Source organism: Trematomus bernacchii, unplaced genomic scaffold (genome assembly GCF_902827165.1).
Source record: "Trematomus bernacchii unplaced genomic scaffold, fTreBer1.1, whole genome shotgun sequence".
NCBI lineage: Eukaryota > Metazoa > Chordata > Actinopteri > Perciformes > Nototheniidae > Trematomus > Trematomus bernacchii.
In genome coordinates, this window is record NW_022987720.1 from 20936377 (window position 1) to 21077715 (window position 141339).

The 141339-nt window shown below is 41.5% G+C and overlaps 11 protein-coding genes across 18 annotated transcripts; 6 read left to right on the top strand and 5 right to left on the bottom strand.

Annotated features, from left to right (window-relative positions):
- Positions 1–28855: 28855 nt before the first annotated feature.
- On the top strand, positions 28856–36413 carry cbx4 (chromobox homolog 4 (Pc class homolog, Drosophila)). The gene is made up of 5 exons (XM_034143214.1): positions 28856–29169; positions 29268–29311; positions 29954–30019; positions 32148–32214; positions 33491–36413. Exons 1-5 carry the CDS (start codon positions 28891–28893, stop codon positions 34883–34885), a joined length of 1851 nt encoding a protein of 616 aa, XP_033999105.1. The 5' UTR covers positions 28856–28890; the 3' UTR covers positions 34886–36413.
- Positions 36414–41882: 5469 nt separating this feature from the next.
- On the top strand, positions 41883–45094 carry cbx8a (chromobox homolog 8a (Pc class homolog, Drosophila)). 4 transcript variants are annotated; one of them, XM_034143228.1, is made up of 6 exons: positions 41887–42194; positions 42314–42357; positions 42728–42793; positions 43222–43288; positions 43720–44165; positions 44316–45094. In XM_034143228.1, the coding sequence occupies exons 1-6, from the start codon at positions 42126–42128 to the stop codon at positions 44533–44535; spliced, it is 912 nt and encodes a 303-aa protein (XP_033999119.1). In that variant the 5' UTR covers positions 41887–42125; the 3' UTR covers positions 44536–45094. The 4 variants fall into 4 exon arrangements, with proteins under 4 accessions (XP_033999118.1, XP_033999119.1, XP_033999121.1 ...); XM_034143230.1 differs by having other exon boundaries at positions 41892–42194; positions 44319–45094; XM_034143227.1 differs by having other exon boundaries at positions 41883–42194; positions 42734–42793; positions 43720–45094.
- Positions 45095–48510: 3416 nt separating this feature from the next.
- On the top strand, positions 48511–52204 carry LOC117492833 (meteorin-like protein). Its single transcript, XM_034143234.1, has 4 exons — positions 48511–48596; positions 49097–49503; positions 50534–50593; positions 51478–52204. The coding sequence occupies exons 1-4, from the start codon at positions 48511–48513 to the stop codon at positions 51798–51800; spliced, it is 876 nt and encodes a 291-aa protein (XP_033999125.1). The 3' UTR covers positions 51801–52204.
- Positions 52205–53505: 1301 nt separating this feature from the next.
- Positions 53506–57221, bottom strand: aqp8b (aquaporin 8b). The gene is made up of 5 exons (XM_034143235.1): positions 56815–57221; positions 56262–56388; positions 55959–56173; positions 54785–54919; positions 53506–54670 (listed from the first exon to the last, which is right to left on the bottom strand). Exons 1-5 carry the CDS (start codon positions 57072–57074, stop codon positions 54628–54630), a joined length of 780 nt encoding a protein of 259 aa, XP_033999126.1. The 5' UTR covers positions 57075–57221; the 3' UTR covers positions 53506–54627.
- Positions 57222–59580: 2359 nt separating this feature from the next.
- On the top strand, positions 59581–81066 carry arhgap17b (Rho GTPase activating protein 17b). 4 transcript variants are annotated; one of them, XM_034143207.1, is made up of 21 exons: positions 59581–59951; positions 63990–64029; positions 68786–68890; positions 69280–69356; positions 69540–69651; positions 70364–70440; positions 70636–70738; positions 71924–71992; positions 72160–72241; positions 72729–72856; positions 73859–73970; positions 74053–74134; positions 74297–74377; positions 74778–74891; positions 74990–75081; positions 75730–75868; positions 76688–76960; positions 77545–77666; positions 77749–78153; positions 79177–79220; positions 79753–81066. In XM_034143207.1, the coding sequence occupies exons 1-20, from the start codon at positions 59899–59901 to the stop codon at positions 79182–79184; spliced, it is 2274 nt and encodes a 757-aa protein (XP_033999098.1). In that variant the 5' UTR covers positions 59581–59898; the 3' UTR covers positions 79185–79220; positions 79753–81066. The 4 variants fall into 4 exon arrangements, with proteins under 4 accessions (XP_033999098.1, XP_033999099.1, XP_033999097.1 ...); XM_034143208.1 differs by having other exon boundaries at positions 79177–79214; XM_034143206.1 differs by lacking the exon at positions 79177–79220.
- On the bottom strand, positions 80352–88091 carry slc5a11 (solute carrier family 5 member 11). The gene is made up of 16 exons (XM_034143213.1): positions 87993–88091; positions 87079–87231; positions 86686–86757; positions 86460–86564; positions 86286–86345; positions 86087–86191; positions 85854–85959; positions 85679–85759; positions 85389–85594; positions 84561–84696; positions 84241–84348; positions 83996–84146; positions 83249–83417; positions 82451–82666; positions 81827–82010; positions 80352–81736 (listed from the first exon to the last, which is right to left on the bottom strand). Exons 2-16 carry the CDS (start codon positions 87229–87231, stop codon positions 81504–81506), a joined length of 2085 nt encoding a protein of 694 aa, XP_033999104.1. The 5' UTR covers positions 87993–88091; the 3' UTR covers positions 80352–81503.
- A 2117-nt stretch (positions 88092–90208) lies between these two features.
- Positions 90209–113383, bottom strand: grid2ipa (glutamate receptor, ionotropic, delta 2 (Grid2) interacting protein, a). The gene is made up of 26 exons (XM_034143200.1): positions 113302–113383; positions 113263–113269; positions 111670–111964; positions 110570–110902; positions 110323–110477; positions 101931–102184; positions 100745–100849; positions 100497–100566; positions 99839–100135; positions 99163–99314; positions 98825–98983; positions 98493–98599; positions 98238–98385; positions 97181–97506; positions 95686–96150; positions 93899–95241; positions 93625–93793; positions 93456–93543; positions 92945–93034; positions 92647–92843; positions 92385–92540; positions 92098–92184; positions 91857–91986; positions 91613–91731; positions 91336–91500; positions 90209–90647 (listed from the first exon to the last, which is right to left on the bottom strand). Exons 1-26 carry the CDS (start codon positions 113381–113383, stop codon positions 90567–90569), a joined length of 5580 nt encoding a protein of 1859 aa, XP_033999091.1. The 3' UTR covers positions 90209–90566.
- Positions 113384–114486: 1103 nt separating this feature from the next.
- e4f1 (E4F transcription factor 1) lies at positions 114487–121223 on the bottom strand. 2 transcript variants are annotated; one of them, XM_034143212.1, is made up of 14 exons: positions 121093–121223; positions 120731–120840; positions 120565–120649; positions 120037–120221; positions 119763–119883; positions 119521–119673; positions 119116–119312; positions 118003–118296; positions 117625–117730; positions 117238–117455; positions 116921–117119; positions 116665–116825; positions 115657–115719; positions 114487–115505 (listed from the first exon to the last, which is right to left on the bottom strand). In XM_034143212.1, the coding sequence occupies exons 1-14, from the start codon at positions 121187–121189 to the stop codon at positions 115131–115133; spliced, it is 2364 nt and encodes a 787-aa protein (XP_033999103.1). In that variant the 5' UTR covers positions 121190–121223; the 3' UTR covers positions 114487–115130. The 2 variants fall into 2 exon arrangements, with proteins under 2 accessions (XP_033999103.1, XP_033999102.1); XM_034143211.1 differs by having other exon boundaries at positions 116665–116828.
- A 3142-nt stretch (positions 121224–124365) lies between these two features.
- Positions 124366–128601, top strand: narfl (nuclear prelamin A recognition factor-like). The gene is given in 12 exon segments (XM_034143219.1): positions 124366–124431; positions 124966–125001; positions 125003–125062; positions 125151–125294; positions 125412–125541; positions 125660–125794; positions 126241–126359; positions 126436–126565; positions 126651–126723; positions 126812–126949; positions 127171–127328; positions 127510–128601. Coding segments are annotated over 12 exon segments (1431 nt in total). The 3' UTR covers positions 127752–128601.
- A 1079-nt stretch (positions 128602–129680) lies between these two features.
- Positions 129681–132402, bottom strand: hagh (hydroxyacylglutathione hydrolase). The gene is made up of 9 exons (XM_034143231.1): positions 132256–132402; positions 131601–131785; positions 131115–131179; positions 130868–130985; positions 130675–130783; positions 130387–130490; positions 130171–130272; positions 129987–130066; positions 129681–129883 (listed from the first exon to the last, which is right to left on the bottom strand). Exons 1-9 carry the CDS (start codon positions 132320–132322, stop codon positions 129784–129786), a joined length of 930 nt encoding a protein of 309 aa, XP_033999122.1. The 5' UTR covers positions 132323–132402; the 3' UTR covers positions 129681–129783.
- Positions 132403–132663: 261 nt separating this feature from the next.
- fahd1 (fumarylacetoacetate hydrolase domain containing 1) lies at positions 132664–133779 on the top strand. Its single transcript, XM_034143238.1, has one exon. It carries the CDS (start codon positions 132749–132751, stop codon positions 133409–133411), a length of 663 nt encoding a protein of 220 aa, XP_033999129.1. The 5' UTR covers positions 132664–132748; the 3' UTR covers positions 133412–133779.
- Positions 133780–141339: the final 7560 nt, after the last annotated feature.

Genomic DNA, 141339 nt, shown 5'->3' on the forward strand with positions numbered 1-141339 from the left:
TTCCTGTGTTCTGACAAACAGTAACGCCTCCCATGAGAAAAAGCAGCAAAGCAGACGGTGTGTTTTTCCTGAGTTTAACCCACAGTCTTATCAGCTTCTGCTGTTTGTTGTGGCTCTTTAACCGTGTGTGTGTGTGTGTGTGTGTGTGTGTGTGTGTGTGTGTGTGTGTGTGTGTGTGTGTGTGTGTGTGTGTGTGTGTGTGTACGTGGGTGTGTGTGTGTGATGGCTCAGGCATTTGACAGCGATCAACTGACTGTCACGGACAGCTGTGTGAAGATAGCATCAGACAGCGTCGTCAGGTGGCTTGAAAGTGGAAGGAAGACTTTGGGCTGACAGTCGTCTTTGGGGAATGGCTCCGGCGGCGCAGGTATTCCGGTTTACTCACTTGAGGGTTTTCAGGAAAACACCATTCGAACAGTTTTTCCCTGAAGCATCCACACGTAAAGACTCAAAATGCTGCAGTATTTTTTATTCCCATTGACTGATCTAACACTCCCTTTCATTCCTCTCTCATCTCTCTGTTTTAACCTCTCACTATATTAACCTTGCTGATTAATGCAAGACATCGCCGGGGTTGAGTATTATCGGTTTCAATAGGAAAATGAGTTGGAAATGATGTTAACCTGTACCACGAGATCGCCCAGGGACCTAATCCATTGTAAGCAATTCTCCACTGTACGTGTGATTATTATGCCATCCAGAGACCCCGCTGCCTGTGATGTGGGGGCCTGCCTCCAATTACAACCCATTAGCCTCTGATTGATAGCGTCACTGAGGGCTAATGCATTACTATGGCAGAAAACAAGATAGAGGGGAAAATGACAATAAATACATCAATGAATAAAACGCCACTCCGCATTACTCAAATATTTGGCCTTTTTGCGTCGTTTGTGGTCTAATTTGGTTTTATTTACAGAAAGATACTGTGGGTGATGGAGCAACACGTGGAACACCATAAACTAAATCACCCTGTTGTAAAGTCTACTGCTCGTTGGAGGCACTTTGCTTATCTCCACGCAGAGTTAGATTACATACTTTTTGAGTACGTTATCATGATTTATAAGATCTGTGGTTTAACAGTACAAACGCTTGTGTGTGACTGAAATGCACGACCTGAAGTCCCCTGTGTTTTACAACTTTATTCGGCATGAGCACCACAGACACCATCAGTCACCTACGCAAAGCACTCTCTCTGTAGGCTCTTTGTGTGTGGAGAAAATATTCTGTATCAGTGCATCACACACGAAAGCCTAGCTGCCTTTTCTACATGTATTCAAGAAACGACACCCTACCACCCTCTAATAGCCCCCCTTGATGAATTACAGCCCTCCCCCTCAATTCTCTTGCTTCTCCTGCCTCTGACTGACAGTGTGGAGCCTGGCCACTCTCCAGTCGTGAGGCCTGTATTGAACGCTGGGTTATTGCCCCCTAATTATCAATTACAGGGCTCTGCTTCCACACCTGGAGCAGGCTAGGCTGGGAATGAGCTTAGCCCATTAGGAAGGACCTCCGGCTGGGCTGTTTATGGAGGGGGCTGGGCTGTACCCTCTGGAGGTGTTAATGGGCCTTCCAGGGTTACAGTCAGCAGGCTGATCCATCAGTGTCTCACAACATGCTGCTCTGCTTATTTCTAGTTCAGACTCATGTCATTATTTGTCCTCACAAATACAGATTTTTTCCTCTTTTATGTTCCGTTTCAAAGCGTTGAACCTTTTAAACTCCTAAATGAATTTCAAGAGATCATTCAAAGAAGTTATTGAAACAGGTTTCAATGAAAGGGCTCTGCATTATTCGTACACCCATTTAGAGATACATTAAAGGGAATCTCCACCAATTTTACACATTATGCCGATGTAATAGTCACGAGGCGCGCTGAACATCCTGTGCAAATTGCATACAATGTCCTCTGTGGCTCTCTAAGGGAAAACATTACTGAAGTCACTCGAGTATCTCTGTCTTGGAGATAAATTGTATGAATTGTTAAACATAAAACCGGTGTTACAAACTGGAGATGTGTTTTTGGAGCTTGACACATGCACACACTTAATTTAAACATATTTTAAAATGCTTTTATACATAAATAATAAAATGAAGTGCTCCAATAGCTATCTGCATGTAACCCCATAATGTTGTATTCCACGTTGCACAGACAACCCTGGTGTCCTTTGAGCAGGATACAACCAGTTTGAGCTCTCCAGCCTTTGGATGAACTGTCCTTTACGTAACAGGTTCCTGCCATTCATATGAGAACATCTAAAAGGAACACTGTGCGTTCTATTTAAAAGTCAGGAAATCTCCACCTGAATACTCTTCTTAATGTATCTGCTGCGAATTCAACGTGCGCAGAGCAGGTTTACAGAGGAGAAATGTGGGGTCATCCCCTATTGAATTCACTCGGAAAGAACGATTTAAAAGGAATGAGAACCATGTCCCTCCACAGCCAGGATTTGTAACGGCATCAAGAAAGAATCTGCTATTTGAATTATTGCCTCATGGCTCTGCTGAAGCTTCAGACCTTGCAATATTCAGCGCTGGGTATTCAGAAAAGGTGCTTGTGTTGAACGAATGAAGCCTGTCATTTGCTTGTAGGTACTGATATCTTTATACATAGTAAGTGATGAAGTACGACATGCATAGATCAAGGCTTCCATGTTACCGCAGCCATCTGTACCCTCCACTCTCCTCTTTCTATTCATGTAAGAAGGCACAAAAATAGATCTGTCGTTTCACCCCTGAATGCAAATAGATTGACTTGGCCTCTTATCATGACAATAGTCGCTCTTTCAAGCCCGACTCGTCTGTGCTCTATTAAACTGTTAGCAGCGTTTAGGTGAAGGAGTCAGCTTATGGCAGCCATGCTCTATATCATGCAGAAGATTGAAATGAAAATGAGGCTTTTCTCCGAATAGCTGCAGGCAAATGGGGGGGGGGGGGGGTTGAGGGTGACAGGGGTGAAGATATATGTTCTGACTTTCTGTGTATTTTAGAGCTCACAGGTTGTTTTGAGCCTTTGCCATGCTGAATGCGTCTGAGATATGTCACAGGTGTTATGATGGATTGTAGTGCGTGGTATGTGCCGCATTAACTTTGCAATTGGTTTACATTGTGTGAGTGTGAGATAGACACACAGAGGAGGTGTGTGTGCTTGTGAATGCAAACACACATCTGTATTATTTTGTGTATATTTTCCCTCCCTCGTCCCATCGGTCTTCCTGGGCGTGTTTGCATATTTTGTTGGAGGCAGAACAATGGAGGAAATGAATAACTAAGACACAGCTTTGCATTGATTTTCTCATTGTAAATGCTTTATGATTTATATTAGATTGGAAATAGACTTTTAGCATTAAACACTCAGCTTGTGAAAGATATTAGATTTGTATGTACATTTTACTTTTATATTGCTGAAAAAAGAAAATCATTATCCCAGGAATGACTTATCTTATTCTGTAAAAGCGTGCAGTTTAACAGTATGACATCAAAGGCTTTTGACACTGTGCTTCAATCACATGATGTAGTAATGCGACATGCTTTTAATTATTATACTGTATATATAATGTTGATCCTTTTGCTCAAAGTTGTTCATGGAAAAGTGTGAATGTTCGTTTTTGTAATAAAAAAAATAGCTTGATTGAACAACAATTATTCAAACTACTGGAGGTTTATTGATTTTTGGGATTTGGTCTTTTGATGTGCTTTGTTGATAATAACAAACATAGAATAATGCAATGCTAATTCTCTTATGACAAGACCAGTAGACATTACAAAAATGATATGAAGAGTTGTTAAATATATGGCCAATAATTCTGCTTTTCCTTTTTGCGCAACTCCCCCAGCTTTTTCAGAAAATAACTGAACATTTATGAGACATTAAGATTAATGTCATTGGTATGAATGAAGACCCAACTCAGAAATAAATGAGAGGTTGAATAGACCTTGTTCGGTTTCATCTTTTAATGAGATATGTTGACGATACCAATAAGAAACACAATAAATCAACACCAGTCTTCTACTTTATCAATAACATATAACTACAATAAGATATCATGAAAAACAATGCCCACCATCGGATACAAGCTTTACAATGTCCATTATAACAATACAAATGGACAAATAACGTTTCCCTTTACATTTCAAATCAAACGTTGTAGGGGAAATTCAGAGGCAGGAGCCAGGAGCCATCTTGACAACCATTAGTGATGTTGCCATGATGTGTCCACACACCTCCGCTGCATTAAGCCTCCCTGCTGTCCCCTGTTGTGCTTCACTGGGGCTGAGGGATATGTGCACTGACGCAAGCTGCCCTCTCTCCTGGGCAGCCATGCAGGTAAATAAAGTGGTGATTGTGTGCTGAGGGAGGAGGTCACGTGAACACATGAGAAAGCCTGTTGATAACCGATCGTCTATCTACGCTAATAATGCTCCATGTCCTGACTCTCAGCCCCGAGATGAGCTCTGGATCAATCTTAAATACGGTGACTGAAATACAAATTCTGTATTGACCTGCTGGAAAATTCACCCCAGAGCAGCATCATTTATTTGTATTTAATTGCATCCATGCTCGTGCTTGGCAGCAAGTCATTGATTTCTATATAGGAGATGATGAAAATAGCCTTCACCTTAATTACTGATCAATTTAAAGGAATTGAAACGCTCCTGTTATTGAATATGTAACAACATCTCTACTCTCTGCTTGTGTTGAAGACGACTTATCGTTACTGCATGCCACCAAGTGAGTCTGCTCTGACACATCTTACCTTGTTTAGAAGAGCATGATACCTCTCTTGTGTTTACTCCCGTATGAAGAATGTGTTTGGCTCTCCGCTGGTAGTTTGTGGCTTTGCACTGATCCTTCATTTATTTGTGAATCCTCTCTGTTGTTTGTTCTTTGACTCTGGGCTGAAATGTTGCCTTCTAAAGTGTGTGTAAATAGGCTATGTGTCATCACATGACTCCTAGTGGGTTCTTTTTATTTCCAGTCAATTAAACCTTTTGTAGCTTTTTCACATTCATTATTTGTGCCTGTGTCTTGTCGCGTCTCTTTTTATTAGAACACTTGTGGTTAGTAAGGTTAAAGTAGGAACACACACACACATGGCAGGGTTCTCATTAAGACAATAGCTGTCAGTCTAACAATGCACCAATTAGAGTGTATCCTGTGCTAACAAAGTGCCTCGTTGGGGGCTCATTTCCACCCGTTCTTGAATCCAAATCTTTGTCACTTCAAATGAAAAGCACTTGTAACATCACAAGGGCCTATCCACCATTATCCCTCTTTACTATTATTCATCTCCAATAAGCACTGCAGTTCCCCTCAGGGCGACAAGGCGAGATTTGGTGCAATGCAATCCTAATCAGACACTGTTTAGCTGTTTTTGGATTGTCTGTTATGTTCTCTCACAATGTGAAAGGTGCTGTGCCTCAGGCACAGCTGAGTGTGACGGGGCCCCCATGAGGGACCCCATGGTCGCTCCATGGGGAGGACTCCCTAATCCAGGATTATTCTCCCAGACCCGCAGCCAGCTGGATTAGCAGATAGTCTGTAGAAAAGGGCACCGTCAGCACTCTTTCCTTAGCAGCTCAGTGGATTATAGCAGTGCAGGCGCTGAGCTGCCTGTGAGGGGCAGAGAGCGGAGGAAGGTCCCCTCGCAGCCTCACTGCAGCACCATACATGGAGATGGAAAAAAGGGGATGGTTGAGCGCACTCTCATACACGAGGAAGAGTTGATTTTTCCATCCTTCACTTGGGGTGTTTAAATATGGTGTCAGGAGATAATGTTGGGCTTCACGGTTGGATGGTGCTAAACTAAATTGAGGAAAAAGGGCATTTAAATAAAAAAGCATTTACAGTTATTACTGCAGTAAAATCCATTACTCACGGCCCTGTGTGTAGGCCGCACAGTCCGACAGAAGACAGCTTCAATACAGCTGCAACCCGCCATCCCTCATTAGAGAGATTATCTAGTTTATGGTCTGTGTGGGCGTGAGATTGTACCTTTTTAAGTGTGTGTGTGTGTGTGTGTGTGTGTGTGTGTGTGTGTGTGTGTGTGTGTGTGTGTGTGTGTGTGTGTGTGTGTGTGTGTGTGTGTGTGTGTGTGTGTGTGTGTGTGTGTGTGTGTGTGTGTGTGTGTGTGTGTGTGTGTGTGTGTGTGTGTGTGTGTGTGTGTGTGGTGTGTGTGTGTGTGTGTGTGTGTGTGTGTGTGTGTGTGTGTGTGTGTGTGTGTGTGTGTGTGTGTGTGTGTGTGTGTGTGTGTGTGTGTGTGTGTGTGTGTGTGCTGGTGAGAGAGAAAGAGTGTTTGAGAACGGCAACTGGTTGCATTTGTATATATTGTGTTGATTGTGGTCTGTGTGTGAAACCGATGTGCACGATCACAGCAGTGTCAGATACCCCATGCTCGTTTCTACAGCCGGTAATCAGCTACTATTGATTGTAAAGTAGTCAATGAGAGAAGAGTCTCAATGTGCCCTCAAAGCTGCTGCGGGCGGATCGATCACGGCCTGCTGCTGAGCCTTTGTGTGACCGGCATAATGGAATGTGCACAGCAGTGTTTACTTTCCTCGATAAGAACAAAAGAACATGTTCTTTTTAGAAAGTTGTGTCCATTGTTGGTCATTTATTTCTACAAGGTTAAGAAATATAATCTTTTTTTCTTGCTGTGGTTAAATTCCAAAGCAATGGGTTTATCACCGTGCAAACCAATGCATGTGTTCATCGTCCGTGAGACTGAGATACATGCAAACACATTACCTCCCTATCAAATCCACATCCTATCAACTTGATGCAGAGAAAGAGGCCATATTGAAATTGCCAGGTGCCTAATTTGGTCTTTGTTGCACATAATTGAAACCACTCATCCCTCCCCCACTGAAGGGGGAGAGAGAGAGTGAGAGAGAGACGGGGTAGAGAAGAGAGAGAGATAATTGCCTTATAAGGCAGTAGGCTGTTATGAACGTGACGTCTCATTCCCAGCAGCGTGCTGGCAGATGATACGGTAAAGCCCACATCTCAAATCCATCTGAAGAAAGCTGGCTCTCACAGGCTTTGGTTTGATAGCTCCAGCTGTCTCATTTAGGACTGCATGTGTGTGTAGGAGTGTATATGTGAATGTTCCGAAGGGGGAAGGGTGCATCTATGTGTTTTCGAGGGGTGCATGTGTAACGTGTTATTGACTCCTGAATTACTTCTGTGCTGGGGGATTTTGTTGGAATTTTAAGTGTGTGTGTGTGGCAGCGGGCAGGAGAACATGGATGATGGATAGAGAGGAGTGTGTGAGTTTAAATGTGTGTGAGTGGGATGCTGAGTCAGGTGGATGATTTACAATGTAAGCATTGCCGTGCAGGTGGAAGCACACACACAGACACATGTGTAACATCATTTCTCTCTTCTTCTTGAGCTTTTCTGTTCTCCTTCCACCTCCCCCTCTTTGTGTTTTTCTTTCACGTCCTTCGATCGGATCTCTCTTCCCCTTCCTCATCCTCCTCTTCTTGTTGCATCCCTCTCTGTTGCTCTTCTCTTTCCCCTCTCCATCACCATCCCTCGCCTTTTCCCTGCATCTCACTGTTCCCCTCCCCCAACCAGACAGCAGCAGCAGTGGCTGGATGTGTTTGTGTGCATGCGTGATTTTGTGTGTGTCTGTGAGTGTGAATGTGTGTGTGTGTGTGTGTGCTCCCAGCTGGGGGCAGCAGTAGGGAGGGATGTTCATTGGGGAAATGGAGGACGGTATGCAGTCTGCTCCTCTTGGAGAATCGTCAGTGTATCATCTCTCCTTCTCGATCCTTTGTCAACCGTGAATTTCGTCTTCTTATCGGTTTTTTAACACATCTCTGTTTTACTGTATCTGATTTCCCTGCTAAAAAAGATTCCACTCTACCTGTCACCCCCCCCCCCCCCCCCCTCTTTATCCTGCATCCCTGCCTTCTCTGATTTCCCGGGATTCTTTTCAGTGTTACTGGTGCCCCTCTCAGCATGAGCCACTGCCCCCCCCACAGAGAGGGGTTTCTCCTGTCACTACACACTCCTCACAGCAGGGTATCCTCTCTCTACCAACCGTCTCTTCAATTCCCAGCCCTCCATTTACTTTTCCTTATTTTCTTTTTTTACCTCTCATTCTGGCCTTTTTTTTTTTTTTGTTAGAAGTGCCGCAAGCTCCTTTCAATTATCTTCCCCTTCTTCTCGCCGGTCGCTGGGAGACAGCTTTTCTGTGCAAATATTTGCTTTTCATGAATATGCCATCATTAAGCACCCTGCATAGGTGTGGGCGAAGCACCGACGAAATGTTAATTGTGGCTCGGCGAGGCCCTCTTGTGCATTCCTCCCCTTGCAGGAATCTGGCAGGAGCTCAGACGGGGAACAGACGTCTGGGTCAGGGCAGGCTCAGGCAGAGAGAGTGGGAGAGGACGAGAGAAAGAGGGGGAGCAAGGAGAGGCGAAGGGAAATGAGCAGTGTGAAAAAGAGAAATGGGAGTGAAACTTAGCTAGACAGATGTAACCATGAGGAAGAACTTCGAAACCTCCATTTGCAGCACCAGGTTGAGCGTCCAGTCTAATCCTCCAGGTCTAACATGAACCGTGGGGGGGTTCGTCTTTCGGAAAGGGCTGCTTTGTTCCTCTTGAACGCACTTCCCGACCACCTGAAGGCACATCAGTCACTAGACTCAATTAAAGAAATCCTTTTAATATTTATTTTTTAATTATCGCAGTATTTCTGAGTTACTAAAAAGCGAACCACACATGCTTACCCCGCTGCTTCAGATTGAACCTTTCCCCTGTTGTTTTACCTGCTTTTAATTACAGTGTGGCTTTATCCTCCGGGTTCCCCTTTGAGATCTGCATTTAATGAAACATGTGTTATTTATAAAATGCCTTATCACTTTTACTATTAGGGCCAGGAAAAAAAAATGAGTGTGCTTATGCCCCCAGGGAGTTCAATTGTAGTACAACTGGATGAGGACCAAGAGGCCAGTGTGAAAACAGGGATTAGAGTCCGTTTCAACATGGAGCTGGTATCTGTTGCAAGATCGCCTTAATATGGTGAACAGCCACCGCTTTGTTTTAGGCCAGGAATGCAGCAGGGTACCTAAATTAGGGGCAGACATTTCTGTTGGCATCGGGCTTGGCTACGTTGGCAGAGCTCCTTAAAAGTGAAAAGTGGACACTGTGATATGGAGTAAAACAGTTCAGGGGACCGAATAAAACATTGGGCAGAATCAGCAAAGGTTTGGTTGGAATGATAACCAGCAGGTTTTTAGCAAAGACAGAGCAAAATCCCATTCTGTAACCCTTTCCTGACATCCTAACTGCAGATTGGATGGTAATGGTCATGATGAACCAGTGGTGGAAGAAGCACACAGATCACTTACTTAAAGGTCACCTATTATGCAAAATCCACTTTTTCATGTCTTTTATCCATCAACATGTGTCTCCTCTGTGTAAAGAGATTCTGAACATTTCAGGAACAAAGATTTGCTCTCTTTTTGTCCTGATCCATTTATATAAAAACCTGTCTGAAAATGAGCTGATCAGATTTTGGCCACTTTATGATGTCATAACGTTTTTTTGGCTTGTGTAACCATTAGCCAATAACCAACCAAGGTAACCCCCCGCCCACCTTATCACCTGAATCTCCTCCTAGAGCACCATTGTGTTATTTTTAACCAAATATCTCTCAGAGGGGCGTGGGGAGTGGCTCCTTATTTTCATCTAAAGTAACACACAGAGAATCAGCACTTTTGAAACAGGGCTGAAACAGAGGGGTTTATGCAGGACCACACTAAAGATGAGGCCCCCTCCGCAAGGTGAGGCCCCACGCAGTCTGCGTGATCGGCCTGTAGGGAGGGACGGCCCTGGGATTATGGGGTGCCACAATGCATGATCTGTTTGGTATTTTGAGCCAAACACTTCAGAGACATGTTTGTATATATCTGAGACCTATAATATATTGACGAAAAACAGTATAATACTGGACCTTTAAAGTACCAACCCGACCATGTGGAAACGTATGCAGAGTTTGGCTTTGGTGCTGGTCGGGCTAAGAGTTGGTGCCAAAGTTGAAGCAATTGTTGGCACCTCTGCAGTTTGAATACAAAAAAGAAGACTGGTTCAAGATCGGGCTCTGGCTCTAAGTTGGCCTAGAACTGCCTTGGCAGTAAATCACTATTGGACAATGTCCAGGAGGTGTCTGTAAATCAGAAGATCCTTTTGTTTGAGGTAAATCCACTACCCATTGAGAACACCTAAATACCCATTGAATCCAGACTTTTTGTTGGTGTTATTAATGAGCTGAGACCAAGCGGCTTGGACATAAGGAAAACATTTCTTTACTTGCTCTAAGGGCCCAACCGATGGGACAGATTTTTGGTAAATGTATACTTATATATTTTTTGCTTGTTAACTTTGATTTTTATTGTTCATGCTCCGCTGAGTATCTTTCATAGGAACGATGGAGGTCCTACCTCAATGCTGTCCCTTCTCTTTATACACCCATGGAAAAGACCGGCATAGATTATGTGGACAGAAAGACGTAATTCTGTATTTCTTGCTTCTCTTTTCTGTCCTCTCTTCAGCTCGAAGATGGAGCGTGAGAGTGTGAAATTGCTGCTGCAGACAGACAGGGAGTAGTCACAGGGATGACATGATTGTAGTTAGTCACACTGGGCCACATGATGGCTGCCGCTGTAGAAGGAGGCCGTGGTTTGAGTGTCACCTTGTTGTCATCTGATGACAGAAGTGTATTCATACATTAGGGACATTAGTCAGGGTGATTCTCCTCCATACTGTGATGTAACTGCCATGAGGATGTTTGTTTGGTGGAAACTGTCTCATTTCCCCTTTTTCATTTATGTTTTTGCCGGCAGTGCAGGTGTGTGGATAGAAGGACGCTTTCTCTTTCGCGTTATCCTCCGTTCCTTTTTGTTTCAGCCCAAAAACATCCTCCTCTCTTTCCCAGCCATGTTTTAGTTTCTTCCCACAGGTGAATTTTCCTGCACCCTCCCTCCTTTGTCTCTCGTCTACCACCCTGCCCCCTCTCGCTGCCAGCTTTTTCCCAGAGAAGTCAACCTGTTATCGGCAGGGTCTATGAATAGCACACGGTTGGAGCTGCGACCCACTCAACCCCCTAACATAGCTCATGTCTTATGCATTACTCCTGCATGCTGAATCCCTAAAGCCCTATTTCTACTCGGCTGTAGTTCTGCTACAACACCTAGTTCCCAAAAAAATGCTGTGCAACATCAACAGATGTATTTACATACCATACAGGGTATTTAATAATGCTCTAAATGTTCCGATAAAAGGCACTATAACACAGTTCTCCAATAATGTGCACACATCTCAGTTCATTAACAGCAGGCAGTTCATCTCAGTGTCTGAATGTCTCAGGTGCATCGTGCTCCTCTTGAGCTGAAGAATATGGTAAAATGTGTGAAACTGCTACTAAATTGTGACTCTCATTTGCATTCTGCACACATTTTCTCCCACCTGTCCTGCACCAGACACCAGCGTACACTGTTTATTCATCTAAAGATTTCAGCTCAGCAGTCAGAGCTGCAGATGCACGCAGATGCAGCGCAGAGATAAGCGTCCACTGTCGTCGATGCCATCATTCTTCCTACGTTCCTGGAAACTTGGTTGTGGCAAGATGCTTCATTTCCAAACACTGAAACCTGTTTACAATGCGCTGAGCAGCGGCATCATCCTCCCAGTGTTTCTCCTCTATGCCACAGCTCCAATAATACACCAGGGACAAGAAGCTTAGCAGTGACAGCCCCAAATCCTTCTTTCCACCGCACTGATTTCTGGATTAAGGAGGGGAGATTTCCACACCTCTGAATTGTATTGTGTTATGGGGCTCACGCATCTTTTCATGCATCTTTTATTCTGTGGCGTGCGTCGAAATAGGGGCATTTCCTTATTTACACAGATTAAGAGTGATTCTGGATGGTGCATGGGAGGCTATAAATGAGGTTTGAAGCAGGGAGAAGGTGGAGAATAAGAGCGATTATCGTGGTAAACCCCCAGTTATGGGGGGATTTTGGAGCTAAATAATAAACATAACACCTGAAAAGAGTACTTATGGATATTTTGGTTCTTGAAAAGCATGTTCACTCAAAGCAGGGTGGATTTTGTTTTATTAAATTCAAGCTATGCCTCATATCTGGACTCAGCTCACCCACTGCTTTGACAGATTTGGATGCCACTTAAAAGGCTGGGATATATTTTCATTCCAGCCTGATAAAAGAAATCCTCCCCTCTTCATTCCTCCTCCTCTCCCACTTCTTTGCCACTCCTTTTTTCCCTCTCCCTCGCTCCTGTCCTCCTGGACCCTCCTCACGCCCTTCGTCATTTTTTCCCTCATTCCATTAGCAAACATTGTTTTGACTTTCCAGGGTTCCGCATTCCTCCCACGGCATACCGGCCGGCCGGACCGCTGGAAGAATCCTGGCCTGTGATTATCCACTCATATTTCCATTCACACACACAACACACACCACGCACACACACACCACACACACACCACACACCACACACACACACACACACGCACACACACACACACAGGGGATGCCCATAAATTAAGAGAATATATGTGTACTCTTTATTACCTCTGCAGAAAGGTTTACTCTTTATTGTTGCAGGGAGTTGAATATTTACTTCAAAATTCCAAGATGTCCAAATGCCATTGATTTGCTTTCGAGTGATCAATCTGGGGAGATTTGTGTTTTGTTTAACAGATGCCGCATGGCAAACTGTGTGTGTGTGTGTGTGTGTGTGTGTGTGTGTGTGTGTGTGTTGTGTGTGTGTGTGTGTTGTGTGTGTGTGTGTTGTGTGTGTGTGTGTGTGTGTGTGTGTGTGTGTGTGTGTGTGTGTGTGTGTGTGTGTGTGTGTGTGTGTGTGTGTGTGTGTGTGTGTGTGTGTGTGTGTGTGTGTGTGTGTGTGTGTGTGTGTGTGTGTGTGTTCCTTTTAATGTTCCTCTTGGTGAGCCAAATTAAACACAGCCTTCTTGCGTATTTATTTTACATTTGCTGAGAAATTAGCTTCTGAAGAGCAATTAATTAGGAGCAGGAAATGATGAAAATCTAAATCAATCAAACTCAAATTTCCCTCATGGTGCATTTGTAGACATGCATGTGCATCCATAATTATGGCAAAACACACATTTTGTTGGAAGTAACTGTAATTGTTGCGTGAATGAATAAACATATTAAACCAGTTTATGTATCTGGAGCAGACACATTACCGCATTTTCACACACAAGCACATGAATGCAGGCACAACACAACAGATACACACCCACACAACTTACCAGTTGGCAGTGGGTGTTAATTGTGTTGGGCCTCAGGGCAAAAATAACATTGCACCAAAGACAGAGAGAGGGAGAATGTTTTGTCTTTCTCCAGCCGCCGCCTTTCTATTAAGACAAAGGACGCAATTATGTTATATTAGAAATATTTAGGACACTGTGTCTTATATTTAAAAAATTAAATGGTTCCTTTTTATGCTATGTATTATCAGGATAAGAGAAAAGATCTGTTGTTTTGTGAAGTTTTCTTTCTTTTCTCCTTTACAGCCTTTATCCCCCAGTGAGTCCCAATAGACAGTGTTTTCATGACTATATGACTGTTAATTGCTAATTAGGCCAGTGTAGCAACAGACCCCTGTGTGAGGTGATAGCGCTGTGTCGGTGTACACAGAATAATTACAATGAAAGGTGTTGTAGGAGCGTGTCAACATCTGTTTCTGAGTGTCTCTAAGAGAAGGAACAGAGAGGAGCGCTCACAAATGTGACAGGTTGTACTTATCGGCACGGCGGTATTTGTGCAAGTATTTCACGGATCACTTGCTACATTGCAGTTGATATAGTAATTTAAGAGCAAGTACTGAGACAGTGTTTAATTTCCTTGTTTTACACGTACAGCTGATGCAATACAAACCTGAATGATTTCATGTAGCCTGCATCATTTCAAGTCTGTATGCATATTTTTAAGAATGTCTGTACACATTTTGGCTACACAGTTTTTTAAATTTTAAACTTAAAGTTCATGGTGAACCAATTCTATGTAAATGAACTTTGAACTAATGAACTGGTTGGGGCAAAACCAGTGACCACATTTGTTCAAACACACATCCTCAGCATGTCAGCGTAGCATTTCAGTAACAAAAACACTAATGGAAAGAAATATAACCACCAATCAGTGCCAGTTTCGGTATCAATTTCTCATGTTCCTGCAAGACTAGACACTTAAACAGTTTCATACAGAACGTGTGTGTGTGTGTCAGGAATTTTTATAAACTAAACTTCCCAAAAGTAACCAGTTAAACAGGATTTAAAGGTTAACAATAAAAATCTTCTCATAAAATATTGTAACACTGCTGTTGAATTGCAGTTCAGATCACACAACCACACACACACACACACACACACACACACACACACACACACACACACACACACACACACACACACACACACACATATCCCCCCACGTTCTTCTCAGCCCGCTGGCTGTATAGCATGTGTCTCTGTGTTTGAGGTTTGGGACTACAGCTCGCTGCAAAGCTTGTCTGTGGTGAGAAGTATTCTGAAAACTCATGTTGGTCTAATGGATTTAATATGGCTGTAAATTATAGTCAACAGAGTGGCAGAGCATCAGTACCACTCACATGGAAATGAGCCCTTCTTGAGTGCCTTTAAACCGGTACTCTAAGTTTTGTCAGCAGTGTGTGTGTGCAGCATCTTCATTTACACACATCTTTCAGCGGACAAAGTTGTGTGTGTGGTCAGTTTTGTCTGTTTATTCTTTGCTCCTTCACATTCTTAAGACCACTACCTCTTATGATTTTCTCTCCATCCTACATTTCATGCTTTGTTTCATACCGATGTATGGATTTTTTTGTCAGTCTATGATTCATTTCATGCTTCATTTGGATGGATTGTCTAATTACTCAGTCAAATGCTTCACAGTGACAGCTTGTAAAGGCTCCAGCTTTACATTTAATCTGCTGTTAGTCTGCATTGCCCTTTTATTTCTCAATTTATACGACATTAACAATGTACATTTTCACAGTAATTTACCAGTGCAGAGGTATGACGCTCGATAGGATATATGCATGTGTGCCATGTATGCATTGGTGTGTGAGTGTGAATTTGTGAGTACGCGTGACTGAGCGTGTTTTTGTATCTAAACTGTTGAGCGTGCGAATGTTGGAAGCATGCAGGCAGATTTTAACCTGCGCCGCTGCCTCATTAGGCCTGCCTCCGTTGCCATGGTTGTCTATTAGAGCAGCGGAGATTAAAGACTCATTTACATGTGAAAGAGGAGAGTGGTTTGAGGGAGAGACGGAGAGAGAGACTACACTCTGCTGCACTCCACTCACTTTATTCTGAAGGAGAGGGTCAGATAGGGCGCAGGCAAATGTTTGCAGAAGCTTTAACCAACATTTTGACCATCTACGTGTGTGTGTGTGTGTGTGTGTGTGTTTGTGTGCGTGCGTGCGTGCGTGTGTGCGTGCTTGCGTGCGTGTGTGTGTGTGTGTTTGTGTGCATGCGTGCGTGCGTGCGTGCGTGCGTGCGTGCGTGTGTGTGTGTGTGTGTGTGTTAATTATTGACTTGCCTGCAGTTTATCATATTAACCCATCTGTTAATAAAACAAAAAAAGCTCCCAAACATTTTCAAAATCGGTCAAACCCTAAAGTTAGTTGTTGTTACTATACACAATTCAGTCTTTGGACACATGGGAATGCTGTTTTTCTTTTTATTTCATTATATTTAAATACAAATAAAAACGTAGTCCCATGTGCCAAAACACTAAAAATATTATGATAATAAAATCTGTATCCCAGAAACTACAAAGAGCACAATCAAGTGTGTGCTATCTTTAAAACCATGATGAATATGAACAGTATACACACATATCAAAGACATTTAAGTAATACAATGCTAGATATGTGTCATTTAAAAAAAGAAATCATGTTCAATCATTGTTAAAAGTGTGAGCACTCATTAGACACAGCTCAAAATGTGGAAGTTGTATAGATACCTGTCCACAGAATGTTTGTACCAGATATCAAGACACATCTGAAGGAGTGTTGAAGCTTGTTTTTTGTATCATACTAAATATAGTTTCTAGCCAAATATGGGTTAAATGCACTCATGCACAAGTTGCTGATTTTCTTTTGACTTTTAGTGCAACTACATACATTTCGCCGGCCTGTAGTCACAGTTTGCCTGAGGACATTAATACCTGAGTGCACTTGTGGCCTGTGGTTGGAGATGTGGGGCATGTAAACACAGAATGTTTGTTCAACGTGAACTACCTCACTGCTTGGTTTCCTGTCTATCTCTAGAGTCAAATAAGGGCTTTGATAACATTTTGAATCATGTATTTGAATTACATTCATGGAAATGTACATGGAGATGACTCTTCATAATATTAATATGTATTGTGTGTGTGCGGCATGTGTCCGTGTGAGACAGCTGGATGTTTTGCATACTGCATGTAGGCCAACATATGGCATCCTGCCACACCTGATCTGCAACGAGATAAAGGACGGAGGCAAAACTCGGAAGTTAGTTTTATTTCATGATTTGTGTGAGGGGAAATAAACCCAATCAAGGTGACCCTGCAGAGGAAAGGAAATGCTGTGATGTGTGTTCATTGCACCGCTTCTTGTTCAGAGATCTACAAGGTGGATCTAATGACTTTAAGCATGTAATTACTGAGGTTGTTCATGGGAGGCATGAGTCACCTCCATCTCTCTCCCGCTCTATAATGTGCATCATGAACCACAGCAGGAAAGGCAAAGTGGAGCGCAGTTTCACTCTGACTCACACAACTTTGACCGAAACAAGCCACAAGCTCAACCTGTCGGGCCTGGAGTCACGCTGCAGCGCTGAACCGTGACTCTGTTATTGCTCCGCACAACACAACAAAATCACAATGGACCAATTAGCCAAATAAAGTCTGACGTTTTTGCTAAAACTAAAAACACACAAACACAGATTTCATAGATTTATAACCTGATTCGTGTGGAGCCTTGGAGTATATGAAAATCACAATAGCCTTTCCCAACAGAGAGTCTGCTGGCCATATTTTAGATTCCTAATAAGCCAAGTCTGTGGGCTACAGGCGGCAAGGAGAGAATCTTCTCTATGAATATTAATGTGTGGTGCGGGGGAGGTTGAGGGGCAGAGCGGGTGGGGAACCAAAGCCTCCTCCAAATCCTTTCGCAGATAAACTGAGAGGGGAAGAGAGATGATTACATGCATGGTTTTTCACAGGGCTCCCCCAAATCTCATTTTCTGTAGTGCATTTTAATGGGATCCTCACACACACCTCAGCCCGGGTAAGTCTCTGGATGCCGCCATTAAAACGGGGGCCGATAAATTCCCAGCTCACTTGAATTGCCATGCATGGCCTTGGTGTGGTTTTGTCACGGTTTTGATGGGTGCAAAAACTGGGCCTTGTCGATCCTTTTTGTCTTTGTATTGCTCCTTATGTATCACTGTCATTTAAATGCAGCCCCAGACAATGGAGAGCTGCGAGAGATGGATGACACGAGGCGCTGGAATGGGAATCAAAGTCATTCTCCGCTGCAGATGATGGAAGAGGTCACCACATACAGGCCCGCAGGGAAAAAGATTTGGACATATGTGTGACATTAAAACGTGACGGAAAATGTGTTTATATGAAGAATAATCGGACACATCTGATGATTTCGTACAACATTTGCAGGCTTTTAGGATGACCATTACCACCAAGTGTGAAAGTTTTAACATAAAACATTTCAAAACTGACCTTTACTCTCCATGATTTCATGTCACATGCCATGTTTTCCCGTTTTGAAATCTGAGACTCAGACATTGATCTTCTTCCGTCTTGTGTTTATTGCTGATAGCCATCGGGGTGACCTGAGCACACACCGGGGACTGTTTGATTACACAGTCTTTCTCCACGTGTCCATCAATAATCTGACTGATGCAATCATTCATGTGGCCATTTCGATCAATCCCTCCGAGGGAACTGCAGTCAAACTCCAGGTCACATCACGTGACAGAGGCTTCACTTCAGTTTTATGGCATCGTTACAGCGTTCATTTTACTATCTGGAGTTTACCAGCCTATTTACTATCAATCTGTTGGTTAAATGGGCCAGTCGTTAGTTGTTATGTCGCGACTGCACTTTCTGTCGGAGGGTGATTCGGAAACACTGGCAGCATTTGAAAAAGCTAAAGAATTTGCACAAATAATCTCTATTTGAATTTACATCAATCAATCACTTTGTATATTGTTTCATGTTACCAAAATGCAATTTAGCCTCAAGTTTTAAGATAAAGATGATTCGAACAGTCATTTTAAAACATGTGAGTCAAGTCTGCTGGGTTCAGCCTATGAGCATTATATTTTCTGATGAATTATTGGTCAGTTTCATGCAATATAAAATATAATCAAAAATGTAATACAACAACATTGCATTTCATAATAATAATAATAATACATTTTATTTAGACGCGCCATTCAAAGCACCCAAGGACACCTTACAATTTAGAAAAACAACATTTCAGTGTATTATCCTGCATGCTGTCTTTTTGCATTCCTAGTTGCTATTTCTCTTTTTGTTTTGCTCTATTTTTATGGATCCCCGAGGCACACTTTCTCTCTGGTGCTTAAAATGATTCTTTGAAGGAGCTCTTCTGCAGAAAACCCAAAGGGACTTCAGAGAGACATTTACAAACTGGTATTGTCTCGAGGAGAATGTCTCATTTAGATTTGTTACACTTGGTAAGAGAAGGTTTTAATGTCTTTCGAATCATTGATTACGCTGTGAAGCATTGATTGGTTGTGAGGTCAGGTCAGAGGTCTTCATACTTTTCATAGTGGACAGTAGTTAATGAGCAGACTTGTTTATGTGGCGCTAAACAAACCGGTTTCTCTCTTCAGCTTCAAACATGTGCTCATAGCTCATGGTGTGTGTGTGCTGAGCTGAGCTGGTATAAACAACACGATCTGGCAGTTCTGCAGAAATATGAGCGAGCAGATGACAAGTATGATAGAAGAGGATGGTGTGTGTATTTAGAGAGATCAAGTGTCTGCACTTGTATGCATTATAACCAGAACAATTTTCTTATGTCTGTAGTGTGTTTGCAGAGCCTTTTTATTCCACAGCCTGCTTGCTTGGATCTCTGCAGCTGCATCTATCATCTAGCAGGATGTATGAGCAGTTCAATGCGATTTTGCCTCAAATATACAGTGTTGTTTCCCTTTTCGTTCTCTCTGTGCTGCATCCAGGTACAACAGAAGCTTGTCTCGCTCTTTTGCATACATTTGTATATTTGTTTGGATCACAACCATCCATTGAATGTTTTGCCCCACTGACATAAGTGAAATATTGTTTCAACTTCAATTCTATGTGAAACCAGAGTGACAAAAACGCTATGACTATCCTGTGTGCGTGCATGTGCCTGTGCCTGTAAAGGTGATAAGTCAGATTCAGTGGCAAGATAAAACAGTGTGAGTGTGAGTTCAGCTTCTGTGTTGCTCACTCTCAAACTAAAAAGTGTTAGATTAACATCACACATCCAAGCCCTGCTCCGGGCCCCAATTCCAGCTCCATAAATGTCTTCTGGAAAAAGCCTAAGAAACTGTGTTTTTTTCCATAATTCACTTTCAGCCACAGCACCGTTGGGTATCTGTTTGTGTGTGGCTTTTTGAATGTGAATGGAAAAGGTGTGTGTGATTGTGTGCACACACAGTGCAAATGCAGTTGCAGTTTGTGCAAAGGTGTGAAAAGTGGCACAAAGCTGTCGATAAAACAGCACTGCAGCTCTTCATCAGCCTCTGTGGTGTGTGCCTGTTTGTGTGAGAAGGGGGCTAATGTGTGTAGTATGTTTGAATGTGTGTGTATTTGTGTTTGTTTTTGACTGGAGTAAGGTTAGGTTTATTTCCAGCTTATTGTCTGTGTGCAGAAATGCTTTGTTTTGAGCTATTTCTAGGTTTACAGATCAATGAAAACATGAATAAGAGGCTCATCAGGTTTGATCTGACCGTGTGCACACTGAGAAAACTGTTCCACACTGACAGTCTTTTAGTCATCCGCTCGTCTCAGGCCGCACAGACACAAAAGAGGCTCTTTGAAAACAAGCCTCGACCAAAGGAGTTTGGCGAGAGCTTCGACCTGATGACGGCTCTCCAACCTGGGACACAGGGAAAGACAACCTTCTCTTTGTCAATGTGTGAGCGTGGGTAAAGCTGAACAGTCACAAACTGTTACTTCAGCTGTCACCATATCTGGATGTGAAGTGTTACTCCCTTATTTCCCACCCACAGCATCAACATCCTTTCATACCCAGAGGCTATCGGTTGTGGCGGGGATGATTAAGCGGGATTTGCTGTCGATCCTCTACCCACCCCTTCTCCTCAGGCAAAGCCATGTCCGCAGCACTACAGAGAGCAGTGAGTCATGGATGGATTGCCAGCCGTGTCAGAGATAAAGACGGCGGAGGAGGCAGTGACGGACAGAATGGAAAGTGTAAACACAGACGACCTCCAGGCAACTTTTCTTTTGACATCTGTCTCTTCTCTGCCTGTGTTTTTGTCTTTACTGGTGGTTGGTGTGGTGATTCATTTCCATGTTTTTTTTTCTTGTCATCCTCTCATTCCTTCCTTCCATCCTCTCCACTCTGAAAAACCCCAGCATTCCTCTGTGTAACCATTCCTGTCTTCTTTGCCCAGTAGGAAACTGCTGTCCAATCCATAAGTCATGATAACAACCGTCTTCCTCCCTCCCTCCCTCCCTCCCTCCCTCCCTCACACACACACACACACACACACACACACACACACACACACACACACACACACACACACACACACACACACACACACACACACACACACACACACACACACACACACACACACACACACACACACACACACACACACACAGTAAGTCGGGCGCTGGAGGCCCCCTCCTCGCTCAGAGCATGATGTCAGACGTCTGCTAGCTGACAGGTCTTGCCCTGGGAAAAACATGCATAAGTGTGTTTAAGTGTGTGAGCTCACACCACAGGGACCTTGCAGGCACATCAGCATACCCGTCCTCATGTTCCACATGTGTGCAAACACACGCTAAATACACACAACCAGCTGAAATTATATACAGCACACACGCCAGAGAGAGAAACCATGCTTTTAAAATGGATGTATTCCATGACTTTAGAAGGAAAATCTCACGTGTGCCGCCAAACATGTAACATAATGATCAAGAGAAATGTTGTATTCAACTCCATAAATGGCAAGAATGATTTAAATGTATTTGTATAATACAGTTCGAAAATCAATCTATTATTTTTGCCAAAACTCCAGTTCAATTTGGCCTCCCATCGTTTAGGCCGCTGTATGAAATGCTTACTCTCCTCATATGGCCTTGTGTTATTGATTTGCCATTATGTTGCATGTGGGAGAAAATCCATTGCTCTCCCTTTAAATAACCATCACATGAAGACAAGAGAGATATATCATGGAGAAACCATATCGAATTGGAACACATGGGACGCCCGTTGTAAGCGAGGCAATCTTCTCTGTGTGTCTTATGTCTGACAAAGACGAAGCTTGTGAATTATGTTAAGCTTTGCTGATTCAGGCTTTTCTAGATACCCGGAACGTGTTTGTTGTTGGGGGGGGTTCCTCCTCACATAGAGGGTACTCCAATAATCTGCATGTATTCATATCGCCCAGTAAGCATGAAAATGTCTGCTCTACTTCGAAACTAGGCTAAATTGTAGTCTGAAACTGAATTCTTGCCATTGGAAATAGTAGTCTGAAAAATATATTCTAACGACAAAGTACACTCAATATTATAAAAAGTGAAAAAATAGTTATTGTCGCTGTAATTGTTCCTCTTCATCCTGGTTGTAGGCAGACGTGCTCCTAATGTGGTTTTAATGTAACAGCTCATTGGAAGTTTGACCAAATCAACATTTTTGTGTTCCACCGAAGCAGCAAGGAAACTCAATCTTGAGAGAAAGAATTTGTAGTTTGCACATAAAAAGATTTGAATGCATTTTTTAACCGTGGATTTTGTTCGGAAGAGATCTCTTTAGAGCCTTAACCTTAGGAGCAGCAACAAATGACTCTTTCAATGCACAAAGGAGCGTGTGTGTATTGATTAAAGACAGATTTCATAAAATGTCAACCTGTCTTTCAAGAAAATGCTGTCAACAGCTATTATGTGTGATGTAGACATAAAAAAACATTCACTTTTGAGCTTCAAAGCAGAAGATTTTTTTTTACCCTCAAATACCAAATCCATGTTCTCAATGTGTGCTGATGGGTAACATATTGGATTTTCTAGTTGCCAACTTCACATAAGCAAAGAAAAACAACAGCATTAGGTTCAGTGGCATAATCAGAGATTTGTTATGTTCATGTCAACATAGTTTGAATTAATGCTTTAAATCCTTCCAAGGCACTCATCACCTAATTTCCCCAAGCACTTAACCCAAACTGTATTTAGAAGAATGTATGAGCTCATAGCTGATGTTTCATGTGTTTCCATCACTCAGAGTAATAATATCTTCTCTCCACATTAAGTACGTATTTAGGTAGTTGTGTTATTAGTGTAAGCACATTTTCTAACACGTGACTGACACACAGTGACAGTACAGGACACGCAGCAGACAAAGGGCTGTCTGTGCTGTTGTGTTCAGGAAGAGGCCTGCTTCTCTCTGATGTGGTGATCTGCAGTACCTGCGACACACACTGAGTTCCTGTGTTGAGTGTATGATGTCTGGGCCACGTGGCAGGGTGAAGAGTGACACACATACACACACACACACACACGCACGCGCACACACACACACACACACTGCCAGCTCTGCCTAAGTGAGTCCTCCTGACAATCTTGCCTTAGGGCAGCAGTGTGGGAGTGAGAGGTTATTATGAAGCCATGTGGGAATTATGGCTTATTGTCTGAGAAGTTTTTTTTACAATGCAGGATATCTTTGAATGCACAGAAGATGGGTAAACAGCCTGAGTTATTGAAACAAGATATTTCAATTTAAATGCCCAAGAAAGAAAAATGACAAAGGAGGAAAAAGAGCTAGAAAACAGTAGATAATATTGAGCGGGAACTTCTTTGTTTGTATTGTGATTTAAAATTGCTGCGGATGGCGGTTTCTGAGTTATTGTCAGGAAATGGCAGACGCTTGGTGGTTTGCTCGATTATCTCTCTTAATTTAATACAAATCTTAAATCCCTGTTGTGCTCTTTGCTCAAGTCAAAAAAGCTTGCTTTATCTCTCAGCTCCACCTCTCACGCTCCTTCTCTTTGCTCTCCACTCAGCCAATCAAAACCCTAAAGTGAATTATGATAGAAAAAGAAGAAGAAAAAGAAGCAGTGGTGCGAACGCCTGCGGAGCTGAATTTCCATATAGATAGACGAGCACATTAAAGTTGTCTATCTGCAAGCTCACTGTCCACCCTTCCTCTTATTACATTTTGATGGAAAGATGGCAGCTTCATCAACATCATCAACCAGAAAAGCTGCCAATACCCCCCCGCCCAACCCTCTCTGCGTGGCGTGTTTCTATCTGCCCCGGACACTTGATTGTTTCTGAACCCATGTTGACCCCGTAAAGAGGAACCTGCGGCTGGTTTTCCTGCCACGGTTTGTTGTGTTCATTTAAGGTTCTTATTGCTCAATATAGCTTCTTCTTCCTCCTGTAAAAAAAAACTACAGTTCATGATTTCTCAGTAGTGAAGAAAAAAGGGGGGGGAAAGAAGAAGAGTGAAGGCAGCTCCTCATCATGGTGCTTCCAGGCTTACATGTAAATTAAAATGCAATTAAAAACAGGCAAATAAGCTGTTCCCCGGAGATTGGGGAGGGGAGGAGGGAGGGGAGGAAATGGAGGAAAGGGCTCTCAGGATAAGGGCCTGCGTCACTCATCATTAGCATGGCATTAGACTGAAGGGAGCTAAATCTGAACACTGGGTCACAGACACATTTAGAGGAGCTGCTACTGCGAGGTCTCCACGCCGATGAAAATAGCCCCCCCATCCCGTGCAGAGGGAATCACTTCTGCCTTAGAAAAACCCACACAATTATTCAGTGGATTTTTCCAGCTATTGTTCTCTGAGGCGTACCATTGTGTGATTACTATTGTGCTTTCGTGTACAAGCTGTGATTTCCTGCACAGAGTATGTATCATTGATGGCAGTGAATACATCATTTCAACGTACAGTATAGCACCGTGCTGCATTCAGGAACAGAGAGGTCTCAAACCTCCACGCTGCAGCTCAATACCCTATCGACAAGTCGGCTACTCTGCCAGAATTCCACTGCACAACCTCCTTCCTCCGCCCCTGATCCCGGCCCTCACCCCTACCTCCCCCCTGGAAGCCTGGTGCTCTTCTGCGAAGGCCCCCCCCCCCTCTTCCTCTTCTCTCTCTCCCAGGCTCCCTGCACTCCCCCACCTCCTGCTCAGGCTCCTGGGTTGAGGGGGATCAATGGGGGAAGCTTATTTTGGTGCTGGTGGTTGTGGAGGTGGTGGTGGAGGTGGGGGGTGAACCCCACACGACGGCAGCCTTGCAGGCAAGCAGGCGGTAGGGCGCAGAGGGGGAGAGGAGGGGGGAGGAAAGGGAGCCCACCCTGGCAGAGGAGCACCCCTCTTTCGCAGACCTGTCGCCTCGGTGCAACAATGGCCGTGACAATGACACTGGAGGAGGAATTTCCGCTTCCACACAAACCCCCCCACACACCACACACACACACACACACACACACACACACACACACACACACACACACACACACACACACACACACACACACACACACACACACCACACACACACCACACACACACCTCCCTACCCCATCTTCATAGTACATTAAAATCTGCGGCGCCAAGATGAATGGCTTCCTAATAGCTTTCATTTGTTACAATTATCATAATTAAACATATGTCAGGGGCAGACAAAGGGAACGTGAGATTTCTGTGTTAGCACCTGAAGCAGAAGGCATGCAGGCACTGGAAAGGGATAGCTATATCGTTACAGCATAATTAGCCTGAATGTGCATTGTAATCATACTGCATTATTTACACCAAGAAGCTTCTATTTCAGTAATTCTGTCAGCGAGTCCCCCTCGTCGTGTTTTCAGTAACAGTGTGAACCTTGATTCTTCTGTCTTCTTGCCATTGTGTGCATGTTTCATCTGTATGTCCTTGCTACATCAGCCAGTTTGATAGTGAAGCTTAATGACCGCCCGCTGAGCGCCGTGAGAATGGCTGTAGGGCCCTCTTAACATTTTTGTAGTACCCCCCTCCTTCGTCTCCTCCAAACCCTGTCCTTGCATTCTGTCCCTTAAACCAATCAACTCTTTTCTTCCTCGTCGCTGTGGAGGAATGAATCGGATGCTTGGCTATTGCAGACGAAGTGGCCTTTCTTTCTTTCTTTCTTTCCTGTCTCTTTTTTTCTCTCTTTCCCTCTTCCCACCACACCTTTCTCTTCTCCTTGCCCTCTGCATCAATCACACTTTCCCGGTTCCCCCCCTATACCCCCCCCCCTCTCCTCTCATCTCTCCATTCCCTCAGTTGGCACTCTTGCCACCATGGGTGGTTGTGTGCCAAGGAGGGGAGGCCTCCTGGCTTCCCCCTGAGCCACCATTTTGTGGATTGCTTGTAGTGCAATAGCCAGCTGTATGCATGCAGAAATGCAAAAAGAGGGACAATAACGGAATAAATTGGTGTTGGAATGGAAAAAAGGTCACAAGGCTGAGGTCACTGTGCCTCCTGCTGAGACCAGACCAGAGATCAGGGCTTAACCTGACCCTGGCGCTACAGGCACGTTTACACCCACATAAATACACTCCACAGACATTCTTACATGAACAACATGTCCACTCCTTTTCTCTGTAGAGTCTCTCAGACAACCTCCTTTAAACTCACGGACAAAGTTTTTGTACTAAAGTATTTCCTTTATTTCACATGCCAAAAAGAAAAATATTCTTTCTCCCTTCATATAAAGCCCACTTATATAAAGCATTGACACCTCCTGAAATAAAAGGACACATGAATATTGTATGAATAAAGCCCATTCAAACAGGAGATAAAAAACAGACTGGCCAACCCTGAGATTATCCTCATGTTTTAGATAACAGCTTTCATAACCTTGACTGTCTCAGCAAGGACAAAATAAACGTTGAAAGGTTTTTTTTTTTTTTTTTACAAAAGCACTCATGGACATTAAACAAGTCTATCCTAAAAAGATCCACATAGTGTAACAGAAAGAGACTTTTGAGAGAAGATACATGAACATTTGCTTATCTGAATATTTGCATTTGTTAGGGGTATGTTCACGCAATACCTGCATCAAATGGGAGCGTCTGTGCAACAAAAATCTCTTGATTTGCACCGGTGGGTTTTGTTCAGCTGCGGGTTCAATTCCATTTATTTTGGTGTTGTTTTTGTATTTCTTTGCAGTTTGCTTTTTAGCTGTCGGACATCGAAACTCTTGTTGACTTCGTCAGCGGCTTTTATTAAGATCTTGCATGTCATCGTCGCAGGTGAACAAGTGTAAAAGGAGACACGATCTCACCTGAGCGCATTCCTGAGAGGGCGTACAGACGTCAACGCTGAAAATATTCACATTTATTTGGAAGATGAAGACACATCTTAATGCCTCATAGGGATTTGATCAGATCACTTCCTAAAATGATCAGCAATTACCAAGGTGCTTCGGGCAGTTTGGATATCTCTGCCACAGAGGGGAACACGCACAGCTCCTCAGCAAACCAATTTCAGATAGACGAAAAAAATATTTTAAAAGAACGAATGGTTTCTAATTCCTTAAACCTTCATACCTGATGTGCAACCTGAGCGCTGTACATTAACAAGTCATTCTGCGGGTCCTTGTTGTTCACTTTAGAGGACTACCAGGTTATTGATGCCCATTCTGATAAAGTCCTATGATTTTTTTTGGGAAGAATAACCAAATATAGTTATATTATATCGAGCTGTGATCAGATCTGAGACTCCGACTGGGTGACTCAGAGGGTTTTCCAAATGATAATCTCTGTTGACGCAGACTCTAGGCGTCATTCCCGTAAGTGCAAACACTAAATGATACATAATTTGTATTTTGGGTACCTGGTGAGTAAACAAGGGCTCACAGTGAATACCTCCCAATTCCAAAATATGCTCTAAAAGGCTCCCAGATCTCCAAGCTTTTCAATATGCATTTCGATTCGATGAGATCTATTCAAAGACAAACAATGTTTGAGCAAACGGCATGGTCGCCCCTTGCTGCCATTTATTTTTAAATCAGGAGCTCGTTTGTTTGTACAAACTTAAATTCTCTCTCTCTCTCTCTCTCTGTGTCTCTGCGTCTCTCTCTCTCCTTTCATGCTGTTGCTAGGGAAGCAGGGCGTATGCGCTCCCTGGCCGCGGCTGAAGGGCACGGGGAAAAAACAGGATTAAGGCGAAACTACGGAGTTTTCATCGAGAATGTTTGCAATGTTTGACTCTAAACCACCTCTTGTACACATTTCATGACTGAAACTCGAGAATTATTAAGTGCAAAATGCCCCATTTCGTCGCTTTTTCCCCATTGCCTTATATGGCAGGGCAGAGATATATCGTGCCTGTATTTAATAGGCTGGCCGCTGCCGCTCTGCTTAGAGGCTTTAACCCTTCTGGTGCTGAATTACTCTTGGAGCAAGACAAGCATCGGGTTTTTAGATGTTGCCATTTCTCTTTTAACGTAACTAATGGTATATACACAATCGAATTGCGTATTTTTGTTGACAATCATGAGCACGAATGTCATATTACGCACGAAAAAACCCATTCGATGCAAAGACGCGGGTTTTCTCTCATGTTTCCAATTAGGTGCCCATAAATCCGGTGACTTAATGCAGATGACATTTACAGCACAGAGTACATCCTAACTGGTGATGTGGTTTATGCTTTTGGATTTAAATTGTCAAGATGCAGATAGACAGCCAGTTTTACAACCGATAACAGACTGTAGTTCTGGTTTTAGAGGAACACGCTGAGAGCTGTGGCACCATTATAAAGTTGCCACAGGTAGGCTTAGGGCTGCACAGCAACCCTCTGCTGTGCGTCAAATTAATGGCAGTTGAGCCCAGAGGACATGGCACTGGTTTGACGACCAGATTGAGTGTGACCTATATTTGCAGGGCGCTGTCAGCAGATCGAAGTGTGAGCCTCTGTCTGCACATGTACAACTGCTGCTTTAAGAGGATCGAAAATTAAAAAAGGGAACTTATTATTCATTAGTGCCTCAATTCAGGGAAAAAACAAGATTTGCTGACACATTGCAATTACTTTGAAAGATAAAGGGCTAGGTGTGTTTATGCTTTGTTATACAACTGTCCTAATAAACAGTCTTTCAAAAGAGATCGAGGTTTGAAGGTGGTTGACAAAAATTGTTTTTTTCACCTCCCTCGGGTCCAGTTTAGGCTACTGCTCTGAACATTCCTGATGCAGTTATAACCAAGCAGTGTGTGCATATCAATAGAAGTATTTGCATCTGTTGAAAATGTATCTTCTATTTACCAACATCCATACGATATAATTGAATAAAACTTTTTCTTCTCAAGTGAATTGTAAATGAGCTGTTGGAGGAGGGGTTCAGGAGCCTTGCTATCGATAGAAACATTGAATGTGCTCAAGTGGATTTTATTCGTTCGTGCTGTAACAGTAAGGTAGTGATAGATTTGAATTTCCAGATATCCCTCACGCAGTCCAGTACGCACGGGATCAACCCCAACCTCTGTGCAAGGTCTCCCTCTCCCCCTCCCCCTCCTGACGTCATGCACCGAGCTGGAGCTATTGCACGAAAAGAGCTGCTCGCAGCCGCACTGTGAATATCTGTATGCTCATAGCCAAGACTGTGGAGTGTGCAAAGGAGGGAGAGAGAGAGAGAGCGAGTGAGGAGGAGAGGTGGAGGGAATACAGTCTGATTTGGATACAACTGGAAAACTACCAAGCGCGCACAGCACGCACCGAGCGGAAGGCACATCGACGGTGCCTAGCCAACATTTCACCTACTCCCCCCGGCTCCTGCGATCGGATTCAGCCGAGAATGGAGCTCCCTGCCGCCGGAGAGCATGTCTTTGCGGTGGAGGGCATCGAGAAGAAGCGCATCCGCAAGGTAACAGATAGGGAGCATGTTTGCAAAACGCGCTCAGGACGCTGACATATTTTTGCGTTTGACATGAGCCTCACCAAAAAAATTCTCCACCATCACAGGGCAAGATCGAGTACCTGGTCAAGTGGCGAGGCTGGTCTCCAAAGTAAGTCTGAATGCAACATTTTCTCCAATTGCAATGGAAAAATGCACATTTTCGTAACAAATTCAAGTGCTGTTACTTAAAAATGGCATTCATCAAGGGCGTGCGCGCACAGTGTGTGTGTGTGTGTGTTTGTGGCTACGTGTGTGTGTATTTGGGAGAGCGCGCTCGGTATGTGTTTCAGTGTATCCGCGGATGCCTTCACTAATTTATGCGAGGGAAGGGGGTAGGCACAGCCATGTAATCCCGTTTTAATTATTTCTGCTCTGCCAGCGAATTTACGAGACAGTGGTGCTAAAATGGCCGACTGTATGTTGGTGCTGGAGGACCGTTCGGAGAGCACATTTAGACAATTTGTCTTTGACATTTTGGATGTGCAGTTGGACGTCCTCAAGGGTGATTTGAAGAAGCCGAAAAAAAATTGCAACATTTTAAATCGAAGTCCAAATAATACACAGAAAAACACTATTTTATGTTAAACTGGTGGCCTGCCTTACCTGTGCATTATACAGTGACTTCACAGTAATGATGAATATGTGGGAATGTGTGTGTGACGGACAGAGGCTAAGGCCTGTGTGACAGTTAGAAAAAGGAAGTCTGCACGTGACAGCTCAGACAGTGACAGTTGCTCTCTCCTCTCTGCAGATACAACACATGGGAACCAGAGGAAAACATTCTGGACCCTCGTCTCCTCGTCGCGTTTCAACACAGGTGAGAGAGGTGGACTTCGGACGAGGCCGCGCAGCCTCCAGTTCAGCCATGACCATATATGGGCATGGGAGGAGGGGCGCTCCAGTAACTCTAGCACTGATCCCCCTTCTCCTCCTCCTCCTCCCCCATGACGGTCTCCTGGGGAATAGGCTGAGGAGGTGGTAGTGAGATATACTAAATCATACTTAATGGGAGGATCGGAAATATTCATGGTTAAAGACTTACATTGCAACAAATTATCATCTTATTACGTGATTTTGCGTCAGGAATCAGAGGGCTCTACAGCATGCCATGACCCAGTTTCACAGAGAAAACTGAAGTAGTTGCCTTTTAATTTGCCAGAAGGTACATGGTGGAGCAATGAGAATGGAAAAGCAATGCTCCCCACGTGGATTTGATCCTAATTCTGGTTTTATCAGTTTGCAACTGGAGATTGAGCTGGAATTAGCAGCTGCACTCCAGAGCTGTTTTCATTCAGGGTGGCGGACAAGAGCAGCAGTTTGTTTTGTTTTCATGTGACGAGGCTGCTGCCTGATGGGATTCTCATCACTATACCAGGCTGAGATCTGCTATCAGGCTGAGCTGTGCTTTACTTCTGCAGGCTTATTTCATGCAGTGTTTTCCACCCAAGAGAAAACCTATTAAAAGCACTAGCTTTGATGCTTCAGATGCAACTGCTGCCTTTATTTTGCAATTTAATGTTGTGGAAACAGAATATCTCACCTTGGGTGTATACATCGTCAACCTGCTTTCAATCCTATAGGTCAAGAGGCTTAATAGATGCCTGTAAGATAATCAGAAACACATCAATGCCAATCTCAGAGGTTGAGATGTTAATGAATACAAATGCAGCTGTCATTTTGGCCCTGTGGCGCGTGCACAACAACATCTTGTCGGGGTTGTTGCACCCATGAGGCCTGAGAGATATACTCCCCCTCAGTAGGCCACCAGGCCGCTCATGGGACTGGGAAAGACACGATGGCTCGAGAAAGGAATTCTCATTTTTAAAAAGGCTAATTTACACGCAGTGCTCTCTAGCGTTTCCAGTGTACCGCTCTCAAATTCCCCCCACAGCCTGCCTGCCTGGCTGTGTGTGTGTGTGTGTTGTGTGTGTGTGTGTGTGTGTGTCTGGCTCTGTGCTGATGGTCATGGAGTGCTGCCTCTGCGCCGTGTGTGTGGATTCCTCTTTGCTCCCAGAGGATGGGGGAGGGGATCCGACAAGGGAGGCTGTAATTGCCAAATCTTCTGTGAATAGGGGTCATCCCGTTGGACGCTTTTTGAAAATCGCACACATTATAGCATTAAAATGTAGACTGTTTATTGAGGCAACTTTCTGGCAGCTCTGATGGTTTGAACATCTGTAGCAAGAGGCCAACAATAGACTGGATTAACGCATGCCTGGTGGAGCCCGTGTGCTGCCGGCCTTCACCCACCGCTGGTTATTTATGAGCCAATGATGAGTCAAGGTTTATATCAGGGAGCAATATTTCACAGACAACTCAAGTGCTTGGTCTAGTCAGTACAACAATAACCACATCCCTCTCCCCTCCCCTTATACAAACAGTTCCAATAGATGTTTGTTATTAGTTGGATATTCATCACCCTATATTTTCAGGGTGTAGGCGTTGTGTTGCACAAGGGTGGTGGTTTGCATGTTTTCAACAGCAGCATGTATCCCAGAAGTACTCCACAATGTTGTATTTATCCCATTCCATCCCTCATGACCCTAATTAGAGATTGAATGTAGAAGGAAGGGCATGCTGCAGGAGGGAGGATGTTTGAAAGACAAGGAGAGGTTTTCCCTGCCGTTGCCTTAATTGAATTTCTCCTGGATAATGAGAATATAGAATGGGCCGATTACCATGGAGAGCTATGCAAATAAGGACCATAATGCTTTGCAGCGGGTCACATGTGGGCATTCATTAGTCATCCAAATCTAAATTCCACTTTTGACCTTGAATAGGTAGAAGAAAATGAACAAACACTCTAAAATGTTAAACCTGTCATTCTGTTTGTGATATAATTCGATTTTTAATGCGGAAAGGTGAAACCATGTCAGTCAAATGAGATGTAGTATATCGAAGGTAAACATGGTGCAGGGAAATGTAATTATCTTTTGTTTTCACAGAGAGAGGCAGGAGCAGCTGATGGGATACCGCAAACGGGGGCCAAAACCAAAACATCTTCTACTCCAGGTAATTATCTTCTTCATCATCACAGACATGATCGTTTGCCATGTGCTGCTTTTCTAAGCCTTTCTGTAAGTTTCATTCTTTAAGGGGCCCCAAAGGGGGAAGGGGCCTGTCAGGTGCTTTAGAGCCGTAGCCATTATGGTCGCGGTTATTAATAGAGTTTTGAGAGCGATAGAGTAAAAGGCAAAGCATGGATAGGGTCCTACAGCTGGTTATTACTGCACACTCATCATGAAACAGGGTTTGTGGCCTGAGGTTAGGCAAGCATCGCTTGAGTGCACTCATTTTATCTGCATGTTCATTATTTCTTTATGCAAAATAGCTTTTTATGCAAAACAGTGAACACAAGGATATTTTTTGCACCACGTTAATCTGTATTGAGAGAATGTTTTATTTCATCTCCGTGTTTGGAAAAACACAAAAATAAATGGCTGACTATCTTAACTCGGACCTTTACAGCACTGCTTCCTGAGCCAAATGTGATTATATATGTTGAGAGACTCTGAGCTGATTGCTATGCAGTGTCACTCCTTAAGAGGCATACCACTCTGCCAGAGTCACACGTGGCCAGAAATCAAGGATAAAGCGTGACATGTCTGGTGGCACTTCTGTGACCCGGGGTCACAGCCGAAGAGTCTTGAGCGTTCCGCTGCAGTTCCCCTCTGACGGCCCAAAGGGTCAGTCTGTACAGGAGAGGGGGAGGGGACAAGATGGTGGGAGGGATGTCGTATGCTTAGCAATGACCTAAACGTTTATTTATATTTCCGATAGGCTTCAACATCCCGTACACTTTCATTTGAATGTCAGCATGCTGATTTGTAAATTGTAGCTGCTGTGAGAGCCCCTTTTTAAAAGGGAATTACACAGACCTTTCTTATATAAATCAAGTTGCTTTTAATAAGCCAGGACAAATGTGTAACATTAATCCCTGCGTTTCAAACCTGTGGTATAGTGAAAGGAGTGAGCAAATGCCAGACAGGGAGGGTCAAATGTATTTAGGCAAGTAGTTGTATTATTGTAAATGAATGATCTGTTTTTATGGGACTTGATATTTACTATTCACTTAAATCAGGCCACTGTTGCTTTTTTTGATCGGTCATGTTTTGTTTTTTAACCCCAAAATGTCCCTATTATACACATTTGTTTAAATCAAATGATTACTTTAAGAGATCCAAGAATTCCTGTCGTTTTTCTTGGGTTTTTATTCATTTTGCTGATCATATTTTTGTCTTGACAACAACATTTCAAATGTTAAACTTGGTGTTTGTCTCTTTTTTAGGTACCGTCATTTGCCAGGAGATCCTGTATCCCTGCAGGTTTCACGGATTCATCTCAGGACTCCGAGGTTAGCCTCAAGTCCGATCCCATCCCGGTCCAGCGTCCCCAGGCTCAGCAATACCAGCTCAACAGCAAGAAGCACCATCAGTACCAGCCCAGCAGCCACGAGGTTCCCGCTGATCAGCCAATCAACGGCAAGAAGAAGTTCATCTACCAGCTCAACAGCAAGAAGCACCACCACTATGAGCCTGACCCCAACATGTACGAGGCACAGGCTTCCAGGCTCAAAGAGGTGGTCAAAGTTCAGGAACCGGCCAGTAAACCGGCAAATCCTGGCTGGAACTTACCGCTGGCCCTGCAGCAGAAATGGATTCGAGACAAAGACACAGGCTGCTTGAGCAAAGTCAAAGAGCTGGCAGTGGAGGTGAGGAAACCCGCTGTAAAAGACGCTGAGAGCGAACATGCCCTTAAACCCAATCCTAAAGATGCCACGCTGCCTAGCTCTATTAGCAGCAAAATGAAGATAATCAAGAACAAAAACAAAAATGGACGTATTGTTATTGTCATGAGCAAATATATGGACGGCAAGGTTAACGGAGCAAAGGGTAAACACGGGGAATCGTCGAGCGAAGTGAAACTCCAAAACGCCAAACCGTCAGAAAACAATCCAGCACACACAACCAAAATAGTGGAGCACCCTGAGAATGGGATCCCCAAAGAGCTCTGCAACGGCAGCTCCCTCCCGGCTGCAGAGCATCCCATTAAGTGTTCCCACAAGGACAGACATTTCTCCAAACCTTCTCCAAGCACAGCAGAGGAATACAACACTGAAGTGGCTCGCGGTCAGGCTGATTTACCGGAGGATCTGCCTCTCCAGTTGACTGCTAGCTCGCCACTGACTTCCTGGTCTGTTGACTCCAATATCCTGACCCCTACATCCGTCGAGACCATCAGGATCCCTTCTTTTCCTAACGACCGCAAGCGAAAGCTATCGGATCCTGTGGAGGACAGGAGCGTCTCCAAAACGTACCTGTCTTCCAGAAGCTTCAGCGTGCCCAGCACTGTTGTCACACCACCTCAGGACAAACCTATGGACCTCCACTGTAGCGGCCCCCGCCACAGCAGCACATGTACGTTTGAGGTTGTGGACAGCCAAGAGGAGCCGATGGATCTCAGCCGCCCAAAGACTAAAACGCAGGTGGAGCCGGAAATCCATCCGGAGCCTGAACCTGCCGTCACAAACACACCTCCTGTGGTAGAAGAAACACAGAAGTCCACAGAGAAATGTAAAGAAGCACCTGTTAAAAAAGTCTCCCCTTTTATGGGAAATATCATAATCACGGACATTACAACGAACAGTCTAACCGTCACCTTCAAGGAATATGTTTCTTTTTAAGAAACCTTAAATGGGACTCACTCGATTGGATCATGTGAATATGTACATAATGTAAAAACATCTAAATTTTGTATATGTGAAAATGTATAATTTATAATTCAAATGAAATATGTTTCTTATAATGTTTTATACTGTAACGCCTCTGTGACGTCGTAGTCAAGAAAGTGCCCTCGAGGATTTGAGCGAATGCATTCAGGTGGATGTGTTCCACTTTAAAAAATATACTGTTTATTTGTCATATCAAGCTTAATGGAATACTTTTGCTGTCGTTTCATACCTGTACCAAACTTATAACCTGAGATGTATGAAGGTTTAAACATATTTTGTATGAATAATATCACTTATTTTGGTCCTGATAGAAGCTAGAGGATGTTGTTGAGTATATAGGGATCAGGGATCAAATTGAAAGCACTTAATTACATATTCATATGTTGGTTTGTGTCATTACAAGTGAAGAAACCGCTGCTCTCTTTAAGTCTTATTTTACTTTGTAAGTACCCTCAAACTTAATTGGCATACTTTTTACATGTTTTGTTTGTGGCTTGTTTGAGAAAACATGATTAGCCATGACTTGACATGCAAATTTAAACAGTAGGTGTGTCTGAATACAGTGTAAACACACACACACCGCTGTGTAAACAACTTTTTAGAAATGCCCCGGTATATTCTTGCTTTGTCAGGTTGTATTCTGCCGTTTAGATGCAACAAAGCTGTCCGTGAATATGCTGTTGCAACCCAATCTATTACTTTGTTGCACATTTCCCCTTTAGCAAACATGAATGGAATCAAATGTGACATCTCAAACATTAAGAAAACTGTGTCATTTATCAAACTTGAGACTTTTCCGTTAAACTGACTTGTCAATTGTTACCTTGAATAGTTTCTGTTTTCCTTCCTTTCTGTTGACCTCGCAGTGATGGAGTTACATGTGGTAATCTCATTAGGAGTCTTCTAATGTCACACAGAGTAGCGATATTCATCTAATTTTGCTTTTGAAGCTCATATTATCTACAAAAAATACATTACTACTATTTAAATTAGAAAGAGCTACCAGGGTCATTGATGAGTATGTTACACGGAATAAATGTGAGTTGTGAGGCTGCCTGCCAATGAGTGCCGGCTGTTTTGATTATGCTGCTGAAAATTCAAATGTCAAAGCTGTTGGATGTAACCTACATTTGAGTCGAAATTGCCTTCTTCGCACGTTTAATGCAGAACAGTAAGAATGCTAAAATGCTATAATATAAAAAATGAAGCCTATTTAATAACATTTAATTTGTTAACAAAACAACTACGAAGATGCTCTCTGCATCAGAAGTTAACAGTGATTCCACTGAACCATTCAGAAGATATTTTGCATCTATTTGCTACTTTTATATCTTTTACTTTATTTTGATCATTCTTTCTGGCACTTGGTTTAAAATCAGGATGATTGATATGAAGTAAGTTCTACCAAAAGTTGGTTGAGTTATTGCTGTTGGCACAACCTTTTGGATGGTATGTTTCACAATAAAGAAAAGATAAATTACCTGATTTGTTGTGTTGATATTTGGTTGATGTGTTGATATATTGAACGCACTAAAATAACCTTTTTATATTGTTTTTCTAGTGTTCCAGTGAAAGACTTATGTATCCGTTGTTATGAAGTCTTTTTGCTCATACTGACAAAGAATGGAACAATAAACACTAGAAACGTGGTTGTGAACCATGAATAGAAAAACAGATTGTGTTGCATAATCACAAACGACCCTGCACAAAGGCTTCTCTGTATTGCATAACTGCACCGGCCACTTGTATTATTAAAACTTTAACCATGCATTATTTTTCTACTGCAGCTCGACCCCGAGCAGGAATGTAAACACACAACATAGAGGGAAGTGTGTTATGTAATTCTTAGATTCTATCAAGAAGAAAGGCGTCATGGAGGGCAAGTATTCAGCCGTCACATGGTTTATAAGCTTGAGTGCCTTCCAGCCCAATGTGACAGTTATAGGCGTCAATTATGACATTTAAATATAATGTGTCTGCCAAAGGCTTCGTGGCACTTACCGAACATTGTGTAACTTGTTTTAAAGGGCTGTGTTGGCTCGTAAAAGGCCGCCCCACAATGACACAGCAATTCTCACTACATTATTATCATACGGTAAAATGTAGAGGCAAGTTCAGACTCATAAAGACACATTCTTCACAAATGCAAAGCTTCAGATACACATTTGTGCATGTCTGACTTTTCAATACGTCGCCAAATGCTGCCTCAGTCTTGTCATGTCAGTATTGTCTATATTTCAATTGTATTATGTTGATAATTCTGATAGTAGGGCATCTAATGCAGGCTGTGTGTCAAATGAGAGGAATCTCTTAGTTACTCTTTCTGACGATTCTTCAATTTTTCCCTGTTAAAGCCTTATATTCTGGCTCGGCAGGGGAGTTTTCCTTTCCACAGCTTTAATCTAACGAGAGGGTGTCATACTGTACACATTTTGAAGCCCAAATATCTGATTTGTGATTTTTGGCTATACTGTATAAATAAAACTGCCTTGACTTGACTTAAGGAGGATCATTAAAAGGCCTGTAGCCAGCACTCTGATCTGGACGTGTAAGCAGATTTTGTTGTTGTTGATATACTGGAATCTCAAGCTTGTAAAGAGATTAACCCTTTAATGTTTTGAGTGATAAAAGGCCTGGGAATGTGTGTGTGTGTGTGTGTGTGTGTGTGTGTGTGTGTGTGTGTGTGTGTGTGTGTGTGTGTGTGTGTGTGTGTGTGTGTGTGTGTGTGTGTGTGTGTGTTCTTTAGTCATGGGAGTTTCCTATCAAAGAATGTGACACAAACAGAGAAACCTAACAGAAACATGGATAATCAGTGTTCGTGTTCCTTACATTCCTTAAATCTGATGAAAATAAATTAAGGATACCTTCATTTTACATTATTTCCACCACCTATTTAGACAATAAATAAACGTTCTCTCTGAACTCTTGTGTGGTCTTGATTGTGTTGCCAGGTTAGAGTCATATGTCACATAAACATTAAGGAAGTGTCAGAAAATGATACCTAAATCTTAAAAAGGTTTATACATATGTATACATACAGGAAATGGTAACCCAACTCAACACATTTACAGATATGCCATAGGGATCTCATGGATATTAATAATTTACCTAATTTGGATATTTGTCCCAAAACTCCTTCCCACGCATTTCATCTCCTCTACCGCTCTGATCTCGTGTTGGAAATGTATAGAATAACCCGCAAGAAGGAAATTAAGGGGTTAATTTATCAAAAATGGCCGAGTGTTGCCTCTTTATAAATGAATATTTTAGTAAGTTAATAAATAATGTGTTCGTTGTTATTTGTTGTGTGAGTTTAGGGGTCTGAAAAGGGCAAAAATATGACAACTAATCGATTACTGCAAACAGGCACAGGGGATTGTCTATGAATGGCATTGGCAACCAAGGACACGCATGACAGAGCACATTTTCTCAATTGCGAAACTCAGTCTATATCAGTTGATATGAGCGACTTTGAAATGTCATGAACACACACAGCTCGCGTGTTTCTGTCTCTCTCTCTGTGAAGGCTCTCTGTAGGCCTTTCATGGCTTTGAAGCATGCGAGTCAGTCATGCATCCGTAGGAAACTGAAACACCGTTGAGCAGGGGAACATATTTATAGACCAAGTGTGATGTTTCACATTCCCCCTTTATCATCGTGGCCACCAGCAGCCTGCACAGTGTCGGTTTCATCCCGCACAGTGCAGCCTCACAGGATCATGTCAGCAAAAGGATCGTTTGGATAATTTAAAGCTCAGTGTGTGACCCGGAGGAGGCCTGTTACTCACTAGACTACATTTAGATTCACATAGATATTTTGTTATTGTTTTCAAAAAAGGAACGTGCTTCGAGTCATTATTTGTTGACTTCTTGGGTTTTCTTTTTAAACACATAAAACAATCGAGATTGGATCTTTCATTGTTTATCTAGATTCTAGAACATCATGTTGAACACGAATAGAGGCAACCTAAAATAGGTATAGTGTGAGAAATGAGAGCTGGAGCTGTGGTGTGGTGCAGCATATCAGGCTGCTGTAAAGGATGCTTTCTAATTCAAAGCATGCGCTGAAATATGGCTTCACAGTTTCTCGCTTGTGGTTTGTGTGTGTGAGCCACCTTCAGCAGAAAATGTCGCCCGGTAAAGTAGGACAGAAAACAGCGAGCTGCAGCAGTTGCCCAGAAACCAGAGAGCCAATAATGTTCTCACAGAGCCAGCACTGTTTATTCATGTACGGCTGTCGCCATTGCGGCTCCCGCAGACTCACTTTTCATCGACACGCAGCCAAATATGGAGGCTGCCTGCTCTGAGCGCGCACCAGCCGCTTTCTCTCTGAACACAAACGGTGCAGAGCCATTATAGTAGTCTACCGACAGGAAATGTCGGTCTACAGGCTGTGACTATCAAAATGGTGGTTCATATTTCGACGGCAGCCACAACGCATCTTTTGTCCGCGGCGCACCCGCCTTTGTCTCCTCCATTGCGGGGAGAATTTAAACAGATATCAGCAAATATATCTTGCTGTATCTTTAACTTGATCGAGAACGAAGACGTGTGAACGACAGACCGCCTCCCTGCTCATGTTGCGATTACCTTTCACACATCTGCAGGAAATGATTCCACATCTAATTAACCTCAAATATAATCCAAACCAATGAAAACACCTGTGTATCTTTATACATGTGCGTCATCAAGGGGACATTTGAAGGATGTTATAGTTTGAACAACATGAGGATAAGCACAGATCAAGAATAAATGTAGAGAAATGCATTTGTAGACTGTATTTTCTAATCATTCTTAATTTGTGTGGCAAATGTGTGTGAATTAACTACATTTTTATTTTTATAAAGTCACCTTTAGGTTGCATGCGTCATGGGGAAGCTGCCAGGTCTTTTAAAATCGCCACATTGGCAAACATTGTGTTGTCCGTCAGGGTCAGTGGAAAATTCTGGCCCACAACATCAACAAAAAAAGGCTTTGGTGGTTGATACCAGATACAATTTCGCCCTTCTTTATTCATTACATGTTTTAAATCTCACAGGACTGCTCATACTGCGCAGTCTGCATGATTGTTGGTATTCATTTTAAATTGACAGACTGGGAAAAAAGGGAAGACAACGGGAATAAAAACCTGAAAATGAAATAATACAGTATTGTGCCAATGTTTCTTTCTGCTTATTATTTGTGTTATCTATTTGACCTTCCGTTCAGCAGATCTAATGGTAATGTGGAGGACCTGAAGGCTTTGGCATGAGAAAGACTGCACTGTTATTATACGTCCATGTTTATCTTGGGGAAAATGTTTGTTTTGGTCGAAATGTGTTAGTAGAATTGTTTTACTTTTTTTAGAATGAATAGCTGACCAATAATGAGAATTGCACCTGAGGCCTAAAAAGATTAAGCTGCAGTTGGCACTTTATTCCGTTAAACAATGTGGTTTTATTTATGCGATTATTATTTTGAGTTAAGGTTTTCTTCACCATCGATTTTGTCGTTCAATATTAACATAATAATAAAAATAATAATATGCTACCGAATGCAGACTAACAAACGTTTTGTGTTCAATCAAAATAGAAATGCTTCGTTTTATTTTTGAGATAGGCAACAGCTTCAAACAAGAAGTAAAAAAACATAATATTTGTAATTAATAATTTTAAGAAAATCAATAATAATATTAGCATTTTATAACTTTATAATTTTAAATAATTTTAACAGTGATAATAAGAACAATAATAATAACAATAATAATAACAATAATAATAATAATATTAATAATAATATAAACAATGACACTAATGTTCCCGAACAAAGTATTACTACTACTGACGTCACCGAAATAATTATCAAAATCAATTACAGGCCCTTAACATATTTATACAAAACAGAATAAAAATGTAATTATATTAAAACAAACAATCCTTTTTTTAAATTGTATTTGGATGCACAAAACATTGATCCACTTATTTCACTCTAAATTTCATCTGGTTTAATATGTCATTTAAATGTTGCCAAACTTTGTAGGGAAATCCCTTTTAGAGTCCAGTTTACCAAATAAATTCAAAGAATCAACACTCATCCAGGAATTATTATAATGTCCTTTAGTCCTTCAGAAGAACATTGATTTATATAAATTATGGCTGTGAATATTCTGCATGTTTTTGAGTGAAGAAACGATATTAATGAGGTCGTTATGGACTATATTTGCTTTTCATTTAATTTGGTTGGTCTTCAAAAATCATTCAATAATTTAGTCTAAATAAACCGAATTTCCCTTACGGTTAACGTGCAATATGCCTAAAAAAATACCCTATGGAAATTACATTTAAAACCAATCGACTGAAATCATGATTTGTTTTTTTTTGGGTGTCTGTTTGGTCTTTGGTTATCATCGCAATCCTTAGTGCTACAGAGTGAATTATTGTGTGCTGCGTAAAACATTAATGTGCAAAGGTCCGCACGCATTATGGTATTAGATAGTGATTTTAAATATCGTTTGATAGGAAAAAAGGAACTGGACATAAACAGCTTTGCAGTTTGTCACCTAATTATCAAATATTTTAAAATAATCATTCATACGGATGAATCAAAATCAAAATGCGTCTGAGGGGGTTTTCAAAATTCCTTAAATGGGGCTGACATTTGAACGTTTAGGATGCCATCAGACAAACATTAAATATGGGAATTTTTATTTCTGATATTAGTTAGTAGAATTGTATTGTTAATTTATTTATGATTTTACACAGACTGATGTTTACATAAATGTTTATTGGATGAGGATCAACCACTGTATTAAACCAGTCATTGTCTTGTCTCGTTTCTTTCATTTCCTTTTTTTCGGTTCTTTCTTTAAATGCAAGTGAAACTAAACATTTTTTATATGTGTATTTGGACTCTGGACCCCTAGGTGCTCGGTGGATCTCTCTGACTTCGCTTGCCCCCCCGTGCCAGACATTCCATTACAGCAGCCGAGCAGCGGGGCTCCTCCCCCTCACTCAGAAACCGGAGCACGTAGCAACAACCGAGCCAATGTGCGATCCGTCCTACCGACTGCGGTGCCTGGCAACAGAAAAAGACGTGATGACGTCCTCTCCAGATTGCGTATTATGGGATGTGCGGAATTAAACAACCAGAAGAGGACAAGCGGGGAAGCCAAAAATAATAAAAGAGACAGAAATAAACGAGGTGCATGGTGAATCATGGAGCTCTCTGCTGTCGGTGAGAGCGTCTTCGCAGCCGAGTCCATCCTCAAACGGAGAATCCGACGGGTAATCGCTGCTTTTCGCCCACAGGCTGTCTCCACACATATTACGCAACCATTTGTTTGTCCGCCGCTCACAATCAATGCTTTGATAACCCTGAATGTATTACGGATCTGTTTTTGCAGGGTTGCTGGGAATATCTGGTGAAATGGAAGGGCTGGTCTCAGAAGTGAGTATTGTAGCCGAGGCTGTGAAGGACAGCGCTCCATTCTGGCCGCTCGTATAACTGCAACACCTCAGACATGTCGTTTATTCAGCTCGTTTCTTATCATATCATCTGCTCCATGTGTTGAAGCGCAGTCTGTTATATGTCTGGTGGCTCATGGGGCTGTAGAGGTCTGAGCGTAAGCCCGCTGGGATGCATTGAAGTAGCTTTAGCAATGGCTGGGATCACCATGCGTCACTGTCCGCTACGTAGCCTGTAATTGTAGCCTGTAATTGTAGCTCAAGCAGCAAGATCGCTTTGTTAAAGTGTAACGCAGCGGTGTGATTGGAGAAGATCTGTCTAATATATGTGTCTCCTTGTGTTTGGGACACAGGTACAGCACCTGGGAGCCGGAGGAAAACATTCTGGATGCACGTCTATTCGCAGCTTTTGAGGAGAGGTGAGGGTTTGACAGCGCAGCATAGGCCTCTCTGCAGACAGGAGACAGCACCGTGCATTTTGTACCGCAAACATGTTCATTTAAATCCGACTTTTTGTCTACATTTGGATCTCGCAAACTTTTTTCTTGTAAAGAAAGTGACAATAAGCGTCGTTGGAGCGAAGTCATTCCATTTCCAAATCAGATTGTTGCAATGCATTATGTCATTTTCTTATCATAAGCGGGATATCTGCTTTACTCTGACATGATTTTATCTAATTTATAATTTATTTCTAATTAAAAAACGTTTAAAAATACGATTAAATCAAAGCCCATTAGTAAATGGCACTTGTGAGAAAAGAGATTTCCCGATTTTATTATAGACCAAATAAAACATGTAGCCTAAATATATTTGTTAATCTGTGATGAATCGTGATTTTCTTTATCAGGGAGCGCGAAAGGGAGCTGTTTGGGCCGAAGAAGAGGGGACCCAAACCTGAGACATTTCTCTTGAAGGTGGGTAAATCATGTGATGTATTTCTCGTTTTTTTATGTTATCTTTTCGCCTGTCTAATGTGAGATGATATGATTAATTTCGATTTCATGAAAGCTACAACCTTATCGAGTTTGAAACTTGTTTGTGATCCATAAAATATTGCTTATAGGCCTACTGTGAGAACTGCGAGCTAAGAATAACTTGTGATTCCCCCAGTGATTTTAATGAGGTTGAGCTACAGTGCTTTTACATTTAAAACATCCTTTTATATTATAGAAAGTTATATGTATTTGACATGGATTCCCTAAAAAAACAAGCAGCTTTAGGGACGAGGCCTTAACGCTCGTATAACCAGGGTGCAGCTGCTTCTCTTAAACTTTTACATTTCCCCAGGAGATATCAACATTTAATCTCTAACTCCTCTCATAAACGTGATATGCTCTGTCCTCAGGCCAAAGCCAAAGAAAAGACGTATGAATTTAGAAGAGAGGCTCCCAGAGCGATCCAGGTTTCCTATCCAACCCCGGAGCCTGTCATAACTCCCAGGGCCCGGGAGGGTTTACGTACCGTGGTTCCCACAATCTTCCCACCGAGCGCAGTCAACAGAGGGGAAAGTGTCCAAATCCGACCACCGGAGCCAGAGAGGAGGCCAAGACCGACTCCATCAGCTGCTCTGACAGACCTAGAAGGCGTCCGGATACCTAAAAAGAGAGGGCGCAAACCGAAGCTGCATTTACATTTCAATGAAACAGTCGATGAAGGCCTCTCAGCAGAGCCGGACACCAAACGGAGCAGGTCACTCGAGGAGCCGGTGTCACACGGATTTTCCAACATGTCCCGCCACTTGCTTCATCATGGGGAGGCGTCAGATCACAGTCTCATGCAGCTGACACGGAGGTTTGAGGAGAAGACCACCATCACACCCAAACACAGCAGCAGCGAGCAGAGACACGCAGGGTTGTCTTTCAGCGCGTTCAATCCAGATGTGTGTAAAAGGGATCAGTTGAAACACATGACTAAATGTTTGATGTCTGTGCGGCGGCCCAGCAGCTCTGCAGAGCACCGGAAGCATCAGGTGAAGGAGTGCAGTCAACCTGCTGTCAGATCCACTGAGAACAATGACAAGGCCACGCGACCAGCCTCGTGCTGGACCCCCAGATTGACCATCCTGGACACTGTGACAGTGACAGATGTCACCATGAACTTATTGACAGTCACTGTCAGAGAGAGCAGCACGGAGAAAGGCTTTTTCAGAGAGAAGAGATGAGTATGCTGATGTGGGTCATACAAAAAAAAAAAAGTATAATAGTTTAACAAGCTACTAACTAACAAGCCTACTGCAATGCTATATATTTTTTCTATGTAACTTTCAATCGTGTACATACAAATATTTAATACACTGCTGAGAAAATCAAAAATCAAAGTGTCCTTGTGAGTGTATTGTTTTTGAGTCTTTTTAAAAAAATGTTTTTAAAGAAAAACGTTTCAACGATGTCATCATAAATAACCATAACTTTCTAGAACCCGATTTAGCTTATAAACGCATCCGGTTATTGATTCTGACAGTGTTCCCTCATTATGAGATTTAGTTTAAAACGCTTTAATGAAGATTTACTGAAGGTGTGTCTGAAATGAAATACTTTCCAGTTATTCACGTGTTTAAAACCAAGGCCACTTGAGTCTAACACGGTTCTGAAAAGGAGGTTTCAATATAGTATATATCTAAAGGTATTATGAATTTGTAAGCTGCAGTACTTCAAAAGATCGAAATATATAAACCTAAAATATATTACCCATGCGTCATATTAAAATGTTTTATTATCCTGCTGGATGACGTCTTTTGTGATGGCTTTTCTGTTTGAAGATTCTCTGATGAGAAAGTTAACCTCTTTACGGTAAACAGAATTGAAGACATAGCCTACTAAACTTGATTGTAGCCTACTTTGGATTTAAAAAAATAGACTATTCAGGTGTACTTTTGTAAGAGTGGCCTCCTGGTCACACGCAACTATGCCTACCTAAAAACACATTAAGACCCAACCGGTTCCCTTCAAACTACACAGGCCTTATCTCAAATTCAAGAAATCCCAAATATTTTGTTTTTTGTAGTCCATCATTTAAACGCCTTGTATCATAATCAGAAAAAACATAAATATCAGAGCCTGTCTAACCTTGGTGGACTTGATTACCGATTTAAGCTGATAAGCATTAGCTTTATTCCCTGCAACATTATCATCACCACCATGTCGATTATTGCAAGTGGTCAAATTACGCATAGCCTACTTCAAAAGGGCGAGTTGGGCCTTGAAGCTGACAGCCAGAGCAGTACAAGAAAGAGACGTTTTTGACAGCTTTAATTGAAACACTCTGATGCTATAATGATTTTAATAGGAATAGTATCAATGAGTCATTTAATTTGCACATAACTGTGAGAAAGAATTACAAGAGGAGTTTCCTAAACGGTGACCCCGTGTCGAGTTGAGTGAACGGAGGTTTATGGTTTGAACGGTTCCTCTTTTTTAGGGCGTTTAACTGTGGTGTAGGCCGTTATTTATCCCATTAACTTGCATCACCTTGCTCCATCAGGCTTTTACAGTACATAAAGCATCCAGGCTGCACTCTGCTGATAAGAGGCCACTTCTTTCATGCACAAAGCCTCCATTCATTTGACTTCGCTTTGTCTCTGCAGAGGACACATGACCCAATCTGACCATGTGAGGAAACTCCGTCTGTATTCTGTCTCACCAAAGGCTCTTTTTAAATGTTTAATTTGTTTATATAGGAACATCTGAATTTGATGTTTTGGTTTAATGAAAAAAGGGGGTGGAGCACTGCTTTCTAGGAACACATTTTGACGCAAATTCATGGAGCAAAAAGAATGCAACTTCGCAAACTATGTCTAAAGTGTATCTTGTCATGTTCTGCGTGCGCTAACATGTATAACACATTCAATATCATCCAAACTCCTAGATTTAGTGGATAGAGTAGCAAAACTTGTCCTGCAGCTGTGACAACATCCTGCCAGATTCTCCACCTGAGTGTAATTTACTCAACGACATGGCTACCCATCAAGAATCCAAACCCTTTGATCTGATTCTGCCTGAGGGCCCTTATAAACTGGATGCAAACCTCGAGAGGCCTGTCTGGTTACACTCCACAGACTTTACCTCCACAAGATGTCGCCAGCAGCAAGACCTTGAAACTCTGCCAAATTATTTTCCCACAAAGACCCTGCGAGTTAAAATGAAGTGGAACCACTCATCCACAGAGGATTAATCATTGGTGAAAGCTTGTATCGTTTGTACTCATGTACAGTATTAGTGGCTGTTGAGTTACAGCCCCCTCCCGAAGAAAGCAGCAGACCTCCAGTGAGGGCAGTGTGCGTTACATCATCCCGCCACTAGATGAAGCTCAAACTCAGATACACCCCTCCCAATTTCATTTCAGATGGGCTAACTAGGAAATGCATAAACAATTGATTAATTACTCTTATGTCACAGCCATGTTACAATGTTATGATTTTACACACATTTTTTAATAGAAGATAACAGCTTCTATGTTATGTGATCAAGTGAGTGTAATTTGACCAGGTGAGTCCAAATCCAATACCATATTTTATTACTATAAATAAAACACATTTCTTTTCATTGAATTATTCCTTTAGCAAATGGTTTATGATTCTTTCTTTTTTATTTATTTATGTAAAGTCTCTATATAGCTTCCATGTTATGTGACCAAGTGACCCCGTCACCCCAAATCAATGCAATAATATTGCAGGAGCGTTGGCCTTAGCTCTGTGGTGTTATACATTACATATCCTTTGGCTGATGCTTTTATCCAATAAGCGCAAAAACCATAAAGAATCAAACTCCGAACAACAAGTTATAACGTTCTTCGGAAAGTTTTAATTAATTAATTTAATTGTCAAAAGCTTATATGTCATAACCATGTTGACCCCAAATCAATACAACACTGTATACTTGACAATTAAGACACACATCTTATTGGATTAAAGTCCTTCTATTATTCTTATATTATTCAGACATCATTAGCTTCAATGTCATGTGACCCAGTGACTCCAACTCAATGCATTGTTTAACCACACTGGACAAATAAGACACATCTCTTTTTTATTGGATTATATAGATAACTTTGTTTCATGTATATTGTTCGGAAAATTCTGCCCTTTTAACTGAAAAGTTTAGATTTTATAAACTATTTTCCTATTCAATGCAGCACTGTCTTTTATTCGATTTGAGAGATTATTTTATTTAATACCAATATGAAATGTTATTCCAAAGTCACCCATGATGATGTTATTCCAAACCCTTTTATATTTTGGATTAGTTTCAGCCCACCTTCAGCCATACCCAATTGGAAATTATGTTTCCAGTTTCCTAAAACTAATTTGGGCAAGTTATTAAAATAAATCGGTTTTGTCTAATTTAAACGTTGATAAATGAATGGTTACTAGTGAAACCCCGCAAGACACCGCTGCACCAGGGATGAATGTCTGTCGGATAGCCAACCTAAAACTAACCCGCAGAGAGCCTCTCAGAAGAGGATGCATGATTGTGCAGAGTGGCGCACTGATGTTAACAGATGGCTGAGGCGAGAGAGAGAGAGAAGAGAGAGATAGAGAGAGAGAGAGATAGAGAGAGAGAGAGAGAGAGAGAGAGAGAGAGAGAGAGAGAGAGAGATAGAGAGATAGAGAGAGAGAGATAGATATAGAGATAGAGAGAGAGATAGATGAATTCGCGCAGATAGGATTGTTTTTTGTGTTTGTGCGCACGCGCGTCGCGCGCGTTGTGTGGTGTTGTGTTGTGCGCTCGCGCGCGCGCGCGCCGGCGCGCGCGCTCGACCGCGCGCGCGTATGTGCTGTGTGTGTGTTGTGTGTGTCGCGCGCGCGCGCGCGGCTCGCGCGATCGCTAGCGCGCGCGCGAGCGCCGCGCCCCGCTCGCGCGCCCGCGCGCGCGTGGTCTGTGTGTGACCGCGCGAGCTCCCCGCGCGCGCCGCGTTGTTGTTTGTGTGCGCCGCGCGACCCGCGGCGCGCGCGCGCGCCGCGTCGCGCGCGGCGCGCTCGCGCGTCGCTCGCTGCTCTCTCTCGCGCTCGAGAGAGAGAGTGAACATCTTGTCACGCGTCGCAGCAGAGCGCTTGTACTCTGGATAACTCACAAACAAACTTTCTAGCCATGCTCTGCCGTCCAATTCTGTCTAGATTTTTGTTTCTTATACGGATGAGATGTTGCCAAATGTGATTATTCTGATGTGTATGCTGGGACTTCAGCTACGGCACTGTTCGGCTGATCTGTGTAACTGGACTGGAAGGTAAGGAACTTTCTCTCGTTTTCTGCGAGTCTATTGCCTTTTAAAGCGGGAAAACAGCTGGGGCATTTAAATGTGGTGCATGGTTTAACCAATCTTGAGGAATTATTTAGGCCTACACAGGCTTTGTTAAACCATTACAATGCATTCATAAAAACACATTTTGCGTAGATGTTGTGAAAAAGTTTAACAAATGTCATTAATGACCTAATTTTGATAACTGCAAATGTAATTCGTAGCAAGTAACATGGGATTATTTATAATTGAATTGTAACATTTACAACTGCAATTGTATCAACAAGGACGACTAAACACCAGCATGGCATGCTCTACAATCTGCAACCAAGTGTTCTTATTAGTGTTTTGTAAATTATCTTTAAAGCAATAGCAATTATTTAGTAACCATTAATGATGCCAAAAACAATGTAGTCAAGGCATGGCAGTCATTTGAATGAAACCTTTTTCATATTGATAATCCATTCCTCGGGTTCCCTCTGATCCAGCGGGTTTGCAGCTGGTTTGGACTCGAGGATTGTTCTCCAGGTGCGGCTGCGCTGTACAGAAGGCTCGGTGAGGTGGGTTTACCCGGGCCAGGCTCTCCGGGTGGTCCTGGAGCCCAACCTGTCCTCAGCCCGGCGTACCATCGTCTGCATCAAGCCGTCCCCCTCTCTCCGCGGAGCCAGCGTGTTCATCGAGCGGGCCGGGGAGCTGGAGCTGCTGGTGACCGAGGGCAGGCGGCCCCGGCATCAGGTGTACTGTTTTCGGGCTGATGGTCCACACAGACCCGCCATCTACCTCCAGTCCGGCCCGCAGAGTGACGGAGCCTGGAGCAGACGCACCATGGGCTTCAGATATGAGCTGCTGGGCAACAGGAGTGCTGCACCCAACGTGGGCCACCGCGGGCTGCAGAGTGAGTGGAACAACATGCATTTACAGCGTTTATTAAGGGTGTTAAATAAAACATTTCGTTATGAGAAACGCTGCAGATCATTTACTTATGGATTACCAACTGCCTTAAATAAAGGGCACATTTGTGGGGATTTTTCACAACCTGGCAACCCATAAAATAGCCTACTTATAAAGCGTGCAACTGCTTAGTGCATGCAATTATTACATAATTTACAACTCAGAAACCCTTTATGAAGAGTGCATTGTAGAACATGACACCAACAATCCGAATCACATTTTAAAGCATATATTACATTAAGGGATGGACCGGTCTTAATTCCTGGGAGAAATAGTGATCATTTAATTACAGACCCAAATCATGCTGGCTGGAGCATGCATCTGCTGGTCAGTTGTGTGTTTTGTCTGGCTGTCTGGTTTCCATCGGGGGGGACAAAGCAGTGAGGACAGAGCGGACCACAGGGCGGCTGAAGGGCACCGGGCCAAAGGGCATGAATTGAGACCACAAATAGTCTGCAAATTCCACAAATGCCTTTTCATTGTGCATCTCTGTTTAGTAGCATTTATCCATGTGTGCGGGCCTTTTCCAATGTGATGATGTCATTCTATGTCCATAATAGACAGCTGCTGGTCTATCTTTTCTGCATTGCCAGTCCGGCAGAAGTGTTTGACTCCTGCAGTCTCCTGCATTGGCACAGGGTCATTCAATTAGGTGGAGACAATAGAGTCAAACATGGGGTCAAGAGTTTTTTATATGGAGGCAGTGTGGTGGGCAGAACACTTAGGAGAAGCATTCCTTCATCTAACCCGGGTTTCTTTACTCTTTCATGTGAGCAGGGAGATGAATACAGTTGGTATGTGTGTCAGATTTAAAGTCCATGGAGTGGGAGGGAGGACAAGACCCCAATCTATCAATCATTATCAGTCAAAGAGTTTTGAGTCTTGTATGGTTTGGAACAGAGATAGGAATGCCAGATTTGATGCAGGTATTCATCAAGCTTAATGTAGTTTTCTGTTCTTTTCTCACCCTACAGCTTCATGTCGACCCTGCAATGATACGGAACTCCTCATGGCCATCTGCAACAGTGACTTTGGTGCGTATACAAATCTTACTCTACAAACCGCACATCTACTTACTGTACTGCATATACAAACTGAAAAAACTCCATTACATTGCCACTAAGATATAAAGTTCTAACAAGTCATGTCAATTATAGGGAATACAGTCAAAGTGTGAAAAAAAACCTAATAATATGAATTAGATTTTCGTCTGGGCAACCATTGAGAGATACCCAACCTGTATAGATTCCTTTGGGTAATGTAAATGATGTAAGCATGCATCTATTTTACTAAAGTGTTATATTTCATGCAATGTATAGCTCTTTTTCTGCTCGTCTAAGTTTACTTGTGACAAATGTTGAAGTCTTTACTTTACACAGCCACACTTACTAGTTCCTGATTTTAGCCTGCATACAAAACTGTAGATCACTTTATAAAATATGATTCAGAGTAATACATTCTAGCCAGCAATTCAATATCAACTTGATACAATAGCCTCTTACCTCATTAAATGTTGCTTACATGTTGCATCACTAAAATACATCCTATAATATATGAATATTAAGTCCTTAATTTGTTTGATTATATTATTGTTGTACTTTAAAGATTGAAAGATTTTGAATTTGGGATCTAAATACCTCCTCCACCCCTGGTAAATGTAACCAATATAAAAGTCTGAAGCTGGTCCGCTGTATGCCCTGACCGCAGCAGCAGAGGTCAAACAGATGTCGGGGGGAGTTGCAGAATGGGTGAAAGCAGTTCATTAGAGCAGAAGTAATAGGTCCTAATTTCTGTGCCTCAATTTCACACTCCTGCCATGTCCATTTAAAGATAATGCATAGTAAAGGTGTTAATGGAGAAAGACAGGAAGGAGAGAAAATAAAATAACATGGCACACTGGCTCTGCTCTTTCTTCCAGTGGTCCGAGGGCACATCAAAAATGTCTCCCACGACTCTGAGCATCAGACTTCCTTGTTGGAGGTTTCAGCAGTGAGGGTGTACTGGCAGCGCAGTGGAGTGTTTGAGCACCAAGCGGCGGCCCCTGGGTCCCCCCGCTCCGGGCACATCCACACACTCCTGCAGTGCCACGTGAAGCCTGGGGACGGAGAGTTTCTCTTCACAGGGTCAGAACACTTTGGGGAAGCTTGGCTAGGGTGTGCCCCGCGTTACAAAGACTTCCTGTCTGTCTACAAGACTGCCTGGGCAGCGCGGCGGAATTCCTGCGACTTCCCTTTGGACTGAGTTAGTGTTGTTTTATCCACAGGCATCCTCACGCCAGTACTGGCACTGTGGGATCCCTGTTATGTTTTCATGTGCCAGCAAGGTGGCATCCAGCATCACCAGCAGGGACCAAGTAATTCAATTGTGTTTTTTTTTTTTTTTAAAAGCACATTTTGAGGAGCAGGGCAGGGGCAAACAGCAGGGCCGCCTGCACTGAGACTCAGAGGGCCGGCCTTTGTCCCCCCCCCCCATCACTGCCCTCAGTCCTGGGAGGCTGAGAAGGGGTTGGGTTGCTGCTCCCTCTTTGTGCGTCTCCCAACATCATCCGTTGTTCACTTTGCTGGCTCTGTGTGACAATTGCCCCATGAACTAAAGTGGGAGGGAAGACTGAAGGACTGTTTTTTCCTAATCACCAGTTTGTTCAATATGCTTGTACATATTATGTGTTAGTTGTTTTTACTCGGATTAATATGTGCTTAAGTTTCAAATGTTTTTTCTTTTGTCTATTTATATGTTTTGTGCTGTTATAAATCAGAAATGTCTTTAAGTCTCTGTTTTCTCTTTCATTAAGACTATATCTTAATATTTTTACTAATAATATTTAATTTTTTGCATTTGCAGTAACACCAAATCAAACATTTCCCAATTCTGATTTACCGAAACTGTTTTAACTATTAAAAAATGAACGTTTAATTTGTGGATATCTTAGTCAGATACAAATCTTGTCTACAAATCTTTGTAATTGGTGGATTTCTTCTTAACATATTTGAACAGATAATCTAAACCGATCTTTTAGCTGTGTGCCTGATGAAGTGTTTTGTAGTGAACAGAGCTCATGAACAGTGCATACAAATCTAAATTTCATGAGGCCCTCCGGTTCACGAGAATACACTGGTCCCTCAAGAGACTGAGTTAAAGCTTAAATGAGCTTACACCCCCATTGCCCATCACATGCTGCATAATCTGTGTTTTATTTAGGAGAATGAGATTTAGAGCTGAAGTATCCTACAAGTTTAAGTTTGCCTTTTTCCTTCTGCATCCCATCTTTCCCCCTGTAATCAGATTCTTATGATAATAGGATAGCCCTACCATAAAATGGAATACAAATCTCCTTAGATGGCGCAAAGCTCTGAGCTGACTGAATTGGACAATACTTTTGATTGTGCGGCCCCTTCATCACAGCACGAGAAGACGGATGGCCAGATGTGGGGCCCCAAAGCCTGGGGATCCTCCCACTCAGCCCCTCCCAGAAGGGGAATAATTAAATGACTTTTAAAGCAACTGTTTTCTTTGCCTATTCCACACTTCTCCCTGGCTGAGCAGGGCTCACAAATTGGTGTGTTGAACTTTTTATGAGGACTAAATAGCTGCCAATGAAAGTGTAAATGACGCTGTGGTGAATGGGGCCCTGACAATGGCTCTGCAGTGACAAGGCCTCCGACAGACATAATGACCATTGTCACGGCTGCTGTCATCTAGAAACCATCAGGGCTCATGAATCCAAGAAGCCAGAGGAGGCGTGATCATTGCTCTTTATCTCACTCCGGCCACATTTTCTCTGTGTATTACTGCTTTATATCCATGTTATCTTTTATATTTATCTCTATTGCTCCTCTTTTAATGCATTTTATGTCTTTCAGTTTTAGGAAAAAACAGATTATAGACAACCATAAAATATATTTGAGGAATCTCAGCCATTGAACACAAACTTTTGGGACTGTTTTTAGGCATTTAATAGTTTTATTATGGACAAATTATTATTTAGACACTGCTATTTCTGGACCAAAACGTTTTAGATTGGACACATGAGAGTGTACACTGAAGTTTTAAGCATAAAAGACAAGGGTTGCAAAAAAATCTTATTTTCAAAGGTGTCAGACAAAAATCAAGTTTTCCTTAAACCTTTCTTAATCTGCAAAAGCTCAGTTTGAAGTCTCCTCCCTCACTATTGACCCAGGGGGCCAGCATGTCAAATTTCCAAGCAAAAGTATAGCCTCTCTGCAGGCTTTTGAGACCGCACAATTCTCATCTCTGGGAATTCCAGCTGGCTCTCATGGGGAAGGAGCCCAGGAGGGCCCGGGCCGGGAGCCGCTGCATGGAGCGCCGGCAGGAGTCCATCCAGACTCGGGGGGGTAATTGGTTTATCCCACCGCCTGGCCTGCTTTCCCATGTGGGCCACTGCTGTGGGGAGGCCCAGGGGTACAATATGGGAACAGCATGATACCCTCCAGTGCCGAACAGGCATTCACGGCTCCGGCTGTGGAGAACAGGGACAGGGTCCGCAGGACACAAAGCTGAGCAGAGATGTCTCCTGGCTTTCAAAAGGTTGCCATTTGGTCTCCTTTAGACGGTAGGCGCCATTTGTGTTTGGAAATTTGAAGTAATTTAATTTTAGCTCAAGGCTTTTTTTTGTAAATGTGCTTCTCAATTCAAAAGTTAATTAGTTTGAGAGTTTATCTAAAGCTCTATAATATTGTTGTGACTCATGCACCTGCTGGAAAACTCAATTTTCCTAATGTCCTTGTGTTCTTAAATAATACACAGAATCAAGGAACTACAAAAACAAAACCAGAATGTGTTTTTCTAAACTAGAGACTCAGTTTACTAATCATCTACAACTTGGTTTGATATTAAATTGACCTTTAAGCTAAGCATAATATTATATTCTGTACACACTTTTTAAAAACAAACTCCAGCACTCATAGATCATTTAAGAAGTACCTTAAATTATATGAAAAAGTCTAATTTTATTGTAAAGCAAAGCATATCAAGCATATCAGTGGCACATAAAAAAGGGTTATCTTGTGACTTTAGATGATAAAGCCACCTATTGATTTACCGACAAGTCTCATTTCAGAATGAGTCGAATCTTCCTGTCGCCAAGTAGCAGTCTGCAAAAAACAGGATACATAGTTTGTAATCTGTTCAGTCAGTATTGAATCTTTAATCAAAATACAAAAACCGGGATCATTTAAAGTATAAAGTGTATGTTGTGTTGCACCTACCGAACCAGTACTGCTGCAATCAGGCCTCCAGTGATGGGACCCACCCAGTACACCCAGTGATAAACCCAGTAGTTGTGCACGATGGCCGGACCAAAGGCTCTGGCTGGGTTCAGACATGTGCCAGAAACATCTCCACTGAGAAAAGAAACAGGTATTGGATTTTTCAAATAAGTTCCCCAATATGAAAATAAAGTGTTTATGCTGCATTTGCATCACTACTGGAGCATAAACATGAAACATGAAAATGCAAATAAGATGTGATATTTCTAAATGTCTCACTTTGGCAGACCTGTTGAAAATAATGAATGCATCTTTACATGATATTAAAGGTGGGGTAGGTAAGTTTGAGAAACCGGCTCGAGATCGCTAGAATTTGAAAATACACAACCGGAGAAAATCTGCCACTTCCTTACAGAGCCCCTCCTCCAACACACACGAACGCGCACATGACCAATGAGGGCACGAGATAAGTTTGTGCCCCGATGGAAGGCTGACAGGCAGGTAGGCCATCCAGTTATTTTAGCCAGGCCGGCTAAAATGATTGGTCGTACTTTTTACAGTATTACGGCAGATGACATTTTTTTATGGATTTTTTGTCAAAGCACTTAAGATATTCATTGCTATCGGGATGTTAAGAGCATTCCATGGAATATAACAAAAAGTGTATCTCGAGCCGGTTTCTCAAACTTACCTACCCCACCTTTAAGTCATAAATTAAAGGATTTTACTGCAACATATCATGCTCTGCCATTTTATTGTAGAAAGGAACTTCTTATGTAGCACAATTCTCTTCAATAAGTAATACTTTCGAGGCGGCAGTGGCTCAGTCTATAGGGACTTGGTCTTGGAACCGAAGGGTTGCCGGTTCATGTCCCGATCGGACCAAAACAAAATATGGAGTGAGCTGGTAGCTGGAGAGGTGCCAGTTCACCTCCAAGGCCACTGACGAGGTGCCCTTGAGCAAGGCACCTAACCTCGAAACTGCTCCCTGGTGCTGGGTACCTGGCAGCCTCTCTGCTCTGCCACCTCTCCTATCTGGTTGTGTGTGTGCATGTATATCCTCCCCTGTGTGTGTAATGTGTGTAAACACAACAGAGTGGGGAAAGAAATGTCCCTGTACACTACAGTAAGGGATTAATAAAGTATATATTCTTCTTCTTCTTCTACTACTCACCCAGCCAGAATGTTGATGATAACAGTGCAGCCCACCATAAATGGCACCATGGGGCTTCTGGTGGTGGTGTTGACGGCCCCCAGCAGCACCACCATGGTGACGAGGCAGGTCATAGCAACCTCTCCAAACACAGCGGCTCCGATATCACTGTCCGTCTGCAGCAGAGCAAACGCAGCCCCGCTGGCTTTGGAAAAGTTTTCCCTGGAGGTCATCACCTGTTGGCATCAGTTCAACACAATTAAGATCTTTATTTTGGACATATCAAACAGTCAAAGATGGACGTTTAAATGACATTAGGTTCACCTTTGCCATAGCAGCTCCAAGCACACCTCCAACCAACTGGGATACAAGGTAAGGAGCCACCATGTTCAACTCCATCCCTCCACAGAGATAAATGGCCAGGGTGAATGGTGGGTTGAAATGGGATCCACTAGTAATGCAGGAAAACTTCTTGTGTTTAGTCATGGTGTCTTCAAGCTTTTAAAGTGGTACAAGTGATTTTAAAAATGCAATTAATCTTGCTTGTTGTAGCCTGTGCTTGTTTCATTCTTTTATATACAAATACCGTTGCTCTTTTAATAAAACTGTTGTAATGTGATGAATAGAATCATGTGAAAAAAATATGAAGTTACAAGAGCACAAATGACTAATGTCACCTGGATAAAAAAGACTTACTAAATTGGCACTCAAAGCCACCAGATGAAGTGTTGAAAAATCCTGTTTCTGTAGTTATATTTGTAATGCATCATTGTTCATCCAACATACAGGAGTTAATTCCATGCAATCTAAAGAAAACATTCATTATTCATGCACAATACATTTGCGTAATGTATCTGAAACACCTGATGACCCTCACCTGATTTCAGCCATGCAGGCCACCATGACGGCTACAGCCAGCCCGTGCACCAGAGCCGGCTGAAGCCTCCCTGCAGACTCCACATTCTCTATCACCGACACACACCCGATGAACACAAAGAAAGTAGTTCCCACCAACTCGGCCAGGCAGGGCTGAAATAACCTCTCAAATTTGTTAGGAGGTCTCGCTGGAGGAGGCTTAGTCTCTGAGGACATAAGAGATGTCCCGACTTCACCCATCTCCATCTTCTCTATAGCCATGAGTCTCAGGGAGGTCTGCCTGTATGAGCTGAGGATGTTACACTGAGCGTACTGACCTGAGGTGAGATTACTAATATCGCTTTGCTTGCTAATCACATGGACTTTGGTGCGTGAGGTTAATGTCTAGTTAGAATAGCTCCACTGACCAGACATGAACTCAACAACTCTTTTTTCCGTATTAATCCAGCATCGTCTGGTCATCTCACGCCCTCCCATAACTAGTGCACATGCAAAAAAAACATGTTTTCAGATGCTACTTTTTTATGGCAGGGTCAAAGCCGAACACATTAGTAGTGTCCATGGCAAACCATGCAGAAAACATCTTGTTATAGATTAAGCACAATTTACTGGTTCTTTTTCCAGATACATTAGGGCTTTAGACAAAAACAGATAAAACTGCAAGCCAGATAACTTGATAAATGTTTACCCAAGAGTAAAGTCTGTGACTCATTATTTATATTTGAATAAAGATTTCTTAAAGTCACTTCTTAAGTTAAACTGTATAATGTCAGGCTCCAAAAGATTCCACTTACTAATGAATCATTTCCCATAAAGAGATCACAGATTAAATGAAAGAATGGAGAAGATGGTGCAGAGTTTGCACACAGACTGCTAACACAGCACACATGGCCTAACAGATCAGTGGCAGAAAACACATGAGTGAAAAGTCATTTTCAACTATTTGCTGTTTTTATACTAAATATTGTTTTAATGTAAAGGATGGAGGCCTATACAAATATTTGAAGGTTTGCTTATGGAAATATGTCTGCACATGGGTTGAGATCCACCACTCCTCAAGATCCTTTGGGTTTATATACTATAAACCTACAGAAGCTTGGGAATAGAAACCTTTGTTTATCTCAGAAAAGTTTCCTGCGCACCAACAGATAAAGTAAACAAGGCTCTTAAGATGCAAATGATTGTCATACACCTGACCCGCAAAGCCCTCACAATCTCACACAGCCAAGATAAAGCACTTGAGCCAACTTCCCTCTGGACGCAGGTATAGACGTCCCATGTCCTGTTAGAGCAAACATTGTTTCCCAACAGCCACACATGCTTTGAATAAGTAAACTCCTCTCAATACAAGAAATCTATTCTGAGTGTGCTTGTCTATGTTTTAGGCCTTTTTGTATAAAAAAATGTTTTGCTATGTGTCCTTCTTGAGGACCAAAAAAGTAAATGTTACCTATGAACACATGTCACACACTGCTTAAAAAGACGTGCATGTTTTGGTCGATGCACCATCATCAGAAGATCAGCATCTCCTGTGCAAAAATCATTTGAAAGAGCCTCTTAACGAGAAGCACATTACAATTGAATTTCAACCTTTTTTGGAGTGGCACATCTCATTCTATCATTTGAAAAGCATGGATACAAGAGTGCAAACCCTTTTACAATCATTATCTGCTATCAGTAGCAAGACTTTCAAAGCAGCCCTACTAAGTAAAATGTGAAAGAGAAATGTAATAGCTAAACAATGATTAGATACCAATTTAAACAGGAACAAATCAAGCCTCACATTACTTGACAGATGTTAAACGGTGCCAATAGTTGTTCTTTAACATCAACAGGCCAGGGTTAAAGTTCCTTGACCAAGTTTCAAAATGTTCCTCTTTTCTCACATTTACCTCCATTTATTGGGATCATATGGCTATCACTATTAGTCTCATGACAAACAGTTCATAGGTCCCACGGCATTATGCTGCGCAGACAGGAACGCCTTTACAATGTTGACCCTTGTTATATACCCTCTTTATGGCAGATAAGACAAAGGTTTGCCCTATGTCTTAATAACAAGCATTTGAGCTATTATTGGCTAGAATATCATAAACTCAACCAAACTCAACTCAAAGGTCCATAAATGGTATTCACTATTACTTTTAATGCAGGGAAACTGACTTGAGAAAAAAATCCATATAATCGCTATTGAATTTGGGTTGGTGCAAAAATAGGAGGTGGATATGATAAAACCAATATTATCTGTATGTTTAGATACTACTAGGGATATATATTGAACGTGTTTTATTCTGATAATAATAACCAGTTGAATTATTCTCCAATGATATTATATCAATTATATTTCCAGATAGAGCCTGTCATTACAGAGCAAGAGCCACAGGGGGGCAGCGGAGTGCGTATCATGTGTCTATAAGCAAAGCCTATGAGAGAAACACATTAAACTGCTTACCTTGACGAAGACTGACCCTGGATCAGTGCTATAAATGCCATTAAAAGCCTTTGGTCCGTTTTTGCAACTTATCTTTGTTGGTAAAGTTTAGTCTGTGTAATTCAAGTTTCTCCAATTTCACCCAATAAATTCAGCAGTTTATTTTAAATATCCAGCTATGATACGATTTTCTATAGAAAACCACTTTCTATAGCCAACTAAAACGAAAATGACTTTGTCACGACCATGAGAGACCAATAGCTGAGTCAAGGCTTTTTTTCCCTTTTCTTGTAAAGGTATCACATGTCACCATGGGGCTGTGCAGCTTACAGTAGGGAAGTAAAGGCACTTCCTCCTTCCTTCCTACCGCACTGGTTGCAGACAAACCAGTCAGCTTAAAAGGAAGCCGGATAATCGTGGCAATGTGGATCTAGCAGCTTTGAAGTGACTGTTTCAACTGACTTTTCGGCGTTTCTTTCTACGGCCAATGACACCGAGTTTAATCAGGAAAAGGCATCCAGCTGTGGTGCGTTAGTGATCCGAGCGCAGCCCTTTCTGCCACAATGGCTGCGACGTAGCGCAACTTTTGGATCAGCGCTAGATGATCGACAGCAGTGACTTTTACACGAGCAGGAGACACAGAGGAGGAGAAACATGAAGAAACAGTTTAATCGCATGAAGCAACTCGCCAACCAGACTGTGGGAAGGTGAGAGATTGTTTCAACAACAAGGGTTGTTTGCAACTTGATGTCATACATGTTTATTCTGGCAGGCAAACTCTGTTGCTTCTTAAGGTTGTTCAACATTCAGTGTTGTTCTTCATACGTCTCCCTTGGTGTCGGAAGGGCTGGTCTACGTTTTTGCGTAATAAATACCTGGGTAGGTTGTTGAGTTTTAGGAGAATACAGCATTCGTTTGCAGCAGGTGAGTAATGTCAGGTCACATGAACTTTGATTTATAAAACAATACCATGAACAATACAAGACTCTTCAAAATGTGGATTGTTATCCAGATTTTGTTCAATAAAGTAGCATATTAAAGGCTTTATATTCTCATTCTATCCATGTGGTGACCATTTTAAAATAACATACTTTCATATTATGTGTTAATACTATAATAAAATACAGCTAAGAAAATAAAATGCTCTCAGTTAAGATGGTATATTAAAGGGTATTTTTGGCAATTTTGTGCTCGCTAGAATAATTAAAACCAATAATTGATTATCTAAACAGTTCCCTTTTCATTTTTCTTCAGTTGATCAATTGTTTGAGTCCTATTAAGATATATTATTGTCACTATTTAAAATGTATTCCTATCTATCTGTGTCAGAAAACAGACAGACTGTGGGTCCTTGTCATCTTTTGACTTCAGTAGATTATATCATACTACCATCTTCAGTTACTGTTATTTCTGTAGGCAAGGGTGTGCACAAAAACACATACTTCCTGAAGTGTGGTGACACTGGTTGTTAATTGACACACACACCCACACACATATCTATACCATCTCCTCCTCTCCCCCTTCATCTTCGTCCCCACAGGGGTTTCCCACCCTGTTCTCTATCAGCAGCCACCACTGAGAGACCATAGTCTCTTCTTATTACTGCATTAATGGTAACTACAGATGATGCCTTCAAAATGACCTTCTAACCAATAGTCCTGTAGCCATTGGCCTAGGATTCCTCACATGCATTCCTCCATATGTTGTGTAAGAGCCATAAACTCAAGTCAGCAGAATAACAGACCGGTTACTGAGAGGCAGAAACACACACACACCCACTGAGTGCCATTTGAAGCTCTGCATGACTCAAGTAAGTTATAGTGTTATACGAATAAATGGTTGAGATTAGCAGCGTTGTTAAAGGCGGGTCAAACTATGAGGTCAGTGATCAGTACAAGTAACTGCTAGGTCAAATCAGTGTGTCTAATGTCTAAACATGTGTTTTTCTTAGTTCAAATAGACGACAAAATGCCAATCACAACTTACCAGATCCTAGAATGACATTTTCAAGCATCTTATTTTGTCTGACAAAATTGTCCCAAACCCAAATATAATCAGTTCATTAGATTTAGGACTTTTGTTAAGACTTAGGAGACACTTTTTATTTGTGATTAGGGCTCTGGGATAGAAACATCAAACACTCAAATATTTACTTAAAGACCAATTGATTTATCCGTTATGAAAATGATTGCCGATATGTTTTTCTGTTGATCGCCTACTCAATTAATAGACACGTTGTTGTTGCTGTACATGACTAAAATAAAGAAAATTATAAACTCACATCATTATAAATCCATCGGGCTTCAGTGGTGTCTATTCTCAACAACAACCCTTCCCTTAATACACAGTTTTCTATCTGTTAGGGCAAACAGATACAGAATACCATCCAACACATACAAGCAATAACAGACTTTTAGATTGATTGCCACAAAAGCACTAGGATTATTCCACTTTTAATAAAAAAAAAAAACAGTGAATTTGTGGACCCCGTGACAATATGTGATAACATGGTTGTGTGTTTTGCACAGGAAGGGCCTGGCACTGAGTGTTTTTGTGGAGTAAGCATTTCCACGCTTGTTGATGGGGACACAGCAGAGGGCTGAGGACGTCACACAGCCACAGAGGGGTGTTTTTATAAAAGAGGAAGCAGTTTGATTTACATGTAGTTGTTGCGCTGTGGTTCAAGCTTGCAGGGTTTGTGAATTCCTGCATACCTCTGGAGACTTTGGCGAGATAAGCTCACACAGAACACTTTCAACAAAACTCATAATACTTGAACACAGACACGTTTTTACTATTTTTATTCTTTCTGTTTGATTAGATTTCTCATCAGTAATTTAAAGTTCTATAAAGTTAATGATCACACAGTTACCATTTCTACTCTTTATGCCTTTTTGTGTTTTTTGCTCCAAGTTTTCTTTTAAGGTCTGGGCTACAGCATTGTGGGAGTCTATTCTTAGAACAATAGCTGCCAGCTAGAGCTAAACTGCACTCCAATGCTGATTCAATATTGATAGGAATCTAAAGATTGCTGTAGAAATCCAGTAAAGCATGTGTAATGTGATCGTGTGGATAAGTGTAGGTTCACTGCTGCAGGTCCTATATCATTCAATCACATATAGCATGTAGTACATATGAACTGTTGACGTAACAATATGTGAATTTGTAACGTTTCTGATCAAATAAAACTGTATGGAGGATTAGGAATTTTACCAGGTATTTGATGCAAACACTACTTTTTCCATTATCAATAAATCCATAGATGTTCTTTTTAATCATTTGATCCAGATTATGTCAGCAAAAGGAGAAAATACCCATCAAAATATCTTAGAACCAAATGTGACGTCTTTAAATGTCTTGCATTGTATAAACAACAGTCAAAAACCCCAAATCATTTCTATTTACTATCATAGAGGACCAAGGAAAACGGGCACTTTTACACTTTGTGCACCAAAAGTGTATCCTCAGTATGAATACAAGAACTTATACTGTGTGCCAAAAAAAGCAAATCATTGATCATACATACAGTAATGGAAAATATGTATGAGAGTCTCTGACCAGTCGAAAAGAAGATTTGTAGTTATGGTACAAGCTCCTTTCTGCAGCCAAAGGCGTTTTCCAATTCTGTTTAAGTCATAGTGAGGTAAGCCTGAATACGTAGGGTTTCATTTATAGCAGTATTAGGTAATAGCTCCTGTCTGGGAGAGGGTTAATTGATCCCTGTGAGATTTAAATCTATACTGTGGGCCTGCTCTGGTAGAGGAAGGGGAGAAGTCTTCAGGGATGTGTGTGTGTGTGTGTAGAGGTTATACATCGGAGGTCAATGCATTTGTAGGATATCGACAGGATGAACGATATGCTTGTTTGCTGGTCTCACTAGCTCAGCAAGAATATGAAAAACGTAAAATATGTTTTAAAAGTTTGAAGTCACATAAAGAAGCAAATGCGTATCTTATTTCAGAGGTTCTTTTTTTAGCGTTTGATCAACATTACAGAGTGATGTCACTATCCTGTTTTCTGCAGACTCTGCTACAATTTGCAGTGTGTTTCAAACCTCAACATGCCACTTGGCAACCCTTCTCCACACAACTACACGCACACCTTCTCCTGTTGCCATAATAAACAAGGTACCAATGACACAAGAGGAAGTGTGTGTTCGGACAGGGTAGAGGAATCAGTCAGGTCTCTCATGGAAAACAGCCACAGGCACAAGCGCTGATGGGCTTCTGCATTTGTGAAAACATGTTGAGTATGTGTGCATAAATGATACCCAGTATTTCACATAGGCAGGTCTAACGTGTGACAACATTATCTTGTTGATTTAATCACATTATGAGCTTTTCTTTTTAAAATAATTTGCTGCAGGCACTAACTGCAGACAGGGTGGGCCAGAAATAGTCTTCTGCTTTAGTTTGATGGTGTCTATGCCATCTGTTGATCTCTGAGTTTGAAGAGCAAGTAATGTCTTGCTAAATTAAAATACAGTTCTCGTGGTCTATTTAAAAGAAAGTGGGAAGTGTGAGACATTTTTAAATACCGGTTTATATATTCTTTGAGCATTTAGTTCAAATTCATTACCAAAGACAGATGTGTCTCTTCTGGGATTGCATTACATTGTTTGGGGGTTCATGGTTTTCTGTCTTATCTCTGTATGTCGAGGGTGTGTTTTTCAATGCCTGTGTTATATTTCTCTATTTGTTGTCAGTGTTTGACCTTTGCCTTCTTGTTTGTGTTTCCCTCAACAGGGCTGAGAAAACTGAGGTGCTGAGTGATGACCTCCTACATGTAAATATGACATCTTTCTTCTCATTAAAATCAACTCTCAGGGGGCTCTTTAGACACAAACTGTATCTCATGTTAAAGTGTTGACTGTATTCTAGGAACAAAACAGTTGTCTCACATTGTAAAATACAACTGAAAAGCAACATTTACCATTCAAGTGTATCTCGTGTTTTTAGAATCAGTAAAATATATGGGTAATTAAAGGACGTACTAGTTCTACTCACAGGCTCTGCTAAAGTCATCATTCCTGCAGCATGTTCAGGCCAGGTTTCTCTGCAGTCTTGGAGTACAACTGCCGGCATAAAACATTCAGGAACGCCTCACCAGCTCAGGGCCACTGAAGCAAAAGTGCCTCATGGTTTTCCGCTCAAGGCGAACCCTGGCAATGTTCTGTTATCTTGAAATCATAGTGGATGTACGTTCTGTGTGTGTGTGTGTGTGTGTGTGTGTGTGTGTGTGTGTGTGTGGTGTGTGTGTGTGTGTGTGTGTGTGTGTGTGTGTGTGTGTGTGTGTGTGTGTGTGTGTGTGTGTGTGTGTGTGTGTGTGTGTGTGTGTGTGTGTGTGTGTGTGTGTGTGTGTGTGTGTGTGTGTGTGTGTGTGTGTGTGTGTGTGTGTGTGTGTGTGTGTGTGGTGTGTGTGTGTGTGTGTGTGTGTGTGTGTGTGTGTGTGTGTGTGTGTGTGTGTGTGTGTAGTGTGTGTGTGTGTGTGTGTGTGTGTGTGTGTGTGTGTGTGTGTGTGTGTGTGTGTGTGTGTGTGTGTGTGTGTGTGTGTGTGTGTGTGTGTGTGTGTGTGTGTGTGTGTGTGTGTGTGTGTGTGTGTGTGTGTGTGTGTGTGTGTGTGTGTGTGTGTGTGTGTGTGTGTGTGTGTGTGTGTGTGTGTGTGTGTGTGTGTGTGTGTTGGGGGCTGGGAGGATTCTTACTAGTGAAACTGTGAGATCACTGCTAGGAAAAGTGTGTGAAGAAAAACAGGAGAGACTGAAAAACAGAGGTTGTTGAATGTAGAAAGAAGCTTTTGTGAAGGTGAAGTCATGGAAGTTTTATGACGTGTAGAAGTGAACTATGAACCCTGTGTGGTTTACACACACAGCAACACTCAGCTCAAACACTTGGTTGCATTACTTTGTTTATTGAATAAGCTAAAGAAGCTCATTGTTTTGCTGTAATCACGACAGACAGCTTTAACAGCAGTATAGTTCAATTAAGTGATGTATGTTTACACGATTGTCCCAAAAGAGCACCGCACAGACCGACCCAGCCCTTTCAGAGAATGCGTTCTCTCGTCTTTGGTCCTCGTCATGAGCGACAGGAGCTTTGTGCTGCGTTAGACATTCCTTTAGCTGCAGCTCTCAGTGAGGAATGTGACTGTCAAGCGGTCGGCATAGTGGAAGTGGCTTGGATGTCTTTTGGGCCTAACAGCTCAAGCTTCAAGTCAGAATCTGCAACCTGATTACAGACATGTTGTCAAAAAGTGTAGCTTACTGTTTCGTGGACTGACAAATCATTATTGACATTTAAAATCAATCCCACTAGCAGGGAAAGTTTTTCATCTCTCCAAACCTAAGCAGGGAAAATAATAGTTTTTCCTTCCCCCCCCTCCCCAACATGCTCCCACACCCCTTTCTCTGTACCGTCCAACTTGAAATTTGACACTGATTTCCATGGAGTGGTAGTAGTCTTTTTCCTGCTTTTTCCATAGTCTTCTGCATTGGCTAAGGCATTTGTCTTGCCTGGACACGTCTTGCCTCAGTGGGAGCTAAGGAGATTCTCATACAGTAGAGATTCAGGCTGGAAATGGTCCCATTGATCAGTATTAAATTACTTACAACTTAGGAAGCACAATGTTCTGTTGTGCTTACTGGAGCATTTTCATATCTGATACTGTATGTAAAGCAGTTTACCGACAAGTGAGCTTAGCCTACAAATACACAGTTCATTTTTGTTATCTGTAAGAACACTGGATCGATCGATGGAAGAATTAGTCATTTTGGGAAATATGCTTAGTCTTACGTCAAGTACGATGAACAAATCAATACCACTCATGTCTTTATGCTAAATATGTTACAGGAACAGGAATTGGTTAGCTTAGGTTCGCACAAAGACAGGGGGAAACTGCTAGCTAATGATTATGTTATATCTGTTTTGTTTAATCAGCACAAAAAACAAGATGTAGAATTGTAACGTTGTGGTTTTAAAGAGGGTGATGTGCTGGACTATGAGAAAAAAAACAAGATGCCATGATGCTAAGGCGCTTGAGGCCCTGAGATGCAGATTTTTTCACCTTCAAACAGGGCTAGGCTTGCTGTTTCCAAGCTAAGCTAACCTGCCGTTGGCTTTAGCTTCATATTTACTGCCATGAGAGGGATACAAATGTTTTCATCTAACTCTAGATTAATGAGAAAGTAAGTGTATTTCCCAAAATGTCAAACTATTCTCTTTTGTTCGAATATCCTGTTTCTGCTCTACAATCATCTAGCCATACAGTTAGCCATCCTGCCAACAAGGTCAGCCAGCTAGATCCTCAGTCACCGAGCTAACCACTCTGCCAAAGTAGCTCCAAGCAAGAAAACAAAATGTTATCCGACCTCCCAGTTCCTCATGACTCACTAAACGTTCCACTTTTTTTTGTTGCTGTGGCAGGTCAGAGGTCTTTAGCTCGCTTTGTTCACATTTTTCATTGCTGTCTGGAAAAATAAAAGATGGCAGTTACTGTCCTGTAAACCTTTGGACAGCTCCATAACTTAAGAAGCAGGCGAAGGGATCATGTGTGCTCATCTGTGCCTATGATCAGGGAGATTTCCTGCTTTCTTTTCCTGTCCTCGACTCCGACTTTAGTTTAGAGTGTTTCTGTGTGTAAAAGTTTGTTTCCATAGTTCAGTTTCTCCCTGAGGCCTAAGGCTCGCCACTTGAGATGTGAGGATGTTTAATTGGTAATGAGTCATGATGTTTTTTTCATTAGTGTATCATTACTTAATGGGTTCAAAAAAGCAACATGGAGAAAGATGGTTCAACTTTGAGACATTTCAAATGTAAGTGGTGCAAAACGGACTCCAATTTTAAAACGTGATATCATGTTGTTTTTCTAAGGTATTTTGTAGTATACTCATGGAAAACTCAGCAGAGACTATGCAATAACCCATTGTATCCAGTCTGTGCCTGCACTGAAGTCTGTCGGGCCTTTTCCTTTCCTTTTTGGCACAAGTGTTTTCGAGGACTGGAATAATTTAGCCGTTGCCAGAAAGAGCTAGACTTCCATACATTAATCAGAGCTCGGGATCAACTGAATTGTGAGCGAGTCAATTGGATCCAGGCAAAGAAGCAAAATCCAGCTGTGGTCTGGCATTGAGCAACAGCTGCAGGAAAGAGGGAGGAGAGAGAAAAGGGAGGAGAGGGGGGAAAGTGTGTGTGAGAGAGAGAGAGCCTGGCATGCTGTGAAGTGAACAGAGAATTAGAGAGGATAAAAGGAAAGGAAGAAGACTGAGACCAAGATGAGGATCAGAGCAAAGGAGGGGCTTTTAGATGTGAGACGGCTGGATGTTTATACTGAAACAGGAAGAGGAAGTGATAACATTTGTAACATGCAACGCTTACAGAGTTAATTGGCTTTAGATCATACTGGTATATTGCGTGCTTTAGCAGGTTTTATAAAGTAGTTGTATACTTAACATTACCAATGACCATTTTCCAAAGGACACCATAGTTATTTGACCATTTTCACAATTAACTCGCTGGCTTCAGTTCATTTCAGTAATGTATGAAAACATAAAACAGCAGAGACTGTAACCTTGACTGAGACTTCCGAGTCATTGTCACATGGTCATAAAACTACGCGCTCTCACATGTGGTGGATTCAAGGACGCTCTGATATCATTTTGATGCCAAAACGAAGCCTTCTTTGTGCTACAAAAATTCAAAACAATGTCAAGGTTTTTGATGTTATGGGATTGATTTGTAACTTAAATACCTTTTGATTTCAGGACACTTTGATACAGTGCTCTACAGCAGTAACATATGTTAGTTTTTGGCCATTGTGGGCAATGTTGCTAATCAATTAACAGGGCAATATTGGATCTTTATATCTTTTACAATGGTATAAATTCACTTAAATAGAGGTGTTTTACATTGCTGGATTGGCCGAAACAGTCCCATACATAATAAATGTTTTTTTTTAAGTATTTAAGAGGACGGATAAGTGAAATAAACTGCTGGCTGCCTGTAAGGTAGACAATCAATCTCAACATGTAAATCACATTCCAGAAAAAGGGCTGTGGTCAGGTAAAGCATTCATGATTTGTAGATAAGTGGCTTTAACATGCGTAACCACCATATGGTACTTTACGGATCATAAAGTACAACCAGTAGATCAGGTCCCCTCAGGCCTGCCGACAGAATGATTAATCTGTTAACCCTGATAATATCTTCACATGGAGTCCTCATATGTCAAGACAAAGAAAACGTTCCCTGTTCGCAGTTAAGAACACAATCTGTCAGTCTGTTACTTATCTGCCATGATTCCTTCCATCTGGCTGTCAGTGCGGCCTGTTGTAACAGCACGCTGCAGAACAGAGCTGTACAAACAGCACCGACATCCTCCATCATCTTTCAACAACAAGAGCGGGATGGAAAGTTTGGTCATGGATGTGCGCTGGTACAACTGATAATGTTTTGATTTGTAGCTTTCACACGGGTTGCTTTAGGAAAGTCACAAAGTAGGATTGTCTTTTATTTCCTGTTTTTTTTTTTAACATTTTGTGTACTAACAGATCGAAAGGCGGTTGGAACTGGTGCGCTTGGTGTCGCACAACACACACAAGAGGCTGGTGTCATGTCTGCAGGGTCAGCTGGGCACGGACACAGAGAAGAGACATGTAAGTTTCTCTAAACTGCAGCTTTACTTTGAGGACAAACTCACAACTTTGAAATTGAATAAAGGTGAATCACTGTGACTCCATTATTAAGTATTAGCAAAGACTGGCTATCATGTGTTATGAACACATACCATCTCCTCTTATGTAACACATTGATATGAGAGGCACTCAGGAGACAAATATTCAGCGCTGGCCTCCTGCCCGCTTCACTATCACTGAACAGCAGACCTACATCAACCACCCATATACAACAAAACACAACCTAACAAATCAGTGTTGTATTGTAACTTTATCTTAGATTTTCTGAACACTTTGAATATTTGATCACCACACTTACTCACCACTTACTTTTTAAAGTAAATTAACTTTGTTTGCTGGTCTGTCTGCAGAAAAAGTTGCCCCTGACAACGCTGTCCCAGGCCATGCAGGAGGGAGGCAGTCAGCTTGGAGACGACGGTCTGATTGGGTGAGATGCTTGTCTATCCCAAAAATAAACTCCATTGATTAAATGACCAAAAATCAACATTAAAAGTGATCTTTAAGTAAAAGGAATGTGAATACCTCACAAGGGGCTTCTTGAGTATGTAAATTGTTTTACTGGGTAGTATTGATAACAGCAATATTTGTGTACATTCCTGTGTGTGAGCAGCAAGATGATGGATGTGTGTGGAGAGGCTGAGAGCAGGTTAGCGACTGAGCTGATGCAGCATGAAGTTCAGATCGAGAGAGACATCCTGGATCCTCTCAACCAGCTGGCTGAGGTAAAAATACGGTGAAAAATACTGAACCTCTCTGCATACTATAGTGATCCATTTATTAATGCATCATTTTCCACTGTCAATTTCACTGAACTATATTTTTTATCAAACTTCAGTAGTGATAATCCCTTCCAAATATTCAATAATTTCCATAATTTTAGCCTTTTAAAATGCCAGTTTGTTGACAAAATGCCGCTGTTTTAATACTTTGAAAAACAGCTTGCATTTTTATGATGTAATGGCTGTGGGATCAAACACTGTGGTTTTATTGGGTTGTTTATGGGGCCATTTGTATTCTAAGGTGTCAGAGTGCCTGTGTACTTTATGTAGTTTATTAAATAATTATTCTAAATAACAACAATGACTCATACCCTTGACAAAATGTATGCCGAATGCATAACCCAGTCAAAATAATTTATAAATAAAAGCCTAAAAAGGCCCTAGTGAGGCACAAGGGGTTAGCATTTGGTTAGCATATAAGCCAACTTACTATTGATGGAAACACTCAGTAAGCCTGTAGCGGATTCGTACACAGTGCGTGTGTCTCATGAATGTGCCAAATTCAACATGGCCTTTGGCATCTTTTTGTGTTATATTGCCGTTCTCAGTGATTCATATTGACAAAATGTTCTCACAGGAAAGGTGTTATCCTCAATTTTGACTCAAGTGCATTGTGGTCATGCTGTTCTCATAATCCCCTCTGCTTTTCCCACAGGTCGAGATTCCAAATATACTAAAACAGAGGAAACAACTTGCCAAGCTGGTTCTGGATTATGACTCTGCCAAGACGAGGTACACTGGCCTGTAGTCTTAACATAGAGGTTGAAAAACTAAAACTAATTTAGCAACATCACTTTAACATGTTTTCTTGAATTGCACACTTTTGCATATTTAGGATAACAAACATTTTAAGTGACTGCTGTATAATATATTTGTTTTGTGATTATCTGATGCACTTCAATGCCTAAATAATTACTATTGCTCCAGGTGGTACCAGGCAACAAAGTCTAACAACCTGGCTATGGCAGCTAAAGCCGATTCTCTCAAAGACGAGATGGACGAGGCTCTCAACAAAGTAGAAATATGCAAGGTAACTTTTCTCTTTTCATAATGCACCATGTTTTATTTATGACTCAAAATAGGATTTGTGCTGTTGTTTCACAACCTGCTTTACCAAAGACTGAGGTTTCGTTATGCATCATGTAAAGTATTTAATAGAGGCACATTTAATCTAATAGTTTTACATTCCAGTCAGGGCCTCTTCATCAGGTTCGGAACATATCTTATGAACTGGCAAACAAAGGCAGCCTTGTAATAGGAACAAACACACTATGCTCAATATTAAGACCGTGTAATTAAAGGTCATTGCTTTGTCATCTGGAGTTGATCTGTGTCTTAAAGATCCCATGTCATGCTTTTCCGGTTATTACCCGTCCCCTTGTGTGTTATGAAGGTTTTTATGCATGTAATCGGTCTGCAAAGTCACAAACCCTCAAAGTACACCCTGTAGCGAATAAAACTCTAACACAGAAAAGACCTGTCTATGCTGCCCCAGAACGCCTCGTTGGAGATTTCTCTTTTTCCATTGTTTTCTTCCTGGGTACAGTGACGTGCCCATACCCAAATGGACCCATTGGTCCAAATGGACCAATCCGTGGAGCTCCTCACACACACACACACACACTCTTTTAGCGGCAAAAATGTGACGCGCTGGGGGGTGCTAGTGGAGCCTTGCAGCGCGGCAAAACTGTAGCGCGCTTACACTGTAGGTGCGCCGCGTGTGGGGGGGGGGATGCGGGTGCTGGTGGAGCCTCGCAGATGGGGCTGCTGCAGCTCCCTCAGCACCCCCCCCCCTTCCCGCGTCCATTCGCGATGTCTCGCTGTCTCGCAGCAAGCAGGAAACCACACCAGTACGCCAGCTCACACCGTTAGCTCCTCGCAGCAGCGAGTCAGTGGGCGAGCTGACCAATCAGAGCACACTGGGCTCACAGGGAGGGGGGGGGCAGGAGCTCCAACAAGGCGTTTAGGACAGAGAGTGAAATTCAGTGAATACACATACTATACAGAGATGCTGTATGAGAAACCAATGTGAGTTTGGAAAATTGCACAATGTAAATCTATTCTAGTAGACCTCAACAATGGAATTATGATCAGTAGAAATGGCCATGTCATGGGACCTTTAATGAAAAGTTACTGTCCAAAGTAAAGCAGAAGGTTTTAGGTTGCCATGAAGTTTGCCATGTATGGAAATACATGTCTTTTTGTCATCCTACAGGACCAGCTCTCTGCAGACTTGTACAACTTCGCCTCCAAAGAGGGCGATTACGCACGCTATTATGTCATGGTGGGTGTGCCTCAGTTTAGTTTAAATGACCTAGAACGGAAATGGAAATATGATGCAAATATGGTCCATTCCACTATAACTGTATGCTTTGTTGAATGCCTGCTTCACTATATTATGCCAATGGTTTGTTTATTTGACCTGTGATTGTGTTTTTGTATACATAACAGTTATTAGAGGCCCAGGCAGATTACCACAGGAGGTCTCTGGCAGCTCTGGAGGCAGCGATACCGACTATCCAAATACAGCAAGGTGAACAGAAAAACAGACATTTACTACATTTGCAAACAATAGAAAAACACATAAGCTTTGCATGCATTATTCATTAAACCCTCATATGGTTTTAGAGCTGGCAGCTGTAGTCCTTAATTTTGAACAATAAACAAGTTGCTTTGTGCTGTTGAGAAATGTAGACTGGCTTGTCATGGCTTGTTGCAACTGTCTTGGTTGACAGTGCAAATATAATTATTCAAAACACAGCCAGCTAAAGAGGAGGAAAAACATGTGTGTAAATGAGAAATTCTGTAAATGTCTATAGAAGAAACTTCATTTCCCAGGCTCGTTTTCTCCGAAATGCATATGCATGATAAAGACTTCAGACAGGGGAAGTATGTATGAGACAGCAACGCAGAGAGATTAAAGGAGAGATCATTAAGAGAAAGTAGAACTGTTGACAGACACAGAACAGAAATGCTGTCCAACACTCAGATAAGTTAAAAGGCACTGACCTCTTGCCTAGATTCCTGGATGGAAAAGCCGGCGTTCGGCACGCTGCTGGAGGAGCACCTGAAGAGGAGCAGCCGTGAGATCGCTCTGCCCCTCGAGGCCTGCGTCATGATGCTTCTGGAGACCGGCATGAAGGAGGAGGTATGGATAGAGTGATGGCAAAAGCTTAGGAGAAAAATAGGGCAAAGTTTAAGGTACATTTAAAAAGAATTGGAACATAAATATCTCCACATAGACCTTAATCTCTCCACTCAGTTGGAGCTGGAAGGAGATGCTCTTCAGAAGTGATGGCGCGTACTGTCTGGAAATATCTGTGGCCAACTTGTGGTCAGTTAAGTTAGCCTTGAGGCTGTGGGAATACGCACTGTCTATTTGTGTGTGCAGGCATATGTTGTGCATTAAAATGTTCACTCATCAAATGTAACCATAAACTAGACTCCCTAAGGAGGACGTTGCTATTAACAGAAACAAAACTCTTGCTATATTTCTAACTACTCATCCCGAAAGAGCCGCATCTCTATTGCTACCCTAAACAATTCAACTAGACTCTCAGTCATGTAGTGGAATGACACGTGGTTTGCCTTACTTCTCCTTTCCTGAACGAACCTAGACTCACTTCTTACATTTTAGGATTGTAACCAGTCGGTGGTGGCAAAGTCCATAGGGACTTGACTTGGCAACTGGAAGGTCACCAGTTCAAGTCCCGGAAAGACCAAGTGCTACCGAGGTGTCCCCGAGCAAGGCACCGTTCCCTACACTGCTCCCCGGGCGCCGTACATAATGGCAGCCCACTGCTCCTAACACTAGGATGGGTCAAATGCAGAGACATATACGGCAGTGGCTCAGTCAGTAGGGGATTGGACTGGGAGCTGTAGGGTCGCCGGTTCAAGTCTGCCGTGGTGCCCTTGAGCAAGGCACCGGACACCCCCCTTCCCCCATCGCTCCCATTGCTCCCCGGGCGCTGTACAATAGCTGCCCACTGCTCCTAGGTACTAGGATGGGTTAAATGCAGAGGCCAAATGTCACTGTGTGTGCTGTGTGCTCTGCATGTGTGACCATTAAAGAGGGTTTCATCCCTCCCAATTCTTCTTCTTCTTCTTCAGTCACTTGTAGTCAGTAATTGTCTCTACATTTTCCTTGCAGGGTCTCTTTAGAATAGCTGCCGGGGCGTCAAAACTGAAGAAGCTAAAAGCGGCGCTGGACTGCTCCACCTCGCAGCTCGAGGAGTTCTACTCCGATCCCCACGCTGTCGCCGGTACAACCTCTTATACAAATCCACAAAAAGTCAAACCATCTGGCCCATATTATTTTCTCATAACTCTTCTCTTATTACACAGGAGCCCTGAAGTCCTACCTCAGGGAACTTCCTGAACCTCTAATGACTTTTGGCCTGTACGATGAGTGGACACAGGCCTCAAAGTAAGAAGACCCATAGATATGGCTCTTTTAATATCCTGTAAACAAACACACCCTTTGCTGATAGGTGTTGAATACACACATGAATCAGTGTTTGCTTACAGCTTGCTTGAGATATTCTGGTAGGCCTACTTGTGTAACAAATATATTTCTTATGTGTTTAAGTGTGTCTGACCCAGACAAGAGACTTCAGGCTCTGTGGGTGGCATGTGACCATTTGCCAAAGACTCACAAGGCAAACCTCAGGTAAGAGTATCTTGCAACAACAGCATGACTGAAAGTACGGAGGTGATTTCTGTTCTGTTTTTCACTTTCAAAAGTGATGCTTCACATTTCACCTTGTTGAATGAGTCATTTAATTACTTGAAATAATGATTCGCAACCTGGGGTCTCGAGATATATTTGTACGGTTACAAATGTGAAAATAAAATAGAACATATTTTCAATTTTACACAAAATGGTTTTAAGTTCTCTCATTTGTACTGTTTCTTTTTGTAAAATACTGGTACACTTTTTACCATTGAAGGACTCCTTCGATATCCTTAAATAGAACACATTAATAATAACAAAATACTAAGTTAAGCGGCTCCATATTCCAGGTGCAGTAGCTTAGAGATTTTTAAATTAATTTAAATCTCTGTTTCAGGTATCTGGTGAAGTTTCTGGCTAAACTGGCTCAGGACAGTGATGTTAATAAGATGACTCCCAGCAACATCGCCATTGTCCTTGGGCCCAACCTGCTCTGGCCAAAGATGGAAGGGTAAGAACTGTGAACTGTTACCTCATTTTCATGTCCGAGTACAAATTGAAGCTGAGGTTGATGAAGCTTCCGTCTGTCCTTGTCTGTCTGTGGTTTAGGTCGCTGGCAGAGATGGCAGCAGCAACATCTATCCACGTGGTCGCCATCATCGACCCCATTATTCAGCATGCTGATTGGTTCTTCCCTGAAGGTAAAACATCCGTCTTTTGTATTCACAATTTGACATATTCTTCTCTCTGTCTTACCTTGAAAACTGAAAAACACAAAACAATTGGCAGATTTCAATGCTTGAATGTTGTCTGGTAGTATAGTAATACCTGCCTGACAGCCCAAACAAAAAAATTTCATGTTTTATCTAAATATTGTTAATATATCTACAGAAGAAAATTCTCTTTCTACTAGTTCTCAAAAAAGAAGTGAGAAATGTGTTGTCTAACAAAAGAAAATCTATCGTCCTCTTACTTTGTGTTTGCTGTCTTCAGTATGTTGGTAAATAGCATTTTGGGACATTTAGGAAATCACTAAATGAAGTGAAACTTCTCTAAGGTGAGGTTCTGAGTCTACCACCGTGGTACTGCCTCTTTGAGGGTGTATATAGGCATGCTAACGTTTGCCAACACACGCACAAGGACAATGCTAACGTTAGCTGATGTTTACAAGGTATAAGGAGGAGTGGGATGATCACCAAACCGTTTGTATTAAATTGCAAAAAAAGCTAAAATGTAATTATTGATCATCCCATTACTATTCCAAATTATTACAAGAAATAGAAGATCATTTTAGCTATCATGTTTTTTCTCATCTCTTCTCTATTTGCTTTCCATCTTCTGCCCTCTAGAGGTGGACTTCAACGTGTCGGGCATGTTCGCCTTGCCAACCCACCCACCCACCCCAGACCCTGAGCCCGCCCTGGATAGGAAACGTCCCGGCAGCCTGCAGGGGCAGGAAGGGGAGAGTCACACCCCCCGTAAAGACAGGTACCTGCTTCGCCCCCACCTCAGCCTCAGCCTGCCCCTCACCCTCCCGTCCCGTCCCAAGACACCGAGCAGGCAGGAGTCTCGGGGCCCTGTTGTGTCGGCCCTCTATGTAGTGGCCAACGAGTCCATCACAGTCACAGAAACACCCACTGAAGATCTGCCCAGTCCAGACTTCAAAGCTGTGCCACAGTCCAATGTAGCTCCCATGAATCCAGCTACTGATGAGTAAAAGAAGCAAATAATGTTTTTGTGATTTTTGCAAATTTTTGTTATGTTAAGGTAATTTCAGCAAAGGCTTATCAGTTATGTTTTCCTCAAGATTGCTACTGAACATGATGGAAAAATAATTTCACACAAACCATTTTGAATATTTTTCAGTATTATTGGGATTACTTTTTGTCGAGAGCTTAACTTCTTGTGTGTTACTCTTATGTACTTTTGTGTAATCTCCTTTGTTTCCCAATTAAAGCTTAGGACTCACTGTAGGTTGCTGGTTTTATGTTTGTGTGGGCTTCCTCTGTTGCATTTTGTTCGTACGGTGCGGCATCTGTCTCCTCTGTCCCTGCAGAGATGTCGCAGTTAAAAGTTCTATTTAAAAAGTCAGTGTCATGCGGTTTCATGTCCTTATTGGGTTCTTCCTGCACTGGTTTCATTGAACTCAGGAAGTGGCGTCTCTTTCTGTCTTCCGCACCATCTCTCTCTGTCTGTCTCTGCTCTCGCTGTTTTTCTGTCTCACTCCTTTGCTCCTTCATTCTGTCTGATGGCGTGTGGTTTGCCCTCCTGAACTCTCTCCCCTCTCCCCCTCTCCCCCCTCCCTAGCACTGTTAACAAACAGCCGGAGCCCACTCCACGTAGAGCCGGCACTGTAATTAGAAAGCAGCCACAGCTAACCTCACCCACCTTCCACCCCCCACTGCCTCCTCTGGAAGCCGGGGGTCCTGCCCAGCCTGAGCCCCAGCTCCTGTCCTCGGCTGCAGAGGCTGAGCAGCCCCGCCTGAGTGGTGCTAGTAGTGGTGGTGGTGTTGGTGGTGGGCTCCAGGTAGCTACAGTGCAGCCTCAGGTTGTAGCCCAGCTCAGCGCAGAGGAAAGCAGGTAAGGAGAAGCGAGCGTAGCAACATTACTCCATCGTCTGCTCGCAGCCAATCAGCCAATCCGGAGCACCCCCCGTCCTTTTATGTTTGTCATGTGTTTGATTGGTCTTTTGAGTTTTTACTCAAATTTGAAAATGAGAAAAACCATGTCAACATTTTCTTTTAAATTCGGCTTCATTGTTAACAAGTTAAGAATGTATTGCAACAAGAATCATGTGTTGCTTTGATTACAGGCACATTTTATCCTCCCTTCTGCTTGTTGTGATGATCGACCAGTCTGTTTTAAAGATTCCCTTTTTGCCTGCCTGCTTGTCTGACTGAGTGTTTGAGTATTTTGAGGCAATGTCTGATTTCTGCATGTAACACTCACAAACCGATTTTCTGAATTTTGTTCAGAAAATCGTGTTTATGATGTTTGTCTATTGTTCCCCGTCTGATAACCATTACCCAATGAAATTAGCTTTTGAGTGAAATATGTTTTCTGTGTAGCATGCATGAGTGCTTGCAGCACTTGCTTGTTAAAATCTGTTAAATTGCAGAATATGTGTTGAATGACTAACATTTGGGTTTATTGTATTCCCACAGCCCAGCCCGTGAGCTCATGTCCACCCCCCCTCCCCAGTGGAATGGTTCGGTCCATCTCTCAGTAGGCACCCCTCATTCCCAGGGTGGATCCAGGGGGCCTAGTCCGCACATGGTTCGAAGAGGTGAGATAATACACTCCAATTCTGATTATTTATTACCATCAATGTAATTAATATCATATAATAATTATGTTTTCATCTGAAGGCACCAAGAAGCAGGCCCCCGCCCCACCAAAACAATTCAGCCCCTTCCTCTCCCAGCCCAGCAACACACAGACATCCAGCTCCACTCATCATCCACCCATCACCCCCAGACGCCACACCGTCAAAGAAAGCCCTATCCACGCCCCGAGCCACCCGCCCCCCCAGCCTCCTCCAGCCCAGGGGGGGGAGTCTGAGCCCTCTCCCCCCAGGACTCCCACCCCCCCTGACAGTCCACATCATGAAGGGCCGCACTCCAACCAGCATTCCTTCCACCACTCTGGGTCCCTCCCTCGCCCCTCCAGGCCGGCACCCAAGCCACGCCCCCGACCCAACATGCCGCCGCCCCCACAACCTGCAGTGAATGACGCGAATGGCATCTTTGGCTCCGCCTCCAAGGTCATAACAGGTAAGCAATCTGTGCCTTACAAATTCTGTTTTAAAATATTTTTATACAAGATTATAAAATAAACTGTGTGCCAGCAATACATAAAAAAAACATTTAAACTTAGATTTTTTTTTATAAAGAAATAAAAAAAAGGGTAGTTGTACTGTATGTGTGCCCAACATGTGTAGCGTATGATGACGTTTTTCCAATTTCAAATGGCACATGGATTTTTCGATCTGGCTAATTGTGTAGTGCCGGGGTGAACAGAGAAGTTTGTTTACTATACTAAAAGCAGTAAGACAAACCATTATTTTTAACGAGGGAAAGTTTTGTATTCAAAATGCCTGTTGGCAGCAAATGCAATTTTAGTTATCAAAAGTAAATAAACCCATTATGTGACAGGATTCTATCATATTCCTTTATTGTTCAAGACCCATTTAATGTTGTTACTGTAACTTTGAGGTGCAGCTTACCTATTGCTTTATATACTGTTGATAAACTGTAAGGCGTTTGTCATTATTATTAATCTTGTTTGGAATTTTAAATAATATGTTTTAAGTCACTAGTTGTTAAATTAATTGAAGTAAAAAGTACAATATTGTTTCCTGAATCCCTTAATTAACAGAAATGTATATTGACTAAAGTACCTCAAAATTATACTTCAGTACAGTACTTGAGTAAACACTTGTTTACATTCCTCCATTTTAATCAGCCAAATAGTAATGGAGTTTACTGTTGGGGAGTGAGCACCTTTTGCAGTTGTTTCTATTATACACATTTTAGATGCATATTTCATCAACAGGTAAACATATTTAGCGATGTTTAACATTCTTAATTATGATTTCTTCTTCTGTATTAGCATTGCAACGGCTGAAATCACCTTCTGATGATCTGCTGGTACTTTCAGTAATGAGTGATTTCAGCTTCCTCTCAGGCCGTTGCTGTAATTAGCTCTCTGGCTTTTGGTTTCACTGTCATAGAGCTTCACACCTAAATATAACTGTGGTGATCTGATGCATGACAGGAAATGTGTAAATATTACAGATGTCTGAGCTGCTGGTCAGATGAGCTTTGCAAGGCAGGTAATGGTAAGGATCTGATTGGCTGACGTGCTTTGTCTGTGTCCACTGCATGTGTGTGTTGCTGTGCAAATACTGTATACATATTTTCATGTATATTAGTATGCATTTGTCATGCACTCACCCTGCTGTCCAGCATTATTAACACGCTTTTACATTTCCACGCCATCCCCTGCTAACAGTTTTCTGTTTTAACTAACTTGCTCTTAAAAATACTAATACAGACTTTAAAGTAATACTTGTTGGTGTTGCTACTGTACAGTATCTGTATTTTCTTAAACGGATCTATGTGAAAAATGTCGCATTTAATGATTAACACACCAAGGATACTGTCCCTACCTCTAAAAATATGACTTGACTGGCACTGTAATTGCAATATTGACTTGATATAAAGATCGGTCCTTGGTGTCTTACTTTGTGTGAGAAGGTGTTGTGTGCACTCCCCAGTGTTAAACCGTGTTGCACGTTTGGTTCATAGCTTCAGCTCAAGTTCAAAACATTTCTAACCTGATTTATTTGTCCCCTTAACTGTCCTGTATAGACGGAAACTTTTTCCTAAAGGGGAGTGGACGAGCCTTCATCCCTGAGGTGATTGTGGACCAACCAGGGGAGAGCTCTGCTGGTCAAGAGCCCGCCCCCACCCCAGCGCCGCAACCAGACCCTCAGTTCCAGACAGAGTACACAGCTCTGTGAAGATAAAGAGGGATCGCTGTCATCCAAATGCTCTCTCACTCAGCTGGTCCGTGTAAAAGATGTTAATGTTTAGAATAAAATATCAGAAAGGTAACTGAACTCATTGGTTACCCCAGCTCGTCATGTTCCACTCATGTAAAAACAGCTGCCTTTTCTTGTTTTGCTCAAACCAGAACCACAAAACGCCTGTTCAGCTAGTACACTGCATTTCAAGCGCTCCTTTCGTTTAAACTGCTGGGTATTCTAAGATTGGACTGCTGAGCAATAGCATCAAGCCTCAATTTATACTTATAAATATAAACGCATACTGTAGCAGCTAAACTGAAAGGGTGCTAAGCTTTCTCTTCACTCTTTTTTTACCACTTAAAGTTGACAATGCTATCAATGTTTTCAGACAAAAAATTGAGAACCTCGCACGACATACAGTAGTCAAGAATATTTTTTTTGTATTCAGCATAGTTGTGGGGAGAGATTGTAGTATGAGCCAGTCATTGCCAGTGATCTATTTATCAGTTTCCAATTTGTCAAGCTCCAGAGGCTTTTTTAATAATTGTCACACACCTCAGGTCTCCATTAAACATACCAGTGTAAAGAACCAAAGAAATAAATATGGGCCAATGGAAATATAATGAAAATGTAGAGCTGCCCAGCCTCTGTTTATGGTTGTTAATGACCAAATGTTTTGTGCAATATATAAAAACAAATTCTCTTGCAATGGTATCCTCTCCACAGCAAATATGCTGTCATTTTTGTAATTGTAATAATCCAGTGGGGTAGGATTTTACTTTTTGTTTTCTATCTGAATATAACTCGATTCCAAATGACCGGATTGACTAAGTTTAAAAATGGGTTTAAAGCTCAATGAGTATATGTTTATCATTAAAAGGGATTTTTTGATAACAGATTGATGTGATACATGTTTTCAATACATAGCTTGTAACTGATCACTCCAACTTAAGCTCAAAGCTAAGACCAAATACAGCCAATTATCTTTTTGTGTATCATTTTCACCATGGCTGACAATCTTACCTTGATGGGGTGATTTTCAGCTCTTTGATTATACTTTTTTACTTCTGAGCATTTTAATGATTGCTTTTCTGCACATAATGCATCCTACAATGCATCATTACTCTTTATAATTAAAGGTGTTCAACATTTTAAAGTGTTGCGGGCTCATCAGTTATTTCTCATTCTGTCCAACTGTAAATGTTCCTTAAAACAAAGGTGGATGAAAAGCGTGAAAAAGACTTTGCTTGCATCAGCCATAATAGTTAGATTTTCTTTGGCTGTAATTCATTCACATAGTCAATGTAAATAAAGCGTTTATCTTAAGATATATGACATTATGTTGGCACAATAAAACCTAATTTCTAACGTCAATGTAGTAAAATCATGCTATAAATGCGTGGGATGTAAAGCAAGCACCTTTGTATTTTAAAGAAGGGAAAAAGCATCACTGTATGGACATATTTATGTTTACTGTCAGTTTAAGGACAACAAAAAAGTGGAATTTCTTCTCATTCTTTGAAAAAGAAAATCTATACACAACTTTTAACAACCCAAAACACCAGGTGTCCATTGAGTGTCACAACCTGTCTGTCAAGCCCAGTAGCCGATGATGAAGAAAGTTACAGAGAGGCAAATAAGCAGGTTGACGTTAACAATGCGTCGTAGCAGTGGCTTTTCCTCCAGAGAACAGATAGCCTCTTCAAGTGGAGGAGGCATCGCAGGAGCATCATCTCCTCGCTTCCTCCTCTCCATCCCACACAGCCAGAAGAGGGCGGACATAAACTTAGACGTTCTCTGGACGCTGGACACGGAGGATGAAGAGTCTGGAAAGTTCAGGAGGGAGAGAGAGAAAACACTGAATAGTGGAGAAGATGTGATCTACAGCTAAATTAATAGACAAATGGGAAACCCACCATTCCTGTGATGACATGCTTTTCCATTGCTGTTCTCCTGCTCATTTCCTGTGACTCCCGTGCCATTTGTCGGACTGCTGTTCACCTCTGAAGTCATAGTGCTGTCCTCCACTGTGAACACCTGCTCTTTGGGCTCTTTGGGCTCCACTGGGTCAAACCTTGTAAACCAGGTCAGGCGTGTAATCTGTTATTTAAAAAGAAACATGGAAAAGTTACAAAAATGTAAGAGAAACAAATTACTCTCTTGTGTTTATCCAGCACCCTAAGCTGTTTTTACTATTAAGTCTGTGTGATTTAAAGCTAAAATAGGCAGACATACTTTTCCAAAGGACCCAAATGATCATCCATTTGGTCAAAGTTTTAAATCGGTGTACTGCAAACTAGTATCGTAAATTTCCCTATGGTGTTATTGACCCCTAGTGGCGCTGTAGAGCATGTTCATATGGAGAGAAATGCAATTTATGTTAGTCACTATTTTTAGTTGCAAACAAAAACATTGGCTTGCTTACAATGAATACAAGACTATTTCTACATCCAAACAGAAATATACAAATATATTAAAGACAGAAATACACATGAAACAGCCTTATAACTGAAATGTAGATGTGATTCAGTTTTTTCCACCTGCTCTGGTTTGGGCTCCTCTGTAGCCAGGCTGATTACAACCACCACAAACAGCGTGATGAAGGACAGCAACATGGAGAAGTACAGGTAGTGGACGTATTTCAACACCGCAGGCCTGTTGTCCTCCTCGTAGCACTGGGGCGCAGGGTAAATTAAGTCCAACAACATGCGGATGCAGCCCACCACCAGGCCAATAACCAGGCCCCAGAATGCACCCTGATGTATGAAGGGAGAGAGGAAGAGAAGTGTCAATTGCTGGCAAGATAACCTTAATATTTAGACTATGAATATAACACAGTAATTAGCCACAGTTGTTTTAGTGAATCTTTCATAATCCAATAACATCACGACTATATATTAGAATACAGTCTCTGTATGCTCTAACATGCATGATCTCTTCTGCAGTATTTTTGTGTTTGATATGTCCTACAGAGAGGACATGGCTGTCCAAATAAGGTTTTGCTTAATGCAATGTGACAGTTAGCATTTAATAATGCTACATTACATACATAATTACTGGTGTGCTGGTGTTTTGTAACACATCAAGAGAATTAGGTATAATGAATATGACCATGCCTGCATTAAAACATAAGCTTTGAGTAAGCAGCTTTCAGAGCTAAACCGATTGTGTTATTGTGCCATCTCAATGTGTTTTGGTAATCCTTTTAATTGTCTAGTTCAACAGTGACATGGTGGGTTTTATAATGGATTCTTAGTATACTATTATTTGTATATTTAATCCGTCTAATAATCAGTCACAGCTGCGAACAGACACAACCCGAGGCTGCAGCACCTCACCTTCTCATTGGTCCTCTTCCAGAAGCAGCCTGTGAGGAAGATGATGGAGACTGGAGGCTGCAGGTAGGTGCTGATGGACTGGATGTAGATAAAAAGCTGCCCCCCCTGACTGGCCTGGATGACAGGAATCCACAACACAGACACCACTACCAGCACCAGCACGAACAACCTGTAGCACACACATGAAACACATCATCTGTTTGTAATTCCAAATACATTTTGTGATCAACTGCCAAAACATGTTCAAAGACATGTTATGGCAGTTGATCACAATACAGCTTGTAAGTAATGGAGAACTAACTGTGTGTGTGTGTGTGTGTGTGTGTGTGTGTGTGTGTGTGTGTGTGTGTGTGTGTGTGTGTGTGTGTGTGTGTGTGTGTGTGTGTGTGTGTGTGTGTGTGTGTGTGTGTGTGTGTGTGTGTGTGTGTGGAAAGGAACATCTGGTAAAGTCATTACAGTAGGAATCTAGCAGGAAAGACAGATTATGTTTTGGCTAAACATGACAGTATCTAATATGCAGTTTGGTGGTTGATTTAATCCGAAATGAATTATAATGACATATGTGGTTTTAGTGGGATGACATATTATTCATGATGTATAAACCTTTAACCTCTGCCTTAAGGGGTTAGGGTTGAACTTTCATGATAACAAATGTAACTGCAGGCTATCTACTGAATTGTAAAGCATCCAAGCTGCAACCAGGTCATTTTTGGTGTTATGCCTGGTTATCCCCAGGTGGTCACATACCTTCCCACAATCATAAGTTCCCACTCAGATGCACGGGTTCGGAAAGTCTTCCAGAGATCCATGGTGAAAATGGTGCTGGCGCTGTTGAAGACGGAGGTCAGAGAGGACATGAGGGCAGCGATCATTACTGCCATCATGAGACCTCGCAGGCCTGGGAGAGAAAAACAGAGTGACTGGCAAAAGAGACTATAGTTTAAAGCGAGTTAAAGACAGTATAGGTGGTGTAGGGAGGAAAGCAGTCTCACCAGTAGGCAGCAGCTCCATCACCAGTCTGGCGTAGGCGGTGTCTGAGCATCCCACTGGGTTATCACAAATCTCTTTACACAACTCAGGGTCTGCACACGCCACATCATCTATTTCATTAAAACACACAACGCTCAATTTAAACATTAAAACTCTTAACCTGAAAGCAACACATTTATCCAGTTTTGAAGAGATATTAATACAATTTATAACATTAATCACTATTTAAGAGAAGTAATTTAAGGTTGTTCATTAAGCGTATACCAAGTACATTATTCCAGTTGCTGGCTTGATGAATTAAAACATATATTTCACACTGTACCTGTGTAAAGTATCCTGCTGATCATGCCCGGCAGCATGATAACAAAGAAAGGCAGAATCTTTAAGTAAGCCGCCATTAGTGATCCACCTTTCGCATGGGTGAGGGTCTTAGCAGCCAAGGATCGCTGCACAATAACCTGCGAATAAATCAAAGTTACCCTAAATTACCTCACAGGGATAGATGGTTGATGATGAAGAGATACCGCAGTATGTATGTAGATTTGAATGGAGGTCTATTTTATCAGACAGATAAGGTAATCTCATAGCTTGCAGATATTATTGCGCGTGGCAGGTATCAAGGGTAAAGGTTTTATGTGCTGTACTTAAAGGCAGGAAATGCTCATTAAAATGTCACGTGTCTTCTGATGTCTCAGATTTGGTCTGGTTGGTAGATTATCTCTCTGATATTATATAAGGATATAAGGAATTTTTAACCTCTCTAAAGAGCAAAACATTCCAAATCATCAAGATGGGGGTTTTCAGATGAAGGTTTTCAGATGAAGGTTTTCAGATGAAGGCGCTTTCACGCTAAACTTCAGAGGAATTTTGTACACAGCATAAACAAGATGTAAAGGGACTGAATAACACTTTCGTCTTTTATAGTTAAAAGACATTGAGACACTTAAATAAATTGAATGTTTTTAAAGCAATTTTGGCAACTCTGGGCCCTATCATGTCTAACACTCCTTCCCTTAGAGGTCAGGTGTGCCAGCATTATGATAGTTTAAATAAAAGGCTTTTTCACTGCACGACTAATTCCCCATTCTTTAATCAGCTCTCAATTATTAAGAATAGTGCTACACTAAAACGTTTATATTTATTACAGTACCTGGTCAGAACACCAGTACCACATGGAGGGGATGGACATGCCGATGATGACCCCGGGCCAAGGCAGGTCCGAGTTCACCGGGTCTCTGAATATGTGGAAGGCGTCATCTCGAGGGATGCCACAGGTTGAGTTTGGCACGCGTACCGAGGGGATGGCGTTGGGGTATTTGCTCATCAGAGCATCCCAGCCTCCAACCTCCGCAAAGCCTTAACAGAGGAAAAACAGGGTCAAATCAACTGGAAACAAACTGCTGGTGAAGGGAAGGTTTAATGCAGTCGGATCTGACTTACTGAAGCCCATGAGGGTGAGCCCTCCTGCCAGCATTATAACAGTTTGAGCAGCATCTGTGTAGATAACTGCAGCTAGACCACCTGGGAAACAACAGCCAGCGACACACAGAACAAACAGTAAATGCACGTGTATGTCTAATGTCTAAGCAAAGAGGCGTAGAGGGAGAAAGGTCACCTGCAACAGTGTAGAGAGCAGTAATTGACAGCAGCATCACCACAGCGATGTAGATGTTCCATTGTAAGGCGAGCTGAATGAAGAGAGCACCGGCATACATGTCCACCTGACAGGAAATATAAAACAGAGACAGAAAATATACAAAATTCTACCACTTTCAAATGCATACACAAATATAAAGGTATTTGTTACAGCATAGGAACAGTAACATATTTTTGTGAATTTTTTTTTACCGATATCTTTGTAAAGATGTAAATAAATAAACACAGGACAGTTAAAAATATCTGTGTTCTTCTACCGCCAAAACGCTTCTGCAAATATTCTGGCATGGTCATCACCTGGAGATAAAAGAGTTAAAAGATGATTATGTATAAAGGAATATTTTAAATGTATCATGCATGTGTGTAATCTTTTAGGTTTAGACGCCCTTACCCCAGAGGCGATATAAATGGGGAGAAAGAGCCATCCCAGCAGCAGCACCATCAGCATACCCTGTCAACACCAAACAGAAACTCTTTACACTTCAAAACAGCAACTACGTTTTATATTTCATGTCACAATTTGTCTTGTATTTAACTCTTAAAAAAGCATACATTGATCTCTTACATTCCACTCATATGCAATAGCCCCAATTCCTGCTGCAGCCCCTGACCCTGCCAGGCCGATGAAATGTCCACTGCCAATGTTACTGGCAAACAGCGAGGCACCCACCTAAATATAGATACCAGAGTCAGTATCCTACTTTGAAGTGCAGAACATTTTGCCTCCATCAAACTTTTAAAGGGCTAAAATGCACAGGGGATAGAAGTGTCAAAAAGTGTGTTTGACTCACAGGCCACCAGGTCATGTTCTTCCCAGCCAGGAAGTATCCTTTCACCGTGCTGCGCTTTGTCCTCAACATTGACTGGTATGAACAAAACAAGAAACCTCTTAAAGATACAATTGCAGAAGAAATGTTGATTCATAGCTTCTTAATATACATCATGATCCCTGACCTATTTGATAGGATATTTACTACATATAAAAATAATGATAGGATATCAAGTGCTGCATCAAGTCATCATGTTAACAGCAACACTTTCTCCTACTATGACAAATTCAAATGTCTGCTTCGAGAAAGGCTTGTTTATCCACTCAATGTTGAATATTTAATGTGTCACTGTTGAGTCAGAATAACTATGTAAAAATGGTTGGAAAACAAATTAAAACAGAGACCAGTAATTACCCAGAATCCAACAGCCAGAATCAGCAGAAAGTAGATGACCAGCACCACGATATCCACTGTATCGAGGGAAGTCCTGCGCCCTGGGGCAGGAGAGGGAGACGGAGACGGGGGCATGCTGGTCGCTTGGCGGCCTTCTCTGAGGTCAAAGTGCATCTAAAGTCAAAGAAATAAACAAATGATGTCTCCTGCTTTGTAGCATCTACAGCAGTCAGTGGTAAGACTAGTTAGTGTTAAATAGCTTCCAAAGTCATGATATAAGTAAAGCTGTATAATGTGTCTAAGTTTGAGGTACAATTTTAGTATGTACTTATTTGACATACTGATTTGACAAAACATGACTTTATTCAACATAACGTGAGGATAATGTGAGTGTCAGAATAACTTTTGGAAGGTATTTTTAAACAGAATCAGGACTGTGGATTATATCCCTAATCAATTAAATTCCTAAAGTGATTTCTTAATAGTCATTATTAAGTGAGTAACAATCACAGGGAATCACATGTTTCCAACACTGACCAGCTGAGAGTTATCGTTCATACCTAAACAACAATGCCAGAGTTTTCTTATAAGATAAATATGAATGTCAGTTACTGTAGACATGGATTCTTAACCTGCTCTACTGTTGTCATGTGCTGACGAGTGAAACACAGCTTAAGGTTAACTCTAGACTTGTAAACTACACGGTTTGCACTTGGTAGTGTCGCACTTTGATCTGTGAAGCACCTTGTGGGACTTAAATATAAAACTGAATACATACAAAACATATTAAATAATACGCCGCTCATTTCCATCTTAATTGATGAATGTAGTAACATTTACAGAAATTCAGATATCAATAAAACCTACAACTCAGTCCCTTACTACCTTCAGGCTGTGTATTGTGTATTGTGTTATTAATTGGTAAATAAACTCACCTTAAGTACGTTCTCACACTGGGTTTCCTTGAGCTAAGTTGACAGGTCCAAACAAAAACAGCATGTCGCAAATGACATGATACCGGGAATGTCATGTTTTTCAAGTATCCTTGGGGTTGCCAAAAGATCAAACTCCACTTTAACCTTGTATACGACAAGGTTTAGTTAAAATGTTAATGATTATTGCTAGTAACAGAGTAATAAAGGCTGCTTCCGCTGATGATAATGGGAACGCTAAATTATTACTATTTTAAAACGTTTTAAATTCATGTAATTTACAAAGAAGACATTATATTAAAACAAGGTAAGAGCATACTAACTGTGAGTGTGTTTGTGTACAAGTTTATCTCACAAAAAGAAATGTTTAGCTGAGTTGTTTCCGCAGCAGGACAGATACACGACTAGCAATAGCAGATGAGTCAGCAGCTGTTATAAAGATAATGATGTTTACTGCGTAACATTTGCAGGATATGTAAAAACACTAGTGTATGTGAAGCCATTGATGTGATTCCACTTGTCCCTATCAATAGTACTTTTAGTATTATTCCTCTGTAAAATTACCTTATTTCCATAGTTTTTTAAACAAAGATCTTAAAAACACAGAGTACACAAAGTAGATTTCATTACACTCTTTATATATCATCGATAGGGTACAATACAAAATACAGACTTAACAATGTATAGGCCTTAAATTGAGAGCAATGCATTATGTAACTTACATGAAAAACAACCTAGACCATTATTAGAAAATAAGGCTTTCACTAGCTGCACACATTATTCCTGCCTTACCTCTAAAGAATATCGCTTGAAGGCTAAGATGTATTTTTCACAGAGCTCTGGCAGGTCTAAACAAGCTGTATTATTAACTGTTGTTCTGATATACTAACCTTAATGTCATTAATGTCCTCTGAGTGGTATCATTTTATGATTAGTCCATATGACACAATATAAGAGATATTTGGTACATTATAATAATGTAACATTAACATAACAAAGTGCTTTATATAATATAGCATTTACTCTTATTCTGTACAGTACAAACACAATATATTTCAGTGATATTTTCATATAGTATAATTGTTTTTTGTATAATATCCAACAATGAAGCATGGCTTAACATTCACATATTGCACACTGCCCGCTGCCCATTTTTCTATTGCCTATATTAATGATTGCAGACCGATTCTAATTGATCATTGGAACATATCATATTGCCTTTAAAAAACAAATAGTAAGTGCCAACTTCTCAATATCTCATATACAGCTCTGGAAAAAATTAAGAGACCACTCCAAAGTTTTCTTAAATGTCAATCTCTACATGTATGGCAGCCATTCAACTCCAGTGTTTGTTGAATTCCAACACAGAGAAATGTTGTCAGTAGTTTATAGAATAAAATAAAAAAATGTACCCAAACACATACCTATAAATAGTAAAACCAGAGAGACTGATGCTTTTGCAGTGGTCTCTTAATTGTTTGCAGAGCTGCAGTGTTTCCCCTATATAAAAAAATAAAAAAATAAAAATGTCTTTATTTTTTTAAAAGTTCAAATAATAATAAGTGGCGACCCTTTTTGATTTGTGATTGTTTTTTATGTGGATTTGAAGTATTTGTGTTACTGTATGTTCAATAAAGGTGTACAGTTACGCTGTATGTACTAGGCCTCAAGAGCCTTTCTTGTGCTGGCAGACACATAGAAACATATTGGCGGGGCGCACTTCGCACGCACACACACTAAAAGATTCCACGCGCTCCGCGCTCACATTTCGCTGGGCCTTAGCACCGCTGCTATGACTCCATCCTAGGGGAAACACTGAGCTGTATACATATAAATAACATCAGAAGTTTGAACAACACACATACATGGCTATAACTGACATGGAAAGAATTCAGGAAATGGTCTGACAGTGAGGCAAAGATACAAAGCAGCTAATGAAACAATCAGTCATCAGGACAAATGAGATCAACGAAGAAATAATATACACTTAGTCAGTAGAGAATTAATGTTACATTCAGTGCGGTGGGCGGCTTACAAAAATATACAACACGTAAACTAACAGGAAAACTGCTTCTGTGGTTTTCTTCCTAACCACAAAGAGAACGTGAATGCATTTCAATTAAACATCTATTTCAGGTTAATCAATGTTTGTAAATCTATGTCTTATAAGAGCATATAGCATCAATATGTCACTGTAGAATTGTAGTAGCACACTTAGGTTGAGGCCAAACGAAAGAAAACTTTAACTACAGGATGTTACTGAGTAACTGATACCCTGACAACCAAACAACATGGTTTCCTATGTAGCAGTCTTAGTCATTAAAGTGTTAGACGCAACAAAAACTCAGTTTCGTTTTGAAAAGATATTCAATATATACTATACCACTGGTATAAGGCTTAATCGTCCATCTTTGATGCAAAATACATTTATTTTTGCCTCATTTTAAAGTTTCTCCCTCATTAGTTTTATGTGTGTGTATATACAGTATATTAGGATCTGTGTCTGTACTTATATGCACCGTATGAACGATGAACTATGTTGTCCTCGCCATATGTGTGTGTGTCTTTGTGTGTGTGTTACCAGGCCAGTGGAGAGGCCAGTCGTTGACTTCTGGGGCTCTTCTGGTTTTCTACAGCTTGTTGATCATTGAGAGCTCTCTGTGGTAAAGAAACAACAGGGTTTTTAAGATACTTTTTCTAAGTTTTTGTGTTGCATGTATCTTTTTAATGTTTTTCTTTTCATCTTTGGGTTTTTTATATTTTATATTTTTTAAATCAGCATTGAAAATAAGGATTTGAGCCCTGTTGTTCCCATTATTTTATGAACATATAAAGTTGCTCTTGATTCACAATAAAATCACTTACTGTATAAAATGGATAACAATAATAAAATGTAAAGGTGAATATTTGGGTTAATTTGTCCATTGAGACTACATGCTGTACAGAACAAGTCAAACATGCTAAAAGGTTATTGTTTAGCTTACATTGTAGCTTATGATTAATCTTTTAATATATAACTTTTAAACGTGTTTTTTTAGAACATTTGTTAGTTAGTTAGTACCATAGCCTGGCAGACTTTCTCTATACATATTTGATGAAATGCAAGCAGTGCTCAAAACAAAAAACCTAAGTAATGAGGTGTGTTTTTCTGCATCCATTGTGTTGTGCAGAAGGAGCTGGGTGAAGATTTTTCTTTTTAGCAAACCATTATGTTAAATCGTTTGGTGGAAAGGAGCTACAGGGATTGCATGCTTACATGCTGTGTGATATATATATAGTTTTAACTTTAACGCTGTAAAGTTTCGCCAGTAGGGTTATTTTTAATAATCAAATGCTTCTTGCTTACCTGAAATTTGATAAGGAAATCCGCAAAGATACCAAAGAAGGCCTCAGTGTTTGTGGATTGGCCGTCTTCTCCAAAGTAAGAGGCAGTTTTGCTGAATTCCTCCATAGCTCTCTGCTGCAGGGACTCCAGAGACTGCAGAGCTGGATGACTGTTTTCCAGGAAGTTCTATAAATACTGGAGTCAAGGTTTTATTTTATCTTCAATGGCTCTACTTTTATTTTCTTGTATTAGCAGAATACACATCTCAGCACTACTTTGTTAATTTTGTGAAGGATACACTCATTACGACAGAAAATCGGTCCTCAGCCGTCACAGGCATCTTCTGACACGCTGAGCGGATTTCCTGTATGGTTGTATGAAGGTCATTCAGATCTGACGTGATAATCCTCTGGTTTACTAGAGATAGAAAAAGGAGAAGAAGGTGTGCTTAAAATCAATACAAAAAATCAATATAAAAAAACCCATTTCCCAGTTCCCAATGTTTAAGCTGTGATGTAGAGGTCTTAGGAAAATGTGTCTACCTTTTGCTGCAAGAGGAACCATAGTTAAATCTTTGGAAAAATCCAACACATCAGGGAAGTGGTGACATAACGACTTGACCAGAATATGTAGAAATGTTGACTTCCCATCCACTGTTTTGGTTGTGCTCAACTGCAGAGGAAATCATTCAATTATAATCTATATAAACATAATACGTTGGGACAGACTGCTTTGAAAATAAATTGGTCACATGATTTAAACATGTATTGGTGTAAGATGTACCTCTGTAAGGAAGTTGATCTTGAAGCCTGTAGTTTTGTTGGTTTTAGGCTGGCTGTTATTCAAGTAGTTCCCCATCGCCAGCACAAACTAACAAAACACAGAATGTTTAACAACCAAACTGAATACACACTTCTATAGATGTAATCACAGCATAATGTTTTTTAACTATATGATTATAAATGCAGTGGGGAGGTTTGTGTTGCTGTGGGTTTTCTCAAAATCACTCAGAGATATTAGTACTGTATAACATATTTTTATTTTTTTGAATGCACTGAACAGTAGGCTACCTCTAGTATCTTAGCCAGCTTCTTGCTGGTCTTCAGCTCCATGGAAGCTTTGTAAAGACAGTCGTACGCTCCCCTCATCTCCTCTGTCTTTTCCTGCAGTGAACATTTGAAGAGGAGGCACTCCATGCGGGTCTTGTACTCTGGTACTGATAACATCTGATGGAGAACACACACACAAGCAAAGAAGTGAGTGAGAACAAACACACAGACACATGTAGACCACACAACCAACCCACTCGTCCACACTCTGGGAGGACTGTACCTGCAACACAAACTGGTCCGGCTCACTGAGTTTGCTGGGATCCTCTCTGTACTCTTCATACTTTTTGACCTCCTCTGCATCGGGGGCATACAGCAGCAGCTGTTTGATGTGTGCTGGCTCCAGCCGGTCAGTGACCATGTTCATCAGCACCTTACGCAGCTCACCAGGAGACAGCTTCAGGTGGGCTATCAGGATTGCTAAATGTTATAAAGAAGATGAACAGGGATTATACATCTCTGTTTTACCATTAATCTGGGCAAATGGTAAAAACATACAGTATATACTATTTTCTACTTACAGGCATTGTAGGCCTTCTTATGTGACAGAATTGTAATCACATCTTTCTTCTTGAAGGTTTGCGGTAGGCGGCATTGCTCTGGAACAGGCACTAAAATGAGATCAGTGTAAGTGAAATGCCTAGATGTTATGGATTTACATAGTAGATAGAAGAGAGATGAATGGAAATAAATATTCTTTTTACATTGTTTGCAGCAGGTTTAAAGCAAATTAAAGGAAGTAGAATAAGTGCAGAAGAAACTCAATACCACAATTACGGTCGAAAATATGAGAAATGCGAGGAAAAGTAATTAAAAAAAGCTGGGGCTTAGTGTGTTGTTATATTTTTAGAACATGCAGACATTATTTGTGTGTGAAATACTGTAGACCTAATGCCTAAATAATCACTCTCCAAGAACCTGAATAATGATGTGCTGAGAAATAATAATTTGTCATTCAGGCTTTTGCATATCATTTTATGATTTTCAGCCATGCTTTCTATTTAGAGCATTGCAGATCTGTGACATACTCACAGGAGCTCTTCTGTGTCCCAAAGTGCAGCTCCAGGTCCAGATACTTCACCATGTCATGCAGTTTGTCATAGTCAGAATTTGCTCCCAACTAATAAAATCATGCAAAAATGTCACTATTTGAATTACAATTTTGTGACAGAAATGTGGAAATCTAAACATTGAAGCTCACCTGTCCCCAGATCGTCCCCTCTGAGTTTTCCACCTGCTCCCAGCGCAGCCTCTTCACACTCATGTGGTTGGAGTCCATTCTGGAGAGTGAAGGCCTTGGCAACGGTGGAGGGGTGCAGGGTGGAGGCAGGGGAGGAGGGGGAGGGGGGTCGCGGTGCTCTGACGGGTCAGATAGTGAGTGTGGGAGGGAATGGGGCTGGCTCTGGCTGTGGGATTGCTTTTGATGGGCCTGGGTTTGGGGCTGGTGTTGCGACTGCAGCATGTGATGTGAAGGCTGGGACTGCGGGCGGGGGGCTTGGGGGGGGGGCTGGACCTGGTGCTGGGACTGGTGGTGTTGGGGCACAGGCTGGAAGGTGGAGAGGGTGGTCTGGTGTGGCTGGAGTGGCTGAAAGGTGGAGAGAAGGGGCTGAGGCCTGTGGGGCTGCTGGGGAGGGTGGATGACGTGAATCTGGTGTTGGTAGTCCTTCGGGGGCGGCTGAGGGGTCATGTGGTGGATGTGGTGGATCTGAGGGGAGCTGGAGTGGTGGTGGGTCTGCTGTATAGAGTGGGGTCTTTGGGGAGAAGGTGTGGTGGGCTGGGGGTGATGGGTTTGGTGGAGCTGCTGATCTTGGGGTCTCCCTTGTGGCGACACCGGGGTCTGATGATGACCTTTAAGACTCCTCCGACTCTGGTGGGAGTGGCTGTCCCGGTTCACCTGAAAAGGGAGGGAGGCAGGTTCTTGACAGTCTTCATGCAGAAGCTCCGTGGAGGAATGGTGGGGCTTTGTTTGGTGCATTTGGTGAGCTTGATGGAGCAGCTCTGTGGAGGAGTGATGGGCCTGGGCTTTGTGCATTTGGTGGAGCATTTCTGACGACGAGAAGGCTTGTTGTAACTGCTGGAGCATCTCAGTAGATGAGTGGTGGGGTTGACCCCGATGCATCTGTTGCGCCTGGTGGAGAAGTTCAGTCGAGGAGTGGTGGGGCTGCATTTGCTGCATCTGGTGACCTTGGTGCAGAAGCTCTGTGGAGGAGTGATGGGCCTTGGTCTTGTGCGCTTGGTGGAGCATTTCTGAAGACGAGAAGACCTGTTGTAACTGCTGGAGCATCTCAGTGGATGAGTGGTGGGCTTGGGCGTGTTGCAACTGATGGAGCATCTCAGTGGATGAGTGGTGGGCTTGGGCGTGTTGCAACTGATGGAGCATCTCAGTGGATGAGTGGTGGGCTTGGGCGTGTTGCAACTGATGGAGCATCTCTGCAGAGGAATGATGAGCTGGGGCTTGTTGCATCTGGTTGAGCATCTCCGTGGACGAATGGTGGGCCTGGGGTCCCATGCCCTGATGGCTTTGGTAGATACCCTCAGAGTATTGACCATGTTGGTTAGGATGGCCGGTCGGTTGGGGCGACGGCTGGTGTGGAGGTGGGGCTGATCGTGACAGACGTCGGTGGAGATGACTTTGGTGGGCCTGTTGCTGCTGTGCTTGGCGCATCATATACAGAGGATGGTTAGCGTGGGGATGGGTGGAGTCTGGAGAGGGGAGTGGGGGTAAGGACTGGTGGAGCTGTTGGAGAGGAAGCGGTGAGTGGGCTTTCTGCTGTGTTGGCTGGTTAGGCATGGAGTGATGGCTCTGGTAGATCTGTTGCTCTTGATATGCTTGTTGCTCCTCGTAGGCTTTTCGCTCTTCATAAGCTTTACGCTCTTCGTAAGCTTTTTGCTCCTGGAAGGCTTGGAGCTCCTCCAATGCTTTTTGCTCCTTGTAGGCTTGACGCTGTTCGTACGCTTTTTGTTCCTGGTAGATTTGGCGCTGTTCATACGCTTGTCTTTCTTGGTAGGCTTGTTGCTCCTGGAACAGTTGTTGCTCTTCAAAAAGTTTTTGCTCCTCGTACGCCTGTCTCTCCTTGAACATTTTCTCCTGATAGGCCTGTTGTTCGTGGAAAGCTTGCTGCTCTTGTAAAAGTTGCTGTTCTTCAAAAGCTTTCTGCTCCTCATACTCCTGCCTCTCCTTGTAGGATTGTTGCTCCTCGTATACTTGTCTTTGCTGAAAAACCTTTTGCTCTTGGAAGGCTTTCAGCTCTTGTATAGTAGCCTGGACTTGAAGGTCATCTCTTTTGGGCATGACTTTATGTAAGGAGTGTCGTTTAGGTGGAAGGTGATTGCGAGGTGGAGGTGGTGGAGGAGGGCCAGACTTCCGGCGGATGGGCACATATGCTCTTGGGGATTGTTCAGGGGTGTAGCTGAGCTGTTGCTGTTGCTGTTGCTGAGACTGAGTCTGTGCAGGTGTTGGAGGGGGGGGTGGGGGAGGCGGGTCATTGAACTGAACAGGCGGAGGTGGTGGAGGGGACATTGGAGGTGGAGGGATGTGGTCAGAGCAGGAAGAGTAGGTGAGGGAGGAAGCGTTCTCTTCTCCACTGCTGCTTTGAACATCACTCGGACTGCTGAGCTCTGGGGCCACGAATCCTCCATTTTCATTTTCATCTTCGTCCACCCCCAAGTCCTCTTCAATATCCTCATCATCATCATCATCATCTGGGAAGCCCATCTGCACAATATCCTGGTATTAACACCAATTACACTTCATTAGACCCTTAATGTCAAAGTGGAACGTGGTAAAAATATTTTGGCAAACTTGTCAAGCAATATATGGAAAATTGATTACAACAGGAGTTTTTACACTTATAACAAATATGGCTGTCTATTAAAACTGGGCAGGTTCTATAGGATCTACCGGCGATATATGTGCTAAACAATTTTGACATGCACTAGCAGGATTGTCACTAAAGCTTACTTTAATGACAGATTGAGTATTTCACCCTACAAAGGCTCCTCACATCAAAAGTAGTAAGCACGATGCTATGTGGCAAAACTTTATTTTAAACTTACTTCCATTTAGTTGTTGTGTGTTTAACCTTTCAATGTATTCGGGCATGACGGCATGTTTTAATGACGTGGCTTAAATGTTGATGGTTGGGCTGCTCCTTTGTCAATATTAGATCACAGTTAGGCATTTTGAATGATTCTTTGAGGTCCAAGTGATGGAAAACAATACTGACATGTAACTCTGCAGGACAACCACTAAGGTAAGAGATGTGATGTATGTGAGGCCATTTATTGCAATAGTTTCTCTTATGTGTTTCACTTTGTCCCTGTTATTTTAGGGGACTATGTTCTGTACCCATTCTGTAAGTCCATGTGTGTCAAGGGGTCTGTCCTATTTCACATTTTGATACAAGGCCAACTGCCTGTAGGGAATAAGTGTACCAAGCAGAACTAACCCTCTACAATATTTCAGCTTATACATGAACATGGTGGCCTTCAGGATTTTTGTAAAAAGATATATATATATTATTCTACAACAAACAATATACTTATAGATTCATCTTAACCTTTAACTGACTGAAGCGTATCTACTGTCTTACGTTTATTTTAGTAGAGTTGAAAGAAAATAATCACACAAACAGTTAATTATTCAGATTATAAACTAAACACATATTTACTGAATAAACATCAATAGTCCTCTGATAGTTATATAATACACTTAAAATAGATTTTATAATCAAGCTTTAGACTTAATGTAATTCTACCTCCTCATAGTCGTTCTCCGGAGTCAGGAAGTCATCGATGATGGCCACCCTCTGTCCCAGCTGCTCGCTCAGAGCGTCCAGAAAGCGATCTGTGTCTTCTGAGCGCGGTGGTTTGGAGAAGGTGTAACGCCGCTTGTTGTTGCGGTGGGCAGGGGGGCTGGATGGGAAGTCAGGGGGCTCTGGAGGGGATGTAGGGGGACTGTCCAGGCTGATGTAGGGGTTAGACTCCCCACTGGTCTGACTCGTAAGCCCCGATGAATAGAACTGGGATTGAGGGGGACTGGGAAGAGGCTCCGGCCAGGATGTAGGCGGGGCTTTACGGCTACCTGGGATAAGGGGGAAACACACAGTCTACAATTATAAATGAAGGGTACATTTCTAAAACATAATGTCAGGTGCACAGTCTTTCAGATAGAAAACATAAGGCATTCAATCTAAAACAGTATTAATGAAAGTTAATGTAACAAACTTTTGGAAGTCCTGCATTTGAAAAAAGGTTATGAACAAAAGGCCGTTTAAACATGTCTCCCAGTGGAGCTAACCATTGCTGAAAACACATTTTTGATTAAGGTGTGTGTTTTCTTGTTCCACTTCCACCATCACCATATCCTCCTAACTGTATGAGGTTCAGTATTTCTTGGCAGTATTATTGAGATGGTGTATGTTAGTCCTTCAACCTAACATGCCTGCAACCTGAGAGGCTGCTCTGCCTGGTGCAGACTTAGGATATTCCTATCTTCCCCTCATAGATTCACTATGCATCCGTATCCATTGAAGGAAGATCAAATGAAGTCTAAGCTGGCTACTTCCTAATCAGACAAAATACACTTAAACCAATCATATTGGCAAAGAAAAGATTGCCAATCTAAGAATAAAGGAAATTGACTTCAATACTTTTTTTTAGCACTTGTTATCCTACCTCTTCTACAATAGAAACACACATGCAGGCACACAGGCAGACACACAATCAAATTGCAAGCTAGTCATTCTTCAAAGGAAATCAGTTAAATATAATTCCAGCTGCTATGAGTTTAGTGTGTATGTACGTATTAGCTACCTGTGTTAGCATGTGTTGTAGGGGAGGCTGTGCGTGAGGGAGGCTCCAGTTCCAGCAAACTGTCGGGGGCAGGAGGAGGACGATTCTTCAGAGACTTGGACCTCTTGCCAGAATACATGTTCTCCAGTTCAGCGTACACTGCCGACAGCTTGCATGGTGGAAATGTACAAAGAAACCAGAGTAAGTCCTCTTGCACTAGTGATGGTGAGTCCAACGTTTATAGTTATTATTTCCCATGAGGACTTTGCTACATACATTGGTGAGGTTGTTGGGAGTCTCAGGAAGGGAGGTACCATCTCCTGACTGTCTCTCTCCTGGAGCCAACCTCATCCCTGCATCCAGCACTGCCTCTGCACGGAAGCCTATTACAATACACCAATCAGTTTGACTGATGGTTGCCAGATTTGGGCAGGTTCTCAGGATGTGGACAAGAACAATTTGGGCTGATGGGCAGCTCCAGTTAAATTGGGCTTTGGGCCAATAACAAAGAGGCAACCTCCCAAAGAATTGTGGCTACAATTATCAAACAATTATTCCGATTTATATGCTTTAGTATGTATGATAATGAAGACAATAAAGATCTGTACCCATGCCCAAGTGTGTGCCAATGACCAGGTCATCAGAGCTACGCCCCCTCACACTGCTCCTGTACGTGGTCCCTGTCACCCTCATGGAGCTGCTACGCCGATGGGGCTCGGGGGCAACCTCGGGGTCCGGAGGAGGGGGAGGAGGTGGTGGTGGTGGAACTAGAACACACACACATATATTGGCAATGCAGAGGAAGAGGCAAAGGTGTATGAAGGGCTGCGGCACCTGAGTTTATTGCACTTTACTGAGCCAATGATCCCCATGAAGCGCCAACCTCGCACACACAAAAACTCTTTATATTCATTCATACATTTGAAAAAACAGATGTGCCACACACCTGGCGCTTTGTATCCAAGAAAGCGTGAGATCTTGCTCTGGCAGTGCTCCTGCTCCTCATACGTCATCAGCTGGTAGACAAACTGCCAGATCACCTGTTTGGCAGGAGTGTCCAGCACCGGGAACACATCCACGATCAGAGTGTCCACATTCCTGTTGTCATGGAAACAAAGTAAAGATAGGTCAGAGATTGCCTCACTGTTCAATCAGAGGTTGAAGTTGTGGGTGAAGTCCTCCACTTGTGCAAGAAACTAGAAACTAAAATAACAGGCGACTCCACTGATTTGGCTAATGAACTAAAAAACTATTAACACACAGCCTGTAGTACAGACTTTACAAGGCAACAGGGAAATGGCTATAAACACACATACTGTATGTATATTCATCATATTTAGTCCTTTAAAAAAAGATTTCCTTAATCTGTGTCTTGCACATCCTCAAACTTAAATACTATAAGAGCCAACCTGCACCTTGGGCTTAATTGTAACAATAACCACCTCATTTGAACAAATGTATACCTCCACAATGCACTTTTCACTGTAAATGAAATTCCAATTACAGTATGGTTGAATATAAAAGCACATAACAGCCCGAACAGTAGTTATAGAGATGTCCACGTCTGATCTCACCCCATTCCTCATGCTTTTCTTTTGATCTTATTCCCCACCCTTACTCACCTGTGCTGGAAGAAGTTCTCCAGAGCCTTGCAGATGGTGTACTTCTCCTGGATGGTCAGCAGGTGCTCGAGCTGCTGTCCGAAGGTGCGTCCCTGAACCCGGATACTGGGCGGAAGAATCTCTGCCACCCACTGCAGGGAGCTGAGGACAGGGGAGCGGGCCCCCTCTGTGGGAACGCTGGCCCCCGCCAGGTCCTGCTCTGACAGGCTGAAAGAGGGCGGACCATCCTCCACTACCAGAGTGGGCATAGCACCGCTGCCCTGGAGCATGGACACCACCTTCTCATGGGACGAGGTCCTACAGGCAGACACATGGTACACATGGAGACACCTGTTATAGCCTTTAACTGCATGAGCCAATGATTTCATTACACTAGAAAGAAATCCTACCATTTAAGTAAAATAGACATTTTACTGACATAAACAATGCTTTCTGTATTCTGCAGAGAATATACCAAGGTTAAAACACAGTATCACAATTTCTGGGGAGCTATTTTTAGGAACTAGTTTTTCTACTAAATCCATCAGATATTATATTTCTATTCCTGTCAATAACTGTGTGAGCTCTACAAACAACAAAACACTTTCAACAGAGGAACCAGATAACCATATTCATCTAAATATAATCAGTTTTGTGTTAATTAGATTTAAAATTGAACCTCATGTCCAGTCCATTGAGGAACATGATGCGGTCTCCTGGTTTTAGTCCTGCCTTGTCTGCTGGGCTTCCTGCAGAACAGAGACCGAGTACAAGAGACATCTGACTTGATTATTTCTTCATTTCAAGAATAGTACAGTAGAAAAGTTTGAAAACGTTGTGTTATAACATTGAAATAACAAGAAGTATTCCATGCGCCATATACTATTCGTAATAAAATTAAAATAAACACTTTTTTATTTTACTTACCGGGGATGACAGAGTCGATCCACACTGGAGCATGGCCTCTTAGAGTGAAGCCAAAGCTCGTGTTACCCTTACACACTCTCACCGTCCTACATTGACAAATTTGAGCTTTGATTAGTGGCAGGACTGAAGGATGAACAGAGGCTCTATAAATGAAAGAAAAGCAGGTAAGCACTAATACTCAGCTCTAGATCAAGTGATTGCTAAATGTGCGTGGTAATATATGATAAAAGTAACATTTATAATTGAATGGGTTACCAAAGAAACCCTGGTGCACGTATTATATAAGACATAATGGACACACACTGTGCTTAAGTTGTTCATTATTACAGTAACTATAACTCAAAGATACATTAGCTGTGATTTGTTCAAAAAGTTAACTGCAATTAGAAAAATAATGAGTTTAATCGAGAGTCCAACTGTGGACCCCCTGCAGATTCTCATATTCAGCAGCATTAACAAACCTAAATATGGACACTATATCCCAGGGGCTCTAAACCACATCAGCATGAACCAACCAAATCTGATGAGGATTAGTTTTATCAATTTTATCAAAAGACATGATAGGAAACAACGTCACAGCAGATGAAAAGAGCAAGAAAAAATGTGTATGTATAAACATGCGTTCATCTTCCAACCACTGAACCGTGTATTTTTATCTTTACACCTACTCCTCTTAATTCACATAAATTCCGTGCTCACACAGAAAGACCCGTCACAGCTGCTCTCATGTAGAGTGGGTATAATTCTGATCAGACGTAAGGAGAGAGAAGATGTTATTTTAGGAAACTGGTTTTCTTTGAAAGCTAAAAATGGATTGGCTCTGTGCAGCTGGTGAAAATGGGATGATGATGATGATGATGATGATGATGATGATGATGATGATGATGATGATGATGATGATGATGATGATGATGATGATGATGATGATGATGATGATGATGATGATGATGATGATGATGATGATGATGATGATGATGATGATGATGATGATGATGATGATGATGATGATGATGATGATGATGATGATGATGATGATGATGATGATGATGATGATGATGATGATGATGATGAGACTCTTGCTGATACAAGGCCAAAGCACCCAGGAACTAAAGAAGTCAATATGAGTGAAGAAGCTAAATCTGCATCATAACTTTAAATACAGACCTGCAGTTGGCGGTGTTGCCACTGGAGTGCCCAGCTATGAGGGAGGTGGTCTTGCGCATGCCGCGGGCGGGGGGGACCACGCCTTCCTCTGCGTGGGTGCGTGGCACTGAACTGGCTCGGGTGGAGACCAGAAGGCGTTCGGCGTGATCCTCGCTCCGGCTGCGGCGAAGGTGCTGGCGGCTGGGGTCGCTGAAGCTCCGCCCTTTGATCCGGCTCATCAGGCTCTGGTTGACCACCTCGTCAAACCGCTCCCGGTGCTTCTTGGGAATGAAGATCCTGGCAAACATTGTGGAATCAGACACAAACTCAGATTCACACCCACAAAATCACACGTGAACAGCATTTCAAATCCAAAATTCTTGATCCTCCTCCATCCTGATCTCTCAAAACATTCATCGTCCAATGTATCAGGAAAACAATTCTTGTTCTGACTACATATTGTTCCAGCTGCAGCTTCCATTTAATTGGGCCAAAAATAGTTCAGTCCATATCGTCTCATGGGAGGGCCGAGGTAGGCAGAAAGGATTGGTCCAACATTTGTTTGTGAGTGTACGCATGTGTGTGAGAGACTCAAAGGGATAAAAGACAAGCTTTGTCTGTGTTGTCCCGTCACATCAGCTGCAGGTTATAGTGTCAGAGACAGCTTCCTGCTAATATGCGAAAAAAGGAGGAAGCTCAGAGCCAGAGATACATCTGGGAGAAAGAGCTGCTCTCCTCCTACCAGTGTTATTATCCCCCCTTTGCTCTTATAGAAATAACCCACCCTTGGATATTCTAAGATCATCTAGTGAGAGTTAGTATGGTTTTGTGAGCGTGGTGCACCCTTGTCTTCCAGTCTGCTTAAAGTGCCACAAACACAAAGATGAAAAGAAAGTGCCTAGGCAATAAAATAAAGAGTGTTGGCACTACAGGCTTGAATTGAAGCTGTCTTTTGTGACAGTTTTATTGTTCTAGGATTGTTCAACATCAGCACACAACTGGAAAAAAGGCAGTCTTTCTGTCTGTTTTCTAAAACATGACATTTACCCACTGATGTTTTGTTATGCTTAAACTGTCTTACTCCATCAAACTCTCTTACAGTTGTGTTTTCTGCTGCATGACGTTTATATCAAGCCAATTATCTGCCGGAACACGAACGGTTCGGTAGCAAACAACAGAAATGACCCAGAAATGGAAGAATCATTGCCAATAACTGTGTTGTGAAAAAAGTGTTATAGGCTGCAATTTTTCTTTATATAGGACACTCTCACTTTTTCTTTCTTCTTTTATCTAATTGTTCTGCATACACATACACAAAATCTTCCATTTCCTTTTATGTACACACACCTCATTTGTACCTTTTCTATTTTGCATACTCTCCCCCAATCCAGATACAAAATGATGCTGCCTCCATCTCAACTCCATCCTCTCTCTATCTCTCTGTCTTCATCATGAATCTCCTGGGGTCTTCTACTGTGCAGAGGAGAAACGAGTGCTTTGGTTTTTCAGTGCCCCAGTTCTAATAGGCATCCAGATACACGGCACAACTCAACAGCTACTTTTGAGAATTAGTCCCATCGGTAAGTCGTCACAGTGCTTCGGCAGGTAGGTTTGGGGAACATTGTTAGGAGTCAAGGATTCGATGATTTGGTAGATTCATAAAAACGTACAGAAAAGTTTTAGGTTTGAATTATGAGTGACTCATAACCCGCGCTTTCCCATTATCCAAAGTTTATGCAAGCTTGCACATATTTCCCCTCTGTAAGTTTCTTACCTAAACAAAATCGGACAGACTAAAGTTCACAGAGCTTCCTCTCACACACACACACCAAACACACAGGTAATGACTTGATTACAGCTAACAGCAGACACCTTTACATTGATCTAATAAAACCTGGGACTATATCCAAAGCCAGTCAGTGTACAGATGTAATAAAACACTCTGTAACTTTGTATCTTTTACTTATAAGGTAAAAAGCTTTAAATCTGGAAATCACAATTAAACCACTCCTCACTTATCACAATTAACAGTCTGTGCTTGAAAGATTAGAAATTCAATACATTACCATGTCAGTAATGCAAGTTAGATTTAAGACTATTCAGATAAACTATTCATAAAAACCGTTGATTTATTGCACTGGTTTTAGGTTTTCCTGCTTTGTAATCCATTAGTCAGTCTAGTGTCCAATATTAGCGCCTTATTTATGGGTGTATGTTGCAAGTGAAATTGTCTCAACCAGTATCAAGTAAACAGCACCGCAGCAACAGCACAGCTTCCCCCTACAATAAATCAGTCATACCTCACACTAGTCACAAAAGGTGAATCCTGAGTTAACTGCAGTTACAGCCACAAATGCCACAACAACAGGCTATATTACACAAAGCTTTAAAAAAAAAAAAACACAATATGGATGCTCCTGCTTACCTTAGCTTTACCCTTAAATCAAAAACTAACTTGAGATCTCTGACCAGAGCAACAACAGGCTGAAAAGATTTGTGCATCCTTCGGATTCTTGATCACCATACAAATGTAAAACTGTCAATCATTCAGAAAGTGGCTGGGAGTCTCTTGTATCAACTACAATCTACATCTACAAACTATCTATCTGTTGTGTACAATCCTGGTCCAATCCCTGCAGGCTCCTTGTTGACATACATAAGTGTTTTTAAATGCCACATCAAAAAAATAAACGTAAAGTATCATATTGAAGGGATAATCACTTACGTACTTAAACATTTCCTTTGCTTACATCGAAGACATCCATATAAGAAATAGCCCTGTGTAAATGCTAGGTTCATGCAAAAGAAACCCTTCCCAGAGGACTGAAATGTGCTCATCTGCAACACCAGACTGCTCTGAAGTGCTATCTCTTAGGTCAGATGTGTGATCAAGAGTAGAACTACAACAAGAAGAAGTCAAGATTGAGACATGACAAAACTAAATTAATTAATTCTGCACTTAGAAGAAAGAAACAGAGTCAGTGACAAAGAGACAGAGTTATTGAAAGAGTGAGTGATTCGTGGATATAAAGCATGAAAGAAAAAGCTGCAGAGATATACATGAAAACACAAGTAGTAACATATGAGTCAAAGGCAGGGAAAGAGAGAAAGTGGAGAACTAGAGCTCTTTCTAGGTCAGGGTCATGTAACTTTTGGGAATGAAGCAGGCTAGCATGTGCTCTCAGGCGATGTAGGCCACAAAACTTTCACAAACTGCACCCATACATCACCGGTGTGTCTCAACAAACGGCAGATAGGGAAAACTAAACTGAATGGGGCCCTTTATTGTGTATTTGTGGCAGCAATCATTTCTGTGACTTTAATTGCCTAAAAACATAGTCTCTCTGTCATATTACGATCTCAGCAAGAATATTTAACCTATTGAATCTTGTAAACATGCCAAAACAAGCGAGCAGAAACTTCATAGCTTTGTTCAATGAAGTTTGATTTAGGCTTTAGGATGCCCTCAATTGAAGGAGGGCGAGAAGCGTCTATAATTAGGCCTAAAGGAGGGGTGGATCAAGGACACAGCACACAGAGGGATGAATGACAATTGCATTCAGCTGGAAAACTCATTGCAATAACCATTATAATGAGACCCACTTCGGATCAGCTAATTTGACAGCTAGGCCAGTTATGAATTTGCAAACACAAAGCATAGCGTCAGACACAAAGTTTAATTGCGAAACCACAGACAGCCAAAACAAAGAAAAGTATCAGCAATTATTTGGAGATGTCAAACTTAAAAAATAGTTGTGCTAGAATCTCGCAGTTTCATATGCTGGAATGAGATTTGGGACAGAAAAGAGTTTTATAATGTTATATGCTGACAGAAAGTGTAAAATGATCTTCAATAAGACAAGATAACACACACACACAGAAAACAGTTGCACAACAACACTTCAGATACAAGTCAGCACAAACAACTCAAAGCACAGCGAACACTGCTGAGATCACAGAAAAAGTCCCATACCGAAAGTGTCTGGAAAGGCTCCTATCCCTTCCCATGGTTCTTGGGGGCTTTGAGGAAGTGCCTGCTCTCAGTGAAGCAATGCAAATGATTCTTCTCCATGTGGGTGAGTCCCCGTCTCGTTTGAATAAACAAACTCTCCGAGACAAGAGGGGACAGAAGAGATGAGAAAAAGAAAGGCGTCCTGAATCTCAAAAGTGCTTGCTGCAGGCTCGGAAAGCAGCCAGAGAAAGAAGGAGAGAGAATGAAAGAGAGGGAGGGAGCACAATGGAAGAGTGGTTCACATCCCTCCACACCTCCAAAACATCCTCAGGTAGCACCATCAGCTGTTCTCCATGCTCATGTTTGGGGCGGCACTCCCCATTTTTTCCCATCTTTCGCCCTCTAAAGAATCAAGGAGTCCAGGTAACCGCAGGGTAGTGTACTCTCCTCAATCATAGTTCAAAGATAAGTCTCATCACTGAGTCGTCCATCATTTTTCAGTAAGAGTGAGTGTGTGATAAATCTTCTCTTCCCTCAGTGGAGGAAAGAATGGGAGGAACAGAGAAGTAAGTGAGAAGGGAGAGAGAAGAGAAGTTGAGACAAGAAGGAGAGCCCCAGTGGAATTGCATTGGCAGGTCAGCACAATGATTGTGTGTGTGAGTGTGTGTGTGTGTTGGGGGGGGGGGGTAAGAACCGATAATGTGCATAAGGGATGGCACAAGAACCTTGACAGCCATGTCTGTGCAACAACTATGACAACATCTATCCAACAAAAACTTGTCTGATTGATTCATAAAACATTTGTAAAAGGCAGAAACAGTCTGGTTTTCAAATAATAATGAAAACAAAAGAAAAAAAAACAGCACTGCATCCTGGGTTGAGTGCACACGTCTAATTAATTCATATCTTTGAAGTCTATATACAGTTTCAGACAAAGGCCTTCAGTTAACTTTAATTACATTCAATTACCATAACACTGCAGAATCGCGTGAACAAAAGAGCAAGTAGATGTTCAAACATTATCTCTAATGACACTCCAGATACAGAAGCTTCTGCATAATTTCCGAGTGTTCAAGCCCTCGCTAACCTTTGGTTTCAGAGCCGTTACAAAATCAAAACTGGCAAATGTGTCAGAAACCTAAAAGAGAATTTATTAAAAGAAATAGGCTGTTTAAAAATAGAACACATCCTGTGGGAGAGTGAGGCAAATCGGCGAGGGGACAGAGGCAGACTGAGCACAGTGGCCCAGCTGGTCAAGTTTTACAAGGCATTAGGATATAATATCACAGTTGCAACATCAGTCAACATCACGGGTATATATTTTTTCAAAATTGTTCCACCCTCATTGGAACAAAAGAAATGGAGAAAGCAGACAACATCAACACTTTCAGACCAGCTCGCACTTGTTATGGGTGTCAGCATACTAATATTTGCCAATCAGCACTAAAAAACAACTTAGACTATCATTAGTTTTGCTGATATTTAGTCATAAGCCAAAGCATTGGACAAATTAAAATAAATATTTCAACCTGATGATGGCATTTAGGAAAAGGGAAGTGCTCACCTAAGTTGATGGGGATGTGAATATGTGTACAAAATGATGGCAATTTAAAGTTTTGGAGACATTTCTTTAAAGGTCACAAATGTCCCCCTAAAGGAAGCACTGGGTATGAGTAAAGGAATCATTAAATGTAGTAGGAGTCATTTCAAACCCAGAATGTTCTAATTGTGTTCCAAACCATCTGACAGATATTGAGATATTAAAGGTTACCACTAACAAGGTTTGAAAAAAAGCTGCCTTGAAACATGCCTAATCAAAATATAATCAGCAACACATTTCCCCAAGAACAGAAAATAAACTCCACATTACATTTCTCTCCTTGGATGAGACATCTAATTGCCAGCAGCAGCAGCCATAAACACCATCACCGCCCCGAGGCTAACGAACAACCTGGAAGCCAAACTCCCTCGGGCTCCGATCACAGAAACATGTTCACCAGATTATGCTGTAAACATCAAGAGCTTTTCCCAACCTGCAATATGAATATTGTGTAGCTCTTTCCAGAGTGAAATTTGCACGGACTAATTGCCATAAAGAAGATGTTGTTGCACAAAGTGACAGCTCATCAGCGCTGATAATGTCAACAACGCAATGACACAGCAGGCAGAGAAAGCGAGAGGAAAAACTTTGCATATCAAAGCCTGTCAAGGTTACAGTGCACCAGAATAAGCACATAGGGATGAAATGATGGGTAACTACAGCTATCTGAAGTAGATTTATCTAAAGAGAGATTCAGACTACTATTAAGAGAGTTACTCTACTTTTTGTATTGGCTGAAGGTAAGAGGAAACAGCTAACGGTCCTCTATGGATACAGTTAATGCATAATTAATGGAAATCCGGTGCAAAACAAATATTACAAAGCATTTTTCGCAGGCAGATTTCTAAGGAAGGAAATGTGCTGCTCAAGCTGTGAGACAGACAGCTGTGTCGGAGGAAAATGAGATGGAGCACAGCTTTGATTTTTTAGCTCGCAGGAATACGAAATTAATCAATGAGAAAAACTGAATGCTAATCGATTGTCACCACAGAATGCTTTAAAATCAGTACAGTTTATTCATCATAAATTATGAATAAACTTGATGACAAAATCTGCAAATGTATAATGCCAAATTGTTTTTCAGTACTCACCTAAGGCAGCAGTTCATAATTTCTCCCCGGAAAGAACTTCAAAGCAAGGACTGAAGGCATGTGTGTCAGAATCAGTGCTGTGTGAGCATCTGCACAGTTCTCTGTTTTCGTATGTGTGCATATCTCAACCAGCCGCCGCAAACTGGAGGCTGTACCAGCAAAGAGCTGTATGCAGAGGAGGGAATAAGGAACATCCAGTGATGTGATAAACGAAAAAAAAATCAAAGGGTGCATCATAGGCGACAGGAAGAAATAGGGAAGAAAGAGACTTAGAGAGGAAGTCAAAGTGAGAGAAGATGAGCGAAAAAAGGTAAACGAGAGGTGGCTGGAAAAAAATAGAAAGCCCAGGAAGATGCAGACATATTGAGTTTTGGGTTTTGATTTTCCGATCAATGCTGAGGACGAAGAAATGCAATATTCTGTGGTGAATTTCTAACTATACTCGTGTGTACTGTAACGGAGAGGGGAGAAACAGAGATATCCGAGCACTGAAGGACAGCAGTCAGTGCTTTACTTCAGGTCAGCTACTCACATGTGCCTTGATGTACACCTCTCCCAAGTTTCACAGTCAAATGCTGAGAGGGGGAGTTTCTAAACTATTGATTCCATGAGGAAATTAAGGAGTTTTTGCAGCACGTCTCCGCCCTGATTGTTGTGTAAAGGCTGTGCAGTGAATCCTATGGCTGTAACTGTGTATAAGACATAATAGGTTTGGAATATTTGAAAAGTACTACACAGCCAGGGTATTATCTGCATGTTGAGTATTAATTTCCCTACTACACTAAAAGGGATTCAATAATGTATAGACGATTGACTTTTTTTGTTGTTGTTGATGTTTTTCCGGCATTTCTAAAAGGTTACTCATTTTTTATTGACAGTTTGGATTTGTTGGAATGTCTTGCTGGGTGGTTAGTTAACTTTGCTCCCATATTTGTGTATGTTTTAACGTGTTGCAGGCAGGTTTTTAGCATTAGCAGTTCACCAATGTACAACCCAAATACAAAAAATACATCTTAAAAGAAGTTTTGGTTGTTCACATTAACAAGCGCGTAAACCCTTTGAGAGTTTAGACAACAGAAGCAGCTTTGGAAACGGCACTGCAGGCTAAAATATTGATGCAGTGTCCTGGTTGCATCACTGTAGTGACAGATATCCAAACAAGATGTCAAGCCACCAGTAAAGCAGAAATGTGTTGCAATCTGATTTAAATTTGCATTGAAGTCTGTATTAATGTGGGGGAAGAGGGGGTATAAACAGTTTAAGAAATTCTCTTATATCTCACAAGACATGTTTGATCACAGCACAAGAAGGACTATAGGACTGGTTAGTCACACAGAGTTAAAACAAGACACACAGCTTCCATTCAGACATGTTTGACAGGCAGAGGGAGTTTTAGAAGCCTGGGGATGACTTTTATGTAATTGTTTTTAATGTGGGTGAAGCTTTTTGTCTAATGCTTTTGTGTTTTCCTAATATCCAATTGGATTGATTCAGAGGCGGGATTAACTGTGACCTGAACAGAAAAACAGCAGCCTGGGTGGTAAATGAGTGTGTTACTTGGGAGTTTGGTTAAACTGTTTTCATTCATTTAAACTGTAAAGCCTTTTTTAAATATAAGGAAAGCGTACAAATCAGCGTTTGTGGCGAGCTGACATTAGCATTCATTCTGTGGTTGCCTGGCAAAATAAAAGAACAAATTCTCAGTCTGATTCAGGCCTCTTTTACTAAAACAAAGCAGTGCAGTCAGTGCAGCATCTTGCGTTTTCAACCTAAAAAAGCTCTGATTAGCTACCTGACGTTGTCAATCAGCTGCTGGTGCTCCTCTGTGATCAAGATGTCGGGCAGCGCCTCAGCCAGACTCTCCACGTCTCTCTCGGCAGCGTACCGCTTCAGAACCTCAAACAGCTGCTCCTTCACATCCAGCTCCTCCCCTAGCACTTCCTCCACCTGAGGGGTAAACCAACGCCCGTACATTAATTCATACAGAAAATGAAAATGCACCAATCACATACAATTTCAAACATTGATTTCACACCCACTTTCTTATTGAACTCCATGGCCTTGTGGGCGCGGCTCTCCCTGATGCTGTCCCCGCTCTGCGACAACACCCTCATGCTGCTGCTCAGCCTCTTGGGCCGCCGGGCCATACTGAGCACGCCCAGACGCAGAGGCCGCCCCTGAGCGGCTTTGATCATGGCCGCTGCCGTTTCATGATGCTTCACTGGGATGCCGTTGACCTCCATGACATAGTCCCCGGCCTTGAGGCCATTGCGACCGGCAGGACCGTTGGGCATGCAGTCCTCCACCATCAGAGGGCAGTCTCCGATGATGGTGAAGCCAAAACGGCCATCTGGGCCAGGAGTGACGTCAATCTGAGGAAGGGGAAAGTACTTAAAGGTACCCTATTATGCAAAATGCACTTTTTGATGTATTGTATCCCCTGTGTGTCAGGTGACTCACAAAGTATCCGGAAATACAACCCTCTCTATTTTCCTCCTTACCCACATCTCTAAAAACGGGGGTACAACGGAGCTGATCAAGATTTGCTGCGGTCATGACGTAATATCGGAAATGCGGGCTGGCTTTACGCCCACGGCCCTATCAGAAACATCGCTGAATCAGAAACAATGCGCGACGTGTATTGGAAGTAATATGGTCTGTGTTTACATTAGTAAGCATCGCTAACACTCTCTACTGGAGAGAGTATATGTAAAAAAGCAGGATATAAAAAGGTAGTCACCTTGTGGTAAACCCGCGAGAGAAAAAGCATTTGAGCTCCATACCATTTCAGAAATAATCCTTGATGTGGTTTGGAACATAATATGGCGTTTAGTCACGGCAGCGTTTAGCTGAGTGTCTGGGTAGAATTCTCCTGCATGAGCTCTCTTTTTTTAATTTCTTTTTTTAAAGCTACGGACCCAGAATCAGCACTACTCTAACAGGGCTGAAATAGAGGGGTATGAGGCATGGCTAGAATGGGTGATCTGTTTGGTATTTTGAGCAAAACACTTCATAGACATGTTTTTTATATATCTGAGACCTATAATATATGTCTAGAAATATTATAATAGGAGACCTTTAAGTGTGTTTTTACTGACTCTCCCTTAATTTAAAACACAAATGGGAATTTTGAGCAAACCTGTTCGATGCGTGACACTACTCCGATGCTAGGTGGCACCGTCTTGAGGGTCTGAGCCAGAGCGACAAGCGCCGGTGTGCTGAGGTTGGTCACATCCTGGCCCTCGATGTCCACCACCTGGTCCCCGGGCTGCAGGCCAGCCAGGTAGGCACTACTGCCCTCCACCACGGACAGGATGTAGCTGGGCCCAGTGCCACCCAGTCGGAAGCCAAACGCCTCGGGCCAGTTCTGATTGGTTGCTGGGAGGCCAAGGTCTGGAAGATGGACAGAAAAGGAAAATTGCAAAATGCTGCAAGTTCATTAACAAGTGACAGTCAAAGGCCATTAAGAATTGTGTCTGTTGAGACTTCAATGGGTTTTTAATTGGAAGGTGAAATGTTTTACTGCTTAAAGGATATGTATGTCACACTAGCATGAAAGAACATTGTTAATCTGGAGCAAGCTGCTGATACAGACGAGCAGGTTGCGAGCTGTTAAATGGAGGTCAAACAGTACAGTTAAATAGGGCATCCCAGTAATGCAAACTGACGAGCTGTAGCAGCAGGTAAATCGGTAATTCATGTAATGAAGCCACGCATATAAAGTAATAAAGCCACAAATATACTGCATAGTAAAGACACAGAATGCACATTCCAGATTTTAAGATGTTTTTCTATTCGATGAATGAAAGAACAGAGAGAAGAAGGTTATTTCTGACTTTTATTATCTAACCCACATGAACCGCTGGCCTTCCCCTGGTCACTGGCCTCATTCTACTGCGGCAGCAAGAGTCCCAACAGGCTCACTTAATCTCAACTCATCTAGATATGTCAAAGATATTTATAGAACATTTCAGGGAACTGTGAGTCCATGTTCTGTTTTCTGATTTCTCACCAAACACAACATAATCGCTTAATATTCAGGATCAAAACATGATCATTCACAACCCTTGTGCTTGTAAAAACTCCTATGTAATTGAGTTAAATTATTATCTTGTATTTTGTTTTGACTTGCTCTCTTGCATTGCACTTTTCCCATTTGCATTAAGAGGCTAATTACAGCTTAAATAAGGCAGAATTGTATCATTTCTAACTTCATCAAATGTTTGTCAAAAATCAAACAAAAAACTCAGACAAAGGTGAAGAAAGACAGAAATAAATAGACTCAATTAGAGATGGGAAGGAAGAAAACGAACTAAAAAGTGCACGAGAAGTGAGAAAATTAGACTTAGATTTACGAAGAAATGTGAGAAATATCTGATCTGCTTCACTGCGAAAAAAGACAAGGCAGTTCTCAGTTTAGCAAAGGGCTAAATATTCAGGGAGAGATGTGGCTGAGTGAATAAAACATGTCAAATCTGAAGGCAACCAAAGAGTCACAGAATGTGGTGTCAGCTTGCAGCGAAGAAACATCAAACAGCTGATTATTGATCTAAAATAGATTGGGAAATCACTGACATGGAGCTGTGGATCAAAAATCCTCACCATCAGTACACATGCAGCACTCAGAGGATTGTCAAGACTTCTTTCAGTCATTTTCTCTCAGCCTGCAACCTAGTTACACAATGTCAGCATAAGCTCTCCTCTTTATCTTACCTCCATCAGATGAAGCAATTCAGGAACTACAAAGTACAATTCAGAGAAAGAGACTTACAGAAATCTTTGGAGGCACTCCGGGTTCCAGACTTGCTCTGGCGCAGGGAGAAGCGACCCTTTCTGCTCAGGAAGCGCCTCATCCTCGCCCGGCTAGCGGCAGGGCACGTTCCAGCCAGCCTTCCTTTGCCCCCGGCCCGGAGGGTGATGCAGCCAAAGGGTGTCTTTGGACACCTTTGTGCTGCTCCTCACCTGAGCTCACTACCTCCAAAAGCCTCTACAGAGCAAGGCAAATCAAGTGTGCCTAAAAGGTCACATCTGTAGGTTATCATGGGGCGACGCCTCCCACTGTTCTCAATCAGAAAACCAGCGGTAAGCAGCTGTGGAGAGGGGGGCCGCAGGAAGGGGGAGAGCATCTGAAAGAAAGGCTCTCCACCTGGGTGAGGCAGTCCAGCCTCAGCTTCTATCGAAACCCAATGGCTGAGAGATGATCAGAAAAGTGGGACACGCTCACTTGGTCCTGAAATGGTTCTTTGCAAGAAAAGGTACTGTGAAGCCCCATTTTTCTATAAATACCTTTCCCTATCTCTCTGTCCCACCCTCTCTCTCTGCCTTCTTCGGTTGCTCATGTGGATAGGGCCCTCTCTGAGGGCTGAGGAGTGACCCAGAAACCAGTGTGTGTTGCACCAGCCGGGGACATTTCTCTGATTAAAGCGGCTGTTTTAACCTCGCTACTCCAGCACCAGTTACAGCCTGCAGATATATGCTAAAAGTTGCATGTAATATTTCAGCTTAGACAATCAGCTTGGTGAAATAAGTGTAGCAGGGCAATTATTTATAAAGTTTACAACACAACATCAGAAAGAACAAGTCTGGAGAGTACATGTGTCCCAGAGGTTGCTGTGTTTTACCTGGCAGGTGTGCGTGCTTTTAAAGCAGGTGTTATTCCCACGATGAGATGGAAGATGAAATTCTCTCTACAGCTACACACTTCTTTAAAAAAAGAGAATACATTGAAGAAGACCGCTGCACAGGATGATAAAATGCTAACAACAATAATACAACATGATTAAACTTGCAGACAGGACAGGGTAAGGTAGATTGGAAATAGCAAGACATCACCATTTACAGTAACCAAGTAATAACCAAGTATTTGGTTGCTTCTCTCTATATCATTTTGATAGATTTCACACACTGAAGGGTCAGACAAAAATCATGATAGCAACAAAGATAAATGAGAGCCAACTTTATAAGAAAATAGCATTTATTTGATGCAAACTCTGCTCGAGTAAACGGACCAAATGTTAGTTTCTGGTGTATCTGTCATGCTTAAAGATGCATTATGCTTTAACACTGCACTATGGGAGGTTAATGGTCTCCTTAAATGGCCTTAAACAGGCAGGCACACGCCACAGTTGTTGATCGGTCCGTCTTCAAAAAGGCATCACATTTCAATTTGAAGGTGAAAAGAACATCTGAGAGCAGAAACACTGCGGAATGATGCCGATTTAGGTATTAAAATACAAAGAAATTTCATTTTTTGACTGCAGCAAATAAAGGAGACCAGGCTACAGGAACAAAGATTAAAGGCAAAGAATGTTCAGTTTGTACCACCTAACAAGAGATATGCACCTAAACAAAATAGGAGGCATACTGAATGCAGTGCAATTAAATAAATGAACAAAAACTAAAACATGATAGTCCTCATGCCCACTCATTCTTTAGGTTTCACATCTTTTGTTCTAATTATGTAGCTATAAACTTTAGAAACACTTTGGCCTTTGTTAAGTTATCAAATCTCACACATGAGCTTACATAAACTCTACACAGTTCTCGGCTACAGGGAAAGTCCAGCCAAATGTATCAGTCCATAGTCAGTAACCCCGTGGATCATACAATGACAGTCTGTATCTCCACCTCCTCTGGGGATGTGATGACGTATTCCTCTTGCTGCTGCACCATGTGTATTCCCTCCTCCACTGTCTCTTCAGTTGTCAGCATAGTTACTGTCCCATCTGCCGTCTCCACGGTACCCGTCGTGGCCAGTAGCGTGCCGTCACTGATGGCTGAGGCCAGCGTCATGGCCACCTGCTCCGTCAGGCTCTCTGGTGTAGCGATGGTGATGGTGTCCCCGCAGTCAGAGATGGAGGCGCCCTCCTCGTCCATCGCCATGTTGCGCACGATGATCTGGTGGCTGCCCGTGTTGCCGGCGGCCTGCGATTGGCTGACTATTCGCTGCACCACTTTCATGATGGTGTTTCCCATCTGACAGGTTTGGTAGAAAAGAGGTAGGAGAAGAGGCGTAAGATAATGAAAACCCAATTAACAGTGCTTATCAGATCATTAGATTCTCATCTCTGCATAAACTCTACACATCTCATTTTGTGCGCTAGTGTGTGTATTTGTGTATACTGACCTCATTTTGGCTGTCTTGAAAGAGTGTTACCTCTTCTTCTTGCACGTCTTCCTCTGTTTGAGTCTAAAAGAAATGAGGGAAATAAAGTTAATCACAAATATGAGCAGAATGTTAGGAAGTATTAATTACATGCATTTGATTCAATGTGTGTTCTGATTCTAGTCATAAGAACCTTGAAATATAATGAGCACAATCCGCTCTACTTTTTGGAGATATTGTTTACGCATGCTATTTAAGTTTAGTGTAACTTGCTGTCAACTACATAGTCCACCACTAGTCAAGTCCTTTATTTTTCATTCAGACATGAGAAGTCTCGTATTCAGTCGGTTACTTGATAACAGTGTGCAGCTTTGGAGTTAATACTTGGTCGAGCCTCTTTCACAATCAATAACTTTCAACCCATTGTTTCCTGCAGCCATGGATCAAACCGGCGTACTGTATTTGGGAACATTTATCTTAACAGTCAAGAGTGGGGATTGTCCACAGTATTGAGCATGTAAGTTGCTTTGGATAAAAGCATCTAACAAATGACATGTAATGTAATGTAAAAAGAGTTATTTTCCCTTCATAAGCATTGTTATTTCTACTGTGGAATTTGTAAGAAAAGGAAACATCTGCAAAGGTTAGGTCCAGTTTCCAAAAAAATGATAGTCAGGAGGAAATAAAAAAACTACAAACAATCAAGAGACCCTCTTTAACAGGCCTGAAACGTGTGTTCAAAGCTTGAAGTATCTGCACTTTGCAAAAGACGGTAGAAAGTAATTCGTTCTCATCAGCAAACTATTCAATTCACTTCAAATTGAAGTGATTCAAAACACTTGAATCAGTGATGTAACAGCACATAATCTGCTATTGATTGATATAAAAAACACTTCCTGTGACATCATGTATCACTTAAACAAGTTTTATCTAGAAAGAAAATTACTGAGGATTCACACTTTAACAAACATCAAACTCTGAGTAAGGGGAGAAACACCACTTTCTGTTAACCCTTATTCCCTGTCTCACCTTGACGATGTACTCCTGTGTGTCGGCCACCATTGAGGAGAACTCCACCAGGACGGCATGAGGATCCTCTGAGATGATGGCTGCCGTAGCGAGGCTGTTCACCGACGCCTGCTCCTCCGTTTCCACTTCCTGCTGCTCACCGCAACCGTCCTTCTGGCAGCCTCCTGGTGGGAAACAAGAGCCGTTGTTATTATGTTTGTCTGTGTCAGCAAGTACATTTAATCTTCAAGTATTGTGATCTGTCAACTACAGAGACCTTTCGCACGCATATGCCGATTCAGAGTCCCGTGCTCAGCAAAGCCTCGGCTGCACTTTGGGCACTTGAAAGGCTTCTCTCCGGTGTGATGGCGGATGTGTCGCACTAACGAACCCTTCTCCCTGAAGCCTCGTAAGCAGAACTGACACACATAAGGTTTCTCATCACCGTGGGTCCGCTGATGCACCTGTAAGGCATTCTGAGCAAGACAGAAAGATACGTCTGTGAATAATAACTTGGTGACGAAATATGTTGTAATATGAATACAAGTTGAGCATTTAATACAAAACAAAGACTAATATCTACAAACAATTTACCTTGGTCTTGTACCCCTTGTTGCACCTGGAACAGCGGTAGGGTCTTTCATCAGAGTGGGCCCTCATGTGCTCACGTACATGCCCAATGGTTTTGTATAGCTTGCCACATTCCCCACACTTGTACCTCCTCTCACTGACATGGACTTCCATGTGTTTCTTTAGCAGGTAACCAGTTAGAAACTCTTTGTGACAAAGCGTGCACTTAAAAGGCTTGTAACCTGCACAAAGAGAAAAGAAAGAGAGAAGAATTTAATATTTTTGTTTGTAACAAGATAAAGTTGTGCTTTCTTCTGATTTCACATATTGATTAAGGTTAATCAAAAGGATTTTAGGAGGGAAGCATACAGTGATGCTGCTGTGAGTCATGAATTATAGTTTTGGACTTACCCAAATGGCCCTTGACATGAAAGCGGAAATAATTCAGTCCCTTGAAAGAGCGACTACAGTGTGGACACTTGTGTGTTTTTGAAGATGTTTGTCCATCTCCTGCTTCCTGCAAAAGAATCAAAAGCAGACAACAAGACATTCAGTTCAGTTTTTCAGTTTCTTAAACTTAAAAAAAAACAAATCAAAATGACGATTAATTATTAAGTCAGTTGGCAATATGGTCAGTTATTTAAAGCTAAGTACTTACAAATTATAAATAGCTAATATTTCAAAAAGAAGAAAGAAATTGAACCCTTTTTACAAAGCATTGCAAAAACATAACTGCTAGAAGAATGTAAGTAGTTAACTGGTCAATACCATTATTACTCTCATCCTTACCTCTGTTTCCATTTCAAACTCTTCTTTAATATGGATCTCAGTGAAATTTTCATCCTCATCAGGACAGTCAGAATGCTCTTTATCCATCTCCTCCGTTGCCTCCGAGGTCTCCTCGACCACGGCTTCCTCCACGGCTTCCTCCACGGCTTCCTCCACGGCTTCCTCCACGCCCTCCTCCACGCCCTCCTCTGTCTCCAGGGCGATGCCAGAGTTGATGATGGCCTGGCAGATGAGGTTGCCTCCAGCTGCTGCAGCCGCGGCCAGCGCTTCAGCTTGAGACTGATCTACTACAACCTGACCACAGGCAAGAGAAAACATGAAAGGTTGGAGGACAGTTTCAGATTTGCCTGTCCCACTGTTTTGGCCAAACTTGACCCACTCGACCATGCTGCACTGCGATATACATCAAATGCACCCTATACGACTCATCATTGCAAACTTTATAGCCTAACTGGATGGTCCTCACTTACTATGCGTAGGATGCAGCACTGGTTTTTATTAATGTATAAAGCCATTTTAGGTAAGCTTCCACTGCATATATGTGCCAGATTTGCTCCAGTTTGTGACTCTTACAACCTCAGATCCAGTGCCTGGATACGGTTCCAGGTACCTGCCGTGCGGACTGAAGCTGGAAAAATGAGTCTTTTTCATTATGGTCCTTGGTCTTGAAATGACCTTCAATCAAGCCTCAAACTGATGGCACTTGTCCCAATAGCCTCTTTTAAATTGAATTTGTCTGAGGTCCTTACCACCAGCTGCTCTTGCAGTAATAAGTAGTACCTTTCTTACTGTCCCAATTGTGCACAATGTAGTGACTGCTTTTCGTTTCTTTGTTTACTTAATTGTGTTCTCTGTATTTTATATGTCTGTGTTATGTGTAAAAATGTGTAACGTTGCTGCCTTCTTGGCCAGGTCAGCATTGTAAATGAGATTTTATCTGGTTAAATAAAGGTTAAATAAAATAAAATAAAAGTTACAGGCTTAATTATCTCATACTAAATCTAAATGTTCTTTATTTTTGCAAATAATGTACCAAAAAGTATTATGGAAAATATATGTGTTCTGTGTATATTTGATTGGTAACAGCAGGACTAAATGTGTTTCTCTACTAACCTGTTGCTCCAGCGTTGTTCCATTCACCTCCATTGTGAAGTGGACCTGATGGAGGACCTCGTGGGAACCAGCCTCTACCACACTGACCACAGCAGTCTGAGCCTCTACCATCCCCTCTTCCTCCACCTCTTCCTCCTCTGGCTGACGCTCCAAAACCACCACTTCATGCTGCTGGCCTGCCACTGCATCATCGACTCCTGTGAAATGCACACAGACCTGTCAGTGATACTTGGATTTTCTTAATCTATTTCTCAATCTCGTACATTGTCGACTTTGATATAAAAGGACTCCATCAATAGCCATGTATTTGCTTTGATAGAATAGATTGTAAAGGACCGTCAAGCTACTTTCTTTAACACAAACATACTTGTCACAAAATAACAGCAGCTGGTGTATAAATCTTACCTTTTTGTATACCATCTTTGCTGACTAAGATCTCCTTGTACTGAACAAAGCGGATCTTTTCTGTGCAGGGTGTGAGGGCCTTTAGATGTCTTGTGAGGGCACCGGACTCTCTGAAAGACTGGCCACAAAGGGTACAGCGATACGGCCGCTCATCTATGAGGAAACAGGAAGAAAGTTATCATATAAGGTGTTTTAGAAGACATGGAATCATAAACAAAACAGTCTTTGTTAACTGTCTGTACCAGTGTGACGACGATTGTGACGAATCAGGGAGCCTTTTGTGCGAAAGGAGGTTCCACATAGGTCACATGAGAAGTTCTTCTGGTCACTGTGAGTTTTCATATGAGTTCTCAAGATGTTGGTCTGTAGGGTAAAAATATAACATATCATAAAGAAAAGCACTGGCAACATGAAGTGTAATAAATACACAGCCTGGTATTATTCATGAAAGATATTTCTGACAAGGAAATCTGATCTCAGGTCCCCAGTTAAACACAAATACATTTTAGGACTTACAGTTTTAAATGTCTTGTCACAAAGTTGGCAAATGTAGCGTCCCTCCTGGTTAACTTTGTAAACAACAGACTTGTCACTCTCAGCATTGTCCGATAAGGATCCTTCCGTCCCATCGGATTGGTCATTGACTTTGGGTGAAACTATTTTCTTCCTGCTACCTCTGCCAAAAGTACCACTGCTTTCATCTGTGTGAAATAAAGATACAAATTACAATGTAGCCCCCCTGGAGAATCTAATTTACAGGTTGAACCAAAATGATGGATGAACCAATACAACATTTGTTTAGGTAATTTATACTTAGGTAAACTTAAAGCAAAAATAATAAACATTTGCTCATCTCAGCTTCACACATGTGTGGATTCATTCAATGCATTACATTGATGTGAACAGTATGTATTTTAGTTTTGCACTGATGGTTGGTTCAAACATAAGTCACCTTGTCCTCTGGAGGAAATGTTGATGTTTCTTTCACAATAATTGGCAAATATATGATGATACAATTTAGATTCAGCTTTAATATTGACCCACCGTTAGTGATCTTCACTCGCTCATCTGAGGATGCACCTTTAGCTGTTTTCACCTCTGAAGAAGAACTTCCATTTGCTGCAGTAACCTGGTAAAACATAGATATGTATTCGATACTGCAGTTTAAAGTGTAAACTGGATATTAAACCACACACACCACAGTCCATACCTCTTGGTTGGCCTCCACGCGTTTGCAGTTTTGTTGCAGCTTGTGCTGGATGAAAGCCTCCAGCGTGGAGAACTCGGTCTGACAGCGTCCACATTTGTGCACATCTTCATCTGACAGGCAAAAAGAAATGCACAATACAGCATGAGACAACTTTGTTAAGTATCTGTGCCACCTAGCTGATGTAAACTGCTCACTGAATGGACTTCTAAACTGAGTAAAGCTGCAGCGGGGAAACAACTAGCTTATGTTGTTGCTAATGGCAGTTAGCTGCTAGCAACATTTCATGATGGAGGAAGTGAGCTAGGCCCAAACACAATATCTATAAATATTTCAGTCTTGATTCAGAAAGTAAGAGAGTAAACCTTCATCTCCTAGTGTTGTCTGGATGGTGATCGTCTCGTTGCCGTCCGTCGTTTGCTCCCTCTCTGTTTCTGCCGTATGATTATTTTCTACATTCATGTCTCCGTCTCTGTCGCAACGCAGCTATAAAGGAGCGAAAACATGGCGGATTTACGACCGCGTAGTCATAACAACACAAGGGCGCGTGCGTGCCTCTTATCATAGATAGAGGGATGACAACAAGAAACTATTTTTTAATGAAGATTTCTAGCATAATAATATGCTTGAATTGTGTGTGTGTTTAAGGTCCAACACAATATATGTAAGAGTATATTCTAATACATCTTATTTTGTATGCTGTGTTACATTCTTTAAAGTGTATCTGCTAAAGAAAACCCTGTTTTGTTTTAATGTTTTCGAGAAAGAAATGGATCTTTGTTTTAAGACAAGAAATTAATGTTGACTTCTGGTGTGTTCATATTATTTTTATTTAGTTTTACGTTCATCCCATTAATTACTTGTATATATATATTAACCTATGCATCTATTTCATTTAAAGTATTACTGTTTCATTCATCATTATATTGTTAACCTATACATAAAAAGAAAACATACTTTGATCACATTTTTTCTTATAGTGCATTAAACGGTCTGAAATACATTTCGACAAATGACAAAGATGGCTTCTTTGGATCCCTTTATATGTTAAAGGTCCCATGTCATGGCCATTTCCACTGATCATAATTCCATTGTTGAGGTCTACTAGAATAGATTTATATTGTGCAATTTTCCAAACTCACATTGGTTTCTCATACAGCATCTCTGTAAACTACGTGTATTCACTGAATTTCACTCTCTGCCTTTAACGGCTCGTTGTAGCTCCAATAGAGAGGCGAAGTCCCTCCCCTTCCGGTTGAGCTCCATGGGACCTTATTTCGGAAAAGTTATGCATTGAAGTCAATGGAGAGAGAAAGATTATCTTTCGATCCCGTTTGAATTGTGCCACGAATTACACATATGATGTTTGTCAATTTAAAAGATAATTTTACAAGACAAAAAAATAAAAATGTGTCGTAAAACTGTGAAGTAACACTTTTTTTGTGTGAAACCGCTCAATGAACTACATCTCCCGTCTCGCACCACACACCAAAACGGCCGTTACTTCTTTCTTTCAGAATAAGGCAAAAAGTATTAAAAGAGGTGAAAATCACTACAAGTCTGGGCAAGTTGAGAGCTGTAACATACACAAAAGGGGAGTTAGTCGGTTCCGTAAGAGCCAGCATGCGGGACCGAGATTCTGGGATTTGTAGTCTTTCTAGTTGCCTATTTTTCATAGTCTTATATTTCAACAGTTTTACGACAAACTGTGACTTTTTTGACATGGAAATTATTATTTAAGATTGACAAACATCATATGTGTAATTCGTGGCACAATTCAAACAGGATCGAAAGATAATCTTTCTCTCTCCATTGACTTCAATACAAACTTTTTCCGAAATAAGGTCCCATGAGTCCCACCGGAAGGGGAGGGACTTCGCCTCTCTATAGCTCCAGCCCCCACCCTCCCTGTGAGCACAGTGTGCTCTGATTGGTCGGGACGTTGTGAATCGCGCTGAGCTCCGTGGAGGTGTGGTTTCCTTGTTTAGCGACAGCGAAACACAGCCAAACTCATCCTGAGCACACACAAAGTCACAGCCGATATTGATATTGAGTGAGAAAAAGGTTGATAAACGCTGTGAGAATGGGTCTGCAGAGAGAATTTCGCCGCGATCCCAACTGTCTGTTATCAGCCTGCAGCCAGGGAGGAGAAATCAGCAGAGCTGCCTGCTCCCTGCACACAGATGTGTGTGTGAGGAAGTCCGTGGATTGGTCAATTTGGACCAATCAGCGGGGGCTTAACGTAACGGCTCCGCGGACGTAACGTAACGGCTCCACGGATTGGTCCATTTGGTTCCGGGTACCGCATGACCGTATCGCGTCATAGCTCTGGGCGTGGCTACTGGGTATCCAGACGTCACGATGCCCAGGAAGAACATGATAAATCTCCAACGGCGTTTTGGGGAGGTCTTTTCTGTGTTAGAGTTTTACTCCCTCCAGGGTGTACTTTGAGGGTTTTGACTCTGCAGACCGTTTACATGCATAAAAACCTTCATAACACACAAGGGGACGGGTAATAACCGGAAAAGCATGACATGGGACCTTTAAATATTTATTATTGAACGTTATCTATTTTATCTGATAATACTAATATGTCTGTCAAAGATTATCTGCATCTGTATCTTTATGCCATGGCTATACGATGGATAACGCGGTAATATCAAAATGCTTATTAAAACATTGAAAACATATCCAAAAGTAAAAATACTACAAAATGATCAGAGCTGTCAATTAATCTATTCAAGCGTGGGACAGATGTGGGGCCATGGAATAAAAAATGTATTTGCTTTCACATGCTCTATAGTCCAATATTAATTACACCAAGGTGATGTTTCAAGCACAACTGCTCTTCGTCTGTAGAGTATGCAGAAACATTGCGTACATATACAGATACGTCACTACATATTACATACTAATTTTATCAAGGGCCCAAAAGCCACTGTGCATGCAGGTCAAGGATTCATGCGTAAATATCCTGACGAAATTGTATTTTGTTCTAACCGTCTATACTTTCTCATAGTAATTTAAAGAGATAACATTTCAATTTCTATAGATTAAGAGTCTATATCACAGAAAAAGAAAAAAAACTGATGTGAGGCTCCATGTTATGCTCTTTACCTATTTTGGTGAAGGATATTTTTACAGTGTTTTACTTTGTTATTTGTACAGAATACCTAAGGCATTTAATATTGACTTAAAGGCCTTTACAGTTGATACAGTTTCATCAGGATGTGGTCAAAGGTTCAGTCAGAAACATTGATTTGAGGGGGATTTATGGATAATATTGCATTTTCCCCCTTAAAGAACCTCTAAATGTAAATATGTATTTAATAATGGTAAAACATGGTTAACCATCACACAAAGATAGGTGGTGAAGGCCATACCAGGCATAAATTCGTATATTTTCACAGTTAGAAAACATATTTAATTTTGATAGCTTACTGTAATTTTCTTGCAGGTTAACTTGCTCAGAGAAATAAGGAGGCTGTACAAGACCATTAAGTCCAAACTGTTAAAGATGAAAGGAAAGCACTGCAACAGCCAGGTGGTTTATAGGGAGGTTTGTCCATGTTGGAGTTGAATCAAGGATAACTATTCACGACACAACAGTAAACAACAAACGCTTTACGGCAGTAAAAATGGCTTCTCAGTTCAGCGGCGTGCTGCAGTTGACAGATCTCGATGATTTTATCACTCCCTCTCAGGTAGTTGAGCTAATATAACATTCTAACATATTCATAATAAGTATCTTAAAATAGCATCGTTGACACTAATGATTTACGCCCTATATAAATGCAGCAGATAGCGAAAACATACTGAAAATAGCGAGCATTAGATGTCATATCAGTGCTGCTGATATGACATCCACTTTTAACCTTTATAATAAATACTTAATAAAAGCTTGACAAAAACTCACCATATAGCGCTGTTGGCTTATTCATTTAACAGTTAATGGTAACACAACAAGCCTGCGTTAAAATATAAAAATGTGCTAAGTAGTTAGCTTGCTGCTAATGTTAGCATTTATGTAACTACGAAGACAGAGGTTGGAGCTAGTTAGTTAACAGGTAATAACTTGTTTTTGAATTATTCATTATCTATCCTTTTGTTGCTCTCCCTCAGTTCAGATAGGGGTATTTGGATAGTGTTATAAATTGCTGTCTTCCTAAAGTTCATAAAAAATAATCAAAGATAAGTATTTTGTAGTTGTGTTTACAAGTGTGGTTTCTGTTTTTCAGGAATGCGTCAAACCTGTGAAAATAGAAAAAAAAACTCGGTAAATCGGTGGCCAAAATTCAGATAGAAGATGATGGCAGTTATGTCCAGGTCAACAAGGTTAGTATCTAGCCCAAACATTCCCTTTACGTAAAATATAGGTGTTGCATGAGCGTTTACCTTGAATTCATTAACCTCATGTTTGCAGGATGGAGGGAAACAGAAGCTGGAGAAAGCAAAGATCACACTGGAAGACTGTTTGGCCTGCAGCGGCTGCATCACCTCAGCTGAGAGCGTCCTCATCACACAGCAAAGCCACGAGGAGCTCCTCAAAGTGCTTCACAACAACAAGGTAGAGATGGACGGATGTGTTCGAATGCTTGTGTAGTATGTGTCCGGTTACTTTGCCATTGCAGCCTTTGGAATGTGATAATTGCTGGTTTCACGGTATATATAACACCCTCCACAGGCCAACGCTGAAGAGCAAAAGGTTGTGGTGGTGTCCGTTTCACCGCAGTCCAGAGCCTCCATCGCTGCACACTTTGACCTCAGCAGTACTGAGGCAGGCAGGAGGCTTACTTCTTTCTTTAAAGGCATTGGTGAGTGATACAATTATATTCTTCTCAAGTCCTACACAACTCAAAGAAAAACTGGAAATGTAAATGAAAGGCTGATTTAGGCAGACAAAGTCACTAAAGATTGTCATCATTATTGCAGGGGTTCATCATGTGTTTGACACAAGCTTTAGTCGGACTTTCAGCCTGCTAGAGAGCCAGAGAGAGTTTGTGAAGCGTTTCAAGAGGAAGGAGCAGGACAGCAAGACTCTGCCCATGCTGACATCGGCCTGTCCAGGTATTCCAAAACAAACCCTCTATGTATCATGTTGGAGCGTTCTGAAGGGCTTTTGTAGCGTGACATCCTCATTTGTCTGCATTGTACAAACATTTGTTTTTCTTTCTTGGCTGGTGGTGAAGTAAATCGACTTTTCTTTTTCATATTATACCAACGCGGCTTGTAAATGGTGCTGATTGTGTACCCTTTCTGTATAGCAATTTTTATTCTAACAATGTGAAATTCCATTGATTAATATAATGTGAAAGTATATAAAACACAATTCACTCGTATGTAGCTGTGTTGAGGAATCATCTTTATATTCGTTGTGGACCAAACAACGTTATCTGCTTGATAAAATTCACTTTGGTCAGATAATACAACCTTCATTTATATGATTTCAATGTTTGCTTGAAGACATCTCCCATTGCTCATGTATGAATTATCTGTATGCGTGTGTTGCTCAGGTTGGATTTGCTATGCAGAGAAGACCCATGGGGAGATGATCCTTCCTTACATTAGTACCACTCGCTCCCCTCAGCAGATGATGGGTTCTCTGGTTAAAGGCCATTTTGCTGAACAACAGGTACTGCACGTCTTGAATTTGGATTATAATTCTAATTTATAAAATGTTTAGTTGACATTGATCTGTGTGTTGTTAGGGGCTGAGTCCACAGCAGATCTACCATGTGGCAGTAATGCCCTGCTTTGACAAGAAACTAGAGGCCTCGAGGTCAGACTTCTACCTAAATGAAGCTGAGACTCGAGAAGTGGACTGTGTCATCACATCTGGTACAGTAATTACTCTTATGATGCTGTTTGCCTCTTTAAATGTGGAGCATTTTCTCATATTATACTTCACTGATGTTTCCTATAGGAGAGGTTCAGAAAATGCTTGAGGAGAAAAATGTGTCTCTGAAAGATGTGGAACCTGCTCCTCTAGATACAATGTAAGTTCTGTGATGTTTTTCTTCTATTAGCCATAGCAGATTTCCATAAGAATAAATTAACTCACACTACATATTATTTGTGACCCAGGTTCAGCAGTGTGAGTGAGGATGAGTTCCTGAGCCATTCTGGGAGTGGGTCAGGGGGTTACCTCCATCATGTCTTCACCTACGCTGCCAAGCAGCTGTTTGGAGAGGAGGTTAAGGAGCTCACTTACAAGACCCTAAGGTGAGTCTGTCCCATCAGAACCGAAACAGCCTTGTGGTCATTTTGTGGAACAGTCAATCCTTGGTCCAGTACAAATACATGTTTAAGATGCTTTTTATGTACAGGCAAAAAAGGGCAAATCATCTGTTTAAAGATGAATTGTATCGGCCTACTTGTCTTGCACCTCGTCTATAGAATTTTCAGTCTAATCTGGTTCTTCCACCTCAACCCCTCTGCCACAGGAATAAAGATTTCCAGGAAGTGACTTTAGAGAAAGATGGAGTTGTCCAGTTGAGCTTTGCTTCCACATACGGCTTCCGCAACATCCAGAACCTGGTGCAGAAGCTAAAGAGGGGGAAGTCGCCTTACCACTTTGTGGAAGTAATGGCATGTCCGTCAGGTAAAGTCGAATTTGAGGATGAAAACTTTTCCTTGATGTGTGCTTATGCACCTTTGCTCCATTAAATTGCCCAAAACAAGAAAATAATAAGCACTGATTTACAAACTTGATGTATGATGTCTGCAAGAACATTTAAGGGATAAACTCAGCATGCTTCCCATTACCTCTTGTTATTATTCAGGCTGTATAAATGGCGGAGGACAGGTGAAGCCCTTACCTGGTCAGAACCCAAAGGAGCTCCTCCAGAAGGTTGAGAATCTCTACAAGGAAGAGCGCACGCTATCGCCAGAAGAAGACACCCGTGTGGCCGAGCTGTACCAGTCCTGGCTGCACAGTGTGGGGGAGGAGAGAGCCAAAGAGCTGCTGCACACACACTACCACGCGGTGGAGAAGATGATTAATGGACTTACTATGAAGTGGTGAAGAAAGCTTTGGTGTAATCCATGATAAGCAGAGTTTTTCATCAAACACCACAGCACCGTCCCAATGTGTGACTATTTTTGTAATTCTTTAGAGAGAACAGAAGGGTTATGGGCAATGTTGAATACAAGCTGGATTAATGTATGCAAATAACCTTTCAAACCACTGTTTCGCTCCTCTAAAAGTTGTTTGTTTGGCAAATCGAAAGACAGGGGGTATAGATAATACACACGATGCCGGAGCCAAATTAAGTTCACATCGTATGACCGATTGTCTTTTGTCCTTTCAAATGTATAAATAGTAAATAATACATTTTTGTGGCAGCTGAAATGACAGAGCTAAATATAATCATTCCTTGTTTATTTAACCTTATGATTATGTGCAATGAGAAATAAAGACTTTATTTAATTGTAGACTTGTTTTATATATTTTAATGGAATATATCCAACAGAATTTAGATAAAGACATTATTGAATAATCTTGAATCGGTTGTGCAACTTTAAGCACAAAGTGAAGATTTGATCACATTGTGAAGAAATTAAAGATTTACATTAGTAATGTACACAGTATGATATTTTTACTCTAGTAGAATTTATGGGTGCAACATTATAGACTCCTGTTCTAAAGAAAAATGGTGACATGCAGTCTTAATTATACACAAATTAATTTAGTAATTCAAGGCCTAAAATACCCATGTTTAGTTGTAACTTACAACTACATGTAAATGTTCTTGCAATACTCCAAAAAATGATATTTATGAAAATACAATATTTTCAATTGAGTGCTTTTTGAAAGCAGGACTTTTATTTCTACTAACTTCAAATAAACATGTGTTGTTGCTATTTTCATTCAATATTCGTTGTAAGATTGTACTTTACATGCAAAAGAGCATTCGCTGTATTGAACACTTCATGTGAAAGCAACAGTAGTGATACCACGTAGACAATGCTTTGCTCACAATGCTTTAAATTAAATTCTGCCAAAATTACATAATGAACAATCAGAATAGCTTTCAAGCCAAAATGGAAAGAAAAGTCACAATAAAGCATTAATACCAATCAAGTCATTTTTTAATGAATTTAAAGAAACTTTACACATTCCAACATTTGTTCCTCAAGCATCTCCCCGTCTTATTTAAAGGGGACCTATCATGCAAAATGCACTTTTGTACGTCTTTTATACATGAATATGTGTCCCCGGTGTTCCAGGGAACTCACCAAGTGTCAGAAAACACAACCCTCTCTATTTTCCTCCATACCCAAATCTCTAAAAAAGGGGCTGCAACGGATCTGATAAAAACTGATCCAGATTTGAACACTGTCCTGACGTCCACCTATCAGGAGGAGACAGCCACGGCCATTGCCGTTCGAAAGCGCTGGAGACGCTGTAGTACATATGCCAGGCCTGTAGGTGGTGCTGTTCTCACAGAATCAGCCCTTGCAAAAACAGAGCTAAAAAATGTCAAATTGAGCAAAATGAGGCATGGCACCTGTATAAATAAAGGCTAAATAAAAAAAAAAATGGCTAAAATGCATGATCTGTTTGGTATTTTGAAAAAAAAAAAAGTATAAATATGCCTTATATATATTATGTATGGTCCTACACTATATTATTCAAATATAGCATGATAGATCCACTTTAAGTTGTTGATTTGAAACACTTTTGTACAAACTAACTACAATTGTAGTTTTAACATTGATTTAATATTATAAAATAACATTAAATAGACCCTTATACTCAGATTTACACATGATCAAACTTTCTCATTTCAAGCACTCAATTAAAATCTAAATTTTCCTTAAACCTACCGCACCAATTTCATCCGTACAAACCAAATATAATTAAAACAAGTTCCTAGCCATATGAGGGCTGAATATAATGATGAAAAGATATGTGTGCATTGCCTAAGAGAGAATGTCGTAGATATGATTATATTGTTTGAAGATGAATTGTAGATATTTATTCTGTACTTCACTATTGACAGCTTGCAGTGTTTTAAACAGTAAAGAACCATTCAGCATGAGTACACTGGAAATCACTCCTTGGGCACACGGAAGCCATCTTTTTCTTTCCGGAGACTTCTCATGGTTTCAATCGGGCTCGTCTCCTTGACATGGTCTTGCACGGACTTCTCTCTGAATTAAACAAATAACTGTAATTAGCTCAAAACAAAACTATACAGACACATGTGTTGTCAGTAAATCACTAATAACTAGTATTTAATCAAGTTGCACATACTTGACTCTCATAAAGGGGTTAAATGTGAATTCTTCCGCCAAAGTAGAAGGGACGGTAGGTTCCCCGTTGCTGCATTTCTCCTACAAAACACAGATGCAAAAGTTGTTTTAATTATCACTTTTTTCATAGGCTGATCATTTGATTGAGGCAATAATTGCCATGATGTGACACATCAGTTAAATACCTTTGCCCATGCTAGCTTCTCCTGAATGACTTCATTGTCTGGCTCCACATGACGCGCAAACTTCAGATTGCTGACGGTGTACTCGTGACCGCAATAAACACGCTTAAAACACAAACACATCGAGGTTAGTCATACAGTTTGAGTATACGTTATCATAATATGAAGTTTAGACTTTCAAAGTACCCTTTATACTGATATTAGTGAAGAGATATTTACAGTTTCTGGAGGCAGTTGTCCCAGAATGTCTATCAAGGCTTTGTACATCTGCTCTGCTGTACCCTCAAAGAATTTACCACAACCGGCCATAAACAGCGTGTCTCCTGCATGGGAAAAAAGGGACATTAAAAAGGTCACATGTGATGCAGTGATGTCCTGTTAAAGCTGTTGTATCAATACTTATTGGTCAACTTTACAGATTTAAAAGCTTTGTCAGAGACTTCATTGTCTCCAGTATCACCTGGTATTTATTTGTGCCTTTTATCTGATCTCCTGGATTTGACATACCCGTGAAAACAGCTGGGGGGTCTGTGCTGTCTTCTTTCGTAACATAGTAGCAGATGTGACCAGTTGTGTGACATGGTGTGAACAGGCATTTGATATTGAGTGATCCAACCTGAGAAAGAATGACACCAGTGAGCAAACATCAGGCAGGTGATGATTTATATATAGCGTAGAATAGACAGTTTGATTGTCTTACTTTCAAATTTTTGGAATGAGAGACTTTCTTTGTAATTGCATCCACTCGGTTATCTCCTCCGTAGACCCTCAGCCCTGGCATTAACCTAACCATCTTTTCATTTCCACTAGCATGATCCCTGAGGAGAGAAAATAATCAGTGTATTGTTTACCACTCTTTGATTCAGCAGAAGGGTCGTTTCATGCATGTCTAATGGTAGCCTGTCTAACACTATGTTTAAAAAAAAAAACGATAAATTGCATCTCACCAGTGGTGATGAGTGGTCAGAATAGTTGTGAGTTTTACGCCATGTTTTCTCACAGCTTCCATAACCTGTTGAAAACATTAAAGGGTCAAACTGCATACGTGATAAAATGATTCAATCAATTAAAATCTAAATGATTCAACAATAATCTTGATAATTGTTTAAAACCTCTATCAAGCCGATAGTGTGTTTTCTTACAGTGTTCTTTCTTACATCCCGAATGTGATCATTTGCAATTTAATTCTGATTTACATCATAAAAAATGTATTTATCAATGGTAGGTTTGCAAAATGTTGCCCTAAATGGCAACATCATATACATAATAAAATGAGAAGTGTATGAAGTATATAGTAAGTAAGTAAATATATGTAGTTATACACAACTGTGTCTGCAATCATGTAGAATAGACATACGGGACACATAGTGGGGATAGTGATCAATTAAAAGAGCAAATATGTTGGTAACATCAATATAATATAAGGCACGTACCTTTATTGGCTCCACAGGGTCAACCACAGCAGCTTCTTTGGATTCCTCATCTATCAGGAGGTACATGTAGTTGTCACTGAGAGCTGGGAGAAGTTCAATCTTCATGCTTGCTTGTTCCACCAGAGAGGACTTCCTCACTGCGCTGTGAAGGAGGGCAGCTGCCTGGGCCTTTACTTCCAACGGTGCTTCATGAGAAGATATACGTAAACATTAGACAGACTGACATGAGGACGCTCTCTCTCTTAGTGTTAAATAATCAATCTTATAGCCATACAATTCTATGATTTTATAACAGAGACCCTTAAACTAAATTATGTTTATTTTATGCAGCCAGACATACCGGAAACGAATGCTAATATAGCCAAGTATTCAACCTGTAAGCTAACAAAACAAAGTGAACGACGTTAGCTTCAATGCTAAAATGCATTACATGATTTCCACCTAGCTACAGCCTATCATGACTGTTAAGGATAATGTTATGTAATGAGGTGCAGATGTTTGCTCCGACAGGGTAACTCAGTTCAATTGACAGCTCTCTTTTTTCGACCATAACAAAAAACAACTTATCCATCCGTAACAAGTTAACATTCATATAAATACGCAAGCTAACGTGCGAAATGAGATGTTTACGAACTGTAAGTTAGTGGGGACTTACCTAATTTGAACGCTGTTGTTGCTCCAAGCAGAGTGCAGGCACTCCCTACGAGTGACTTGAATAACATAATAACAGCAGATAAAGGCTAACCTCAATTGTTGTGTAAACCAGAAAAGTTTGGTTTATTTCCGTGTCCGTTTCCTCTTCAACTTTAACCTCACAGGCTGCACCAATCATGTACGGGGGCGTGGATCCTGAATAATCAATATAAAAACAAAAATATGTGTTATTTGTAGATATGTGTGTTAACTTATACTTCTTTAAATATACAAACAGGTAGATGTAAATGATAGCCTACTTATTGTATAATTGAGCACTGATACACTTAAAATGCATTGTTTTAACAGCTGTAATATTTATTTGAGTTTACTGTATGTCCTTTCAGGCTTGCCGTAGCTTAGAAAATCTCGTTTCAGGGTCGGTCAAAGTTTAGTTGACGGTTCACTGGTTCTGACAGCCTCAAAGCTGCTGAAAACCTACACGTTTCTCCACAATGACGGCACAAAATATATCTCGATTCTGGGAATGGGGGAGGAAGATCATTTGTGTTGGCAGAAACTATGCAGACCATGCCAAAGAGCTGAAAAATGCGATTCCTACAGAGCCTATCCTTTTTCTGAAGCCACCTTCTGCATATGTCAGAGAGGGCTCCTCCATCCTGGTGCCCCGGTACTCCAACAACCTGCACCATGAAGTGGAGTTAGGGGTGGTGATCGGGAAAGGGGGCACGGCCATCCCTGAGTCCGCTGCTATGGAGCATGTTGCAGGCTATGCTCTGTGCTTGGACATGACAGCCCGGGACGTCCAGGATGTGTGTAAATCCAAGGGTCTGCCGTGGACTCGGGCCAAAGCTTTCAACACCTCCTGTCCCGTCAGTGAGTTCATCCCCAAAGAGCGCATCCCTGACCCGGGGAACGTGACCCTGTGGCTGAAGGTGAACGACCAGCTCCGGCAGAACGGCTGCACCTCCCAGATGATTTTCTCCATCCCTTATCTCATCAGCTACATCAGCGAGTTCATCACCCTGGAGGAGGGGGATCTCATCCTGACCGGGACCCCTAAAGGAGTGTCCGCCGTGCAGGAGCATGATCAGCTGCAGGCTGGGATCCAGGACGTTGTCACCATGAGCTTCAGAGTGGACAGACAAGAAAAGTAGTGGAAACAAATAAACAAAATAAATACCCAGACTCTTAAAAAGAGAGTGATTCAACCTGATTGTAAACTATTTCTTTATTTTCATTTGTGGATCAGCAGATGGCAGTGTTGTGCCACCAAACTATATGTCTGATGCTGCCTTGTACAGTAAACCGTGTATTTACATTGAATGATCTCACAAATCTACCTGTGATCTGCATTATCTCCCTAAACCAGGGAAATGGAAATAATTCAACACCAATTGTCACTGTTTCAGACATAATTATCTAAATTAAAACACAGCAGACAGAGCAAATTCAGCATAATACACAGCATATCATTGTATTTTCATTATTGTTGCATTAAAGTGTACATAATTTCAATGTCACAGCTAGTAATGGTTATTTTTGAACTACTTTATACATTGCTGGGTAGCTTAGTCTACAATAATATGTCAACATTAATAAATTATGTACTGTATTAATAATCAGATTCTGCAATTGTACTCCTAACTAGAGCTCCTACTATGTATTGGATTATAACAGGACAATATTTTCCACTGAAAATGTGTAGTACATGGTAAGTACCTTAAAATACTGCTTGAGTATAGTTAATAACTCAAAATGTTGGATGTTTCCTTCCATAATGTACATGGAAATGATACATTATAACGGGCATGACATTTATTATAAATACAATAATAACAATAGTATTTTTGCTTATGCTTTACTATGTTTTGGTTAGTGTGTCCTTTATAATAAGGACATTTCCTAAAGTCGCTCAGGTTGAATTCATGTAGTGCTCCCTTCAGAATCTTAAATGTGAAGTATTGTTTATCCCAGTTGAGTTCAAGTTGAGAAAAATAGTCCTGTTGGTGCGGGAGTTTGGGAGGGTTGAGGGTTTGGCACTGGCTGTTTGTGGTTAATTTTTAAATTTAAAACACATTGTGCTTCTTGTTGGATTAGCTGAGATGTGTTTTCCTCAGAAAGTTTATGGATTACAGTTTGATAAATGTTTTAACTGCACAGTGAACCCTGTTGCCTCTGCAGAGTAAATGTTACCTAGCAGCCGACAACAATCTAACATGCCAAAAAGACTACCATTGCCAATGCCATTTAATAAAACTGGTAAACTGGTTCATCTCGCTTAATTTTGACTTTTAGGCTGTACCTTCATTACAGCCACATTCTTCCTGGCCTGTTCAACATCTGTTCCAGGTTCAATTACAATTCTCCCACAGGCTTCTCTGTTTTCAGGATCAATCAGAGCCTCCATCAACCTGTCCCAGGCCAGTCTGCTGAAACCCGAGTCAGTGTACATCATCTTCCAACACCTTAAGGGCACGTTATCTCTGAGACTCACAGGACCCAAGCCTGGCCTTCAGGGGACTCCAGGGTTATTTGTGTCCATCACCAGAGCAGTTATGACAGATGCAATTAGATGTGGGATCTGGGAAATGTAGTCGTGGCCTGTTTTTTAGAACAGGGTTAGAGCCATGTGCAGTGTGGCATGTGCAGGTGTCGTCTTTTATGAGATTATGAATCATACTGTTCATTGTCCCCATGTGACTGAAGGTATTACACACTCACAGGTTGGAACAATGGCTTCAAAGCTCACGCTCAGCTCTGGTTAAGCGTTCATCACATGAAGCTGTGTGTTGTCATTGAGCGGGAGTCTGGGGAGGTATATTTGACGCTTTCAAGGGAGAGGGGATTATGTGGAGACCACAGTCTTCCGATCTAACTCATACATAATGATGTCAACTGTTAAATAAAATCAAGCCAGCTGGTAACTGCAACAGAGAAACTTGAGGGTAATATCTCATAACAACAAATAACAAAGTAGACTTTCTATTATCTAAAGCAATTGGCCTAGATGATCAATCTTAATAACTTTGCTGATTTCCAGACTTTTTACGGTTAAAATGAGGATGACATTTGTGGCTTGTGAAATGTTTCAAATTCTATTGGTTTGCCATTAAATTCGGTTAAAATAAAATGCATCATGTAACTCTCGTGATCCAATACCTTAAAGTCACATTTTTTATTTGTCTAATGCTCAAGTTTATGAATACTTGCAGGAATAAAGTTGTGAGCCTGCTAACATACTGATTACACGTGCACATATAGACCGTAAAGGGTATTTCGAGGATAAGGAGGCATAGATGAGTGTTTGATAGTGTGGCATGTTTACACCTTATGTAATATACCACATGAAATATTACTAAAGACATGTTTAAACATCAGTTAGAAACCATCAGTTCATCAGTTGAGAGCAATATATTATGCTGGAGGTTACCGGGGCAACTCTCTTCGATTCACATGGAAAACAACCTGAACATGATTACAGGCATGAACATCCACGGTTCATATGAATCAAGAAGGGGAGCATAATTGTGATAGCATAAGAAAATTAATTAATGTTTTTATAATACAGTAAAGCTAATCTTTATATGAAGAGGTTGTTATTTAATTTGAAAGAAGAAATAGCATAACATACAGTATGTTTTATGATTGAAACAAATCACATACCACCATACCATTCTTACATGACTGAAAAGCATAAGAAAAATAGAACACTTTGCCCTGACATTTTTTTGGCGGATAAAAGCACCAGCTCTTGACATGTAATTTATGGCTAGAAGGTCCAACATGCTAAAATGATTTACAATTTGGCAATGTGTGTGTGTTTAGAAAAGGACCATTCGTGATGCCTTTGCTCTGCGTGCTGCACCAGACAGTGAGGCGGTGTGGCCATTCTTAGAATAAAACCATCATCACGCACAACCGTTGGAAGGATTGAGTCAGACAGGATGACTATATGACATATCACATCAAAAAGACACGCACTTACATAGCCAGGCAATTAATTTGACTTGTTTTTGGTTAGACAGAAGGGCTACTGTGTGTGTCTGTTCTGTATGTGTCTTCACGTTTGCATAGTTGGATGACAACACATTGCTGGCAGTGGATACACCTTGCCTTTACCCTACGTTTCCCAAATCATTGACAGAGTTTGACTATTTCTTCTGCATGTGAACAATTACAGTGCAATGAGCTAAAGTCCTGAGGTAACAAGTGGCTGGTTGGGGATTATTAACACCATGAAGCAAATCAAGAGCCAAAATGTGATTTTGTTTTATATGCCAACTTCAGGGCTGTAAATCTTTTTAGTAAAATAATGAATGGGTGCTTTGGCAAATGAAAATAATCCATGCATGAAGGCCAGGTGCGAGCCTGTTTCATTCAGAGTGATTGACTGCATGCAGTGTGTTAACATTTTGTTTGAAGATGCAGGTGGAAGGCAAAGTGGGCAGTGTATCATGGAACATACTGTATACGCAGCATTATATTTAAGCCTGCTTCTACCAAACAGATGTGTGTACATTTCCCCAAAAGTTAAGGATGTTTCTAAAAGAGCTATTTTTTTAGTTCTGCAGTTACATTTTTAAGTGTGAAAGATTTCCATCCATTTGGCAACAGTGCAAGCATAAACTTTGATTGTTCCTATTTTACAATCAAGGTCCGTCCAAAAGCAGACTGGGGCTGGTATTTTGTTGTCTAAAATAGCAAAAGAAGTATGCACTGAAACGTGTCCAGAACAACAACGTTATAAAATCCAATTGTAAAAGTTCCTTAACGCCATATCCCTAGAAAGTTCCCCAATTTGATATGAGCTACCATAAGCATTTGAAAATCTCTCTAACCCAAATTACTCTCTCATCAATTAAAGTTGGAGTCACAATTTAACAAGATGCTGTGAGGCCTAAACCGCAGAGAAGAGAGAAAATCCCCGAGCATTTCTTCCCTGAATCGAAGGAGACTGCGGTACCGGGGGGGAAATGTGTGGAGTCCTCAGTATGAACCGTCTTCATTCTGTCTCCTCACAGGGAAACCACTTTTTAAACTCTAATCCTACATTTATCTGTTGTATAGAAATCAGGCCCCCCTTTTCCTTCAACTCAGTCTTCAGAGTGGTTCATCTATCCCTCGAGGGTGTTTCTGATTAGTCTGCCATATGCCCATTATTCCCAAATTTGAGTCACCGCACAAAATATACATCCCTCATCACATCTAATCTCTAATAGTCACAGTGGCTTGAAACTCAATCCGCATTGGGCAATTTTACTCATGCAAACATATCTGCACTGCTAGGAATTGATGGCATGCATTAAATTATGGGCTCAAATCCTTGGAAGCTGCATGCCAGCCAAAGCTAAACAAATTGCTTTACCCATGAGAAGTGAAGCGCTGTAATTTCATTTGAGATGTTTGGAGTATTTGTAATGCAGAAAACCTATAGTTCAAACACACATTCAGAAGTATATATTGTCTTTCTCTCATTTAGGGTTTGTGTAGCGGTGGACTTGAGTCTGAAATCACTTTTTTACTTCAGTTAAATCTAGGCTTTGGCTTAATGTATATGTAACCACCAAATCAGAGTGTTATCATCCTGTTAAATTGGCATTATCAGACCTCTAGATGTAATTACCCATCTGGAGGGATGGGACTCAAAACACAGGACTACTTTTACCAAGCAGTGAAACATGTTTGGGTGTTTTGCTGTTACAGTAGTCCCCTGTGAAACTAACATTTTTTTTCTTTGTGTACACAATGTAAAATGTTACTTCTACTTAACAAATGTGGTTATTTAAATGTAAACACTACTCTTTTCCTAAACCAAACCAGGTAGTTTTGTTGTCTGAACCTCTGAAGTTGTTTGTTTGTGTTCAAAATTAAACCCTTAACTTTAAAATTTGACTTTTTTTCTTGTTGCATTCTCTTGTAATTGCAACCTAACTACTTTTGGTTTATGACCAGTCCAGAATGTAAAAACAATTATATATGTTTTTTGCTGAAAATATGATAAACAATGCATTGCTGTGGTTATTAAGCCCAGTGAGGATATCTTGTAGAGCAAGCCTGTGACAACCCTTTACTCAACTCAGTTACATTATAATTGTGTGAATTGCCATACACCTATAATAGTGATTGAGTAATAAAACATGACCAAGTGCTGGTGGTGTCTACAGATTCCTGTGGGATCCACAACAGGAGGCTGGCTGTTCATGAGCTAATACACATTAATATGTGCAAAGACAGCAAAGATTGATTGATTGATACATTTTATTTCGAACAAGTAAAATAAATAATTACAAAACAAAACAAATGTTGCAGTGCATAGTCATGTAAGAGAAATCAAAACAAAAAAATGACATTTACAACAACAACAACAACAACAACAACAACAACAGCATTAGCAACATAAACAGTCCCACATCTAGTGTTCGAAAAGGAGTGAGAAGAAGTATAATTTATTTAATCTCACCCCCTTGTCCCTAAATGATTTATTTATAATCTATAATCTGCAATAATGATCATTATTATTAATTATTATTATTATTAATCTGATTGACATATATACATATACACATATGTACATACACACATACATACACACACATACACATATATACATATATGCACATATACATATGTATATGTGCATATATGTATATATGTGTATGTGTGTGAGTAAGTAGTGTGCACACCTTACTCACACACATACACATATATGTATATATGTGTATGTGTGTGAGTAAGTAGTGTGCACACCTTACTCACACATATACACATAGTCAAACACCTTCCCCATCCCTGTACCTCGAGAAAATAATTTCTCTGTATTTCCTCTTGAACTGGTTAATGTCTGGACATCGCTTTAGCTCCACATTCACGCTGTTCCATAGTCTCACTCCACAGGCTGAGATACAAAAAGTTATTCTGGTTGTACGGACCCTATGAATTTTGAATTGAAATTGTCTCCTTGAACTATATCCCCCCACTCGTTGAGTGAATACTTTTTGGATGTTTCCTGGTAAAACGTTATTATTAGCCTTAAACATGATTTGTGCCGTTTGGAATTCTACCAGGTCTGTACATTTTAACAATTTTGACTGCAGGAATAATTCGTTAGTGTGATCAAGGTATTTGGCATTGTGAATGATTCGTATGGCTTTTTTTTGTAGAATAGATACTGCATGTATAGAACTTTTGTAGTTATTGCCCCAGATTTCAGCACAGTAATTCAGATATGGTAAGACTAGTGAACAGTAGAGAATGCGAAGTGATTTCTGATCTAGAACTTGTTTTACTTTGTTTAGTATGGAAATGCTTCTTGACAGCTTTGATTGTACATGATTTATGTGTAATTTCCAACTTTACCCCAGACATTTCATTTCTTGAACTCTTTCAATTTCAACCCCATCTATTTTTATTTGCATTTGTGTTTTTGTTCTATGTTTACCAAACAGCATTCATTTTATTTTACTCAAGTTTAATGATAGTTTATTTTTGTCAAACCATGTTTTTAATTTGTGCATTTCATTTTCTATGTTCTCCACTAGCTGTTTTAAATTCTCCCCAGAACAGAATATATTTGTATCATCAGCAAACAAAACTAGCCTCAGTACATTGGATACTCTACATATGTCATTGATATACAGTATAAACAATTTAAGACCCAACACTGACCCCTGGGGGACACCACAAGCAATGTCCAAACATGAGAAAGAGAGAGTTTGATGAAGTTATGGTTTATTACATGTGCAGTAGCTCATTTGGATGAATTCCAACGCTCATCTTCCCGTCTCGCTTTTATCCTATTCTCTGTCATTCCACTATTTTCCTTTCTCTTTCTTCCTTTACCTCAATCGAATTTATCACATCATTACCAGTGTTTAGTGACAACCCTAGATTATGCCGAATGTTCTGCTGATTTAATGAGACTAAACGACTGGGCTTGTCCCTCTTACATTGCTACTAATGCATTTTGCAGATGGCAGAATGGGAAATCAGTTATCTTTAATGCCGGCTGCTGGGCTGGCACAGTGAATAGGCAGCTATCACTGTGACTGGTAATGCAGTAATAAAAGTTGGCACAGATGAAGTGAGGCAAGCACATTTACATTTTTAGCAAGGCTCTCTAAAAACTGATGCCAGACATATAAAACAGTGAGTGAATGTGACAGAAATACTGACTTGAATAGGCAACGGGAGGAGGCAAGATGATTAGAGAGTGAGTGTGTGTGCGTGTGTGTGAGTGTGTGTGTGCGTGTGCGTGTGCGTGTGTGTGTGTGTGTGTGTGTGTGTGTGTGTGTGTGTGTGTGTGTGTGTGTGTGTGTGTGTGTGTGTGTGTGTGCGTGTGTGTGCGTGTGTGCACAGCACGAAGACACGCAAGAGCATGCTAATGCAAGAAGCCGCATTTCCAAAAACCAAGCTCAATGTCAATGGCTTTGATTTAATCTTTTTTTGCTTTGGCCTATTACTGAATGCAAGCACTGGTCAGACGTATTTTCATGCATTGTTAAAAAAAAAACGTCAGCAAAGAAACATTTGACCAGTAATTGCTCAGATCTTAAGCTCCTTTTTTGGTTGTTCCACTAGAGCAAATGTTCTTCTTCCTAACAGGATAGTGTACGATGAAAGAGAAGATTTCAGAGAGGAAGAAGAGAGGACATCTTTCATAATTAAAGGCCCCAGTAGCATGCTGGCCTCAAACTGTACATGTGGTCTAACTGTGCGGAAGTGGCATAGGGAAAGCAGTGAGAGAGAGGAAGAGAGACATTTCTCCATTGAAGGAGGCAAGGAGCTAAAGTTTGAGAATAGCGTACAAATAAAGTGTGGGGAATAGAACTACAGAAAGAGAGAGAGATACTGTAGACATTTGGTTGTGGCAGCAATAACAGGGTAACCGTAGAAAAACTAAGCATTCACTATGCCTGCGTTACCTATGTTACCGTTTATATGCCTGTCAAGCTTTCTGTTCCTAGCGTTAGATGTTGCTAGCAAATTCAGCTAACGTTGGCTCACAATACACAATGGCCACATACATGATTAATGTTACAAGACAAGATATAGAAAACATGGATAAAAAGAAACAGCTTTGCTC

Coding starts and splice junctions, on each gene's coding strand:
- cbx4 (XM_034143214.1), top strand. CDS start 28,891: ATGCTCATAGCCAAGACTGTGGAGTGTGCAAAGGAGGGAGAGAGAGAG. Junction 30,020..32,147: donor CTCGTCGCGTTTCAACACAG/GTGAGAGAGGTG, acceptor TTGTTTTCACAG/AGAGAGGCAGGAGCAGCTGA. Junction 32,215..33,490: donor CAAAACATCTTCTACTCCAG/GTAATTATCTTC, acceptor TCTCTTTTTTAG/GTACCGTCATTTGCCAGGAG.
- cbx8a (XM_034143226.1), top strand. CDS start 42,126: ATGGAGCTCTCTGCTGTCGGTGAGAGCGTCTTCGCAGCCGAGTCCATC. Junction 42,195..42,313: donor TCAAACGGAGAATCCGACGG/GTAATCGCTGCT, acceptor CTGTTTTTGCAG/GGTTGCTGGGAATATCTGGT. Junction 42,358..42,727: donor TGGAAGGGCTGGTCTCAGAA/GTGAGTATTGTA, acceptor TTTGGGACACAG/GTACAGCACCTGGGAGCCGG.
- LOC117492833 (XM_034143234.1), top strand. CDS start 48,511: ATGTTGCCAAATGTGATTATTCTGATGTGTATGCTGGGACTTCAGCTA. Junction 48,597..49,096: donor CTGTGTAACTGGACTGGAAG/GTAAGGAACTTT, acceptor CCTCTGATCCAG/CGGGTTTGCAGCTGGTTTGG. Junction 50,594..51,477: donor CATCTGCAACAGTGACTTTG/GTGCGTATACAA, acceptor TCTTTCTTCCAG/TGGTCCGAGGGCACATCAAA.
- aqp8b (XM_034143235.1), bottom strand. CDS start 57,074: ATGGCTATAGAGAAGATGGAGATGGGTGAAGTCGGGACATCTCTTATG. Junction 56,389..56,814: donor GCCTGCATGGCTGAAATCAG/GTGAGGGTCATC, acceptor CTGCATTACTAG/TGGATCCCATTTCAACCCAC. Junction 56,174..56,261: donor TTGGAGCTGCTATGGCAAAG/GTGAACCTAATG, acceptor TGATGCCAACAG/GTGATGACCTCCAGGGAAAA.
- arhgap17b (XM_034143206.1), top strand. CDS start 59,899: ATGAAGAAACAGTTTAATCGCATGAAGCAACTCGCCAACCAGACTGTG. Junction 69,357..69,539: donor GGAGACGACGGTCTGATTGG/GTGAGATGCTTG, acceptor GTGTGTGAGCAG/CAAGATGATGGATGTGTGTG. Junction 74,892..74,989: donor CTCTGGCCAAAGATGGAAGG/GTAAGAACTGTG, acceptor TCTGTGGTTTAG/GTCGCTGGCAGAGATGGCAG.
- slc5a11 (XM_034143213.1), bottom strand. CDS start 87,231: ATGCACTTTGACCTCAGAGAAGGCCGCCAAGCGACCAGCATGCCCCCG. Junction 85,960..86,086: donor ACATCTTTACAAAGATATCG/GTAAAAAAAAAT, acceptor ATTTCCTGTCAG/GTGGACATGTATGCCGGTGC. Junction 82,667..83,248: donor GGAAGAGGACCAATGAGAAG/GTGAGGTGCTGC, acceptor TTCATACATCAG/GGTGCATTCTGGGGCCTGGT.
- grid2ipa (XM_034143200.1), bottom strand. CDS start 113,383: ATGAGGCGCTTCCTGAGCAGAAAGGGTCGCTTCTCCCTGCGCCAGAGC. Junction 100,567..100,744: donor GATCGACTCTGTCATCCCCG/GTAAGTAAAATA, acceptor TCTGTTCTGCAG/GAAGCCCAGCAGACAAGGCA. Junction 99,315..99,838: donor GAGAACTTCTTCCAGCACAG/GTGAGTAAGGGT, acceptor CCATGACAACAG/GAATGTGGACACTCTGATCG.
- e4f1 (XM_034143211.1), bottom strand. CDS start 121,189: ATGAATGTAGAAAATAATCATACGGCAGAAACAGAGAGGGAGCAAACG. Junction 120,222..120,564: donor GCGAGTGAAGATCACTAACG/GTGGGTCAATAT, acceptor TATTTCACACAG/ATGAAAGCAGTGGTACTTTT. Junction 119,884..120,036: donor GTGACAAGACATTTAAAACT/GTAAGTCCTAAA, acceptor TTTACCCTACAG/ACCAACATCTTGAGAACTCA.
- hagh (XM_034143231.1), bottom strand. CDS start 132,322: ATGTTATTCAAGTCACTCGTAGGGAGTGCCTGCACTCTGCTTGGAGCA. Junction 130,273..130,386: donor GACAACTGCCTCCAGAAACT/GTAAATATCTCT, acceptor TTGTGTTTTAAG/CGTGTTTATTGCGGTCACGA. Junction 129,884..129,986: donor AACCCCTTTATGAGAGTCAA/GTATGTGCAACT, acceptor TGTTTAATTCAG/AGAGAAGTCCGTGCAAGACC.
- fahd1 (XM_034143238.1), top strand. CDS start 132,749: ATGACGGCACAAAATATATCTCGATTCTGGGAATGGGGGAGGAAGATC.